The 142483-nt window shown below is 36.3% G+C and overlaps 1 protein-coding gene and 1 long non-coding RNA gene across 3 annotated transcripts in view; one reads left to right on the top strand and one right to left on the bottom strand.

The window, feature by feature from the left end:
* The first annotated feature begins 32359 nt into the window (after positions 1-32359).
* LOC135969221 (uncharacterized) lies at positions 32360-89536 on the top strand. Its single transcript, XR_010584359.2, has 3 exons — positions 32360-32656; positions 86262-86373; positions 89189-89536. It is a non-coding gene; the product is annotated as an uncharacterized lncRNA (long non-coding RNA).
* A 45595-nt stretch (positions 89537-135131) lies between these two features.
* Positions 135132-142483, bottom strand: part of CPXCR1 (CPX chromosome region candidate 1) — an 8035-nt gene continuing 683 nt past the window's right edge. Inside the window, exons 2-3 of one of the 2 annotated variants that reach the window (XM_045384313.2) lie at positions 141301-141406; positions 135132-136563 (exon numbers count right to left, since the gene is read on the bottom strand). In XM_045384313.2, coding sequence (XP_045240248.2) covers positions 135590-136555 — 966 coding nt within the window. In that variant the 5' untranslated portion in view covers positions 136556-136563; positions 141301-141406 and the 3' untranslated portion in view covers positions 135132-135589. Of the gene's footprint in view, positions 136564-141300; positions 141407-142483 lie in introns of those variants that run through there. The other variant, XM_045384314.2, reaches the window with a different exon arrangement.

Raw genomic sequence — 142483 nt, 5'->3', positions numbered from 1 at the left:
AACGGAAACAAAAAATGTTGAAAAGAGGAGGATGATGTTAAAGTGTAGAGTTTACATTAATTTTATCTTTGTGCAGTCAGTGATAAGTCGTCATCAGTTTAAAATAAGATGCTATTTGCAAACCATGTGGAAACCTCAAATCAAAAAACATAAAATGGATACACAGAATCTAGAAATAAATTAGACAAATCAAAAAGCAAGAAAAACCTCATTAAAAATGGACAAAGTATGTGAACAGGCACATGCAAATCAAAACAAGTATATACAGGCTCACGCCTGTAATCCCAGCACTTTGAGAGGCTGAGGTGGGCAGATAACGAGGTCAGGAGTTCCAGACCAGCCTGGCCAACATGGTGAAACCCTGTCTCTTCTAAAAATACAAAAATTAGCCGGGCGTGGTGGCAGGCACCTGTAATCCCAGCTACTTGGGAGGCTGAAACAGAAGAATCACTTCAATCCAGGAGGCAGAGGTAGCAGTAAGCCAAGACCACACCATTGTACTCCAGCCTGGGCAAGAAGAGTGAAACTCTATCTCCAGAAAAAAAAAGTTAAAAAAGGCAAAAAATAACAGATGTTGGTTAGGCTGTGAAGAAAAGGTAATGCTTATATACAGCTGGTAGGAATGTAAATTAGTTCAGACCCTGTGGAAAGCAGTCTAGATATTTCTCAGAGAACTTAGAAAAATGATTTGACCCAGCAATCCCATTAAGGAGTATATTTCCAAAGGAATATAAATCATTCTACCAAAAAGATACATCCACTTGTATGTTCACTGCTGTACTTTTCACAATGCCCAAACACAGAATCAACCTAAATGCCCATCAATGGTTGACTGGATAAAGAAAATGTTGTACATATACACCATGTAATACTATGCAGCCATAGAAAAAAATGAAATAATGTCCTTTGCAGCAGCATGGATCAAACTGGAGGTCATTATCTTAAGCAAATTAATGCAGTAACAGAAAACCAAATGCCACCTGCTTTCACTTATAAGTGGGAGCTAAAAATTGAGTACACATGGACACAAAGAGGGGGATAATAAACACTGATGTCTACTTGAGGGAAAAGGGTGGGAGCAGCGTAAGGGTTGAGTAACTACCTATTGGATAGGATGCATACATTTGTATTCCAAACCCCAGTGACATGTAATTTACCCACATAACACACTTGCACATGTACCCTCTGAACCTAAAACAAATGTTGAAAATAAAAAAAGAACAAAAGACATCACACTCTACCTAAGTGTTTATCCTCCATCCTCCTTTATTATATACTTCCGAGATGTTATAATAGACGTTTTTCTTGCTGCCATGTATATTTCATGTTAGATAACAGTGAAGACATTGTCTTATGGAAATCTCCTTATTTCCTTGTGTTCCTTTGGTGAATGCATTGAAAGTTCTTCAAAAATAAAGTTGGTTTTAGCAAATGTAATTTCCCTGGACTGGGTAATTGAAAAAAAATAGAAATTTATTTTTCACAGTTCTATCAACTGGGAATTCCAAGATTCAGTTGCCAGTAATCTTGGACTGTGTGTCAGTTAAGGGCTTGCTCTCTGTTCTCAAGATGGTATTTGTTGCTGCATTCTCACATTGTGGAAGGGACAAACCCTGTGCCCTTATATGGTGCCCTTAATATAAATTTTGGAGGTGCATAAACATTAAAGCCATCGCACTTCCGTATCAGTGGTTCTCAAAACCAGCTACACAGAAAAGTCACCTGAAGAAATTACTTTAAAATAGAGATTTTTTATTTGTATCCCAGTGTTATTAATTTTGAATCTTGGAAATTGGGCCTGGCAATGTATATTTTTATCATATATTTAAGGATTGTGAGCAGCCATTCGATCATCAGTCTACACAGCTTTGTTTTGAACATGCAAACATCAAAAATATTATTATTATTGAGACAGAGTCTTACTCCCTCACCTAGGCTGGAGTGCGGTGGCATGATCAGGGTTCACTGCAGCAGCCTCAACCTCCTGGGCTCAAAGGATCCTTCCACCTCTCAGCCTCCTGAGTAGCTGAGACTACAGACATGCATTACCGCACCCAGCTAATTTTTGTATGTTTTGTAGAGACAGGATTTTGCCATGTTGCCAGACTGCTCTAAAACTCCTGGGCTCAAGCAATCCACCTGCCTTGGCCTCTCAAATGGCATGAGCCACCATGCCTGGCCCAAAAATATTATTTGCCAGGATTATCTGTGTTTGAATAAATGTGTAAGGTGATCTAGACCTCTAGCTAACCCTCAAAGGGCTGGTAAAATGTGTGCTAAACTATGAATGCTGCATTGGTGAGAAAATGAGAAAAAATATACCATGTTCTAAAGAATGGGGTGTTGCTTTACAAAGAAAATGACATAGTGAAGGAGCCTGAATAGCAGGATGACAGCACTGGGCACTTGGAATAAATTCAGAGCTTACAGTAGACTGCATAACAGTATCCCACAGAGAAAGACATTTACTTACTTTGTGTCATCTGCCAAACACGTTGGAGAAATTTCCCATGGAAATGTCATGATGCATTCTGCTAAAGCTTGCTGCTAAAGGTTGAGTGAGTCATGACAATTTAACTATTTTAGCTATCACAACATTACTTTGTAAATCAGTCATTTTTTTCCATTTACTTAAGCAGTTATATTTTACTTGAAGTCTCACAATAATCTAGTGAGAAAAGCAATGTGATAAGTATTGCTTTTCAAAGACGAAACTAAAGTCTTGAAATGTTTAGTGATTGGATAAATATGCACTTAATTCACTGACAGAAACTGGCTTAAGCTAGAAACTGGTGTTGTAACTGCATGCCTCATATATCATCCTGGACTCATTGGTGAGAAGAAATCCCATTGTTACTGCCATCTTATTTATATTTTTCCTTTCTTTCCATAGAGCTTCTTTCCATTTGGGGAAAAGTATTCTTTAAAAGTCAGACAATTGTAGAACTCAAAATAAAACTAATTCCTTTATTTCACAAGCACTCTGAATACTGTTAAGCCTTTTATTTTGAATATGTATGGTGTCATTGTAACTTTACTAGTTGTTTCTATGAACCTTCTCTTCACCTTCCTTTAATGTAGAATGCCACATTGCTATTCTGTTGGTTCATAATTTTCTATTAAATTCTGCAAGTATTTTCAGGTTATTTATAACAACAAATAACCAGAATAAGGTAATAAGTTTAAGTGAGAGTCATGATGATGAGCTATTTGAAAAAGTTTGGGATTCCTAGACACAAAAGCAGCAATAGTAAGTTTGTGGCTCTCTTCCTTGGTTGGCTAGATTTTTGAGTTGATAGAAATTGGGCTTTTCTGAACATTATTTGTGATACATATATTCAATGGGCTCCTGTGTATGTTATATGTGGATGAAACTATTATCTTGCTCTAGACATCAGACCTTTAGACCTTTAGGTATTGTCTCCTCACAATTGAATAAAATTTTTAAAAAGTGTGAACTCCTCTATTAAAATATTGTTTTAAAAAGTTTCTTATTCAATATAGACATATAGAAATAATCATGTTTTATATACACATTTACAATTGTACATATAATAGTGATTAGATTCCATCTTTAAACAAAAATTATTTTAACTCAATTAATAAAAGCTTATGTTTGTCATTGCATAATACAAATATTTCTAGAGAATACCTCAAAATAATTTGGTAAAGAAATAGTGTAATGACAGGTGTGCCTTCTTACTAGCTTACCTTAAATTAGTCTTTATTACTCACTCATGAATAACTGCTAATCAGTGCACAGTATGTGAATATTGTCTCCCTCTATCTCTAAATATTTTATTGTACTGTAATAATTTATTTTTGTACCGAAGTGACCACAGGTAACTGAAACTACAAAAAAAACAAAATGCCAGATAAGGTTGTGGGGAGGACTACAGCAATGTCTAAAAAAATTCTAAATTTGAGAAGATAAATGAACATTGAGCTTCATGAGTACATTTTCAAATAGATTGAACATAAAAAGATCTACACCAAGACCAAGACACATTAGGAGGAGACAAAGAGAGAATTTTGGAAGCAGGAAAAGAAAAATGATGCATCAAATACAAGAAAATATCCATAAAATTATAAGTGATTTTCTCAGCAGAACCCTTACAGGCAAGAAAAAGGTAGGATGGTATACTCAAAATATTGAAATAAAAGTCTTCCATTAAAGAATACTATACACAGCAAATCTGTGCTTTAGAAATGAAGGAGAAATAATAACTTCTTCATCAAACAAACACTGAAGAAGTCAAACAGTAGATCTGACTTACGAGATATGCTAACAGCAGTTCTTTAAGCTGAAATAAAAGGGTTCTAACAAACAACTTTAAAACAACAGTGTGTAAAACTCACTAATACAGGTACATTTATAATCAAATTTTGAAGTTTCTGATATTGTAATGATGATAGTGCATAAATCACTTTCATCTTAATATAAAAATTAAAAGACAAATGCATTAAAATAACTATAACCACAATAATTTGTTAATGGATACACAATATTAAATATATATAAATTTTAACATCAACAATCTAAAATGTTAGGAAAGAAGAAGTAAAACTATAGAGATTTTGCATGCAATCACAGTTAGGTTGCGTCAGCCTAAAATGAGATATTATAACTATACAATGTTTTATGCAGGACTCATGGTAACCAAAAAAGAAAAACCTGCAGTAGATACATAAAAGATTAAGAAAAAGAAATCATATCACACCACCACAAAAAGTCATCAAATCACAAAGAAAGTCAGGAAGAGGGAAGAAAAAAAGAAAAACTACAAAGTACAAAACAGTCAAAGAACAATTAGAAAAACGTCAATAGTAACTCATTGCCTTTCAAGTATTACTTTAAATACTAATGGATTAAATTATCTAATAAAAAGACACACAGTAGTTGAATAGGAAAAAAAAAAAATAAGTGCAGATAACTAAAGCAAAAAAAAAAAAAAATAGTGCCACATAAAACTGGAAATCTTTTTTATAGCAAAGAAAATCAACACAACACAAAACATATATCTGATAAAGGGCTAATATCAAAATATACGTGGAACTCATACAACTCAACAGGGATAAAAATAATATAAAAATAATAATCCAATTAAAAATGGGTAAAAGACCCAAATAAATGTTTTGACATTTTTCAAAGAAGACATGCAAATAGCCTACAATTACATGAAAAGGGGATTAACATAATTAATCATCAGAGAAATACAAATCAAAACTGCAATGAGATATCACCTCACACATTTTAGAATGGCAATTATCAAAAATACAAGAGATAACAAGTATTGGTGAGGATGTGGAAAATAGGGAACCCTTGTACACTGTTGCTGGGAAAGTAAATTTGTACAACCATTATGAAAACAATATGGAGATTGCTTTAAAAATTTAAGATAAGACTACTGTATGTTCCATCAATTCTACTTCTGGATATCCATATATGGAAAACAACATCAGTATCTTAAATAGATATTTACACTTTCATATTTATTGCAATATTATTTATGACAGCCAAGACACAGAAACAACCAAAGTGTTCATCAACAAACTAATGGTGAAGGTAGTGTATGAATAAAATGGAGTATTATTCATCTATACAAAGGAAGAAAATTCTGCCAGTTGTGACAACATGGATGAAGTTGGAGGATACTAGACTAAGTGAAATAAGCCAGTCAAAGAAAGATAAATACTAAATGATCTCATTTGTATGTGGAATCTTAAAATTCTAACTCACATAAACAGAACAGAATGATCGTTTCCAGGAGCTAGGGGTGGGAAAATGGGAATGTATTGGTCAAAGAGTAGAAACTTTCAGTTATAAAATAAATAATTTCTGGGGATGTAATGTACAGCATAGTGATTATAGTTAATAATGCTGTATTGTATACTTGAAATTTGCTAAGATAATAGATATTAAGTGTTCTCAGCACACACACACACACGTGCACACACACGGTAATTATGTCAGATAATGGATGTGCTAACTAACTTGATTGTGATAATCATTTTATAATGTATACATATATCAAATCATCACATTGTAATCAGAAATATACACAAGCTGGATAGGTTGCGAAGCTTCTCTCAACTTTGTTATTTAATGTTTTATAATTGAGGAAACTGCGTTCTAGGACAGTCTTTGCTATGGCCAATAATGCCTTGTAGGACAGCATCTGCTTACTTCTTAAAATAATATAAATTTGGGTAAACGATTTCTTCCTCATTCTGTTGAGAAACTTCATGACTTAGTATCAAAGAATAGTGACAATTAGCTATCAGTATTTACTAAAATATCCAATAGGATGATTTTGGATTCAGATTCAGCTTATTAAAGAACCAGATTACACTTTGATAAAAATGTTTTCATTCATATTTTTAGTTATAAATGTGATTTCCAACTGTGGTTCACCCCTGTGTGCTGACGAAATGAATACAAGAATTGTATGTTGTATCTAATAAAAATACTCTGTTGATTGAACTTCAGAATTATTGTTCTATGTAGTATTACCCTTCTAAGCTGGTTTTTCACTTTTGGTTCTACTGCTATCTAACCCTATTATTTCTCCTTGTCTGGGATTCTTCTTGTGTTTTGTTTTCCTTTCATTTTCTTGAAGTGTCTTATTTATTACATTTTAATTTCAAATGGGAGAACATAATGCCAAAAAGCATTCCAGGATAGCTACTGAAAACATGTTAGGTAAAGAAAAAAAAAAAAAAAAACTAACTGTAAGAGATGTTTAAGAACATGATGATCTACTACAAACCCTGCAAATAATACCATATGGGTTCCTGCCAACTCCTAAATAAGGTCACCCTCAAGTTATCTCAATCTATTATACTACCTGATATTTCATATTTCATAATAAATGATTTTGGGTAGCAGGTTATTTTCACTTTCAACTGCTCTTTATTAAAATACAAATGCCCCGGGAATATAAATATTTTCATTCTTCATTGCTCTGCACAGCAGCATAAATTACTATTTATTTGAAAGTAAAGTACTGTAGAAATAGGACATAGAATTAGCTTTTAGAGATAAGATAGAAGTTATTACAAAAGAGTTATTACACAGTGGGCCTGCTTTCCTGGATCTCATCTCTGTACGATCTTTTAAAATGTCTTTCACATTCCATAACTGCAAGTGAGAGTTTTCTATAACTTGGCAGGCAATACTTTCTAATCTTTGATGCTGAAAATCAGTTAGAAGTACATGTACAGAAAAGGCCTGAGATTATATAATTACTGGAGGGCTGCCTAAATAATAACTCTTACACCAATAAATCAGAGATCTGCCATACTTACTTTCTGCTGTGGGATAGGTTCACCCATAATGATCTCTGGTAACACAACCTCTTATAACTGCTGTCATTGTAATTCAATTTTCTGTGTTGCACAATTGAGAGGGATGAGCATACATCCACTCAGTCATTTATTCCACATTTATTGGGAGTTTATAATGCACCTAGATGCTGAGGTGAACATGATGACCAAAATAGATACAGTCCCGCTTTTTAGAGCTTATAATTTAGCAAAGAAAGAAACGGAACAAGTAGAAATGTAATAGATGCTATGAAGAATTCATCTCACATTCACTTATGTATCCATTGAATATTCATTAACTGAGCACCTATCTATATGAACGTGGCACTATATTTTGTGGTTGGGATACAAATACTAATAAAATGTAGTTTTTTTCTGTTAAAGAGTTTATATTCTGTGCTAGCAATGGTATAGTGAAGTAAATGAACGATGGCATTACAGAGCACTGTATCTATTACTACAGCAGCATATGTAGTGTCATACATTTAACTCAGACTGATGGGAGTGGGAAGATTGTGAGGGGAAGCGTCCTGAAAGAGGCAATATATAAAGTGAGTGTTACAAAATACACAGACGTAAACAAGGGGAAGAAGTGAGGACAGCTCAACAACCTAACAGGAAGAGGATGACCACTTGCAAGGTAACCCAAGGTAATAAAGACAACTAAACTGTTTAACAAGTGTGTTCTAGCCATTACTAAAAGGTAACATTATAAAACAAGTGAGAAAATGACAATCTTATATAGCTCCAAATCATATACAATTCATAGAATTCGCAAATGAAGCACTATAAAACAAAACCCAATATCAGAACTATAACATGAACAATGCACAGAGTATATAAATTTCATGATAGGCTAAAGTTAGAAAGCATTCACATTCTAAACTAGTCATTTCTGTCATATGTATGCAAAATCAATCCCATTAGTACTGAAATATACACATACAAATTATTAAGATGGCAAATTTTGTTATATGTATTTTAGACAAAAAAGGAAAAATAATAAATATAAATAATCTTACTAGGATTTACCCCCTGGGTCATAACTGCTTTCTTTTACAACTTTGAACAAGTCATTTAACCTTTTTGAACTTTATATTTTTCCAACAGTAAAATGAAGTTAACTCTTCCAACTCTCTACCTCATCTAATTGTGAATAATGCAAAAATGCTTTGTGATTTTTGCATGAAAGACACTATGCAAATTCAAGGTCATAATATCATCTGAGATATAAAATTCTATCATGCTTAACATTGTAAAGTAAACAAGCTTAATGACTACATTACATGCAAGCTATTCTAATTCTTACAATGACTAGTTTGTACGTGTTAAAATCATATGTATTATACAATTAAAATACATACCCCTAATACAAAAAACAAACAAAATTAAAATATACTAGGTATATATAACATTTTATTCAGGTAAAATTTCTATATTTGAACAACTATTTTCACATTTGTTATTACCATATAAGCAACTTATTAAGTGCACTTATCATTAAATTAAATTCACTTTTCAAAAGTTCATTATTTATTAAGCATAAACATTAAAGACTTAGTTCATACATTATTGAACATGGGAAGTGCTATTTATATTAATATTTTGAATATTTTCCTGAATTTTACAAGCTTTTCTTGTTTCATTGTATAACAGTTTAGTGCAATTACATTTTAGTGCAGGAAATTAAATAATTAAATTAAACATCTGAATATATATATATGTGTGTCGGTGTATATATATATAAGCCATAAAAACAAAGAATTAATGGCATTTTCAGCAACCTGGATGGGATTGGAGATTATTATTCTAAGTGCAGTAACTCAGGAATGGAAAACCAAGCATCATTATGTTCTCACTCACAAATGGGAGCTACACTATGAGGATACAAAAGCATAAGAATGACACAGTGGACTTTCAGGACTTAGGGGGAAAGGGTGGGAAAGGAGCGAGAAATAAAAGACTATAAATTGGGTTCAGTGCATACTGCTCAGGTGATATGTGCACAAAACTTTCACAAATCGTCACTAAAGAACTTCCTCATGCACCTAAATACCACCTGTTCCCCAAAAACCTGTGGAAAAAAAAATTAAAAAAGAAAAAAAAGATATATATGTGAACAAGGAAGTCAAATATACACAGAAGATGTACAAAGAAGACACCAAAGAGACAAAGGACTACCCTAGAGACGATGGAAGACAAACCTGAAAACCAGGCTGGAATTCAGTATTCTAATAAATATGATTACCCTCTTCTAACAGGGTCTTTCACTTTTAGTATTCAAAGATTTGCATCCACGAAAACTATAACTATAATGCTAGTAAAAGCAATATTGAGGTTTTAATATTAAAAATTAAATACATACGTCTGCAGCTGTTTTTCAAAGATTCCTCAGATTCTTATTATTAGGAACCAACAGAGGTTATGGGAGGTATAGTTTGGCTTCAAACTGATTGCAGTTTTACATGCATTTTAATTTTACTAACTAGTTATCAAGTTAATTACCAAACCTCACATTTTCATTCTCAGTATTAAGTTACACATAGAAGTTATTTTGCATTTTAGCTCTGAAAGTGTTCAAATATGGAATGTGACAAGGTGACTTTGCTTTATATACATATGGTACTCAACCTTTTGCTTTCAGTGTCATCTTAGTCTGCCAGATCTCTAATTTTTTGGTAAGAAAATGGACCAACAGGGTATATTTGCAATCATGAGTCTTTTTAGTCCCTGCAAATAGTTGTTGATATATGTCAGGGTTGGCAGATTTACACAGCAGATGGGGATTCTGCTGTCAATCATACTTTTCCCATTAGAATTGGTATTAAATAAGCTTTCGCTCATCCACTTTTCCTTTTGAAGAAACTTAACATTCTTTGGCATTAACAAGAGAATGTCATCAATATTTAACTCAAAACATAAAATTACATAATTGTAATGAATGGTTTCATCCTGTATTAAAGCAACTAACAATACTATGAGGAGTATTTCCAACAGTCTTTTTTTATTGTTACAAAATGTTCATAATACAGAATTTACCATTTTAACAACTTTTAGCTATACAGTTTAGTGGCATTAAGTAAATTTACATTGTTGTGGAAGAATTACCACTATCCATCTCCAGAACTTTTTTCATCTTCCCAAACTGAAACTTTTTACCAATTAAACAATAGTTCACCATATCTGCCTTCATCCAGTCTCTGGCAACCACCATTCTACCTTTCTCTATGAATTTGACTACTGTACAAATCTCATATAGGTAAAATTTCCTACTATTTGTCCTTTTGTGACTGCCTTACTTCACTTAGTGTAATGTCTTCAACGTTTGTTTATGATGTAACATGTGTCAGAATTTCCTTTTTTAAGGCTAAATATTATTCTGTTATGTACATCTACTGTATTTTGCTTGTCCATTCATCCATCAAGGGACATTTTAATTCCTGACAATTTTTAGCTTTTTGAACCATGTTTCTATGAACATGGGTGTGAATATATCCATTTAAATTCCTGATTTCAGTTATTTGGGGATATATACTCAGAGGTAAAGTTGCTGGATTATATGCTAATTCTAATTTTAATTTTTTGAAGAACTGCCATACAGTTTTCTATAGAAGTTGCACCATTTTACATTCCTAACAACAATGCACAAAATTTCTAATTTTAAAACATAGCCTTTTATTTAAAAATATCTTTATAGGTATGTATAAAACAGTTAAGACAACTAAATGACCTGCTAGGCTCTCTGTTCTCATGTCCCTTCTAACCTTCAACGTTTGGTCTATTTCATCCACAAAAATAAATTTAGATTTGAATAGTTCACCTAATCCAGGAAAAGCTAATGATATCTAGGCCAATGATCCAGCAACAAACCAGGCAAGGCAAATGATTTCTTTTTATGACTTTGTATCCCAGTTGTATTCACTGGTATTATCTCACTTGTGCTTTAGTTTTATTTTTTTATCAACCAATAAATTTCTGCCTTCCTTCACTTAATTCCCAAAACAGTGTCCCAATGCCTGAATATTGACCATTCACTGTTCTGGTCCATTTTCTTGTCAACTAGATCCACTCCCTATCATACATACCCTGCTGTTTATTCCCATATCAACATAATCATAAGACATAAAATTCAATGCTAATAATTTTGACCCTTTATTTCCTTGGCAGAGCAGGTATTCCAATTATATCTTTAACAGAAGGCTTTGAAAAAATTCAGCATTGTTACTTAATTTCAAATAACCTGGGAAGTTCTCAGTGGAATCATACCAAGACTATTTCTTGGTATACTTGAAGAAGAGATAGAATATCCCCTGGCTATGTCCTTTCTTCTACCCAAAATGTTTGCTTCTAGGCTGAAATAAGCTTTTGAAAACCACCACTATCAAGAGTACACTCTTGTGAAAACACCAAACATCAACCTAGTCATGTCTCATGACCTGGTCTAATGGTCCTTATTGTCATGTACAGAACCCCCACAGTATATGAAGGCTTTCCAGGAGTAATGCATTCACAGATAGTTTTACATTTAGCAGTTTAGAGAATCACATCTTCAAAATATTCTGTTTTCTGATGTTGAGCTCCCTGAGAAGGCACCGCTCATGAAGAGAAAATTTCTGTTTCTATATATCCTATTTCACAATTGCCTTTCCTCCACTTTGCAAAAGACAGATGACACTCTTATCTCTTACCATTCTCATATTTTATTATGGTGCACTGCCCCTTAGTGTAGAAAGCAAACAAGAGACAACTCAAAATAATGCAGTCCTTGTTGAGAATTAATGACTCTAATTTTCATAAATGTGTTTAATGTAGTTGCTGCCGTGGCATCCATTATAGGCCTGACACAAGTTTTTTGAGATGCAGTTTCTCCTCATGTTTGGCCTGGTTAAAACTTCTCCTCCTTGTGTGCTTGTTTGTGATACATTCCCCTTGTTCCTCATCTCACTGAAGCAAAACTCAACATATCCCACAGCTGCTGACCACAATCAAACCTAATGATCAACACCTGAGTTATGTAACTAAGCTCCTTTCCTTGCACACGCTTTCTTTAAACTAGTCAATCCACAATCCCTGTGAAACAAAACAACAACAACAACAAAAAATCAAAGGAATAAGGCTTATGATCCTTATTAAAGGCATAGTCTCACAGGTCCTCTCTTTCTCTCTTTCTTACTCCCCACCTACTAATCGAGCTCCCTGCTCAACTAGTGGATGGGCTCTGAACTTCTTATCAGTCCTCTCTCATACCCAGTGGGTACCACTAACTTCTCTGAGATATGTGAGTAATACAATACATTTCCTCTGCTTTATTGTGTCTCACCCAACTGACACACCTGAACCTGATTTTCCCTGTAGTCAGGACTTTCCTGTAGAGTGGCTATCTTGACACAGCCACTCTCAAGAGAGAGATCTCAAGACCAAATTAAAACTTAAAAAAAAATTAACAATAGAAATCACAAAGCTAATGATAGGTTAACAGTCTTTTAGGTCACATTATTTATAGTTCTTTACTTAAAGTTATATTATATATAATTAAAAATAAATTTTCATGATGCATCACTAGAAGATCTTTGACCTACAAGTCAAAAAGTGATTAAAGAGTGACGCTGCTATAAAAAATTTCCATTTCTTTACATGTATGAGTTTTCTCAGTGCTTCTATCAATCAAAATTGAAATTAAAAATAGAAATTATGTTTAACTTAGTCTCATTCTAGCAATAAGTAATAAACACTCACAGGTACATAAACTAATTGAAAATAAGTCTACCCATCTCATTAGGAAATGCATTTCCAATAAAAGATTAATATTTACTACTACATATTTAAATATTCTCTCTCTATATATATATATGTGTGTGTGTGTGTGTGTGTGTGTGTGTGTGTGTCTAATGAATAATTTACTACTGCTAATTGTAATGATAACTTAATCCAGAGTAAAATGCCTTAGTCCTTAGAGGCTTAATGTTACAGGACATTTTTTAAAAGTCAACTTATACACATATTTTATTTCCAAAGAGTATGTTAGGGTGATGTATAAAATACTCTCAGGCATAAAATACATTGTCATAAGATAAAATTTTCTGGGGGAAATGAAATGGAAATACAAGTTCAATAAGCAGGATAAAAATGTAAAATATCCACCTGATAAAAATGAACTTGTTCACTCATTTTTAAATGGACAATAGTTTGTATTATATTGATGATGTGGAATTTATATTACATTAAATTCATTTAAAATAGTAGTGTAATGTTTCGTTTTAAAATTTAGTATTTACAATATTCTAGGAATTACAAATATTGCAACTATTTAAACCAATGATCACAAATTTTAGATGTCCACTTAAAAATATGTGAGGGAGAACATTTACAAAATCTTGTAGAAGGTATTGCAAGAAAAATATTTGAAGATCATTGATCTTGCCAAGTCTTCAACATTGGGTGTATATTTTTTCAAAACATTGAATTTATATTACCTATGTTTTTCAATGTATTCTGCCTCTACCTTTTCTGAGCACAGAAAGATGACTGCCACTGTCCTAAGTAGTTCTCCAGGCTTCCAAATTTATATCACTGTATCTCCATTAATAGAGTAACTAATTTGCTACAAAAGTAGATACTGCCTGCAAAGGATGCAATGTATAGCTACATAGTATATACACTGAACAACACTAACGGACCATTTACATAGGCTATAATGTAATAACACCTTTTTGAAGTTTTGCTACATGGCATCCTCCCCTTACATAAAAGAAAATCTGAACAAACAAAACCTCACAGAGAAATTCAATTAAACCTCTCAAACTCACCTGTGTGACCTTTTCCAAAGTGATAAAATTCTCCAAAATATTCCTTTGGAGTGTAAGCCGTAATTTCTTCTGTGACCTAAGGTAGATACAACTAGCTGGTTTACTGCTCAGTAGTAATGTGTAATAAATCAGTGTTACTCAATGAGGAAGCAATTTATCAAGTAATTCTATAGTTCCACTTTTTAACTTCAGAGAAGTTATTGCTCGCCCTGGAAAGTTCATCATTCGTGCCTAAGTCTCCCAAATCTTCCAAGATAATCACTTCATTTTTCCTTTGAAACGTACCTATACATAATGGCTGCAAAAGGTGGGGGATATAATAAGAGCAAGGTCTGTCATAAACGAGGTTATTTATGAGTTATCAGGTCCAGTTAGAAGAGCCAAAGTAGGATATTGAGTTAACATGGTCCTTCCAACAGATTCAAAATAGTGATGGCTACAATTTCTAAAGAAATTGAGACAGATAGAAAGTGCTTAAAGATGAGTGGGATAAAGTCTTCAGGTTACTTTACCACATGCATTATCAAGGGAGGCAAGTTGGACCTTAAGGGGACGACCTTGGAAGATGAAAGCCTTACATGTTATAATGGTTTGTGTTCCTCCAAAAGACTATACTACTTCAAGAGTATGCAATAAATCTGCAGTACTAAAATTTGGTGGGGATGAGGGAAAACTGGTGATTAGGAAAAAAAACTTTAAAAATACTCCTTATGGGACAATAATGAAAAAAGATTGAGTTTTTAAAAACAGACATTTTCTGGTACCTCTCTTTCCAAAATAATGAAATATATTGTTGAGAAACCAGTATCTAAATTGGAAGTACAAAATAAGACATGATTACTTCTTTTACCTAAAACTTTGTCAATGTATAATCTGTGGTACCCTGGAGTCACAGATTAATAGATTCTTCTTCTACACTGAACTAATTGGACTTAACAAAGACCAGCCTTGAAAACTGAAACACAAGCTTCTAAAGTTGTACATGAAAGGTTAGAGGAAACTTACCCCATTATGTCAAACTTCTTTTAGAAATATCCAGATTGTCTCATGGTAATCAAGAAGAAAAAAACTGTACCTAGGCCTGGGACTAACATCTTCACTTATGACACTGAGAAAAGGGTGAGAACAATAATGTTGACCCATAGAGGGAAAGGTGTTAATTTTAAACACAGGCCATGGGGTCTGCTAGCTATCTTCCAGTAGCCATTCTATTTTTATCTCTTTTGTAATAGAATCCTCACATTTTAACTGGACTCATGGCCACCAGTTAAATATATTTGTAAGCCTCCACTGCAGTAGAGGCAGCCAGGTAAATTGAAGTCATGTGGGCAACTTCAGAGTAGAATCCTGAAAGAGTAGGGGATTACCCTTCATTTTCCCTTTTCTCCCTCCCACTGGCTAGAATACAAACATAAAGAATGGAGCTACAGCAGAAATCTTCAAACTACGAAATGAAAGTCACAATTGAAAATGATAGAGCATTAAGGCAGTAGCGACCCTGACAAAGTAAAGCAACCATATTAGCTCTGTATTGTTTACATGCAGACTATTATTTAGACTTCCATCCTGCTTTAAGTCATGATTCTTTCAGTATTTGTTACAGCTTCTGAACTTGGATCCTAATTAATATAATCATACCTAGATTTGATTGTTTATGTCACTGCTTATTAATTATATAGCGTTGGACCTACTATTTAGTCTCCTTAAAACATGCCATTATTTTCTGTAAAATTAAGGTAATAACATTCACTTCACAGGAATTTTTAGAGGATGAAGGAAGATACTCTATTTAAGGTATGTAACACAATAACTGACCCAAGAATGAACACATATTTCCTCTTCCTTTTTTAATTTACCCACAACTGGACATGTAGCTCAATACATGGATTCAGTATTTCATTTTGCGGTTATTCCCAAGTGAACAAATAATTCAGGTTTGTTGGTTCGCCTCTACTTAAATATTCCGAAGGTCCAGAGTTTTATTTATGACATTTTTAATTCCATGCACTTAGTCTTTCTTGTTTTTCCACTATCCTGACCTCTCCCTTTATCCACTAGTAAGACTACTCTTTATTTTTTTGCCACAGCCTTTTGGGTCTGAGAGTCATTTGCATATTTGTCTACTTGAGTCTGGTACTTTCTAGGTTCCTAGTGCCCACAGAGTCATATCTACACAAGCACATACACACAGCATATAAAGATATTGGAATGCATTTGGTCAACCCACCATCACTTTTAATGTAAGGTGAACCTGTAGTGAATTACAATTCAATGATGTAATTTAATCAGCAATAAACTCTGTAGATAAACTTCACAGTGACAAGGAAACTTCCTGACCCGATGGACACTGGAACACATACCACTGTCATAATTCTAAATAATAAATGACTTCCATCACCTGTGAAGTAGTAGGCATTTTAATCTTAACTTGAAAATAAAAATAAATTTCAGGCTTGAATTGAATATGGATAGAATTGTATAGAAACTGCATTTCTACTATTAAAGTGACACAATTTTTCAGGCCTGGAATAATATTTGTGATGTACATATGTTATCCCCAAATTTTGAGAAGCCAAATTTTAGCAAAATTCTTCCGATTAATTTCAACCATTTACAACAGCATTGTTTTCTCAGGATCTAAACAGAAGGCTGAATTGACAGATGTGTAGTAAAATCAAGTAAATTCAATTTTAATGTATTTATTCAAATCAATTATAAGAAATGAGAAATAAATCTGTGCCTATGATGCTCTGTACTAGTTTTGCACTTGTTTCAATTTCAGAAACATTGTCATCTGCTGTATTAAATAGAACTATTTGGATAGTAAACTCTCTGTTCTACTAATATCTCTCCTCAGGATAGTAGGGCTTTTGGAGATAAAATTCCTTCCTACATGTTAGAAGCCAGATATTATTCACAAAAATATGAGTACTACTGAAAGTTTATTTTATTTCATAATTTGGTATAAAGAGAGTCTGCTGGACTGTGATTTGTTCTGTAATTTTAAATTTATACAATATAAGAACACAACCATGAAACGCAAATACATTCAGGGAGCTAAATGACAGGATCAAAATAGCACGTCCTTTGTCAAAGATAAGTATCGACAAAGGAGAGCGGAAAATTTCAAACCAATAATATTGATTCTGAAACGATAATAAGAAACAGTGAATCCATTCACAAATGCAATGTGATAAAGCGATTCTGTTCTCTGACCCCTTCGCACACACATACACACATAGGAACGCACACAAAAAATAAAGAAAATACTACTTTGAAAATAGTAAGAAATAGCACTTTCAGTATTTTAATTGTAAAATGAAGCTTTCCCATAAAGAAAAATATTCAAAAGGATTACTGTATATCTGTTACTATATTGATGTATGTTATGGATTAAATCGTGTCTCCCTCAAATTTATTTGTTGAAATCCTACCCCCTAGTACCTCAAGATGCGACTTTATTTGAAAATTGGGTCTTCAAAGGGTAATCAAGTTCAAATAAAGTCACTAGGGTGGGACCTAATTCAATATGATGTATAGGCTTAAAAAAAAGAAGAAATTTGAACACAGAACCCTGCATAGAAGGAAGACCATGTGAAGAGACATAGATATGATACTGATCTGAAAGTGAAAGAGAAAGCCATCAGGAGAAAGGCTTCCTTCCTCTACATCCCTCAGAAGGAACCAATCTTCGCCTGCTTTGATTTTTGGACTTTAGCCTCCAAAATTCTGAGACTTTTCAGTTCATTTCTGTCGTATAAGTCACCCAGTCTGTGGTAGTTTGTTATAGGGGCCCGAGCAAGCTAACCCAGTGGCTAAAGACAACTACAGTGTGTCTGTGTAAACCATGACATACTAATCAAACAAATAATCTTTCAAGCTTAATATCCACTGTTTTGGTCACTGGGCAATAAATATGGTTGTCAACCTCAAAAAGTTTCCTATAGAAAGTTTTCATGTTTCTGGCATCTACTGATTCATCTACAACTTTCTTGAATGTAATATTTTCCCTCGTTCTCTTTTTGTGGTAGTATACTGCAGAAGTTCATTACTCTATTTGTAAAATAAAAATTTCATTTATATGTTCTGCATGCATATTAAATTTCAAAGGACATCTTTTTGCTGTGCTATTATGAGAAAAAAGATACAAGTTTAACCTATCTTACGTCCATATGAGCACAGAATTTCTTCAGTTCTGCCTTCAAATTTTCTCTTTTTAACTGACGCTTTCCATTTTTTATCTATACAAAAATGGAAAACCCCTCCACATACATAATTATTATTGACTTTGCTATTTTCAACTGCGGGTTTGTTTTTTGTTACATTTTACTTTTGGAGAAGCATTTATTTTGAAGTTCTATTTGTATTTCACTTATGCTTAGAGCCAAAGCAGAGAGTTATGCCTTTAGACATTTTGCCTTATCCAAAGTACCTTAGTAAGATTTCTACTACTTTTCCTTTTGGTTTTTCTCACTTTCCTTCTGCTGCTGGGTGCTACTCCTAAGTTCTTGCTTCATCTCCACATCCACGACATATTCATTAAGTGATAGATACTTAAAGAATGTTTTCTTTGTTTCACAGGTATTATTATTGAATGAAACATTTGATTGCTGCTATTGCAAATACTGCAATATGTAATGAAATATGTGCTTGTTTGCTGCTTGTTGCTGCTAGGACTATTTCTCCTAAGACAATAGATGGTTGGGAAATTTTCATATTTTTTCAAAGATAAACGAAGTTGAATATTAATTAAAGCAGAGCAAACAGATTTTACTCAGCAACTACTGACAGTAGAAAAAGAGCTGAGCTCCACTCAGATTTATTCAGAGGTGACTGAAGAGTTTAAAAGAAGAATGAGAGAGAAGGGAGGGAGAGTGAATGGCGGATTAAGTGAAAAATTAGAAAGGGTTACTCAGTGTAAGTATGATGAGGCCAGCTGTGTCTGCTTGCTGGCAACAATCAAAGTTAAGATTCTATCCTGGCAAAGAGACTGGACAACAGAGATCCTATCTTTCTGAATTATTACATTTGAAATGATTGATTTTCAAATCCTTGAGAAAGACACTCCAGAACTTAGAGGATGTATACACATCTCAAGGAGACAGAGTAAAGATTTACAGTTGTAAGCCCTTTTTGGTAAATGTTCTTAGAAGGGGAGGTAAGAGGCCTATCACCAGGTATGGAATAGAACAAACAGAAAGTTCTCCTGCAGCATTGAGCTTTCTAGGGAAGGCTTTGTTTTTTTCCAATTTTTATTTTTTAAATTGATGAATATACACTGTACATATTTATGGTGTACAACATGGTGTTTTGAAATACGTATACATTGTGGAATGACGAAATCAAGACAATTAACATATGCATTACCTCACATACTTACCAGGCATGTGAGAACACTTCAAATGTACTCTCATCAATGTTCAAGTGCACAGTGCCATGTTTTTATAGTAACCAGGCTGTACAATAGATCTCTTTTTAGTAGGGGTCTTGGATGATCGTAGGGACATGGCCTTATGCTATTAGAAGCCACGCCAGGGTTTGGTCATCTCTTAGTACGGAGGTTTAGACTGAGTGAGAGAGTTCTGCAAACCTTACTCTGTCTATTTTCGTAGACTTACAGCTTGAGTTTAACAGCCGAAGAATGCCCATATCTTGTAGATGTTGTTGACGTAAGTGGTAGGATTTTGAAGCATTTGGTTAGAAAAGACTGCCTGACTGTTGTTGGAAATTGAATTAGTAAAGCCACTATGAAAAAAAGTATGAAGATTTCTCACAAAACTAACCCAGCAATCCCATTACTCAGCATTTATCCAAAACAAAGGAAATTAGAATATCAAAAGGATAATACACCCCCATATTTATTGCAGCACTATTTAGAATAGCAAAAATATGAAATCAACCTGTGTCCATCAGCGGATGAATGCATAAGGAAAATGTGGTATGTATACACAATGCAATACTATTTGGTCATTAAAAAAAGAATGAAAGCATGTAATTTGCAACAACATGGATGAAACTGCAAATCATCATGAAATAAGCCAGTCACAGAATGACAAATATCACATGTTCTCATTCACATGTGGGAACTCTAAAAATTGATCTCATTAAGATAGAAGAATGATAGAGAACAGAAGTTGGAAAGTGTATTTGGGTTGGAGGCATGAAGAGAGATTAGTTAATGGATACAAACGTACAGTTAGATAGAATAAGTTAAATGTTTGATAGCAGAATAAAGTGACTATAGTTAACAATAATGTACTGTCAGTTTCAAAACAGCTAGGACAGAATTCAAATGTTCCTAACATATGCAAAAGATAAATATTCAATGTGAAGGATACTCTAAATATTCTGAATTATCATTACATATTCTATACATATAACAGAATATCACATGTACCCCATAAACATGAAAAAATATTAAGTATCAATTTAAAAAGTAACTAATTCTGAAGCTTCAGTTAACATCAGTCTAGGGAACATGTAAATTTAAATTTAAATATTATTTTTATTTATAAATTTTACTTTCTGTCAAGTAAAAGTGAAAAATCAACATATGTTTATTAATCACCTGCTTACTAAACTGGATTGTAGGACATGAAACATTTACTGAGTGCCTTCTATATGACAGACATTATAAATAATTTTTACTCCATCAGTTTCTTCAACACTTACAACACAGTCAGGCAAGTATTGTGCTTCTATTTTATAAGCAAATAAACTGAGATGGAGAATGCATAAATATTTAATGTCATTCAGCTGATAAAAAGCAGAGACTGATATTTGGTATAGTTCTCTTTAGCTCCAATGTGGATACCAAAATTATTTTAAAAGAAATATAAAGAGTCCATTCACAAACTGACATATATCGAGTTGCCTCCACAACACTAAGTTCAGCTGTCAATTCTTAGCCCTCATCTCACTCTTTCTGTACTTGACCAAGTTAATTACTCCTTCCTTTATGAAAATGGGGAAAAAATTAAATTGTGACATAACACACACTTAGAGAAAATATACATGAAATGTATATTGAGAGTTTAAAATACATTCATAAACACGCGTAAACATCAGAGAGAACCTGGCTTTTTCTCAGAGTCCTATCTTTTATGGTACTATCTCTTCTCACATATCTTTGCAGTTTTACCAACTATATTTGCATTCCTACATGCTACCCTTTATGTTTTGTCTGTTACTGAACTTTACATAAATGTAGTAGAATTGCTTACATTCTCCTGTGTCTTGATTTTTCGCTCTATATTATGTTTATTGATTTATCCATTTTGATTTGCATTTTTACTATTGTATAATATTCCCTAGGCTCAATATGTCAAAATTTAGAATACCATTATAGTTTAATATTTCAAATGTACAGTTTCTGATAATTACAAATAATATCTCTAAGAATATTTTTGTAACAGTAGTCTCACATTAATGTTCAGGGCCTTTTCTATATGTGTAACTCACAGTCGAACTGCCTAGTATTAGGATATACATATCCTCAAATTTTCTGGAAAATAGCAATTATTTTGTGGTGGTTGGTCATGGAAATTTAAATTCCTACCAGCCAATTACAAGAGATTGTGTTTCCCTACATCCTTAGTACATGATAGTGTTATTTTTGTATTTATTCACTTTTAAAATTGATTTTGCTAGCGAGCAAACATGGGGGTATACACAGCTGTCTCATTTTGGTTTTAATTTACATTTCCCTGAATACTAATGATTTTTTAAAATTTATTTGTATTTATTTATTTATTTATTTATTTATTTATTTATTTAAGACAGGGTTTTACTCTGTTTTCCAGGCTGGAGTGCAGTGGCACAATCACAGCTGACTGCAGCCTTGACCCCTTGGTCTCAAGTGATCCTTCCACTTCAACCAACTGAATAGCTAGGTGGAACTGCTGCTATTCCACCATACCCATCTAATTTTTCTAATTTTTCTTTTTGATTTTTTTTTTTTTTTTTTTTTTTTTTTTTGTAGAGAGGGGGATCTCACTATGTTATCCAGGCTGGTTTCAAACTACTGGGCTCAAGAGATCGTTTTACCTCGGGCTCCCAAAATGCTGGGATTATAGGTGTAAGCTACTGTACCTTGTCTACCAATGAATTTAAGAATCATTTTATAATTTAATTTCATATATTATTTGGATATTTTCTTTCATAACCTATATCTTCATGTCTTTTGCTATTTTTGTGCTAGGATCTCTCTCTTTTTCTCTCTGCTTGGGTGGAGTGCAGTGGCACTCCACTCTCGGTTCACTGTAAGGTCCGCCTCCGGGGTTCAGGCCATTCTCCTGCCTCAGCCTCCCGGCTGGGACTACAGGCGCCCGCCACCGCGCCCGGCTAATTTTTTGTATGTTTCGTGGAGACGGGGTGTCACTGTGTTAGCCAGGATGGTCTCGGTCTCCTGACCTGGTGATCCGCCCACCTGGGCCTCCCAAAGTGCTGGGATTACAGGCGTGAGCCACCACGCCTGACCTATATATTTTTATACTAGTCCTTTTTTGGTCATAACTTTTTCAAATACATTCATTCACTTCATGGCTTGTCTTTTCATTCTTTTTTGCTGTCTTTTGGTGAACAGAGGTTCTTCATTTTTCTCCACTCGGTTTCAACCATGTTTTCCTTTATGGTGAATGCTTTACATGTTTTGATTAGGAAATCTTACCCTACTCTAAATTCAATATAATAGTTTTCTTTAATTTATTCTAAGTCTTTCCATTTTTACTTTTCACTATTGTGTATTACCAGAACTGAAATTGATATTTGTGCATGGTGTAATAATGAGATCCAATTTCATTTTCTTCCACATATTTAACCAGGTTTCTCACCACAATTCATTGAAAAGACTCTTCAATTCCCATTGCTTTAAGTGCCATTTTGGTCATAAATAAAGTATCTATATATAGGCAATCTATAATCTCCTTACCTATTTTTTAGTCCTTCAAAAAATATGTAATCTGCTGTTGAATTCAGTATTATATAGATATTATTTATGTAAGGTCTTCTAATTCTTGTTTAAAGCTTCTTTATCTTTACTACTTGCTCTATGAATTTTTGAGAAAAATGTATTATAATCACTAACCGATTTTTTTGCTATTTCTCTATTGTCATTTTCACCTTATTTACTTTGAAACCATATTAAGTACATTAAAATTGAGAATTAATATTTTCTTGGTGAGATAAATATTGCAATGTTATGAAGGGAAGTTCTTTAATGCTAACAATGTCTTTTGTCCTAAGAATATTTTGTTTGATATTAGTATAGCTTTCTTGTCACTAATACTTTCATAGAATTTTTTGATAATTATTGCTGCAACATTTCTGTGCCTTTATGCTATCATTATTTAAAATTTTACCTCACAATATAATTTCAGAATTTGGTGAATTTTTACTTAACACAACTAATAATATTGAAAGTAATGTTATTAATAATTCAGCAGCACATCAAAAAGCTAATTTACTAAAATCAAATAGGCTTCATTTCTGGGACACAAGGTTGGCTCAATGCACACAAATTAGAGAACATAATTCATCTCATAAACGGAGCTCAAAACAAAAGCCACAGAATTTTCTCAACAGATGGAGGAAAGGCTTATGATAAAATTCAACATCTCTTTATGTTCAAAACCCTAAAAAAATTATACATTGTAGGAACACACCCTAAACCAATAAGGGCCACCTATTACAAACCCTCAGCCAACATCATACTGAATAGGCAAAAGTTGTAAGCAGTTCCCATCAAAACCAACACAAGACAAGGATATCCTCTCTTACCACTCCTATTCAACACAGCACTGGAAATCTTGGTCAGAGCAATCAGGCAAGAGAAAGAAGTAAAGGCATCCAAATAGGAAGAGAGGAAGTCAAACTATCCCTGCTTGCAGACAACATTATTCTATACCCAGAAAACCTCATAGTATCTGTCCTAAAGTTCCTAGATCTGAAAAACAACTTCAGTAGTTTCAGGGAAAAAAGAAAATCAATGTACAAAAATTACTAGCATTCTTATATACCAACAACCTCTAAGCTCAGAGCCAAATCAATGATTTTATTTCATTCACAATAGCCACGAAAAAGAACAAAATACCTAGGTATACAGCTAAACAGGAAGGTAAAGTATTACTACAATGAAAAATACAAAACAGTGCTCAAATAAATCAGAGATGACACAAACATGGAAAAATCATGCTCATGGATAGGAAGAATTAATATTGTTAAAATAGTCATATTGCCCAAAGAAATTTACAATTTAAATGCTATTCCTGTCAAACTACCACATTTTTTCACATAATTAAAAAATAAAGTCTTCTAAAATTTACACAGAACCAAAAAAGAACCTGAATATCCAAAGCAATCCTATGCAAAAAGAATAAAGCTGGAGGCATCACATCACTCGACTTCAAACTATATTAAAAGGCTACAGTAACCAAAACAGTATGGCACTCATAAAAATACAGACACATAGACAAATAACAGAATGGAGAGCCTAGAAATAATGCTGTACACTTACAACCATTTGATCTGTGACCAAGCTGACAAAATCAAGCAATGGCTAAAGGACTCTCTATTCAATAAATAGTGCTGGGATAACTGGTTAGCTATATGCAAATAATTGAAATTGAAACCCTTAATACAACTGAGTTGTATTAAAACCAACTCAAGGTAGATTAAAGACTTCACTGTAAAATGTGAAACTATAAAAATCCTGAAAGCAAACCTAGGAAATACCATTCTGGACATATGACCTGGCAAAGATTTTATAACAAAGATGCCAAAAGTATTTGAAACAAGAACAAAAAATAGACAGACAAATGGGATCTAAACAAACTAAAGAGTTTTGAACAGCAAAATAAACTATCAACAGAGTGGAGAGACATCCTTCAGAGGGGAGAAAATATTTGCAAACTATGCATCTGGCAAAAGTTTAATAGCCAGAATCTATTAGAAACTCAAACAAATTTACAAGTACACACACACACAAAAGCATTAAAAAGTGGGCAAAGTACATGAACAGGCACTTCTCAAAAGAAGACATACATGCAGCCAAAAAGAATATAAAAATGTTCAACATCACTAATTATTAGAAAAACACAAATCAAACCACAATGAGTTACATTTCACATCAGTCAGCATGACTATGATTTAAAAGTCTAAAAACAACAGATTCTGGTCAGGCTGTGGAGAAAAGGGAACATTTATACATTGCTGGTGAAAGTGCAAACTAGTTCAGCCACTGTGGAAGACAGTGTGGTGGTTTCTCAAATATCTTAAAACAGAATTACTATTGGACCCAGCAAACCTGTTACTAGGTTTATACCCAAAGCAATATAATTTATTCTACCATAAAACATATGCACACACATGTTTATTGCAGCACTATTCACAATAGCAAAGACATGAATTCAACCTAAATGCCCATCAGTACTAGATTGGATAAAGAAAATGTGGTAAATATATACCATGGAATACTACGCATCCATAAAAAAGAATTGGATCATGTCCTTTGTAGCCATATGGATAGAGCTGGAGACCATTATCCTGAGCAAACTAACCAGGTACAGAGAACCAAATACCTTATGTTCTCACTTATAAAAGGAAGTTACACAAGAAGAACACGTGGACACAAGTAGTGGAAAAACAGACACTGGGGCCTACTTGAAGATGAAGGGTGAGAGAAGAAAGAGGATTAAAAATACTTATTAAGTACTATGTTTTTCTGTGTGACTAAATAATCTGTACACCAAACTCCCATGACATGCAGGTTACCTATGTGACAATCCTGCACATGTACCCTTAAACATAAAGTAAATGTTAAAAGAAAGAAAACAGTACATTTAAAAAGAAAAAAAGAAAGTAATGTTACTAGAAAGGGGAGCGTTCCTGGATTCTCATGCAGGAAAAAATTCAAAATGAGTCAGAGTTCAGTGAAAAAAGCAGTTTTATTGGAAATTACTCTGTTACAGAGTAAGGCATCCTCAGAAAGCAAGTGGAAAAATTCACCATCTTTGTTTTAAGTTTCTCTTATATAGGGGTCTTGTCTATGTAAAAACTAAACTAAGCTGTGTCTATGGGTGGGTGGACAGACAGCCTGACAACATTTATTATTTTATTGACTTAAGGAGAACTATCCTTGACAATTTATGTGTGAGTACATGAAAGCATATCTATAATGATCTTGAAAGCATATATTGTTATGGGTCTTGGGACACTTTGATTTTCAGTTATTTTAAGAGTTTGTCCTTTCAGGCATTACCAAGCTGCTTCCTTAGCTGTAAACATCTTAGGACCATGGGTCATGACTGGCAAGACATATGCCTTGCTAGTTTTAAGACGGTGTCACTCTGGCTCTCTTAGGTTCCTGCTTCCCTAACTTTCCCCTCTCTATTTATGAAAGAATTCTTAATCTTAAGGGGAGCTGAAGGGCAAGACTCATTCTTCTGTAACTTATTCCTGCTGACAGTGGAAATTGATCACTGGGACAGAGTCCTCTATAAGTTTAGTGTGAGCCTCTTCAGGGAGCTATAAAGTTTCTTGCATGTGTGATATCCCTATAGATTCTAGAAAGTTAATATACTAGGTTGGTAAGTAGACGAGCAAAGAAGCAACTGAGCTATTTTATCTTGTAACCATATACAACAAGCACAACAGAAATAAAAAGCACAATAACTAATAATAATGAATACTATAATACTAAGCATGCCAAAAGAAATGCTTTCCAAATGCTGGAGAACTGATGAAACCATGCCATTATGAGGTCTTGAGACAGGGAATCAATTGCTAAGATATGAGTTTCCAGGGATCTTATAGCCTGGGATATATTATGGGAGTAATCAGAAATATAAACACAACATTTAGTTTTAATCAAGGCACAAGTTCCCCCTGGGCTGCAGTTAAAATATATAAAGTAATACAGTTTTGTAGACTTACTTGTCTTATCTGCAACTATGCTTCTGTTAGAAGGGTGATGATAGCCTGATTAGTGTTTATTGAAAGCTGCAGCAATGTGTTCTTCTAGGGCTTGGACCTGAAATTCAATGTCCACAGCTATTGCCTGAGAAGAGACGATTGTCATAGGATAAAACCACCAAGAAATCTGCTTTGTTGTCTATAAGCATTGACTGTTTCCCAGTTGGTGTTGAGGGAACACAGATGTATAAAGGATATGTCCTGAAAGTTAGGGACAACTCCAAGTACATCATCCAGTTCAATTGTAATATAGGACGGCCAAACATGAGACCCACATGCCCACAACAATTCCCAAGAAGAAGAATGGGCACCTGTATTAGTCTGTTCTCATGCTGCTAATGAAGACATACCCGAGACTGAGTAATTTATAGAGGAAAGGGGTTTAATTGACTCACAGTTCCATATGGCTGAGGATGCCTCACAGTCATGGTGGAAGGCAAATGAGGAGAAAAGTCACATCTTACATGGTGGCAGGCAAAAGAATATGTGCAGGGGAGCTCCCCTTTATAAAACCATAAGATCTCATAAGACTTATTCACTACCATGATAACAGCACAGGAAAAACCCACCCCCATGATTCAACTACCTCCCACCAGGTCCCTCTCACGATTTGTGGGGATTATTACAATTCAAGGTGAGATTTGGGTGTGGGCACAGAGCCAAACCATATCAGCATCTAACTATAGAGATTTATTTTGGCATTCCATCTATATTTTGTCAGTTAAAAGGAGGTCATATTATGACTGTCAGCCTAGAAGCAGCTGTTGTCTCTCAAAGCAAAAGGGTACTTCACCTGACACCTGAATTTGAGTACCCATTAAAAAATTAAACCAATTGTATATGGTAGAGCATAAAGTAGAGATGGCAGTTGTTAAAAAGGTTACATACCTGTAGAAGGGATTAAAGATGTTACTTATCTGTTTATTTGCAAAACAGCAGCTTTAGGTCTACTAGGGCTTCACAAGGGTAGATAGTGGTGTCTTTCTTCGGTGACTGCAGGGACTCACATAAAACAGGTCCAATGGTGTAGCCATCTAGTAATTCCCTAAAGTTAAACATCTGTGGGTGTGCTTAACAATACCCTCGTAGTACCCTTCCATTTTGGTTGTAATTGATCTTTGGGACATTCTTTTTTCCAAGTTTTTAATAGTACTTGCAGTCTCTTGATTAAACAAGGGAGCTATGAATGTTTATGGAAGTGTTCCTGACACATGTATGTTGAACAAACATAAATGTAACATAAGACTCTGTTTATATTTGGGTGGAGACTTAACCCTTGCCTGGCATGGTCTTAGATCCAGTTTATAACTTGATATTTATTGTCATAAAGAGTCTGTTCTGCCAGTCTTATGATCTCTATCTTAATGTTAATGCTGAAAAGCTGTGCCTGAATTACAAGGGGGAAAATGTATAGAGATGTGGGTTCGACCCCCAGCTTTCCATCATGGCAAGAGCTAGTTTTTTCTCAGTTTTTTTTTGGAGGGGATTTCCTTCGGCCTGGGTGGGTGGGGTTTCATTCTGTTGCAGCTTTTTTTTTTTGGAAGGGATTTCCTTTGGCCTGTGTGTGTGTGTGTGGGGGGGGGGGGGGGGGTTCATTCTGTTGGAGGGCTTAGGATCTTATTTCATTTTATTTGTATAAGTTTATATTCCCCCTTTTTATGTCAAGGTAGACCTAAGGCAGAATTGATGGGCAAGCTTTTATTTTATCCCAAATCTATGTGTGAGTGGTGTGCTACCTGTCCAAGGTCAATCATATCCCTCAGAAGGAACCTGTAGCCAAGAGACTTAAACTCAGAAGACTTATAGCCAATTAAACATTCTAAGCCAGATGGCAGTGGAGGTGGGCAGGCACTCATTAACGTTTAAATCCTATTTAAGTAACATAAGTGCCAAAAATCAAAAGCCAAGAGGCAAGGATATAAAATTGACTTATCTATATATTCTATTCATTGAGCTACCATAATCTTGGCTTGTAGCAATTAGCTATATAAAACACAAGCATTTTGGCCAGCTGTTGAGGCATATGTGTGCCCATGCTTGATTTGGAAGGTCTGAATTGATTTTTTTGCTCGAAACCATCTATATGACAGTCTCTAGGCCTGGAGGGGCTGAATAATTTGCAATTCTGGAGGCCAAAGAAAAAAAAAAAAAAAAGGGAGAGAGAAATACACACACAGAAGGAATTCACAACATTTTAAACAAAAAGGTCATAATCCCTTTCTAGTTATGAAAATGACAGAAAAAAATCCCATCAGTAATCAAACATTTAAGTTATTTAGTATCAAGTCATAGAATAAATTACATTAATTCAGATGGAGATAATATTATTAAATGAATCTTCATGTTTTTAATACAGGCCCATCTCTGTGTCTCATAAAAGTGGCTTACATTGTTTTTCTTTCTTTTTAATTTTTTCTAATTTTCAATTTCTGTGGGTACATAGTAGGTGTATATATTTATGGGGTACATGAGATATTTTGATAAAGGCGTGGAATGTGAAATAATCACATCATGGAAAAATGGCGTATCCATCCCCTCCAGCACATATCATCTGTGTTACAAACAATCTAATTATACACTTTTAGTTATTTAAACATCTGAAATTAACTTATTGACTATAGTCAGCTTGTTGTGCAATCAAATAATAGGTCTTGCTCATTTTTTCTATTTTTTTACCTATTAATTATGCCCACCTCCCCACAAGACCCCCCACTATGTTCCCAGCCTCTAATAACCATCCTTCTACTCTCTATGTCAATGAGTTAAATTGCTGTGATCTTTAGATCCCACAAATAAGTGAGAACATGCGATGTTTCTCTTTCTGTGCCTGGGTCATTTCACTTTACATAATGACCTCCAGTTCTATCCATGTTATTGCAGATGGCAATGGATTTACATATGTTAAGCCATCCTCACATCCCTAGTATAAATCCCACTTTTTCATGATGAATAATCTCTCAAATGCATTGTTGAATTTGGTTTACTAGTATATTGTTGAGGATTTTAGCATCAATATTCATCAGACATATTGACTGGTAGTTTTTTGTTTTTTTTTTTTTTTTTATGTGTCTTTGTCTTGTTTTAATATCAGAGTAATATTGGCCTCATAGAATTAATTTGGAAGTACTCATTTCTCCTCCATTATTTAGAAAAGTTTGAGTAAGATTGACATTAGTTCTTCTTTAAACATTTGGTAGAAATCAACAGTGAAGGCATTGGGGTCCCAGGGCTTTTCTTTACTGGGAGACTTTCCTTATGGCTTTGATCTTCTTACTTGTTATTGGTCTGTTCATGTTTTGGATTATTTTTCTGGATCAATCTTGGTAGGTTGCATTTGTCTAGGAATTTGTTCATTTTTAAATAGATTTTCCAATTTATTGGCATATACTTGTTTATAGGAGCCACTAATTATCCTTTGTATTTTTGCAGTATCAGCTTTAATGTCTTCTTTTCATCTCCAATTTTATTTATCTGAATCTTCTCTCTTTTTTCTTAGTCTGACAAAAGTTTTGTCTGTTTTATTTAACTTTTCAGAAAACCAACTTTTTATTTTATTGATCTTTTATATCATTTTCTCTATTTCAAATTCATTTATTTGTGCTCTGATCTTTATTATTTTTCTTTCCTTCTACTAATTTGCTCTTTTCTAGTTCTTTAAAATTCATCATTAGATTGTCTATTTTAAGTTGTTCTTATTTCTTATGTAGGCACTTATACCTACAAACTTCCTTCTTAGTACTGCTTTGCTGTATCCCATAAAGTTTGGTATGTTGTATTTCCATTGTTATTTGTTTCAGAAGTTTTTCAATTTTCTGCTTAATATCTTCATTAACTCACCAGTCATTCAGGGGCATGTTGTTTAATTTCCATGTGTTTCTATAATTTCCAAAATTTCTCTTTTTATTGATTTCTAGTTTTATTCCATTGTGGTCAGAGAAGATACTTGTGATTATTTCAAGTTTTAAAAAGTTTTAGTACTTGTTTTGTGACCTATCATATCATCTATCCTTGAGAATAATCTATATGCTGATAAAAAGAATGTGTATTCTGCAGTTCTTCGATAAAATGTCCTGTACATATCTATTAGATCAATTGTTTTCCTATAGTGCAGATAAAGTCTGATGTTTCTTTGATGATTTTCTGTCTAGAAGATCTGTCAAATAACTGAAATTTGAGTGCTGATGCCTCCAGTTACCATTGTATTGGAGCCTACCTCTCTCTTTAGCTCTAATAATATTTGCTTATATATCTGGGTGCTCCAGCATTGGATGCATATATATTTAAAATTATTATATACACTTGCTAAATTGACCATTTTATCATTACATAGTGGTCTTTTGTTTCTTCTTAAAGTTGTGGTCTTGAAATCTATTTTGTCTGATATAATTAAAGCTACTGTCATTCTTTTTTGGTTTCCATTTCCATGAAATATCAATTTGTTTTCATTTGTTTTCTGTCTATATGTGTCTTCTTAGGTGGCATGTGTTTCCTGTAGGTACCAGAACAATGGGTCATGTTTTTTAATACATTCAGTCACTCTGTGTCTTTTGATTGAAGAGTTTAGTCCATTTAAATTCAATATTATTATTGATAAGTGATGACTTAACTTCTGCCATTTTATTATCTCCTTTCTGGTTGTTTTGTAATTTTCTCTTTTTTATTTTCTTCCTGCCTTTCTTTAGTGAATGTACTTTTCTCTGGTGATATGATTTATTTTTTCTTTTTATTTTTTTGTATCCATTGTATGTTATTTGGTTTGAGGTTATTATGAGGCTTGCCAATATTGTCTTATAATCCATTATTGTAAGCTGATAATGACTTAAAACTGTTTGAATGAGGAGCAAACAAGGAATAATAAAACTACATCTTAACTTTGCCCTGTCATTTTTTAATCTTTTTTTAAATTCAAATCTTATTGTATTGTATATGTCTTGGTAAGTTGTTGTAGTTGATTACTTATTGCTCATTAATATGTTTTTCTTATTGAAGTGTTGGGAAAAAGCTGAGGGTTGGGAAGAAAGCTGAGGCAGGGCTTGCATGACTGACATAATGTCCTCTGGAATACCTCTAGACTTGCAGGCTCCTTGCTCCTAGCCCTCCTAAGCGCCTATCCCCATTATCTCAAGTAGCAAAACATGTTCCATATAAATGCTAAGCCGTCACAGCTGTAGATCATACGCCTGCCCTTTTGACCGCCACATTCTCACCACCTGTTTCTTTGTCGGATTACCAATAAATAGCCTGAGCTCCCAGAGCTGGGGGTGGGGGGTCTTCCCAGCCTCCATGATTGCAGTGGTTCCCCCTTGTCCGACTTCTCTCTTGAACTGTCTTTTTTTCCCTCAATACTTTGACTCCACCGGGCTTCATCGCCCTCATGACCTGGTGTTGGATCTGGCCACTTCAAAATTCCTGGTGCCCAACGTGGGGTGACAAAGACCCCAGTGAAGGAATGCCAGAGCATGTGAGAGTGGAGGACGCATCATCAAAGGACACCCGAGGACGTCTAAAAGAAGCTAGAAGCTCGATGGTAAAGCTGAGCACTCGGAAGAACCAGGGTAATAATGGGACAAAGTGAAAGCAGACTTTCTGCTTATTTAAATTTCTTAAGGCATTTGTTACTAAGAGGGAGAGTGAAAGAGTGAAAGATAGTACTCAGAATTTGTTATCACTCTTTAGTGCAGTAAAGCAGTTTTGCCCATGGTTCCCACAACAAGGGACTATGGAGTTGGATGAATGGGAGAGAATTGGCAGAGATTTTTAAAAAGCGTATAAAGATGGAGCAAAAATTCCAGTCTCAGTTTGGTCACTGTGGGTGCTAATAAAAGCAGCTCTTGAGCCATTTCAAACAGATAATGAGGCTTTGTTACCCCCAAAGATGTTACTTTGTGCTGGATCTGGCCACCTCAACATTGAAGAACTCCCTTTAGCATTTCTTGTAGAATAGGTCTATGTGTTGATGAGATTCCTCAGCTTTCGTTTGTTTGGAAACGTCTTTCTTTCTCTTTTATGTTTGAAGACTATTTTTTACAGATATACACTTCTAGTTTAAAAGTGTTTTTCTTTCAGCACTTTAAACTAGTCATGCCGGTCTCTCCTGACTTTTAAAGTTTCCACTGAAACGTCTGCTGCTGGACATACTAGAGTTTCATTGTATGCTTGTTTCTCTTTTACTGCTGTTTCTTTTAGGATACTTTATTCTTGATCTTTGGGAATTTGATTATTAAATGCCTTGAAATAGTCTTCTTTGGGTTAAATCTACTAGGTGTTCCGTAATCTTCATGTACTTGGATATTGATATTTCTCTAGCTTTGAGAAGTTTTCTGTTATATCTTGGAATAAACGTTCTACTCCTATCTATTTCTCTACCTCTTCTTCAAGGCCAATAACGCTTAGATTTGCCTTTTTGAGACTATTTTCTAGATCCTGTAGGTGTGCTACATTGTTTTTACTTTTGAATTCTCTCACTTTGTGTTTTAGCCTGTCTTCAAGCTCACTAATTGTCTTTTCTCTGTGATTCTGCTTTTAAAATACTTTGCATCCTTCACTGTGCCAGTTGCATTTTTTTCAGCTGCAGATTTCTGCTTTATTTTCTCCCCCTGTGTTATCTTTAATTTCTTTGAGTTTCCTCAACACAGCTATTTTGAATACTCTGAAATGTCAAATATCTCTTTTTAGCCAGAATTGGTCCCTAGTGGCTTATCTAGTTCATGTGGTGAGTCCTGGAGTCAGGATCCCCAAGATCCTGCTTGGTGCTCTACCCTACTGTGACTAAGCTGGTAGCTAAGATGTAAGACAAAGTCCCCTTTACTTTTCCCATTGCTTTTCTCAAGCAGAAGGAGTATTGCCCATAGTCACTACAGCTGGCAATGTGCTGAGTCTCACCTGAAGCCAGCACATCTCAGAGTCTCACCCAAGACATAGTACCTGGGTATCGCTGCTGGTTATTCAGAACGTATGGCTCTTCAGTTAGCAGGTGATAAATCCTACCAGGACTGGATTCTTCCCGTCAAAGCAGTAGGTTCCTTTCTGGCCCAGGGCATGTTTAAAAATATCATCTGGAAGCTAGGGCTTGGAATTATTGCCTCACAACTCTGCTCAGTGTCCTGTCCTGCTGTGGCTGAACTGGTATCCAACATGCAAGACAAAGTCTTCCCCACTCTTTCTTCTCCTTTTCGTAAGTGATAAAATGGGGGCTCTTTTGGAGCTGTGAGCTGTGCAGCCTGGAGTCAGGGGAGGGATAATGCCAGCAATTTCTTTGTTACCCAGCTGGCGTCTCAGTAGGTTATGGAAGTGCTTAAAAGTTGCAGTCCTTGTAGCCTAGACTGCCTTTCAACTTAGTTGAGAGCCCCAGAGCACTTTAATCTGTGGTGGAAACGTTTGCAGAAACTCAAGTTTCTGCCGCTGGCATCAGTAATTTCCTGCTGGCTGTGGCTGGTTTAAACGCTCCCTCTGTGGGGAGTATCAGCTGAGTTTGGTCCAGCTTTTCTTTCTGCTGTAAGAGAACAGCACTGAGTTCAGTGCCTCACAATTGTTGTGCTCTTCATTTCCCAGTTCCTCAGAGAGGCTCTCACCACCCAGCAACTGCTGCCAGGGATGGGGGAACAGTTTGCATTGGTAATTCAAGATTTTTTTTTTTTTTTCTACCTCTTCAATTCCTCTTTTTTCAATACAAAGTTAAAACCAGGTACTGTGAGTGCTAACCTGATTTTTTGGTTCTTATGAAGGTGCTTTTCGTTTGTAGATAGTTGTTAAATTGTTAAATTGATGTCCTTGTTGTGAGGGGAGGAATGATTGATGAAGCCTCCCATTCTTCTTCCTCTGCCCCTTCAGTAGTCATCTGTTAAATTGGCACTATCTTATATATGACAGCATTTATACAGCATCAATCTTTCATGTCTACCTTCAGTTTCCTATAGTTGTTTTATCATAACAACACTGTAGAGTAGATAGGTCAACTATTCTCTCATTTTTTTTAAGGAAAATAAACTAAATTCCAAATATGTTAGTCGCATACCCAAGGTTACAGATAGCTGTTGACTGGTTAATGGTGGCTAAGTCTAAAGTAATACACAGTGTAATAGGAAAAGTTTATTTCTTACTCTTAAAGATGAATCATTTGGAACAAATTTTTGCTTTTTCTTTTAGAATATATGTGTGTATATATATGTGTGTGTAAATGTGTGTATATGTGTATGTGTGTGTATATATGTGTATGTATATATGTGTGTGTGTATGTGTGTATATATAAGCACTAAAGCATATTCTCAAAATGTGCAAAGAGGCTGCAGTAATATTATGGATAAGTAAAATGAGTCAAACTCTGATTTTGAGGAAAAAAACAGAGTAATGAAGACAATGGAAAGATTACAGTATTTACACTAAGCCTAAAAGGCACAGCTATTTCTCAAGCCCCAGATTGTTGGTAATAAAATAACGCAGGTGTGTGGCTTACAGATACTCTAATTTTTCCACAGTCAAGACTTTTATGTGTAATATTCTACTTTTAAAATGCTGACAGCGAATTTATATTTAAAATACTACTCAGGCCAACGTTGCATGGGTGCAACCAAATGTCTTTTGGCAATTACCTTTATGAAGAAATAGAAACCATTATCTTTGGCATAAATAAAAAATAAAATATAAAATAAAAAGCTCGCCTATTGAGGGTATTTTAAATAAAGATACAGCTGTATCATCACGTCAAAGATTGAGTCAGGTTCCTCAATGGCTCAACAGCCAGTTATATGAAAACCCCAATATCAGTAAACTACAGGAATCTCAGAATACTAATATCATATCTAATTCTATTCTAGCCTCCCTGGGGTCAGATGAATGTAATTGTAAAACTTCCAGGTCAGTAAGTGGAGAGAGAGAAAAAGAAAATATACAAAAAATTATCCCACCCAGAGTAAGTTGATACACTAATACTCTAAAATATATAAGTAAATCTAACACTGTTGGGATTCACTCAGGATAGTGGCAGAAATATTAAAGGGAATTATTAGGGAAAGTTATAGGGAATAGTCACATACCTTTTTGGAAGGTCGAAAGGTTACATCGCTTGTAATAATTGAACAGGCTGAAGGCAGCTGGTTCTTACCTTAGAGCATTAGGTCATAGGGTAAATACTAAGGACAATAGAGGCTTCCCCAGTTAAGTCTGTTTACCCTACCTCCATTAACCTTTGAGCCAGATGGCCCTGGGATGGGCGGTTGTCGGGAATGTCTACCAGGGATATTGACCCCTAATAGTGTTTACTTTAAACCCAGGTACCTAAGCTTTAATCATTCCTAGAACTACCCTCTTAACAATGTTAATTATCTACATGTGTGTTGACTCAGCTTCTGTTAACTGTATACTAAATAAATGCCTGGAGTGCAAACTGCTCAGGGCTGGCCGTAGTGAAAAAACCTCTTGGTGTGCAGGCAGTCAGACACTCGGCAGGACTGGCAAAACAGAATATCTCTGTCAGTGTACGTTTTATTCATCCGTCATTTGGGTCAGGGTCTGAAGGCAGACCCCCGCAGCTAATGCCCTCTTGTGAGGAGCAATAGGTCAAACGGTAAGAAAGAGATACAACAAAATAAGAACACAAATTGACAGCAGGAAAAATCATAGTATGATAAAATCTAGAATTTTTTAAAATAGTATGATTAGTGATACGGTTGGGCTCTGTGTCCTCACCAAAATCTCACCTTGAATTGTAATCCCCATAATCCCCACATGTCAAGGGTTGGACCAGGTAGAGGTAATTGGTTCATGGAGGTGATTCCCACATGGAGTTCTCATGATGATGAGTGAGTCTCACAAGATCTGATGGTTTTTTAAGAGTCTGGCATTTCCCCTGCTTGCACTCATTCTCTATCTTGCCACCTTGTGAAGAGGTGTCTTCCACCATGATTGTAAGTTTCTTGAGGCCTCCCCAGCCATGTGGAACTGTGAGTCAGTTAAAACTCTTTTCTTCATAAATTACCCAGTCTTGAGTACTCCCTTATAGCAATGTGGAAGCAGACTGCTACATTAAATTGGTACTAAGAGTGGGGCATTGCTACAAGATACCTGAGAATGCAGAAGTGACTTTCGAATTGAGTAATGGGCAGAGGTTGGAACAGTTTGGAAGACTCGGAAGAAGACAGGAAGATGTGGGAAAGTTTGGAACTTTGTAGACACTTGTTGAATGGCTTTGACCACAATGCTGATAGTGATATGGACAATGAAGTCCAGGCTGAGCTGGTCTCAGATGGAGATGATAAACTTGTTGGGAACTGGAGTAAAGGTCACTCTTGCTATGCCTTAGGAAAGAAACTGGTGGCTTTTTGCCCCTGCCCTAGAGATCTGGGGAACTTTCAACTTGAGAAAGGTAATTTAGGGTATCTGCTGGAAGAAATTTCTAAGCATTAAAGCATTCAAAAGGTGACAGAGCATAAAAGTTTGGAAAATGTGCAGCCTGATGATGCAATAGAAAGGAAAAACTCATTTTCTGGGGAGAAATTTAAGCCTTCTGCAGAAATTTTCGTAAGTAACTGGGAGTCAAATGTGATTGCCAAAATATGGGGGGAAATGTCTCCAGGGCGTGTCAGAGACCTTAGTGGCAGTCCCTCCCATCAAAGGCCTAGAAGCCTAGGAGAGAAAAATTATTTCCTGGGCCGGGTCCAGGGCCTCCCTGCTGTGTGCAGCCTCAGCACTTTGTGCCCTGCGTCTCAGCCACTCCAGCCATGGCGAAAGGGGGCCATGGTACAGCTCAGGCCATTGCTTCAGAGGATGAAAGCCCCAAGCTTTGGCAGTTTCCATCGAATGTTGGTCTTACAGGTGTGCAGAAGACAAAAATTGAGGTTTGAGAGAACCTTCACCTAGATTTCAGAGGATGTATGGAAATGCCTGGATTTCCAGGCAGAAGTCTGATTCAAGGGTGAAGCTCTCATGGAGAACCTCTGTTGGGGCAGTGTAGAAGAAAAATGTGGGGTTAGAGCCCCCACACAGTTCCCACTGGAGCACTGCCTAGTCGAGCTGGGAGAAAAGGGCCACCATCCTTCAGACCTCTGAATAGTAGATCCACCCACAGCTTGCACTGTGTGCCGAGAAAAGTGGCAGACACTCAATGTCAGCTATGAAAGCAGTTAGGAGTGCAGCTGTACCCTGTAAAGTCACAAGAGTGGAGCTGCCCAAGGCCATAGGAGCCCACTTCTTGCATCAGCATGACCTGGATGTGAGACACAGAATTAAATGAGATAATTTTGGAACTTTAATAATTACCCTATTAGATTTTGGACTTAAATGAGGCCTGTAGCTCCTTTGTTTTGGCCAACTTCTCCCATTTGGAACAGGTGTATTTACCCAATGCTTGTACCCTCATTGTATCTAGGAAGTAACTAATTTGTGTTTGATTTTACAAGCTCATAGACAGAAGGGACTTGCCTTGTCTGATATGGTACTTTGGACTTGGACTTTTGAGTTAATGTTAGAATAAGTTTAAAACTTTGAGGGACTGTTGGAAGGGCATGATTTTGTTTTGAAATGTGAAGACATAAGATTTTGGGAGGGGCCAGTGTCAGAATGATATGGTTTGGCTCCGTGTCCCCATCTAAATCTCACCTTGAATTATAATCGCAATAATCTCCATGTGTCAAGAGTGGGACCAGGTAGAGGTAACTGAATCATAGAGGTGATTTCTCCCATGCTGTTCTCATGATAATGAGTCTCACCATATCTGATAGTTTTATAAGTGTCTGGGATTGCCCCTGCTTGTACTCATTTTCTATCCTGCTGCCTTGCGAAGAGGTGCCTTATACCGTGATTGTAAGTTTCCTGATGCCTCTCCAGCCATGTAGAACTCTTTCTTTATAAATTACCCAGTCTCAGGTATTTCCTTATAGCAATGTGAAAACAAACTATTACATTTAGGATACACCCAAAGTGATAATATGTGAACAAAAAATTATAGAATTTTATACAGGTAGCTGTACTTTACATTCTCTCTAAACCTCTCAGAAACCTTTTTGAGATAGATGTCCTCTACATTTTACAGACAAGCAGCTATACCTTAGAAAACTATTTGCCCAAGAGATGAAAAACAAGGAATAGAATGCCAGTCTGTGTGACATCATACATGTTATGCACATTTTATTCATTGACTCTCCAGTGTGCTATTTATAAAAAAATTCAAACAGTACAGAAGAAATTCTATCGTTTTATATTTAGCATTTTGCATCTTGAATCAAGTAAATCTGCCTTAACTCATGAATGAAAAAATTACTTCTTTTTTATATTTTATTTATTTACTATTTCAATAGTTTTGGGGAAACAGGTGGTGTTTGGTTGTATGAATAAGTTCTTTAATGGTGATTTCTGAGATTTTGGTGCACCCATCACCCAAACAGTGTACATTGTACCCAATGTATAGTCTTTAATCTCTCACTCCTCTCCCACCTTTTTCCCTGAGTCCCTAGAGGCTGTTATATCTGTTATATCATTCTTACACCTTTGCATCTTCATAAATTAACTTCCACTTACATGTGAGAATATATTATGTTTGGTTGTTCGCTCCTGAGTTACTTCATTTAGGACAATTGTCTCCAACTCCATCCAAGTTGCTATAAATGCCATTATTTCATTTCTTTTGATGGCTGAGTGATATTCCATGTTATATATAGACACCACATTTTCTTTATCCATTCATTGATTGATGGGCATTTAGGCTGGTTCCATCTTTTTGCAATTGCAAATTTTGCTGCAATAAATATGTACGTGCCAGTGTTTTTTTTTTTTTTTATATATAGTGACTTCTTTTCCACTGTGTAGATACCCAGTAGGGGGATTTCTTGATTAATGGTAGTTCTACTTTTAGTTCTATAAGGAAACTCCATTTTGTTTTCCATAGTGGTTGTATTAGTTCAGAATTTCATGAGCAGTGTAAAAGTGTTCTGTTTTCACCTCACCCATGCCAACATCTATTTTTTGATGTTTTAATTATGGCCCTTCTTGCAAGACTAAGGTGGTATTGCACAGTGGTGGTTTTGATTAGCATTTCCCTGATCATTAGTGATATTTAGCATTTTTTCATATGTTGACCACTTGTATATCTTTTGAGAATTGTCTATTCATGTCTTTAACCCACTTTTTTATGGGATTCTTCATTTTGTTTTTGCTGATTTGAGTTCCTTGTAGATTCTGGATATTAGTTCTTTATTGGATACATTGTTTGTATTTTCTCCCACTTTTGGGGTTCTGTTTACTTTGCTGATTATTATTATTATTTTGCTATGCAGAAACTTAACAAAAACATCAAGTGCGGTGAAGAACACTGTGATGGTTAATACCAAGTGTCAACTTGATTACATTGAAGGATACAAAGTATTGATCCTGGGTGTGCCTGTGAGGGTTTTATCAAAGGAGATTAACATTTGAGCCAGTGGGCTAGGAAAGGCAGACCCAACCTTAATATTGGGTGGGCAGAATCTAATCAGCTGCCAACTCAGCTAATAAATGAGCAGGTAAAAAAAATATGAAAAGAGACTGGCCTTGCCTCCCAGCCTATCTTTCTCCCATGCTGGATGTTTTCTGCCCTTGAACATTGGACTCCAAGTTCTTCAATTTTGAAACTTGGACTGGCTCTCCTTGCTCCTCAGCCTGCAGATGGGCTATTGTGGGACCTTGTGATTGTGTGAGTTAATACTTAATAAACTCCCCTTTATATATCTATTCCATTAGTTCTATCCCTCTAGGGAACCCTGACTAATACAGACTTTGGTACCAGGAGTGGTTCTAGGGGAACAGAATATTAAGGATGGAGTTCTTTAACTGGTTTTGGGGTTTCTGGAGTTGGCTGCTTAATATGATTAAGCCCCCAAATGCTAAGAACTCTACTTCTAAATAGTATGGGGAACACTGATAATCCTTTGCCTGAACTGTTTGGAGAGTTAGGCAAAATAAATGCATTTGACACTCCTGATTCATTGCCTGTGAGAGGCAAGCACTTTAGTGACTATACATAATACCTTTGTCCATATGTGGAGAACCAAGGAACATAATGAAACTGGTTGACTGCTCCTAAGTTCAGTGGAAAAAGTGATGAAAGAAAATGATAAACTCAGGGATTCTATATCCAGACTTCAGAAGCAGATACAGAGCCTCAAGTCTGCTAAAATTGCCCTCAGTGAGAGCCTTATCTCCCGTAGAGAAATAACAAACTGTGGAAAAAACAGACAAGCTATTATCATGCAAGTGTCTGACCTGCAACAAAAGGTTCCCGAACAGCCTCACCAGGTGTCCACTGATAAAGTGAGGGCATTGATTGGAAGAGAAGGGGACCCTGCAACTTGGAATGGGGATGTGTGGGAGGAGACTGAATCTGGGGCCACTGAGTTTGTAAACTCTGAACCTTTCTTGCCAGAAGATACAGCTTCCCCATTCCCTCCTTGACCCATGCTGCCATAAACCTTTTCACTTTTGTTTGAGGAGATAAACCCTTCACTGCCTGAGGCAACAGTGATTACCTCTCCTGAGGCAGTTGCCAGGCAAGATAATGTTGATTCTCTTTAGGAGCCACCCCCAACACCCCTGTTTGCTTCTAAACCTATAACTAAAGTCCTGGAGGGTCACTAGAGGTGAAGTTAAGATTGTGACCCATGAGGAGGTGTACTACACTTGAAAAGAACTGCTTGAGTTTTCTAATTTATATAAACAGAAATCTGGAGAACAGGCATGAGAATGGATATTAAGGGTGTGGGATGATGATAGAAGGAACATAGCGTTAGATCAGGCTGAATTTATTTATTTGGGCCCACTAAGTAGGGACTCTGCCTTTGATGTTGCAGCTTGGGGAATTAAAAAAGGTTCTAATAGTTTATTTTCTTGGTTAGCTGAAATACAGATTAAAAGATGGCCCACTGTGAGTGAGCTGGAAATGCCTGGTCTCCCTAGGTTTAATGTAGAGAAACGGATCCAAAGGCTTAAGGAGATTGGAATGGTGGAGTGGAGTAATAATTTTAGACCTACTCATCCCAGCTTGGAGGGTCCAGAATACATACCCTTGATCAATGCCTTGCAAAATAGATTTGTGAGGGCAGCACTTGCATCTTTGAAGAGCCCTGTAATTGCTCTTCTCTGTAAGTCAGATCTAATGGTGGGAACCATAGTCATTCAACTACAAAATTTAAATACAATGGAATAATTGGATCCCGAGGTGGCCAGGACCAAGTGGCAGTATTCAGCCATCAAAGGCAAGGTGGGTGTAACTACCATAATGAACAGCAGAGGAGGCAAAGCTGCAATCAGAATTGTCTCACTCGTGTAGAGCTGTGGCATTGACTAATCACGGTGTTCCTATAAGTGAAATTAATAGGAAGCCTTCTAGATTGCTACTTAATTTATACAAACAGAAAACTTCTAGGTCGAATGGACAATAGACTAATTTGAATTATAGAAACAGAATCACAGCCTCTTGATCAATTTCCAGACTCAAGCCAATTTACAGACCAGAACCCCTTGAATGAAGGGGAGGCCAGGTCCCCTTGAGGAAGGACCCCACTACATTACCAACAATTTATGCAGTGAATCTTTCTCCTACCCTTCTGCAAGGAGACCTCTGGCCTTTTACCAGGGTAACTGTGCACTGGGGAAAGGGAAATGATCGGCAATATCTGGAAGTACTGGACACTGCCTCTCAGCTTACGTTGTTTCCAGGGGATCCAAAATGTCACTGTGGTCCTGCAGTTAAAAGTAGGGGCTTATGGAAGACAGGTAATTAATGGAGTTTTAGTTCAGGTCTGACTTACAGTTGGTCCAGTTGGTCCCCAGACTCTTCCTGTGGTCATTTCCCCAGTGCCAGAATGCATAATTGGCATAGACATACTTAGCAGCTGGCAGAACCCCTACAGACACCCTATTAAACAAACTGTACTGGAATAATTGGCAAGCTGTGTGTAGCAGAATGATACTGGATCCTCATCTCTAACCTTATAAAATAAGTCCCCTCAAAATGGATCAAAGACTTAAATCTAAGACCTGAAACCATAAAAATTTCAGAAGACAACATCAGAAAAACTCTTCTAGCCATTGGCTTAGGCAAAGAGTTTATGACCAAGAACCCAAAAGCAAGTGCAACAAAAAGATAAATAGTGGAGGCCTAATTAGACAAAATTATTTTAATGTATCAGTGAAAGCTTTCAACTTTTTCTCGATCCTTGTAACCATATATATATATATATATATATATATATATATATATATATATACTTTTTTCAAATGTATATAATTTGATCTTGGTTACTTCATGAGAAATAATCCTGACAAATATTCACCGGGAAAAAAAGGCAAACATAAAGCAAAAGCAGCCATTCAAAAACACTATTCAGGTAACTGTGGCAACCATTAAATATCAGCAGTCAGGAAGCTTTGGGCCAGATGAGCACACAGTTGTACCCATGGTGCAACACAAATTGGCTGAGGGATGACAATGTGTTGATGGAACAAAAGCTAGCACTTACGACTGAACAACTGAATGAGCAACCTGAGGCATCTCTGCTCCATGGCTAGAATTTGAATGCGTATCTTAGAAACTCGATGATTCATCAATTTAGTTATGATTGATGTTATAGCCTTCATTATCATCATCATTATTGTGTGACTGATGTCATTATTTATATCATTTCACAAAGAGCTAATATTGTGACACAAACTGCATTAAGTTTTTCACATATATTATCTAATTTAATCCTACAGCAACACCATTAAAATGAAGTCTTTCAAGCTTGAAAATGAGAGTTTAAGGAGAGACTGAAAGAAAATCCTGAAGTACTATCATTTCAATTCTGTATTCCCCACAAATATATTTTATTTGTGTCAAGTTCAAAAAAATCAAGGAATTTAGCAAACAGAAATGATTTTCTTCTGTCAGAAAACCCCTACAAGTTATTCAGTGGATGTAGATAAAGTGTGAATTTTAGTGAATAGTATTGCACATGTTGTTATAGATAAATTCAATGATTTGGCTGGTAATTCCTTTCTCTTATGTATATAGAAAATATCTTGCTGGAATTGTCATAGGAACAAATATTAAAGATGTCAAGCTTATACATGATTCTAGAAAAAATCTATTAATATATGGGTGGTCAAGGTCTTAATGTATAGTGAATGCAGAAATAGTATCTCAAAAATGCTTGCTCATAATTTTGAATATAAAACTTTTATCTAAATAACATGGATGATCAAAATGGATCTATCTTCCAGTAATCTGAATGAGTGTGTATTAAACTCGTGGAAAATGCTCACATTCATTTGTGTCTTAGTCCATTTGTACTGTTCTAACACAGTACTTGAGACTCAGTGTTGTGGGAAGTCAGGGACCCCAAACGGAGGGACCAGCTGGAGTCATGGCAGAAGAACATAAATTGTGAAGATTTCATGGACATTTATTAGTTCCTCAAATTAATACTTTTTAATAATTTCTTATGCCCGTCTTTACTGCAATTTCTGAACGTGAATTGCGAAGATTTCATAGACACTTATCACTTCCCAAGTCAATACCCTTGTGATTTCCTATGCCTGTCTTTACTCTCAATTCCCTCATCTTTGTGAGCTGAGGAGGATTATGTCACCCAGGACCCTGTGATGATTGCGTTAACTGCACAAATTGTTGGTAGAGTATGTGTGCTTGAACAATATGAAATCTGGGCACCTTGAAAAAAGAACAGGATATGGCCGGGCGCGGTGGCTCAAGCCTGTAATCCCAGCACTTTGGGAGGCCGAGACGGGTGGATCGCGAGGTCAGAAGATCGAAACCATCCTGGCTAATACGGTGAAACCCCGTCTCTACTAAAAAATACAAAAAACTAGCTGGGCGAGGTGGTGGGCGCCTGTAGTCCCAGCTACTCTGGAGACTGAGGCAGGAGAATGGCGTAAACCCGGGAGGCGGAGCTTGCAGTGAGCTGAGATCCGGCCACTGCACTCCAGCCCGGGCGACAGAGCGAGACTCTCTCAAAAAAAAAAAAAAAAAAAAAAAAAAAAACACAAAAACACAAAAAAACAGGATAACAGCAATGTTCACGAAACAAGAGAGAACCTTAAACTCTGCAGGTGAGCCAGGTAGAACAGCTATATTTCTCTTCTTTCAAAAGCAAATAGGAGAAATATCGCTGCATTATTTTTTTTCAGCAAGGAACATCCCTGAGATAAGAGTGTGGCCCCTGAGGATAGGCCTCTGAAATGGCCCCTTTGGGGGCTCATGTCTTTTATGGTCGAAGACGAAGGGATGAAATAAGCCCTGGTCTCCTGTAGTGCTCCCAGGCTTATTAGGACAAGGAAATTCATGCCTAATTTTGGTCAGACAGGTTATCTGCTCTTAAACCCTGTCTCCTGATTAGATGTTATCAATGACAATGTGTGCCCAAAACTTCATTAGCAATTTTAATTTTGCCCCATCCTGTGGTCCTGTGATCTCACCCTGCCTCCATTTGCTTTGTGATATTTTATTACCTTGTGAATCATGTGATCTCTGTAACCCACACCCTATTCGCACACTCCCTCCCCTTTTGAAAATCACTAATAAAAACTTGCTGGTTTTACAGCTCAGGGAGCATCACGGAACCTGCCAACATGTGATGTCTCCCCTGGACACTCAGCTTTGAAATTTTTCTCTCCTACTCTTGTTTTATTAGACCAGCCGACGCTTAGGGAAATAGAAAAGAACCCACGTTGAATATCGGGGGTGGGGTTTTCCCCGATAACTTGGTAATCATAAAGAACATAAATTTATATTCTCAGAACTCTGGAGGCTGGAAAGACTAAGATGAAGGTTTCAGCAGGTTCAGTTTTCTGGTTAGAGCTTCTTTCTGCTTCCAAAGAAGTCAGAAGAGCATGTTAACCTAACACTGTTAGGCCACTTTTAAAGGGACCTTAAATTCCACTAACAGGGTAGCAGGCCTCATGGCATAATCATATAATAAAAGTCCCATCTATTTAATCAAATTGTCAACACCTAAATTTTGGAGAGGACACATTTGAACAATAATATCCATCTCTGGCTTCCCAAAATTCTTGTCCTTCTCACTTGCAAAATACATTTATTCCATTTAGCCCCAAAATTCTTAACTAATTTCAACATCAACTTTAAAGTCTAAGTCCAACATCTTAGCTAAATATCATATGAGTTCCACTCAAGGTGCAATTCATCCTGAGGAAAATCTCCAAACTGTGAACCTATAAAATCAAACAAGCTATGTCTTTCTAAAATCCAGTGGCAGGATAGGCCAAGAACAGACATTTCCATTCCAAAAGGGAGAAATAGAAAAGGACAAAGAAACAGGTCCTAGGTTAGTCCAAACCACAAGGCAAAAATTATTAAATCTTGAGGCTTGAATAATCTGTGCCATGTCACACCTTCCATACAAATTGGAGTGGGGGCAGGGTCCTTAAGCTCCAGGTAAACTCACCCCTTTGTTGGACACAGCCCATGACACAGCTCTCACAGGTTACAGTGAGATACCTGTGGCTCTCCCAAGCTGGCATTGTGTGTTGGTGGCTCTAGAGGTCTGGGGTCTCAGGAGTGGCCCTAATCCCACAGCTCCACTCTAAGTATTGCTCTAGAGAGCTTTCTGCAACAACTCTGCTCTAGTGGCAGGTCTCTGCCCAGGCCCCAAAATTGTCTGAGGCATTATTTGACATTTAAGTGGACCATGCCATGCCTCTAGAGCTCATGCACTCTGCACACTTGTAAAATTGGCACCACATGGAGTTAGCACCCCATTAGCACCAAATTACCACCAATGCGCATTACCGTGCCTTCTGAAGTGCTAGCCTCAGCCATGCCTGGGCCCACGTGAACTACAACTGGGGCAAGGAGCACTAGGCCAGAATGCAGGAAACAAAGACCTAAGGCAACTGTGTGACCCAGAAGTAGATCATCTTTGAATGATTTAGCACCAGCTTAAGCACAAACATGTACTGCATAATGTGTGACAGTGTTGTCCCCTTTTAAGATCAAAGAGCCAGCAGTTTCCATTGTCTGGTGAAGGCTACTTTCCTCTTCTAAAGTAATACGGAAGAGGAAGCTAGACAAACACCACATAAAGCCTCTTTTACAAGAGTCTTAATCCCATCCTCAAGGGAGCAGCCCTCATGGCCTAATCACCTCTTAAAGATCCAACCTGTTAATAAATTCTGCAACTCCTGAATTTAGGAGGGGAAACATTTAAACCATAGAAATCTATATATCAGTATCTCTTCCTGTGATTATGCCAATTTTTTTTTATGTAAACCAATAAGAGAAGAAACAGCCAAATAATAGTCAAAGGGCAGCTTGAGACTAGGATTTATTTGCTAAACATGGAAAGCCTACTTGAAACAAAAATAGGATATGCTGAATAGACAGTCTTACACCAATCAAATTCAAATATCCAGAAAAATGACAGAGTATTTCAAGGAGAAATACTGCTTACATTATTATGCAGTGATAATACTTCTCAGTGTAAAGTTTTGTTTATTCAAAGATTCTTAGCATAGGTGTGGAGTTAATATATTTACCTAGCATTGTCTCAAGAAAAGGTTGTCATGGAAAATATATTTTAAGAGCTATGCACCCATAGATCAGAAACATAAAAATCTACCATCTCAATATATCAACAAACTTTCATTTAGTGACAAACATCATTAGAAAATGATTACTTACAGATAACATTTTCAGTGCTAAAATTTCAAATAAAAAGTATGTTTGTAAATATTAATAGTAAATTAAACTTTAAGGTGATAAACTACAATATTTTGAGGACTTACTAATGAATGTAGAGGTTATAGCTATCAATATTTTTAAATAAGTCATTCTGTAATATTAATTTACGAATTAAAATTATTCCTAAATGAAGAAATATATGCCTAGGCTTAGGCAAATGATATTTTTCTTTTACTCATGCTAATGTACTGTACTTTTTTTTTTTTTTTATACTTTAAGTTCTAAGGTACATGTGTACAATGTGCAGGTTTGTTACATATGTATACATGTGCCATGTTGGTGTGCTGCACCCATTAACTCGTCAGCACCCATCAACTTGTCATTTACACCAGGTATAACTCCCAATGCCATCCCTCCCCCATCCCCACAATAGGCCCTGGCGTATGATGTTCCCCTTCCTGTGTCCAAGTGATCTCATTGTTCAATTCCCACCTATGTGTGAGAACATGTGGTGGTTGGTTTTCTGATGGTTTCCAGCTGAATCCATGTCCCTACAAAGGACACGAACTCATCCTTTTTCATGGCTGCATAGTATTCCATGGTGTATATGTGCCACATTTTCTTAATCCAGTCTGTCACTGATGGACATTTGGGTTGACTCCAAGTCTTTGCTACTGTGAATAGTGCTGCAATAAACATACGTGTGCATGTGTCTTTATAGCATCATGATTTATAATCCTTTGGGTATATACCCAGTAATGGGATGGCTGGGTCATATGGTATTTCCAGCTATAGATCCTTGAGGAATCACCACACTGTTTTCCACAATGGTTGAACTAGTTTACAGTCCCACCAACAGTGTAGAAGTGTTCCTATTTCTCCACATCCTCTCCAGCACCTGTTGTTTCCTGACTTTTTAAAGATTGTCATTCTAACTGGTGTGAGATGGTATCTCATTGTGGTTTTGATTTGCATTTCTCTGATGGCGAGTGATGATAAGCATTTTTTCATGTGTCTGTTGGCTGTATGCATATGTCCTGAATGGTATTACCTAGGTTTTCTTCTAGGGTTTTTATGGTATTAGGTCTAACATTTAAGTCTCTAATTCATCTTGAATTAATTTTCGTATAAGGAGTAAGGAAAGAATCCAGTTTCAGCTTTCTACTTATGGCTAGCCAATTTTCCCAGCACCATTTATTAAATAGGGAATCCTTTCCCCATTTCTTCTTTTTGTCAGGTTTGTCAAAGATCAGATGGTTGTAGATGTGTGGTATTATTTCTGAGGGCTCTGTTCTGTTCCATTGGTCTATATCTCTGTTTTGGTATCAGTGCCATGCTGTTTTGGTTACTGTAGCCTTGTAGTATAGTTTGAAGTCAGGTAGAGTGATGCCTCCAGCTTTGTTCTTTTGGCTTAGGATTGTCTTGGCAATGTGGGCTCTCTTTTGGTACCATATGAACTTTAAAGCAGTTTTTTTCCCAATTCTGTGAAGAAAGTCATTGGTAGCTTAATGGGGATGGCATTGAATCTATAAATTACCTTGGGCAGTATGGCCATTTTCACAATATTGATTCTTCCTCTCCATGAGCATGGTATGTTCTTCCATTTGTTTGTGTCCTCTTTTATTTCACCGAGCAGTGGTTTGTAGTTCTCCTTGAAGAGGTCTTTACATCCCTTGTAAGTTGGATTCCTAGGTATTTTATTCTCTTTGAAGCAATTGTGAATGGGAGTTCATTCACGACTTGGCTCTCTGTTTGTCTGTTACTGGTGTATAAGAATGCTTGTGATTTTTGCACATTGATTTCGTATCTGAGACTTTGCTGAAGGTGCTTATCAGCTTAAGGAGATTTTGGGCTGAGACAATGGGGATTTCTAAATATACAATCATGTCATCTGCAAACAGGGACAATTTGACTTCTTCTTTTCCTAACTGAGTACCCTTGATTTCTTTCTCTTGCCTGATTGCCCTAGCCAGAACTTCCAACACCATGTTGAATAGGAGTGGTGAGAGAGGGCATCCCTGTCTTGTGCCAGTTTTCAAAGGGAATGCTTCCAGTTTTTGCCCATTCAGTCTGATATTGGCTGTGGGTTTGTCATAAATAGCTCTTATTATTTTGAGATACGTTCCATCAATACCAAATTTATTGAGAATATTTAGCATGAAGGGCTGTTGAATTTTGTCAAAGACCTTTTCTGCATCTATTGAGATAATCATGTGGTTTTTGTCTTTGGTTCTGTTAATATGCTGGGTTACATTTATTGATTTGTGTATGTTGAACCAGCCTTGCATCCCAGGGATGAAGCCCACTTGATCATGGTGGATCACCATTTGGATGTGTTGCTGGATTCAGTTTGCCAGTATTTTATTGAGGAGTTTTGCATCGATGTTCATCAGGGATATTGGTCTAAAATTCTCTTTTTTTTTGTTGTGTCTCTGCCAGGCTGTGGTATCAGGATGATGTTGGCCTCATAAAATGAGGTAGGGAGGAGTCCCTCTTTTTCTATTGATTGGAATAGTTTCAGAAGGAATGGTACCAACTCCTCCTTGTACCTCTGGTAGAATTCGGCTGTGAATCCGAATTCCGATCCTGGACTTCTTTTGGTTGGTAGGCTATTAATTATTGCCTCAATTTCAGAGCCTGCTATTGGTCTATTCAGGTATTCAACTTCTTCCTGGTTTAGTCTTGGGAGAGTGTAAGTGTCCAGGAAATTATCCATTTCTTCTAGGTTTTCTAGTTTATTTACATAGAGGTTTTTATAGTATTCTCTGATGGTAGTTTGTATTTCTGTGGGGTCGGTGGTGATATCCTCTTTATCATTTTTTATTGCTTCTATTTGATTCTTCTCTCTTTTCTTCTTTATTAATCTTGCTAGTTGTCTATCAATTTTGTTGATCGTTTCAAAAAAAGAGCTCCTGGATTCATTGATGTTTTGGAGGGTGTTTTGTGTCTCTATCTCCTTCAGTTCTGCTCTGATCTTATTTCTTGCCTTCTGCTAGTTTTTGAATATGTTTGCTCTTGCTTCTCTAGTTCTTTCAATTGTGATGTTAGGGTGTTAATTTTAGATCTTTCCAACTTTCTCTTGTGGGCATTTAGTGCTATAAATTTCCCTCTACACACTGCTTTAAATGTGTCCCAGAGATTCTGGTATGTTGTATCTTGGTTCTCATTGGTTTCAAAGGACATCTTTATTTCTGCCTTTATTTCGTTATGTACCCAGTAGTCATTCAGGAGCAGGTTGTTCAGTTTCCATGTAGTTGAGTGTTTTTGATTGAGTTTCTTAGTCCTGAGTTCTAGTTTGATTGCACTGTGATCTGAGAGACAGTTTGTTATAATTTCTGTTCTTTTACATTTGCTGAGGAGTGCTTTACTTCCAACTATGTGATCAATTTTGGAATAAGTGCAATGTGGTACTGAGAAGAATGTATATTCTGTTGATTTGGGGTGAAGAGTTATGTAGATGTCTATTAGGTCCACTTGGTGCAGAGTTGAGTTCAATTCCTGGATATCCTTGTTAACTTTCTGTCTTGTTGATCTGTCTAATGTTGACAGTGGGGTGTTGAAGTCTCCCATCATTAATGTATGGGAATCTAAGTCTCTTTGTAAGTCTCTAAGGACTTGCTTTATGAATCTGGGTGTTCTTGTATTGGGTGCATATATATTTAGGATAGTTAGCTCTTCCTGTTGAATTGATCCCTTTACCATTATGTAATGGCCTTCTTTGTCTCTTTTGATCTTTGATGGTTTAAAGTCTGTTTTATCAGAGACTAGTATCCAACCCCTGTGTTTTTTTGTTATCCATTTGCTTGGTAGATCTTCCTCCATCCCTTTATTTTGAGCCTATGTGTGTCTTTGCATGTGAGATGGGTCTCCTGAATACAGCAGACTGATGGATCTTGACTCTTTATCCAATTTGCCAGTCTGTGTCTTTTAATTGGAGCATTTAGTCCATTTACATTTAAGGTTAATATTATGTTAACTTGATCCTGTCATTGTGATATTAGCTAGTTATTTTCCTCGTTAGTTGATGCAGTTTCTTCCTGGCATCAATGGTCTTTACATTTTGGCATGTTTTTGCAATGGCTGGTACCGGTTGTTCCTTTCCATGTTTAGTGCTTCCTTCAGGAGCTCTTGTAGGGCAGGCCTGGTGGTGACAAAATCTCTCAGCATTTGCTTGTCTGTAAAGGATTTTATTTCTCCTTCACTTATGAAACTTAGTTTGGCTGGATATGAAATTCTGGGTTGAAAATTCTTTTCTTTAAGAATGTTGAATATTGGCCCCCACTCTCTTCTGGCTTGTAGAGTTTCTGCCGAGAGATCTGCTGTTAGTCTGATGGGCTTCCCTTTTTGGGTAACCTGACCTCTCTCTCTGTCTGCCCTTAACATTTTTCCTTCATTTCAACTTTGGTAAATCTGACAATTATGTGTCTTGGAGTTGCTCTTCTCGAGGAGTATCTTTGTGGCATTCTCTGTATTTCCTGAATTTGAATGTTGGCCTGCCTTACTAGGTTGGGGAAGTTCTCCTGGATGATATCCTGAAGAGTGTTTTCCAACTTGGTTCCATTTTCCCCCTCACTTTCAGGCACACCAATCAGAGGTAGATTTGTTCTTTTCACATAATCCCATATTTCTTGGAGGCTTTGTTCATTTCTTTTTCCTCTTTTTCTCTCTAGACTTCTCACTTCATTTCATTCATGTGATCTTGAATCATTGATACTCTTTCTTCCAGTTGATTGAGTCGGTTACTGAAGCTTGTGCATTTGTCACGTTATTCTCATGTCATGGTTTTTATCTCTATCAGTTCGTTTATGGCCTTCTCTGCACTGATTATTGTTGTTATCCATTCTTCCATTCTTTTTTCAAGATTTTTAGTTTCTTTTCACTGGGTATGTAGTTGCTCCTTTAGGTCTGAGAAGTTTGATCGACCAAAGCCGCCTTCTCTCAACTCATGAAAGTCATTCTCCATCCAGCTTTGATCTGTTTCTGGCAATGAGCTGCGTTCCTTTGGAGGGGCAGATGAGCTCTGATTTTTTGAATTTCCAGCTTTTCTGCCCTGCTTTTTCCCCATATTTGTGGTTTTATGTGCCTTTGGTCTTTGATGATGGTGACGTACTAATGGGGTTTTGGTGTGGGTGTCCTTTCTGTTTGTTAGTTTTCCCTCTAACTGTCAGGACCCTCAGCTGCAGGTCTGTTGGAGTTTGCTTGAAGTCCACTCCAGACCTGTTTGCCTGGGTATCAGCAGTGGAGGCTGCAGAAGATAGAATATTGCTGAACAGCGAGTGTTGCTGTCCAATTCTTGCTCTGGAAACTTTGTTTCAGAGGTGTGCCCAGCCGTGTGAGGTATCGGTCTGCACCTAGTGGGGTATGTCTCCCAGTTAGGTTACTCAAGGGTCAGGGACACACTTGAGCATGCAGTCTGTTCTCAGATCTCAACCTCTGTGCTGGGAGACCCACTGCTCTCTTCAAAGCTGTCAGACAGGGTCATTTACATCTGCAGAGGTTTCTGCTGCTTTTTGTTTAGCTATGCCCTGTCAGCAGAGGTGGACAGAGGCAGGCAGGCCTCCTTGAGCTGCGGTGGGCTTCACCCAGTTCGAGCTTCCTGGTGGCTTTGTTTACCTACTTAAGCCTCAGTAATGGTGGGTGCCTGTCCCTCAGCCTCACTGCTGCCTTGCAGTTAGATCTCAGACTGCTGTGCTAGCAATGAGGGAGGGTCCGTGGGTGTGGGACCCTCCGGGCCAGTTGTGGGATATAATCTCCTGGTGGTATTGCACTCTCTTGATTACTTGTCTTAGTGTTGGATAAGTTGATGCTATTAAAAAATGTTTGTTAGCTCTACAAAATGAAATTTTTTGTGGGGTTTGCTATAGAGTTGTTAGTTCCTTAGTAAAGATACTAGGTATATGTTATCACATATAATAACTATCTACTCATCGGATAAGTAGTTTTTTGGGTACCCTAAGAGCTTCCTTAGATATCTAAGAGAAATATCTATAGAGAAAGTAGAACAATCTCACTCTTCTGACACTTAGGAAGACTACAAATGTAAATAAAATGCACACAGAACTAATTTTGCCATCAAGTCTTGTATTTTTTTTACTGCTTATTTAGAATTTCAGTAGCTGTCAGTAAGACCAACAAGAACATTGGAATTCATGGGTCCTAAATTTTAAGCTTATCCTTATTTGGAAAGACATGGTTAAGATAGTTTTCTTATTCTGAAAATATATTACTCATTTTTATTTAAACATGTCTTTATGTGTCTATGGACTCTGGTTCCTTCTATAGTGTTTGGCTACTGGTATATATTTAAGTTTTAGGAAAAGCCGTGTAGAATTTTATTTGAAAGCATACCTAATAAAATATATAAGTTAAGCTTGAATGGTAGAAACTAATGTCTTCAAAGATTAAATTTTGATATTTTACAATTTTAACCATAAAACTTTAAGAGAAAACAAAATAAAACAATAATAGTGTATTTGAATTGGTAGTATCAATGTAGGTTAAACTTATATTTGTGTAACTAAAATTGAGTTCTAATTGTTTACTCCTGTATGACATGTAAGAATTACTCAATCAGAAAATAATTGTTCAGGAGTGACAGCAATATGACAGAATAGGAGTCTACCGTCATATTTTCACAGAAACATCAATTTTGGCAATCACAGATTGATGAGAGTACTTGTGTGGGAGTCTAGGGTAGAAGTTCCAGCACACCACTGGAGAAAAATAATATTCCAATAATAAATGCACTGACGAGGATAGAAAGAATACGTTTACTTACCCACATCACCACTCTTCTGAGGTGACTCAGCTAATTGCCAATGGATATAAACTCAACCTACAATTTCTCTCACAGAGAAAAGTGAGAGGCTAGACAGTGAGAGTCTGGCTTCCAAGTCAGGTGGTATACTGCCCAAGAGGGCAAGCATTCTTACTTGCTTCACTCAGTACTGAGGTGATCAGCATGATTGAGGGGTTAGGAAAAGCTGGAAACAGAAAAGGGAGGCAGAAAGTCATAGCAACCAGGGCTTGGAATTTCAAAAACAGTCATAAATTCTACTAACTGCTTCATAGACGTAAACAGAAAGCCCCCTTATGAGCCTTACCTGGAGACCCCCCAGCTGGTCCAAAGGCACCTCAAAGCTCTACTCACTTCACACTCTTCCCCTCAAACATATGGCTTGCTCCCCATGTGCATTTGCACAGACAGTATATGTGAGCTTCTGAAAATGACTTATGAGCACATGTAGACAGCCAACTTGACACTGTGTGATTGGAAGAAGACACACAAAGTTGAATATTTAAGGGACCACTCTATTGAAAACTAGTAAGAGACTCTCAGCATCTGTCTTGACTTTACAGAATAGGGAGAAGGTATACAATCTTAAGAATCCTTCCCCCACCACCAAGAATAAATAAGAGGTGTAGAACAGACATATTCATAGAAAAGATGTGAGAAAATTTCAGAATCCCTGACAAGACTTACTGGTAAAGGCATTTTTTTTTTTTCTAAAGCCAGTCAGTAAAGAGGTGACTGCTTCTTCAAATGGGAAGACAGCAATACGAGATTTGAAGAAACAGGTAAAATCAAGGAAACATGACAACACCAAAGAAACACAATAAATGGCATTGGTGGTAAGGCAGTGAGCATAGCTGCCTTCCAAAGAACATAAAAATCACCCAGTAACAAACCTCAAAGGAATTGAGATCTAGAATTGGATTGGTAAATAATTCAAAATAATAGTTTTAAAAAAGCTTAACCAGATACAGGAAAACCTGGATAGAGAACTTGGCAAAATCAGGTTACTAGGTCCTGGGGCATGAGAATAATGGGGAAACTTTGGCCAAAGTAGACAAACTTTTAGTTACAAGGTAAATAAATTTTAGAGACCAAATGTGCACCATGTGATTATGGTTAATTAGTGTATTGCATACTCGAAATTTGCTAAGACTAGATCTCAATTGTTCTCACCACACACACACAAATTATAACTATGTGAGCTGATGGATATATTAACTAGTTTGATTGTAACAATAATTTTACAATGTCTATTTATACCAAAACATCATGTTATACATCTTAGATATATACAATCTTTATTTGTCAATCACACCTCAGTAAAGTTGGACAAAAATATAGCTTAATAGGTCCTTTCTCTTGTGAAGTCGCCTGGAAGCCCTCAATTAGTTATTCATTTCATTTGCTGTACTCACTTCATTTCTTTACAATGCCTAGGACCTTGTGTATACTCAGAAAGTATGTGTTACATAAATCATATTAACCTGAAAAAGTTAACTAGAAAAAAAGTACTGTTTCACTATATTTTATATTTGAGAAAAGATACACTATTTAAGCTATTTGATTTAATGGCTCCGAATTTTTAAAGCACTGCAGATTAATTAAATAACATATAGAAGGTGCTCAATAAATAGTTGTCAATAGTGTCTGGCTTTATTGTGAGCAATAATGTAGCCATACATATTTGAAAAAAACAAGATTATTAAATAAGATATTGAAAAATCTTATTGATTACATATTGACTTTTTAAGTTAAATACATCTTATCAAACGGTATTTGCAGGTATATTACACATATATTTATGCATCTAGTTATGTAAAAAGAAAAATGTCTGCTATGTAGAAATATTAAAGGTGCCAATTTAACCCCACCCCAGCTAATGTGCATGTTCTCCATTGCACTGCTATGCCTGCTGGCATGTATGAGCAAGCATTAATCCTGCTGCTACAGCCCTGAAAAAGTGCTTTGGCTAGAAACACCCAACACAGTGTGATAGCCAGTGGAACAGGAACAATTTGGCCCCTCCAACCCAGTAAGTTCCTAAAATTGAGGGGCCAGAGAACAAAGCCACAGCCTAATACCAGCATCCCAGATTTAGAACATGCAGAGCAGAAGTGATGAGCTGAGATTTCACCATCTAAAATCTTCCAGAAAAAAAGCCAGTCAACTGAACTCACTTTATACCACAATCAAACCTTCATGAGCTTCAAAAAAGATAAAAGCAAAAACAACAACAAAAACATCCAAAGGACAGAAATCTGAAAGACTGAAGAAACACCATCCCACACAGATGAGAAAGAACCAGCACAAGAACTCTGTAAACTAAAAAAGCCAGAGGGTCTTATAGCCTACAAAAAACGGCACTAGATCCCTAGCAATGGTTCTTAACCAGGTTGAAATTGCTGAACTGACAGAAATAGAAATCAGAATAGATATAGGAAAGAAGATCATCAACATCCAGGGGAGAGTTGAAACTCAATCCGAGGAATTGAAAAAATGTAATGAAATGATACAGGAACTGAAAGACAAAGCAGCCATTTTAAGAAAGAACCAAACTGATATGACAGAGCTGAAAATGCACTTCAAGGATTTCCTAGTGTCATCATAAATATTAACAGCAGAATTCATGGAGCCGAGGAGAGAATCTCAGAGCTCAAAGACTGGTTCTCCAAAATAACTCAGATGAGCTAATTAAAAACAAAACAAAACAAAACAAAAAAACAAAAAATAAAAACAAAGAATGAATAAAACCTCTAAGAAATGTAAGATTATGTAAAGAGACCAAATCTACAACACATTGGCATCCCTAAAAGAGAGGGAGATAAAGCAGGCAAATTGAAAAATATATTTTAGAATATCATCTATAAAAATTTCCCCAACCTTATTAGAAGGGCCAACATTAAAATTCAGGAAATGCAGGCCGGGCGCGGTGGCTCAAGCCTGTAATCCCAGCACTTTGGGAGGCCGAGACGGGCGAATCACGAGGTCAGAAGATCGAGACCATCCTGGTTAACACGGTGAAACCTCGTCTCTACTAAAAATACAAAAAACTAGCCAGGCGAGGTGGCGGGCACCTGTAGTCCCAGCTACTCGGGAGACTGAGGCAGGAGAATGGCGTAAACCTGGGAGGCGGAGCTTGCAGTGAGCTGAGATCCGGCCACTGTACTCCAACCTGGGCGGCAGAGCGAGACTCCGTCTCAAAAAAAAATTCAGGAAATGCATAGAACTCCTGAAAGATATTGTACAAGATGAGCATCCCCAAGACAAATAGATATCAGTTTCTCCAAGGTAGAAATTTTTAAAACAATGATAAAGGCAGCTAGAAATAAGGGAAGGGTCACCTTCAAATGAAACCTAATAAAGCTAAAAGTGGACCTTTCAGTGAAAACTCTACAAGTCACAGAAGATTCTAGGCCTATCTTCAGCATTCTTAAAAAAAAAAAAAAAAAAAAATTCAACCAAAAATTTTATTTCCAGCCCAAATAAACTTCATAAGCAAATAAAAAATAAACTTCTTTCCAGAAAAGAAAATGCTAAGGTAATTTATCACCACCAGGCATGCCTTAAAGGAGGTCCTTAAGGGAGCACTAAATATGGAAAGGAAAGACTGTTACTAGCCACCACAAAAGCACACTTAAGTACATAGACCCATGATGCTATAAAGCAACCACACAATCAAATATGCATAATAACTAGCTAACAACATAATAGTATCAGCTCCACACATACCAATATTAACTTTTACAACTAAAATGTAAATTGACTAAATATGCCGATTAAAAGGCACAGAGTGGCAATTCAGATAAAGAAGCAAGACCCAATCGTATGCTGTCTTCAGGAGACACACAACACAAACCATGGTGTTTATAAGTTCAATGTAAAGGGATGGAGAAAAATCTACAAAGTAAATAGAAAACAGAAAAAAGCAGGGGTTACTATACTGATTTTAGACAAAAGAGACTTTAAACCAACAAAAAAGACAAGATCATTAGATAATGGTAAAGGGTTGAAATTAATGAGAATATCTAAGTCTCCTAAATATATATGCATCAAACACGGTAGTACCCAGATATATAAAGCAAGTTATTAGAGATGTACGAAGAAAATCACACAATGTATAAAACTTCAACACCCCACTGACAGTGTTAGACATATCATCAAAGCAGAAAATTAACCAAGATGTTTAGGGTCTGAACTCAATACATGACCAAGTGGTCCTAATAAACATTTACAGAACTCACCATTCAAAAATTACAGAATATGTATTCTCATCTACACATGGTTCATACTCTAAAGTCAACCACATTTTGTCCATAAAGCAATTCTCAGCAAATTGAAAAAAAAAAAAAAAAAAATCGTTCCCAGTACAGTTTTGATAGAAATCAATACAAAGAATATTTCTCAAAACCATACAATTAGCAGGAAAATGCAAAAACTTGCTCCTAAATGACTATTTGGTGAACAATGAAATTAAGGTAGAAACAAATTATTTGAAACTAATAACCATAATATGACATATCAGAATCTCTGCAACACAGCTATAGAAGTATTAAGAGGGAAGTTTTAGTACTAAATGCCCACATAAAAAAGTTAGATCTTAAATTAATAACTAAACATCACATTCAGAGGAACTAGAGAAACCAGAGCAAATAAAACCCAACACTAGCAGAAAACAAGTAATAAGCAAAATCAGAGTCTAAAGAAAACTGAGATAGGAAAAACTACACAAAAGATCAACAAGTCTACTTTTTTCTTTGAAAGAATAAATAAGACTGATAGACAACTAGACTAGAGAATAAAATTCTAAGCAAAAAGAACAAAGCTGGAGGTATCACATTACCCAAAAAGAAAAAAAGAGGGAAGATTCAAATAAACACAATCAGAAATGATAAAGAGGACATTACGATCAAACCCACAGAAATTAAAAACTTTCAGAGGCTACTAAAAATTACACTTCCCAGAAAGAAATTGAATCCCTAAGTAGCCTAATAAGGAGGTCCAAAATTGAATCAGTAATAAAAAGTCTACTGGCCAGAAAAAGCCCAGGGCCAGATACAGTGAATTTCTATCAGATGTATAAAGAAGAGCTGGTACCATTCCTACTAAAACTATTACAAATAATTGAGGTAAAGGGACTCCTCCTTAACTCATATAAGGCCAGCATGATCCGGATATCAAAACTTGGCAGAGAAACAACATAAAAATAAAGCAAATATTCTTGGGAAACATAGTTGCAAAAATAGTCAACTCAATACTAGAAAACTGAATCCAGCAGCGTATCAAAAATCTAATACACCACATTCAAGTAGGCTTTACCCCTGGGATGCAAGTTTAGTTCAACATACGCAAGTCAATAAATGTGATTCATCACATAAACAGAACAAGTAAACCAAAAAACACGGGATCACTTTAATAGATGCAGTAAAGTTTTCAACAAAATCCAACAGTACTTCATGTTAGAAACCCTCAACAAACTAACCATTGAAGGAACATACATCAAAACAATGAGAGCAATCTGTGACAAAATGACAGTCAACATCAGACTGATAGGAAAAAAGCTGGAAGCATCCCCCTAGGAAACCAAAACAAGAGAAAGATGCCACTCTCACCACTTCTATTCTACATAGTAGTGGAAATCTTGGCCAGACAAGATATCAGGCAAGATAAAGAAGTAAAACACATCCAAATAGAAAGAGAGGAAGTCAAAATATCTCTGATTGTCAATGATGTGATTCTATGCCAAAAACCCCATAGTGTTTGCTCAAAAGCTTCTAGATTTGATAAACAACGTCAGCAGAATTTCAGGAAATAAAATCAATGTACAAAAATTAGTAGCATTTCTATATATCAACAATGTTCAAGATAAGAGAAAAATCAAGAACACAATCCCATTCACCATAGCCACAAAAAGAATTAAACATGTATAAATGCAGCAAACCAGGGATGTAAAAGATCCCTACAATAAAAATTACAAAAAACTGCATAGAAATCAGAGATGACAAAAACAAATGGAAAAGTATTCTATGCTCAAGAATAGCAACATTCAATATTATTAAATTGACCATATTTCCTAAAGTAATCTACAGATTCAATGCTATTACTTTTAAATATTTATTTATTGTACTTTAAGTTCTGGGACACACGTGCAGAACGTGCAGGTTTGTTACATAGGTATACATGTGCCATGGTGGTTTGCTGCACTCATCCACCCATCATCTAGGTTTTAAGCCCCACATGCCTTAGGTATTTACCTAATGCTCTCCCTCCCCTTGCCCCCCTACCCCCCAACAGGCCTTGGCGTGTGATGTTCTCCTCCCTATGTCCATGTGTTCTTATTTTTCAACTCCCACTTATGAGTAAGAACATGCAGTGTTTGGTTTTCTGAGTTCCTGTGTTAGTTTCCTGAGAATGATTGTTTCCAGCTTCATCCATGTCACTGAAAAGGACATGAACTCATTCTTTTTTATGGCTGCATAGTATTCCATGGTGTATATGTGCCATGTTTTCTTTACTGAGTCTAACATTGATGGGCATTTGAGTTGGTTCCAAGTCTTTGCTATTGTGAATAGTGCTGCAATATACATACATGTGCATGTGTCTTTATAATAGAATGATTTATAATCCTTTGGATATATACCCAGTAATGGAATTGCCAGGTCAAATGGTATTTCTGGGTCTAGATCCTTGAGGAATCTCCACACTGTCTCCCACAATGGTTGAACCAATTTACACTCCCACCAACAGTGTAAAAGCCTTCCTATTTCTCCACATCCTCTCCAGCATCTGTTGTTTCCTGACTTTTTAATAGTCATTATTCTAACTGGTGTGAGACGGTGTCTCGTTGTGGTTTTGATTTGCATTTCTCTAATGACCAGTAATGATGAGCTTTTTTCAACTGTTTGTTGGCTGCATGAATGCTTTCTTTTGAGAAGTGTCTGTTCATATTCTTCACCCACTTTTTGATGGGGTTTTTCCTTCTTGAATGGGGTCTAATTAAACTAAAGAGCTTCTCCAAAGCAAAAGAAACTATCATCAGAGTGAATAGGTAACCCACAGAATGGGAGAAAATTTTTGCAATCTATCCATCTGACAAAGGGCTAATATCCAGAATCTACAAGGAACTTAAACAAATTTACAAGAAAAAACTCAATGCTATTTCTATTAAACTACCAATGACTTTCTTTGCAAAGTTAGAAAAAAACTAATTAAAAATTCATATGGAACCAGAAAACAGCCAGAATAGTCAAGGTAATCCTAAACAAAAAGAGCAAACCTAGAGGCATAACATTACTCAACTTCAAACTGTACTACAAAGCTCTGGTAACCAAAACATTATGGTAGTGGTACAAAAACAGGCACATAGACCAATGCAACAGAAGAGAGAGCCCAGAAATAAGCCTACATGCCTGTGACCATTTGATCTTCAATAAAGCTGACAAAAACAAGCAATGGGGAAAAGATTCCCTATTCAATAAATGGTGCTGGGATAACTGGTTAGCCATAGGCAAAAGATTGAAACTGGACCCCTTCCTTACACCATATAAAAATTAGCTAAAGAGAAATTAAAGACTTAAATGTAAAACCTAAAACTATAAAAAACTAGGAAGATAGAAAGATAACCTAGGAAATACCATTCTGTATATAGACCCTTGCAAAAACAATTTATGAAAATGCCAAAGGCAATTGCAACAAAAAGAAAAATTGACAAATGGGACCTAATTAAACCAAAAAATGTCTGCACAGCAAAATAAATTATCAACAGTGTAAACAAACAGCCTACAGAATGGGAGAAAATACTTGCAAACTATGCATCTGACAAAGTTCTAACATCCAGAACATATATGGAACTTAAAAAGCAGAAAACACAAAACCCCATTAAATAGTGGGCAAAGGACACGAACAGACTCTTCAAACCTACATGTGGGCAAGAAGCATATGAAAAAATGCTCAACATTACTAATCAATAGAGAAATACAAAATGACAGATGCCGTCTCACAGTAGCGGAATGGTTATTATTAAAAAGTAACAGATTTTGGCAAGGTTGCAAGAAAAGGGGATGCTTATATACTGCTGGTGGTAATTTAAATTAGTTCAGTCATTGTGGAAAGCAGCATAGCAATTTTCAAAGAATTCAAAACAGAATTACCATTTGACCCACTAATCCCATTACTACATATCTACTCAAAGGAATGTAAATATTTCTACCACAATGACATATGCATGCATATGTTCATTACTGTATGATTTACAATAGCAAAGACATAGAATCAACCTAGATGATCATCGGTGGTAGACTGGAAAATAAAATGTCATACATATGCACCATGGAATACTATGCATCCATAAAAAGGAATGAAATAATGTCCTTTGCAGCAACATGAATGGAGCTGAAGGTCATTATCCTAAGCGAACAAATGCAGGAAAACAAAAAAGCAAATACTTCATGTTCTTACTTAGAAATGGAAGCTAAACCTCTATTTTATTTTAAACCTTGGCTATCAATGGAAAGATGCCTAAGGTAATAAGTAGAGTAGACTACAGACATTCACTACAAGTGATTTTTTTGTTCATTTTAATTGTTTTCTTTAGTTTTTCCATAAGTTATTGGGGTACAGGTAGTATTTGGTTAAATGAGTAAGTTCTTTAGTGGTGATTTGTGAAATTTTGGTACACCCGTCACCTGAGTAGTATATACCGCACCATATATTTACTCTTTTATCCCTTGCCCCCTCCCTGTCTTCCCCCCAAGTCCCCAAAGCCCATTGTATCATTCTTTTGTGCTTGCATTCTCATCGCTTAGCTCGCACATATCAGTGAAAACATACAATGTATGTTTTTTCATTTCTGAGTTACTTCACATAGAATAACAGTCTCCAATCTCATCCAGGTCACTGCAAATGCTGTGAATACATTCCTTTTTATGGCTGAGTAGTATTCCATCATATATATATACACACACATATATATGTGTATATACATCATATATATACATATATATGGGTGTGTGTGTGTGTATAGGTGTGTATATATAGGTATATATATATGTAGGTGTCTGTGTGTATATATATATACACACACACACAGACACACACACACATACCAGTTTCTTTATCCACTCGCTGATTGATGGGCATTTGGGTTGGGTCCCCGATTTTGCAGTTATGAATTGTGCTGCTATAAACATGTATGTGCACTATCTTTTTCATATAATGACTTTTTTTTCCTCTAGGTAGATACCCAGTAGTGGGATTGCAGGATCAAATGGTAGTTCTACTTTTAGTTCTTTAAGGAATCTTCACACTGTTTTCCGTAGTGTATACATTCCCACCAGCAGTGTGGAAGTGTTCACTGATCACCATGTCAATGCTAACATATACTGTTTTTTTTCCCTTTAGTTTTTTGATTATGTCCATTCTTGCAGGAGTAAGGTGGTATCGCATTGTGGTTTCGATTTGCATTTCCCTGTTCATTAGTGATGTTGAACATTTTTTCATATGTTTAATTAAGAACTTAAATCTAAGACCTGAAACTATAAAAATTCTAAAAGATAACATTGGAAAAACACTTCTAGACATTGACTTAGGAAAGAATTTTATGACCAAGAACCCCAAAGAAAATGCAATAAAAACAAAGATAAATAGTTGGGACTTAATTAAACTAAAGTGCTTTTCCATGGCAAAAGGAACAGTCAGCAGAGTAAACAGACACCCCATAGAGTGGGAGAAAATCTTCATAATCTGTGCATCTGACAAAGGACTGATATCCAGAATCTACAATGAACTGAACAAATCAGTAAGAAAAAAACAATCCCATCAAAAAGTGGGATAAGGGCATGAATAGGCAATTTTAAAAAGAAGACATACAAATGACCATTTTAATTGTTTTTCTTTTTGCTTTCTTTTCAGATGGAAGATACTCAATATATAAGTAGAGAGAGAGAGAGAGAAAAAAAAAAAAAAAAACTAAAAGAAAATAATAGTAGATGGAGCCATGCCCTAAACTTCTTTCCGCTCAGTAAACCATTTGCCCAACTTCCTAATGAGAACGAGGCAAAAGATCAGATTCTGAAAAGATGAAAAAATTAGTCTTAGTCTAGAGAGAAGCTAGTCTCCTGAAATATTATAGAAAAATGTGAGAATGGATTCAAATAACGATATTTTATTGGTGAGAGGACAGTATTTAGAATGAATTTTTACTGTTTTCCATGACTGTCTATTTTGTCTATGACTTTGGAAACAATCTTGCTGAAAGAAATAATTTAACTTGAGGGACAGCTTCTTGAGAGTATGATAGCTTTAAAAGAAAATTTGAGCTTAGAAAAAAGACTAGATAGAGACAACAAAGGACCAAAGACAAACTCATAATCAGGAAATATCGGCTACACACTAAGTATTACCATATTGAATATTGACATAAATAAATCAGTTCTCTAAACGTGTGACTTAGGAGTTCATAAATGGCATCAAAATTATAATACTAGTGTTTTAAAATCATGGAAAGCTCAAAAAAGAGGGACTATACCATTACAGCTACAAATATATGGATGAAAATAGAAACCCTCATTTAGAAAATGTTGCAAATTAAAAAGAAAGAACTTCATTCCAAATAGTCAGATTTTAATTGCTATGTAGCCACAACTGCAGATGTTAGTGGAATGTGCTTGTTTTGCTTTGTTGTCAACGTTTTCACAACTGAAAGGATAAAACTGGGTCTTGGATCATTTCCTCTGGAAGAAACAAGCCCTCATGTCTTGGGGACACTAAAACTGCCTATGTAGAGGTCCATATGTAGAGAAAGTGAGGGCTCCTGTCAACACTCAGAACCAAACTTGCCAGGCATGAGAGTGAGCCACCTGGGAAACTGTCTTTTAAACTGTCTCCTGAGACAGAATCCAGCAACCTACTTTGGTTTCACAGTTTCTCACCATTATATTGCTTTCTTGGTGAGCCATTCTTGTATTTACCCAGAGAAATAAAGAGGAGTAAAGATATAAGGAAAGTTATTTGTCTTCATCACGATTAAGGAAACTTTTTTTTTTTCTTTTTATCTTTTGCTTTGCAAGAAATGAAAGATATTCAACACTAGCTCATGAAAGAGAAAGAAAACAAACTTGATATTCTACTTTCACTAGGGTTTTACGCTGTGTTCCCCCATGCTACCTTTTAAATTAGTTTTTCTTTGGCCTTATAATATTGGGATGTTCTTTTAGGCTTATAAATTTTGTGTTTAGAAACCTAAACCAAAGAAATAGAAAAAAATAAAATATTTCCTATTTTTGTTTAATCTCCCTTTGATAATCTATTGAATCATTTTCCTGAAAATTACATAAACTTAAGATGTCTTCTTATTGTATTTAATTTATTATGATTGGATCCTCTTTTAATGCTGCATAAAGTAGATTAAACCTGGAAAATTTCTATAATTGGAAAATAAGGGATATTGTAAAAATGATACACTAAAGAGAAAAATAACATACTGAAGAAACATAATAAATCTATGTACAAACAATATAAATCTGCTAGAAATATATTATTTTATACTGAATATCAAGCAAAAGTTCTATTTGAATCAGCATTCTAAATGTGAGTCACTTCAAACACACATCTTTGATTTTCAGTATGTTTTATTTTTTTAAACTTTAGTATCCTAAGACTCTGTTCATGGGCTAGGCTATTCCATCACAATCTTTTAATCTACATTTCATAAGGAGGCAACAGTGAGTGATTGATAATTCATCATCTCTTGCTAGGAATTCAGTATTTGCTCATACTTCAAACTTATAAAAATGATAATTCTGATTTTTGAATTCAGTCATTTGGAGCACAACCTGATTCTGTTTATAAATCTCCTTCTAAAATGTGTTTGCTAGAATCTTTTTGCTTAGAAGAAATTCTCCCGTTGATTACAATCGTCTTATCTCCAGATTTTCATAATCATAAAGAGTTTCTGAAAAGCTGTACTTCAGTATGTCTTTGAAAAATTATTGCTGCACACTTTAGAGTTGTATTTAAAAAGCCATATTGAGATTAATTGTAGACACTCCTGAAAAGCAGAAAGAAATAATCAATATAATTTTATAAACCAGGTGATTGCATTTATTTTCCTTTTAACTTCGTGGTTATGACTATCTCTATCCAAATGTGACAAAAACAACATATTGGCAAAAATATTTTTGCTTAGGTAACCTATGTTCTAAAAAAGTGCTTTTTGTGGTTAATCCACACAATGGAATATGGTTGGTGTATCAATAAAAATGAATGACTACTGAAACATGCAATAACATTAATAAATCTCAAAAGTATTGTAATAAGTTTAAGAAGCTAGTCACAAAAGCCTACACACTATAAAATTACACTTGCAAGTAATCCTTGAAGGGGAAGAAGTATGATGATAAAATCCACATCAGTGGTTGACAAAACAGAGGAGATTGATTTCAAAGGGGCACAACGTTCTTCTCATAGAGATCTTTATCCTCCTTGGTTAGATGTATTCCCAGGTATTTTATTTTTTGTGGTGTTCTTGTAAATGTGATTGCATTCTTGATGTGGCATGCAGCTTTAACTTTATTGGTGTATAGAAATGCTACTGATATTTGTACATTGATTTTATATCCTAAAACTTTGCTAAAATTGTTTTATCTGTTCTAATACCTTTTGTTGTAGAGTCTAGGTTTTTCTAGGTATAGAATCATGTTGTGAACAAAGAGAGATAGTAGGACTTCTTATTTTGAAATATGGATGACTTTTATTTATTTATCTTGCCTGATGGCATTGGCTAAGACTTCTAGAACTATGTTGAATAAGAGTGGTAAAAGTGGGCATCCTTGTCTTGTTCCAGTTCTCAAGAGAAATGCTTCCAGTTTTTGCCCATTCAGGGTGATGTTGACAGTGGGTTTGTCACAGATTTTTTTTTTATTATTTTGAGTTATGTTTTCTAAGTCCCTAGTTTATTGAGGGTATTATTACGAAGGGATGTTGTATTGACCAAAAGCTTTTTCTGAATCTATTGAGATGATCATATGGTCTTTGTTTTTAATCATGTTTATGTGGTAAACCACATTTATTGATTTGCATGTGTTGAAACAACCTTTTATCCCAGGAATGAAGCCTACTTGACCATGGTGAATTAACTTTTTGATGTGCTATTTAATCCAGTTTGTTATTACGTTGGTGCAAAAGTCATTGGCTTTTTTTTTTGCCACTAAAGGTAAAGTAATGGCAAGAAACCAAATTATTTTTGCACCAACCTGATAGTATTTTGTTTAGTATTTTTGCATCTATGCTTATCAAGGATATTGGCCTGTAGTTTTCCTTATTTGTTGTGTTTTTGCCAGGTTTTCATCAGGGTAATACTGGCTTCATGGAATAAGTAAGGGAATTTCAGATGACACAAACAAATAGAAATACATTTCATACTCACGGATTGAAAGAACCAATATCATCAAAATGGCCACACACCTCAAAGCCATTTTCAGATTCAATGCTATTTCTATCAAACTACCGATGCCAATTTTCACAGAATTGGTAAAACTATTCTAAAAATAATATGGAAACAAACAAAAAATAAGCCTGAATAGGCAAAGCAATCCTAAGCAAAAACAACAAACAAAAAGTCCAAAGCTGGAGGCATCACATTATGGGACTTCAAAATACACTATGAGACTTCAGTAACCAAAACAGCATGGTACTGTTACAAAACTAGATATGTAGACAAATGTAACAAAATAGAGAACCCAGAAATAAAAGCTTCACAACCACTACCATCTATTCTTTGACAAAGTTGAAAAAAATAAGCACTGTGGAAAGGACTTCCTATTCAATAAATGATGCTGGCATAGCTAGCTAGCCATAAACAGAAGAATAAAACTGTACCCCTACCTTTCACAATATGCAAAAATTATCTCAAGATGGATTGCAGTTTTAAATGGAAAGGGTATCAAACTATAAAAATGCACAAAGAAAACTGCAGAAACACCAGTCTGGACATCAGCCTTGAAAAAATGATTCATGACTAAGTCTTGAAAAAACAATTGCAACAAAAACAAAAAATGGAAAAACGTGACCTAATTAAGCTAAAGAACTTCTGCACAGCAGCAGAAACCACCAACAGGGTAAACAGGTAAGCTACAGAATGGGGGAAAGATATTTACAGACTATAGATCAACAAATGTCTAATATCCAGAATGAATAAGGAACTTAAACAATTGAACAAGTAAAAACTTCAGTAAAAGTGGGCAAAAAAAAATGAACAGACACTTTTCAAAATAAGACATACAAGTGGCTAAACAAACATTTGAAAAATGCTCAATATCATTAATCCTTAGAGAAACGCAAATCAAAACTACAATGAGATACCATCTCAAACTAGTCAGAATGCCTACTATCAAGAAGTTAAAAAAAAAAAAAAAAAAAAACAGATACTGGCAAGTCCGTGGAGGAAAAAGAATGCTTATACACTGTTGGTGGGAATGTTAATTAGTTCACCCTCTGTGGAAAGCACTCTGGAGATTTCTCAAATACCTGAAAACAGAGCTATCATTCAACACAGTAATCCTATTACTGGGTCTATAACCAAATATGGATCATTATACCAAAAAGACACACGCATGTGTATGTTCTTCATGGCACTATTCACAAAAGCAAAGATATGAAACCAACCTAGGTGCCCATCAATGGTGGATTAGATAAAGAAAATACAGTATATGTATACCACAGAGTGCTATGCAGCCATAAAAAAAATTCTTTGCAGCAACATGGATGCAGCTGTAGGACATCATCTTAAGCAAATCCATGCAAGAACAGAAAACCAAATACTGCATGTTCTCTCTTATAAGTAGTAGCTAAACATTGGTCACTCAAGGACATAAAGATGGTAATAATAGACACTGGAGACTGTTAGATGGGGAAGCTAGGCAAGGGCACAAGAACTGGAAAACTAGTTGCCGGATATTATGCTCAGTACCTGGGTGACAGGATAATTCATACCCCAAACGTCAGCCTCACATAGTATACCCAGGTAACAGTCTTTCACATGTACCCGCTGAATCTAAAATAAGTTGAATAAATCCCATAACATTTTTCATGTGCTGTCACTACTCCATGCAGAAGGAATTAATTTATTCCTATGCAACAATACTGGGAGAGGACTTTTGGAAGCTTATACCTGATTTCCTCGAGATTTTGCCACATGTACCTTTATTCATTGTTAATTTTGCCTTCCATCCTTTCAATGTAATAAATAATAGCCATGAGTATCTTTTAAAAATGAGCACAAGAGAACTTTTAGGGTTAATAGAAATGCTCTATATATTATTACTCTGGTGGTAATTATGCGGTCATTTGTCTAAGTTCATTGAATTATTCACCCAAAATTGAATTTATATATAAATTATACCTCAATAAAACTAATATTTTAAATATGTGTCTTTGGACAAATATCTTAGTCTCTATCAATAGATTGCACAAAAAGGAACTAACATTTAAAAGAGACTTTAGAGATATATCAACCATTTGCAATATATGAAGGTATTTTGGAGACAGATTCAACAAAACTAATAAATCGAGAAAAATTACATTTATGAGGCAATGGAAAAATTTACACTGACTGCATATTTTATAATATGAAAGAATTGATAATTTTATTTTTAAAGCATTAAAATAGTACCACGATTATGTTAAATAATAGAGTCCTCATCTTTGAGAGGTATTTACTGACATATTTACAATTCCTGGAAATTGCTTCAAAATAATATAGGAAGTAGTAGAGTAATAGATTAGATTCAATGCTATTCCTATCAAAATACCAATAGCATTCTTCACAGAATTAGAAAAAAATCTATTTCAAAATTCATATGGATAAAAAAAAAGAGCCCGCATAGCCAAGACAATTCTAAGCAAAAAGAACAAAGCTGGAGGCATCATGTTACCCAACTTCAAACTATAATATAAGGCTACAGTATCAAAACACCATGTTACTGGTACAAATACAGGCACATAGACCAATAGAACAGAATAGCCCAGAAATAAGGCCTCACACCTACAACTATCTGATCTCTGGCAAAACAGATAAAAACAGGCAATGGGAAAAAGACTCCCTATTCAATAAATGGTTCTGGGATAACTGGCTAGCCATATGCAGAATATTAAAGCTGGACCCCTTCCTTACACCATATACAAAAGCAACTCAAGATGGATTAAAGACAAATGTAAAATCCAAAACTACAAAAACCCTGGGAGACAACCTAGAAAATACCATTCTGGACATAGGAACGAACAAAGATTTCATGACAAATACATCAAAAGCAATCAAAACAAAAGCAAAAATTGACATGTCAGATTTAATTAAGCTTAAGAGCTTCTACACAGCAAAAGAAACCATCAACAGAGTAAACAGATAACCTATAGAATGGGAGACAATATTTTCAAACTATGCATCTGACAAAGGTCTAATATCCAGCATCTATAAGGAACTTAAACAGATCTACAAGAGAAAAACAACCCCATTAAAAAGTAGGCAAACTACACCAAAAGACACTTTTCAAAAGAAGACATACATGTAGCCAACAAGCATATGAAAAAAGATCAATATCACTGATCATCAGAGAAATGCAAATCAAAAACACAATGAGATACTATCTCACAGCTATCAGAATGACTATTATTAAAAAGTCAAATAGGCCGGGCGCCCCGGTGACTCACGCCTGTAATCCCAGCACTTTGGGAGGCTGAGGTGGGCAGATCACGAAGTCAGGAGGCCGAGATCATCCTGGCTAACAAGGTGAAACCATCTCTACTAAAAATACAAAAAAAAAAAAAAAAAAAAAAAAAAAGAAAGAATTAGCCAGGCGTGGTGGCGGGTGCTTGTAGTCCCAGCTACTCAGGCGGCTGAGGCAGGAGAATGGCGTGAACTCGGGAGGCAGAGCTTGCAGTGAGCCGAGATTGTGCAACTGCACTGCAGCCTGGGCGACAGAGCAAGACTCCATCTCATTTAAAAAAAAAAAAAAAAAAAAAAAAAAAAAAAAGGTCAAATAATAACATATGCTGGCAATGTGGTAGAGAAAAGGGAACACTTATACCCTGTAGGTGGGAGTGTAAATTAGTTCAACCATAGTGGAAAGAAGTAGGGCCATTCCTCAAAGAGCTAAAAGCAGAACTACCACTGGACACATCAATCCCATTACTGAGTATATACCCAGAGGAATATAAATTATTCTACCATAAAGACAAATACACACAAGTTTTCATTGCAGCACTATTCGCAATAGCAAAGACAGGGAATCAAACTAAATACCCCTCAATGACAAATTGGATAAAGAAAAATGTGGTACATATACAACATGGAATACTATGCAGCCATAAAAAAGGAAGATCATGTCTTTTGTGGGAACGTGGATGGAGCCGGAGGCTGTTACCCTTAACAAACTAACACAGGAACAGAAAACCAAATACGATATGTTCTCACATATACGTGGAAGCTAAATGTTAACAACTTATGAACACAAAGAAGGAGACAATAGGCACTGGGGTTTGCATGTGATTGGAGGGTGGAAGGAGAGAGAGGAATAGAAAAGATAACTATTAAACACATTGGAAGTGACAACACTTATTTAGGTTTCTCACTTTAATATGATTGTGTTTCATTAACAAATTATGAAAAACAGAGTTTATAGAGATGCTTTTATTAATTTATTATTTATAAAATAATTTTATATCTGCTTTTATGGTAACCATCACTATACTCTCTATCTCCATGAGTTCAATTGTTTTAACTTTTACCTCCCACAAATAAGTGAGAATATGTGAAGTTTGTCTCTTTGTACCTGGCTTCATTTGTTTAACATAATGTCTTCCAGTTCCATCCACGTTGTTGCTAATGACAGGATTTCTTTTATGCATGAAGCCAAATTATATTCTTATGTATAAATATGTTCATATATATGTGATTTATGTATATGTGATATATATGTAATATACACATATATATGCACATATATATATCACAGTTTTTAAATTCATTTATGGATCCATAAGTGTTTAGGTTGATTACATATCTTGACTGTTGATAATAATGCTGCAAAATACATGAAAGTGCAAATATTTCTTAGGTAATAGTAATTTTATATCCTTTAAGTATATGTCCAGTAGTGGGGTGGATGGAATATATAGTAGTTATCTTTTTAATTTCTTTAGAAATCTCCAACTGTTTTCTATAATGGCTGTGCCAATTTACATTTCCACCAACAGTGCACAAGGATTCCCTTTTTTCCACGTTTGAACCAATACTTATTTACTTTTTAAATAATAGTCATCTTAAAATATGTAATGTGATATCCTACTGAGGTTTTAGTTTATGTTTTCCTGATAATTAATGATACTCATCTTTTTATATACCTGTTGGCCATTTATATGTTTTATTTGAAGAAATGTCCATACAGGTTCTTTGCCCACGTTTTTTGACTTTTATTTTAAGTTCAGGGGTACAAGCGTAGGTTTGTTACACAAGTAAACTTGTGTCATAGGTGTTTGTTGTACAGATTATTTCATCTCCTAGCTATTAAGCCTAGTATCCATTAGTGATTTTTTTCTTTGCCCATTTTTTAATGTGTTAATTCACTTTGATATTCAGTTTTATGGGTTTCTTGTCCATTGTTGACATTAATTTTTTTTTATTAGATTTATCATTTGCAAGTATTTTCTCCTATTCTTTAAAGTACTTTTTGATTTTGTTGATTGTTTGCTTTGCTGTGCTAGACATTTCAGCTGTTACAATCCTCCTTGTTTATTTTTTGCTTTTTTTGCCTGAGCTTATGGTACCATCTTCAAAAAACAATTGCCAAGACCAATCTCAAGTATTTTTTTTTCCTGTTTTTTATTTTATTTTATTTTTTGCTAGGTGTTTTATGGTTTCAGTTCTTACCATTAAGTCTTCAAGTGTAGTTTATTTTTGTGTATGGTGATAAATAAGGGTGCAATTTTATTCTATTTTTTTAAAAAAATTATTTTTATTTTAAGTTCTGGAGTACATGTGCAGGATGTGCCAGTTTGTTACATATGTAAACGTGTGGTATGGTGGTTTGCTGGTCTAATTTTACTCTGTTGCATGTAAATAACTAGTTTTTCCAGTAGCATATATTGAAGACACTGTGCTTTCTGCATTGTATATTAGTGGCGTACTTGATGGAAATTAGTTGATGTTATGTAGGGATTTACTACTGGGCTTTTTATTCTATTTCATCAGTCTGTCTGTTTTTATGCGAATACCACATGTTTTAGTTACTATAGCTCTATAACATAATTTGAAACCATAAAGGGTGATGCTTCTTGTGTTTGTTTGTTTGTTTTCCATTGGCTGCTTGGGTTCTTTAGTGGTTCCACATGGATTTTATAATTGCTTTTTCTATTTCTCTAAGGAATGTCATAGTAATTTTGATAGGGATTGCATTGAATCAGATTACTTGGAGTTACTTGGAGTAGTGTGGCTATTTTAACAGTATTCTACTTTACAAAAATGAGATATCTCTCCATTTATTTATGATAATTCCTTCATTGATGTCTCAGAGTTTTCAGTGTGCAAATCTTTCACTCTACTTAAATTTATACCTAAGTGTTTTATTTTTTGATGCTATCATTAGTGGAATTGTTTTCTTAATTTATTTTTTATTATTTGAAGTGTATTAAAATTAACTATTTTTTGTATTCTGATTTTGAAACCTGCAACTTTACTGAATTTGCTTATTCTAATTATTTTGGTCAAAATTTTGACATATACATTTATATATTATATATTTATATTATATATATAATATATGATACATGCTTATATATATAATATATAATATATGCTTATATTATATATATATGGTTATAACATCCACAAACAATTTTACCTTTTTCTGACTTGGATGCCTTTTATTTCTCTTTCCTAATCTCTATGTCTAGAATTTTCACTACTGTGTTGGGTAGAAGGGGCAAGAGGGGGGGCATCATCATCTAGTTTCTGATCTTAGAGGACAAGCTTTAACTTTTTCATTATTTAGTATGTTAAAACGGGCTTGTCATATATGACCTTTATAATAGTGAGGTATTTTCCTTTTGTACCTATTGAGAGTTTTTTTAATCACAAAAGTATGCTAAATCTTGTCTAATACTTTTTATGTTTGCATTGAGATAACCATATAATGTTTATTCTTCATTCTGTTAATGTAGTGTATCACATTTATAGATTTGTGTCTGTTAAACCATCCTTGCATCCCAGAGATAAATCCCATTGGATCTGGGTGTGATTGTTTAAATGTATTGTTAAATTTAGTTTGCTAGCATTTTGTTGAGGATTTTGCCATCTATATTGGTCAGGAATATTAGCCTGTAAATATTTTTTTTCTTGTAGTGTTCTTATCTGTCATTAATATTATAGTAATACTAGATAGGCCAGTTCTTATTTGACAGATTTCTTTTTCTGAACTAAATGGAAATTAGAATAATTTACTTTTGAACCTGGATCCTTTATATTTTTATATTTTCTCTAAACTTAATAACTTGACTGTGTTTTTATTTTCAGCTTATCTGTTTCTATACATATCTTATTATAAACAAGTAAGATAAAGAAGTTGACACTTTCTACCATCTTCATGGAAGACGTTTTTTCCCCAAACCTACCAGTTCATTAGATATACTTTAGATGTCCATATAACCAGAAGTTATACTGCAGCCAAAATTTATGTTACTAAACAATAGGGATTGTTTGTTTACTAGAATTGTGTAACAATTTCATCATATTCCTTTTAGCTTACACAGTCTCTTTGATTTCACAGTGTCTCCTCAAAATTTTTCCTGTTTCCTCCTATAATCTGGTCTCAAAACTAACATGCTGTAGAATTTGTCATAATGGCATTCAACTTTAAAGTTTAGTTCTGTTTACTAATTGTTCAAATAACCCGCTTCAAATTGATTTGAAACCACAATCATTATTATTTTGCTAATTAGTCTGTTGTTGTGGTAGAGCTTTCAGGGAATGAATGACTTGTCTCTGCTCTACGTGGCATCAGATGGGGTTGCTTGACTAGAACTAGAGGATTTATTTCAAGATGGCTTACTCACATGAGTGGCATGGCAAAGCTTACTCTTGGTTGAGAATTCAACTTTGGCAGCTGGCTGGGGTAGGGGCTGATTATGTTATGTGAGATGGCTTGAGAGAATTCTCTATTTACCACAAATTAAATGAGCTTGCAAGTAAAATATCAGAATTGTTCATAAGCTCAGTCATGACTGTTTTCTATTACAGAAACCAGAAAATTGTGACACATGGACCAAATTTAGTTCACAGTCTTTTTTTTATATAAAATTTTATTTGAACATAACCATGTCCATTTGTCTATGTATTGCCTATGGCTGGTTTTGCAATGCAAAGATAGTGTTGAAAAGTTACCACAAATACATTATAGCTCTCAAATACTAAAATATGTACTATCGAGTCCTTTACTGGAAAAACTAGGACCCCAGCCCTCTAGGCCATGTGACTGTTGTCACAAAGGAAGATTCTGAAATGGCAGAGGTTAGGTGGTGACATTTCATTGTCAGAAGAAAGAGGGGTGGAATTATTATAATGAGTAAATTGAGACTGGCAGCCACGAAGTCTTTATTCATTAAAAAAAGAAAAAAATATATATATATGGAACCATTTAAGAGAACACTGTGTCCTTAGGAGCACAATAGATAGACAAGTGTATTGCTCAATTATTAAAACCAAAAGCAAAGTTCAATGATCAGAAGCCTGAAACTCTTTCCTCCAGAGCCCTCAATCAAAGTTACAATTTCTTCCCCATTTTAAAGACCTGAGCTGGTTTTGTTACTCCTTGACTAAAGGAAAGGCTGGGTTCCCAGTAAGAACTCAAAAACACAACAGTTATGTGTATTAAAGATTGCCTGAGTCTCTCCCAAGTGTTTTGATTTCCTTTCTTTCAAATATCCAAATACTGGAGAAAGGGCAATATACAGACATTTCAAGAATAAATGGGCCCAGAGTCTGAACTAATATTAATACTTGAAAACCTGAGGTGTCACCATGGCCCTCCTGTTAGAGTGAGTGCATATAGAGTCAGTTAATAAATAGAGTCCAAGCCTAAGTTTCAGTAATAGGCCATCTACTGTCCATTCGGTGGTCATTTATTTGGTCCTCAAATTCATAATTAAAATAAATATGTTTGATAATTGGCAGAACAACCTCATTGGCTTTTGGCTTATGAAGTAAAAGCTGACTTGGTGTAAATATCAAAATTGTTCAAAAGTTCAGAGGGTCTTTTTTCTATAGCAGAGGCTATATATAGATGTGTGCTTTGACTTGTGGGAGAAGCCAGAAGGGATTCAAATGACACAATATCAGGTTCTCTTCCTCACTCTGCCCTTGCAGATAAGGTCCCCTAGCCAAGCAATCCTTATCAAACAGACCAGGCAGAATTTTTTGCTTATTCTTGAGTGACAGATTTTAGTTTTCTGTCAAACTTGTGAGATTATTCAAACTAGCCAATTACCTCCTCCCACAGGAAACAGGAGCCACCTCATCCTCTGGATACTACAAAGCTTGGCTCCCATAGACCCTGGTTGTTCACTCTGTTGCCAAGTGCAACACCATATGACCCTGCATGGCATTGGTATTCTCCTCCCTTAGGCTTTGAGTACAAGGAATTAACAAACTGCTGTTGATCTCATTTGCCCAGTGTGAGGTGTCATCTATTTGGTCATTCACATAATCTTAGAATCTTTCCCTTACCAATACAGTAAATAAGAGTTGATTAAAACATGATTTTAATAGAGAAAGGTAAATGAAAACCTCTGCAGCTGCCTTCATCCGCCAAACCAATATGATAAATAAAAACTAAGATCACACTTGGGCCATTGATTGTATTGGGATAAATAGTGCCTTCCTAGAATCAATGTCTACTCAGAACCTGTGTATATGACTTTATTTGGCAAAATGGCCTTTGCAAATGTAATAAGATGGGAATTCCAAGATCAAGGCACCAACAGATTCAGTGTTTGATGGGGGCCTTCTTTCTGGTTCATAGATGGCACCTTCTTGCTGTGTCCTCACATGGTTGAAAGAAGCCAGCAAGCTCTCTGGGGCCTCTTTCATAAGGATGCTAATCACATTCAGGAGGGCTCTGCCCTCAGAATCTGCTCACTCCCCAAAATGCCACCTCCTAATTACAGCTCCTTGGGAGTTAAGGATTTCAACATAGGAAATTTAGAAAAATACAAGCATAAGCATTCAGACCATAACATATGACTATAGATATTTGAAAAACTCATTTAACTGTATAATTAAAATAGTTTCATGTTACTGTATAAAAATGATACATCAGAAAATTTCCTTTTTAAATGGGCAAATGAGTTGAGCAGATGTTTTTCCCAAGAAAGTATACAAATGGCCAAGAAGCATATAAAATTGTGTTAAACAATTAGTCTTCAGCAAAATGCAAATTAAAGTCACAAGGAAATACCATTCTACACCTGTTAAAATAGCACAACAAGAGATATAATAGTAAGTGTTGGTGAGTGTGTACAACTGGAACCTTCATGCATTGCTGATGGGAAGGTAAAATGGTGCAATTAATTTGCAATTGTTTTCTCTGAGTGTATATATATATCTTGTGATTCAGCATCCCACTACTCAGAATTTTCTTGAGAACGAAAAAGAGGTTTAAACAAATCTTATCTTGTATTAATATGCATAATTGCTTTATTCATAATCACTTTAAACTAGAAACAACCCAAATGTCTATCAATACATCCATGGATTAAAAAGTGATGTTGCAAGAGTTGCTAACTATAAAGCATCCATGGATTAAAAAGTGATGTTGCAAGAGTTGCTAACTATAAAGTTAGAGGGATCACAGTCCATGTAAGACTGCCCTCAATTCTGACATTGATTACTAGTTTGGAGGCATTCTGGAGACCATCTTCAGGATTGATAATTCACTAGAAGGACTTGAACTCACTGGAAGCTGCTATGCTTACAGTACAATATGGGAGTATAATATGGTTTATTACAAGAAAATGATAAAGATCAAAATCAGCCAAGGGAAGAGTCACATAGGATAGAATCCAGGAGGGTTTCAAACATGGAGCTTCCTGGTGTCTTCTCCCCATGGAGTTATGGAGAGCATTACACACCAAGCATTGATTTTTGAAGATATGTATATAGTATCAACAATCAGAGAAGCTTACCTCACCCTCAGTATCCAGAGTTGTTATTGCACTAGGTTACACACTACCCACATGGCTGAACTTTAGTCTTCAGTCTCTCTGGAGGTAGAACTAATACAACATGGCTCAAAGCCTACACCATGAATCACATTGATAGACTATTCAGTGGCTATGACCCTCAGAAAAACAAAGACACTCCTTTTGGGCATAACATTTTAGGTACTTGGATATCACCTCCCAGTAGCTGAGGGCAAACGATAGACATCTCTTTGTATAAGGTTAATTCTTTACTACACAGATGATAGAGCTATATAATAGAACATTGCTGAGCAATAAAAGGGAAGAATCTGCTGATACGTGGAACAATACAAATTTGTCTACAATTATAATAAGCAAAAGAAAAAGACCCCCCCAATACATATTATGCAATTGCATTTATATGAAACTTGATAAAAATCAAATCTAAACTATAGTAGCAGAAAGAAGAACAATGAATGTGTGACCTGGAAGTGGAGATGGAGATTGACTGGGAATTGTCATAGATAATTTTTAAGGTGACAGACCTATACTATACTACAGCTTTTTGCATAATAAATGGGTTCATGCATTTGTCAAAACTCATAAAACTGTATATTAATAGTCTGTACAGTTTATTACATGTAAAGTATACCTCAACAAAATTTATTTTTAAAAAAACAAGTTCTTGGTATAATGTGTTTATAGACAGAGCCTTTGGCCCTGGATGTGACCATGTGACCAGAACTTCCTATCATGATCTGCGTCCTGTCATACCAGGTCATATGATAAGGAAGATCATCCTAACATAGAAATGGTAAGTCAGGGATCTATCATGAGGAGGGTCAGGGTCACAAGTAAGAAGTACAAACAATTGGCACAGACTCTTATGTCACTCTTGTACCAGTTCCTCTACCTTAGTTTATATTTATAATCATAGGTGAGTTTCCCTTATGACCATCTGATCAAAAAATATATGTTATCCTCCTTGAGCATCCCCCATTGAAAACGCACTAGACAATGAACTAAGCAAAATGACTCAATAAATAGATCTGAGATAGCTTCTATTATTGTCAATCCCAATGCCAGCACAATGGGTATGTGAACAGAGTAGCCATGGTGACAGGAAAAGGGGATACATATGAGCATGGGCTAACACCAAGATTGATCTAGATGCTATCACTACCAAAAGGCCCACCTGTTAGAAATAGAGACTAATGATGAGCCTCTAACTAGCATTACCTGTGAAAGATTTTAATCATCCACTCTATGGAAAATTGTTCACGTTGAACTTCTTTCACTCTTCAAAAAACATCAATTAATCTTGTCTGAAATCAACACAAGTTCAGGTATGGGTTTGTTTTTCCTTCCCATAGAGCCTCAGGCAGCATCCATGTTTGAAGACTTACACAATATTTAATCCACTGCTATAAGATCTCAAATACCATTTCTTCAGAATCAGAGATATAGTATCAGCAAAAGATGCAAGGTAGAGGGCATACAACCATATGATACACTGGTCACATCATATACTGCACCACTCAGAAGCTGCTAGCTAACAATAGTCCTTTGAAGGCACAGCTGAGGTGTGAGATTGAAAAGTAATGTCCCTCAAAGATAAGGCACCATCCTCTATGATGTAGAATACACCTAGATGGAAGGGACTTGCCTTGTCTCAGATGAGACTTTGAACTTTGGACTTTTGAGTTAATGCTGGAATGAGTTAAGACTTTAGGGAACTCTTGGAAAGGCATGACTGTATTTTACAATGCTGGAAGTCACGAGATTTGGAAAGGAGTCGGGTGGAATGATATGGTTTTTTAGGTGGGCTACAAATTAAACTGACATAAGACAAATTTACAGGGAAAAAATTTTCAATTTATAATTTCTAAATTTTTTATTGGCTTAGATAAAACAAGTGCAGTTTTGCTACATGAATATATTGCATAGTGGTGAATTCTGGGCTTCTAATGTAACCATCATCCAAACAATGTACATTGTACCCAATAGGTAATTTCTCATCCCAAACCCTCTTCCCACCCTCCCACATTTTGAAGTCACCAGTGTCTATTGTTCCACTCTATGTTCATGTGTACATGTTGTTTAGCACCTACTTATAAGTGAGAACATGTGATACTTAACTTTCTGAGTTATTTCACTTAAGATAATGGCTTCTAGTTCCATCCATTTTGCTGCAAAAGACATAATTTTATTTTTTATATGGCTGAATAGTATCACACATATATGTACCACGTTTCCTTTATTCAATTATTGATGCACACTAAAGCTCATTTTATTACTTAGCTGTTGTGAATCGTGCTGTGATAAACATACAAATGCAGGTGTTTTTTTCATATAATAATTTATTTTCCTTTGTATAGATACCTAATAGTGGGATTGCTGGTTTGAATGGTGGTTCTATTTTTAGTTATTGGAGAAATCTTCATATTCTTTTTTATAGAGATAATGCTAATTTATATTCCCAACAACAATGTATAAGCATTTTCTTTTCTCCGTATCCTCATCAACATCTGTTTTTGTTTTTGTTTTTAATAATACCAATTCTGATTGTTGTAAAATGGTATCTCATTGTGGTTTTAATTTGTATTTATTTGATGATTAGTGATGTTGAGCATTTTTTCATATGTGTGTTGGCCACTTGCGTATCTTCTTTTGAAAACTATCTGTTTGTGTCCTTAGCCCAATTATAATAGGATTTTTTAATTCTTGTTGAGTTAGTTGACTACCTTGTAGATTCTGAATATAAGTCAATTGTTAGATATATAGTTTGCAAATATTTACTCCCGTTCTGTAGTTTATCTGGTTACTGTATTGATTATTTCTTTTGCTGTGCAGACACTTTTCAGTTAATTAAGTCCCATTTGTGTATTTTTCTTCCTGTTGCATTTGAATTTGAGGTCTTAGTCATAAATTTTTTGTTTAGCCTGATGTCCAGAAGAGTTTTTCCTAGGTTTTCTTCTAGAATTTTTATAGATTTAGGTCTTACATTTAAGTCTTTCCTCCAGCTTGAGTCAATTTTTATATATAGTAAGAGATATGGGTCCAGTTTGATTCTTCTGTATATGGCTATCCAACTTTCCCAGCACCAATTGTTTGAATAGGGCACTCTTTCCCCAGTGTATATTTTGGTTGACTTTGTCAAAGATCAGTTGGTTATAGCTATGTGGCTTCATTTATTGGTTCTCCATTCTGTTCCATTGGTCTATGTGTCTATTTCTTTACCAGTGCTGTGCTGTTTTAGTTACTATAGCCTTGTAGTATAATTTGAAGTCAGGTAATGTGATGCTTCCAGCTTTGTTATTTTTTGCTTAGAATTGCTTTGGCTATTTGAGTACTTCCTTGGTTCTATGTAAATTGCATTATTGCTTTTTCTAATTCTGTAAAAAATGACATTGGTAATGTGACAGGAATTGAATTAAATCTGTAGATTACTTCAGGCAGTATGGTCATTTTAATGATACTGATTATACCAATACATTATTATGAGATGTTCTTCTATTAGTTTGTATCATCTACTGATCATACCAATCCATGATCATGAGATATTTTTCCATTCGTTTGTATCAAAATAGATGAAAAATATTATCTATTTTTCTTCTTTTAATAATTCTCCTTGTAGAAATAATTTCTCTTCTTAGATAAATGTATTTTGTGGTTTTTTTGTAGCTATTATAAATGGGATTGAGTTCTTGATATGGTAATAACCTTGATTGGTATTGGTCTATAAAAACACTACCGATAGTTGTATGTTGATTTTGTAATCTGAAATTTTACTGAAATCACTTATCCAATCTAGGAGGTTTTTTTTTTTTTTTTTGCATCTTTGGATTTTCTAGGTATAAGAAAATATGATCAGCAAATAAAGATAATTTGATTTCCTCATTTCCAATTCAGATGCATTTTATTTTTTCCTCTGTCCTGATTGTTCTAACTAGGGCTTCCAGTATTATTTTGAAAAAGTGTGATGAAAGTATACAGCCTTGTCTTGTTCCAGTTATGGGGAAGGCTTTAAATTTTTTATACAGTATGATGTTTCCTGTGGATTTGTCATTTATGGCTTATATTATTTTGAGGAATGTTCAATCTATGCATAGTTGGCTAAAAATTTTTATAATGAAGGGATACAAAATGTTATCAAATGCCTTTTCTGTATATCTATTAATATTATATAATTTTCCTTCTAATTCAGTTTATATGGTGAATTATATTTATTGATCTACGTATGTTGAACAATCCTTGCATCCCTGGAATAAATCTCAACTAATCATGGTATATTATCTTTTTGATGTGCGTTTGACTCAGTTTACAGTATTTTGTTGAGGATTTTTGCATCTATGTTCATCAGAGACATTGGCCTGTAGATTTTTGTTGTTGTGTCCTTGCCTGCTTTTAGTATCATGGTGGTATTGGCTTTCTAAAATTAGGAAGGATTTCCTCCTTAGTAATTATTTGGAACAGTTTCAGTAGGATTGGTACAATGTCTTCTTGTGTGTAATAGGATTTGGCTGTGAGTTTGTCTGGTCCTGGGGATTGTTGTTGTTGTTGTTGTTGAGAGATTTTTTTAAATTACAGATTCAAACTCGGTACTCATTATTGGCCTGTTTGGGATTTCTGTTTCTTCTTGAATCAATCTTGGGAGGTTGTGTGTTTCCAGGAATTTATTCATTTCCTTTAGGTTTTCTGGTTTGTAACCAAGGTATAGAGATGCTCATTGTAGTATCTGATGATCTTCTGTATTTCTGTAGTATCAGTTGGAATGTCCCCTTTTCATTTCTCTTTGTGCTTATTTGAATCATTTCCCCTTTTTTATATGTTAATCTCGGTGCTAGAGTTCAATTAATTTTGTTATTTTTCAGAGAACAATTTTTTTCTTGATACTTTGTATTTTTTTGGTTTCAATTTTATTTACTTCTGCTGTAATCTTTGTCAATTCTTATCTTCTGCTATCTTTGCATTTGAATTTTTCTTGTCTTTTAAGTTCCTTATAGTATAACATAAAGTTGTTAATTCATGACCATTACACCTTTTTTATGTTAGTATTTAATGTTACAAACTTTCCCCTTAGCAGTACTTTTGCTATATCCCAGAGGAGTTTTGTATGTCATATCTCTATTTTCATTCATTTAAAAATGTTTAAATCTTTCTCTTAATTTTACCATTGACCCAAAGATTATTCAGGAGCAGGTTGTTTAATTTCCATGTGTTTTTATAGTTTTGAGAATTCATCTTGATATTGATTTTTGTTTCATTTTACTGTGATATGAGAAAATACTTGACAAGATATATATTTTTTATTTACTGAGACTTGTTTTGTAGCCTAACATATGGTCTATCTTGGAAAATATTCCATGCACCAATGAAAATAATATATATTCTGTGGATGTTGGATAAAAAGTTATATAAATGTCTTTTAGATTGATTTATTCTAGAGCCCAATAAAAGTCCAATGTTTCTTCGTTGATTTTTTACCTTGATAATCTCCCTAGTGTTATCTGTGAGAAGTTGAAGTCTACCACTATTATTATACTGCTGTCTATCTCTTAGTCTAGTAGAATTTTTTTATAAATCTGAGTGTTCTGATCTTTGGTGTGTATATATTTAAAATTATTATATCTTCTTATTCAATTTATCCCTTTATCATTATATAGTGACATTCTTTGTCTTTTTAAATTATTGTCTCAAAGTTTGTTTTATTTGACATAAGTATAGATACTTCTACTCACTTTTGATTTCCATGTACATGGAACATATTTTTTCACCCCATATACATAGAGTCTATAAAAGTCTTTATGCATTAGGTAGGTGATATGGTTTGGTTGTGTCTCTACCCAAAATCTAATTTTTATTGTAGTCCCCATAATCCCCATGTAACAAGGGTAGGACCAGGTGGAGACAATTGGATCAAGGGGGCAGTTTCCTTCATGCTGTTCTCATGATAGTGAGTGAGTCTCATGAGATCTGATGGCTTTATATGCATCTGGAATTTATTCTGCTTACACTCACTCCATTCTGCTGTCCTGTGAAGAAGGTGCCTGCTTCCCCTTTGCCTTCCACCATGATAGTAAGTTTCCTGAGGCCTCCTCACCATGTGGAACTATAAGTCAATTAAACCTCTTTTCTTTATTAATTACCCAGTCTTGGGTATTTCTTCATGGTAGTGTGAAAACAGAATAATACAGTAGATTTCTAGTAAACAGCATATGGTTTTATCCTGTTTTTATTTTTAATATATTCCAGCAATATGCATTTTATTATTTTATTGCTAATAAAATTTATGTTTATTTTTAATTTTGGATTCAGCAAGTACATGTGCAGGTTTGTTTCATGAGCTTATTGCTTCATGCTGAGGTTTGCGTTTCTAATGGTCTTATAACAAAAGTAAAGATCATAATACCCAATGGGCAGCTTTTCCAACCTTGCCCCTGTTCCTTTTTCTGTCCTTTTGGAATCCCCAGTGTTTACTATGCATATCTTTTTATCCATATATACTAGATATTTAGCTCCAACTTTTAAGTGAGAGCATGTGATATTTGGTTTTCTCTTTCTGTATTTATTTCCTTCTAATAATGGCTTTCAGTTGCATCTATGTTGCTGCAAAAGATATAATTTTCATTCTCACCAACAGTTTATAAGCATTCACTTTTCTCCACAACCTCACCAACATTATTATTTTCTAGTAGCAATGAATTTCCTTAACATTTGTTTGTCTATGAAAAAAACTTTATTTCTCCTTCATTTATGAAGCTTAGTTTAGCAGGATACAGAATTCTTGGCTGATATTTTTTCTTTGAGAAGATCGAAAATAGGACACCAGTCTCTTCTGGGTTATAAGGTTTTTGCTGAGAAGTTCACTATTAGTCTTATGGGATTTCCTTTTTCTGTGATTAGACACTTTTGCCATTTTTTAGAATGTTTTTCTTCGCATTGACTATAGATTGTCTAAGTCTATACGCCTTGGTGAATTTCATCTTGCAGTATGTCTTCCTGGAATTTTTGTGGCTTCTTCTATATGGATATATAAATATCTAACAGAATTATGAATCAGTTTGCTATTTCCTCAAATAGACTTTCCAAACTTTTTACTTTTCTGTGTTCTCTCTCAGTAATTCCTATGCCTCAAAGGTTGGATGTTTTACAGAACCCCCTATTTCTCAAAATCTTTGTTCATTTTTAAAATTTTTATTTATTTTTTCCTGACTTGGTTAATTTGACAGACCTGACTTCAAGCTCTGCAATTCTTTCTCCGGCTTTATCTATTGTATTGTTAGTGTTTTCAATAATATTTTGTAATCTCTTCAATAAACTTTATTTCCACATTTCTTTTCTCAAAATATCTCTTTAGCAAATTTTTTATTAATTTCCTAAATTGTCTTGCTGACTTCCTTTTGTTGGTTTTTAACTTTCTCTTGGATCTCATGGAGCTTCTTTAAGATCAATATTTTTATTTCTTCATCTTGTGTTTCAGATATTTCATTTTGTTTAAGATCTGATGGTGGAGTATTAGTGTGAGCCTTTGGGAGTGTTGTCATGCACTGATCCTTCATGTCACCTGAATTGTTTCTCTCCTTGCTTCTCATGTAAGTAAACCATCTTTTAAAATTATTATTTAATTTAGTTTCATTTGCATGAATAATTATTTTCCTGGAGGATGTGACTATAATGTATGTTGTGTATGGTTGTTTGACATTGATTTTTGATGTTTTTAGTGGAAAAGGCTCAGTATAGATTTTTGGCTATACTAAAGATAGCCTTTGTTTAGTGGTTTTCTCAAATGCTGGTTGTAGTAGTGGTATTTGAACAGGCTCACCACCTTTTGCAGAACTGGCATAGCAAAGTTCTCAGAAATTGTATCTTGTGTCCAAGAATTTTTCATTTTTGCCAGCAGGTTTTAAATTGAGTTGTGCAGTTTAACCTCCCAGCAAGTAGGTTGCACTTGTCGATAAGAGCCAGTTGCCAAAGAAGCAGATAGGTATATGTGTAATCCTTGTTTACTTGGAGGAACTCTGCCTTGCCTAATGTGATGGAGTAGTCGTGGAATGCCCAGTGCCGTGAGCTCCCAGCTCTGCCTCAGAAATGGGGACAAAGCTGAGTAGAGCTGGACCACCCAGCTTACCCTCAGACACCTCAATGGCAAGAACAAGCATCAGTCTTGACATTGGTTGTGGGACAAGTTCCTAGTAAAATATACTGAGGTCTCTGCAGGGTGAGGGAGGAATTCCCTAGTTTCATGGCCTGGGCAGGCAAGAAGAAAATATTCTTTCCTGTTATGCTACTGTCCTGGGACTTGAGATTTAAAGTATAGACAGACACCACATCTATCTTCAGGCCATAATGTAGCTGAGAGCCATAAAAGATGACTGCCTTGTGGTTCTCTGCCAAAATGCCTTTCATGCACAATCTCCTTTCTCAGCCTGAAACAAACAATTTTATCTCTTCAGCTGTAGGGATGATGTTCCTCCACATAGGTGGTGAAGGGTGGGGACCCTAACTTTCATGCAAGACTGGGCCTGGTGGGCATACTATCAGTGCGGTGGAGCCATGCATCATAGTGCTAGAACAGTCATCCACAGGTGCAGCCATGCCCATCTTCTGTGGGGGCAGCCATGGCTGTGTCCTCAGCAGTGAGTGGAAAGGGAGGAGAAATCCCCCTCCCAGTGTTTGTACCTGAATGCTTGGATCTCCTGGCCACTGAGGCTGAACCATACTCCTTCCCCACAGAGCTGAGCACAGGACCCATGTCTCTTCAGAAAGAGTCATAGTCACTCTCAGCCAATAACCAGGAGCCCTTGGCCACAGGAAAACACATCTTGTTGTTTTCCTTGTCCCAAGGGTTTCTCCCTTGCTGTACTGCACTCACTCTTTAAAAAGAAGCACTCACTGAGAGGTAGACTAATACAAATTCTGCAGCTCTCCAGGGTCTACCTTACCCCACTCCGTGTACCTGCCACAATTCAAGCAGGTGCTGGGAAATATCTGTGGTGGTTCCAATGTTGTGGAGAAATAAGGGCTGAAGCTTACTGGGCAGACCACAGTTCTGCAATAGGTACACTCCTAATATAGCACCTGGCACTGAAGGTTTTTTCTGGCGTAGGGCAGGTGAACCTGTATGAGCTGGTAGCCCAGTGCAATGTCCTCAAGAATTTCCAAACTCACCACCAACACCAGTGCATGGGTTTGCAAAAGCAGAGGAGTTTCCTGACAATTTGGAAATTACCAATCTCCTATAGGGTGAAGTGAGCGAGAAACACCCACTTACCCTTTCTACTAGAATATCAAGTTCCTCAGGCTTCAGTCTCTCCCAGACTCTTGCATTGTTCTTTTTCTGTGCCCTGACTTCTTCCTGTGAGTTCTCCAATAGGCTCCAGCACTCTCAACTTTATATTCTATTTGATTTATAATTATTCGTCTGTAACTTTGATTCTTCTTTCTCAGAAGAATTGGTGCTCAAGGTCTTAGTTTGCTATTTTGAAAAAAAAGCTAATTATGTCCTTATCTATTAGAGTTTCACAAAATATGAGATTCAGAGCAGGGACAGAATATTGAAGTTTATAGAGCATCCTGAGCTACAGGAACAAATAAGGGCTTGGAGCTTCTGAGGGTTGGTGGAGACACATTATGGGAGGGTGAAGCAAAGAAATATATGGTGAATAAAGGGTGCCATGGTATGCAGACAAAAGTTTCTCAGGTAATAAGAATTTTCTCTGAAAAGTTCTCATCCTGACAAATTTCAAACTAAACCCGGAAATATAACAAAGAAATATATTCGGAGATGGCATATTTGGGTTGATTACAGTCATATTTTAGGGTGATGTGTTTTGAGACCCAACAGTCACAAAGGTGATTCAGAGATAGAGCATAAGATTTGGGATCATCCTACCTAGATCTACACGATATTAAACTGAGGATACAAGAAACCTAGATCAGGTAATAGAGGAGGGAGATGGTTTAGGTGTAAATAAATCTCAATCCTCAATTTTATGTGTATTGACATTGGATCATAATTTTCCTTTACATTCTTTTCAAGTTTTTTTAAATTTTTTTTTATTATTTTTAATTGTTCTGGTTGCACAGTAGGTGTTTATTATTTTTAATTGTTCTGTTTACATAGTAGGTGTTTATGTTATGGTGTGAAAAGGAAATAAAAAGTTGGAAACCCAATACACTATGCCAAAAGGAAAAAATAAATTTGAGTCATGCAAGAAACGACCTTTTATTTCTAATCAGATAGCTACAGAGAAAAGATTAAACATTTCCACAGGTAGCTAATCTATGTTCACCTTATCTTATGTAATAAACCTATTTACTGAGTTTGAGATGAAAATATAACTGACTCCTCCGCTCCTTTTCTCTTGCAAAATGTGGATTAATATGCCCTTCCTCTTTCTCCTCCAGCCCACTTTTCTCCTTTAAACATCAAAGCCCTCAGATTCATCTTTGGAGAATGGCAAACTCCACAGACGATTTCTGTGATTCCATGTTTCTCTTTTTGTTTTTTTTTCTTCTGGGCATGTCCTTAATCTTGGCAAAACCAACTTCTAAATTGATGAAGACCTGCCTCAGGTACTTTTTGGTTTACAAATTGGAAACCATGAAGGGACTTTAAGTGGAGATGCCTGTGACCATTGACAAATCTCTTATTGGTGCTTAGTACCAACTTGGGCTATCTTTATTGCTCAAACCAAAAAGACAATTTGCTGAGGTCTGAGAATTCCCTTTTCCAGAGAATCTCCAATTTCCCCAAATTTGGTTGAGATATAAGTTTTATTCTGCTGTACAACTCCTTTTGTGGTGTTTTACTAACTTCCAAAAAAGAAGAGAGCTTTTCTGCTTCTATGATGATGGAGGACAAGCAACACCTTTCTGGAGGTTCAGCTCACTTCCAACAGGGAAGGCAAGTTTGAAATACTTCCTGCTTCCTGCTTCCGCATTTTCTAGGTAGGTAGCTGAATTGGGGTTTTATCATGAAAATTTTATTAATGACTAAAGGCTAAGATTGGCATACACCTCGTTTTAATTTCTCTTTACCATTAGGGTTCTCAGTAATAACATTGTTTTTTGTTGTTAGTTTGGTTGTTCTGCCATCAGATTTGACCAATTCTACCTGACTTGGTCTAATCCAAATAAGAATTCCAAGTTTTGAGGAACAAGACCTCTGAATTGGCTAAAATTCCTCACTGCTGCAAAAAAGAAAAAAAAAAGACATTTGCTTGATTTCTCTATTCACTTACTTTTAAAAAAATGTTCTTTCATTTATGTTATTTTCACCCTATTTCCTCTTCCTCTTTTGCGATCTTTGGTATCAAGAAAAGAAAATACAGAGAATGCATCTAATAAATCAGGCCTTTTAAAGAACTCAGAATAAAAATGCCACCCACTCATTTTTTGGAGGTGTTGTGCTTTCTTTGTGAAGTTTCAGGAGTCATGGGTAGATTCTTTTCAGGTCTAAAGCTCTGCTTTCTTGTATTGCATTATTTGACCTCTTTGGCTTGTACCGTGAGAGGATTTGACCTCAGTGTGTGTCATGGTGAATGAGAGCTACAGTGTTAGAGTTGGCTGAGGACAGTTTAGAGAAAATAAATCTTACTACAGGAGGCCACCAAATTCTTTGCATGAAGTTATTATTTGTATCAAATGCCTTTTTTCCAGTATTTTACATTTATGCAATTTATTAGCTTTGATCTAAAGCAAGTCTCTTCTATAATACATAGAGTTGAATACTACATTTTCTTAATCTTTTCTGCTAATCTACATCATTTCATTGAGAGACTTTAATCTACATATAAACTAATTACTGATAAAATAGAAATTACTATTGTCATTTTGTTCTTTGTTATCTATAAGTTTTACGACTATCTTTTGCCTTTCATTCTCTTCCTTCTGCTTTCCATTGTGTTTATTTAATTTTTGTTTGTGGCATTATTTAATTCTCTTTTTAATTTCTTATGTGAATCTTCAATAGACAACTTATTTATGTTTGCCATAAAATTACATGTAACATTTTAAAGTTAGAAAAATTAATTTTAAACTGATACCAGCTTAACTTCAATCACATACAAAATTCTACTCATTTATAGCTCTGCCTACCCAGGTTATGCCATGGTGGTCACAAATTACATCTTTATATATTGTATGTACCTTTTAACATAGATTCATAATTATTTTCATTCTTTTGCCCTTTAGATACTATAATAAAAAAGAAGTTAACCAAAGTTTTAATAATACTGATTATATGTTTATCAAAATACTTACTTTTACCAGAAAACTTTATATTTTTATATGCTTCAATTTACTCTGTAGCATTATATTATTTTAGCTTAAAAGACTCCCTCAGCATTTATTAGTGTCATATCTAGTTGTAACTAATTCCATCAGCTTTTTATTTTCTGGAAATGTCTTAATCCCACATTTTTGAAGGATAGTTGTGCCAGATATAGAATTTTTATTTGAGAGTGTTTTTATAATTAATTTTAATTTTGTGTGGGTTAATAGTAGGTATATATATTTATGAGGTACATGAGAAACTTTGATATAGGTATGATATGTGAAATAATTGCATTATGGAGAATGAGGTGTCCATCCCCTAGAGCATTTATCTTTTGTGTTACAAAAGATCCAATGACAAGACTCTTTTAATTATTTTTAAATATACAATTAAGTTACTATTCACCATAGTCACCTTATTGTGTTATCAAACAGTAGGTCTTATGCATTTTTTTTAAACTATTTGTTTACCCATTAACTATCTTCATGCCCCCACACCCAGCTTTGCACTACCCTTCCTAGGTTCTTGTAAACATCCTTCTATTCTCTATGCCCATGAGTTCAGTAGTTTTGATTATTTTAATATCCCACAAATAAGTAAGAATATGCAGTATTTGTCTTTCTGTTCCTGACTTATTTTACTTCACATAGAATTTTCCAGTTCTATTCATGCTGTTGCAAATAAATGGATCTCATTATTCTTTATGGCTAACTAGTACTAAGTTGTGTATAGGTACCACATTTCTTTATCCATTCACCTGTCAATGGACAATTTGCTTGCTTCTAAATCTTGGCTATTTTGAACTGTGCAGCAACAAATATGGGAGTGCAGATATCTCTCTAATGTACTGATTTCCTTTATTTTGAGCATCTACGCAGAAGAGGGATTGCTAAATTACATGGTAACTCTCCTTTTCATTTTTGAGGAACCTCCAAACTTTTTTTCTTATATTTGCACTAATTCATATAAAATGCCCTTTCTCCACATTCTCTTGAGCATTTATTATTGCCTGCCTTTTGTATATAATCCATTTTAACTGGTTGAGATGGACATCTTATTGTAGTTTTGATTTGCATTTCTCTGATAACCAATGATGCGGAGCACTTTTTATACGCCTGTTTGGCATTTGTGTGTCTTCTTTTAAGAAATGTCTATTCAAGGCCGGGCGCGGTGGCTCAAGCCTGTAATCCCAGCACTTTGGGAGGCCGAGACGGGCGGATCACGAGGTCAGGAGATCGAGACCATCCTGGCTAATATGGTGAAACCCCGTCTCTACTAAAAAATACAAAAAACTAGCCGGGCGAGGTGGTGGGCGCCTGTAGTCCCAGCTACTCGGGAGGCTGAGGCAGGAGAATGGCGTAAACCCGGGAGGCGGAGCTTGCAGTGAGCTGAGATCCGGCCACTGCACTCCAGCCTGGGCGACAAAGCGAGACTCCGTCTCAAAAAAAAAAAAAAAAAAAAAAAAAAGAAATGTCTATTCAAATCTGTTGCTCATTTTTAAAATAAAATTGATAGAGGCAAGGGACGGCCAAATGCCTTGGCAAATAGAAAAGAGTCCCCCCAAAATCTGACTACTCCCCCCCAAAACAAGTCTATACATCAGATGCTTTGTTCAGAATGGGGAACCTGCACAGAGCACTTGTCTACACGTGCCCCAAATGCACTGGGGTAATGGGGTTGAGCCATCAGGAATTCATACCTTATGCAGGGGAGGAGAACTGACTTCTTCAACTTGTATGTAGTGACCTGGTATTCAATTTTGTGAGGTGGAAACCTGCATGCAGGACTCCTCACTTTGTTGAGAGCTTTTCTTTCACTTAATAAATTCCATCCTCCTCACTCTTCAATGTGTCTGCATGCCTAATTTTTCCTGGTTGTGAGACAAGAACCTGGGTTTAGGTGAACTAAGGAGGAAAAAAAATCCTGCATCATTTTGGTGGCCTTTTTGGGGACACATTAGAAGGGTGAGTAAAATACAGACCCAATAATGTATTTCACTTTTATTTCTGAGCTTTCTTGTCCTCAGATTTTTTTCTGAGGGCAGGGGAGACTGCCATCCCCATGTCACTCTCAAGAATCAGGAATGTTGGCCTCAGTCCAACCCAATTTTTTCTACGGCATTTTCCTTTTATTTATTTTTTTCAAGATTATAATGACACCTATTTTTCCTTTTACAATATTGAGCTGTTGCACCCACACCCCAATGGCCACAGGTGCATGCACAAGATGAATAGGCAAATGGCAGCTCTCTGCCCTCTCTCTTCCTTCCCTGTTAGGGCTCATGGCTATGTCTGCTGCATGTGCATGAACGGTCCAATGGCCATGCAGGGCAGTACTGAGCCACAGCTGCTGCCCAGGCCCTAGTACAGTCTCGAAGGTCAGAGGCCCCAAGCAGCCAGCTGGCCAGCATTCCCTTCCACAAGCCCACAGAGTCTTCTCCTCCCCTGGCCAAGGGGTCCAACTTGGTCTGATAAAAAAGTTTCTCTCCCTTTTGGAAGAACTATTTGCATCAGAATAAAAGGTTCTTCCCCTAAGCAAATTCCCTGCCCTACACGTATGCCGTAAACTGGTTTTTGTTGGTTTTTTGTTTGTTGTTGTTGTTTTTCTCCACCCTGTCAGAAATGAACACAGCCCTACACGTAAGCTGTGTTTTTCTTTGTTGTTGTTGTTCTTTTCTCCACCAGGTCAGGAGTTAATGGGTTGGTGCAAAGATAGTTGTAGTTTCTGTCATTACTTAGAATGGTGGTAATCGTGATTGGTTTTGCACCAACCAAATAACACAGTCTGGTGAATAGAGTGGGCTTTTCTATGCCAGATGTTTTTCTTGAAAAGTGTTTCCTTAGGCCAGTACCCCCAATTCATAAGACATACTTTTTTCTCCCTTGTTGGAGGAAGACACAATTCCACAGCTTCATCTGGGACTTAATGAGGCCATGCACCCCCTGAGACACAGTTTTTATCCCAAACTTAATTCCAAGCTTTTCATTGGAGCTCTAGGAAAGAAAACTGGATCTGAGGGATCCAGAACAGATGACAGTGGAAGTCAAAAGGCACAGCACAGGTGAGCATGACTAATTCTTGCCAATTAAGCCAAGCTTCCCATTTCATGGATAAAGGTCATGCTAGTATTCATGCGATAAATGAGTTATAGGAAACTCGAAGGCTACTGACAGCAGGGGGAAAGGCAGCATGTGGGTATGAGTAGATAATTTTACCCCCAGACCCCCTGTTAACATGGGTGAAAGCCAGATTGGACCCATGGGTGGCACCGTGTCAAGGTAGCTGGGACTCAGGGATATAAGGATGGAAGGAAGAGAAAGGATGCCTCCTCTATCTCTCCCTCACATACCCTGGTATTCACTGAAAATAGAAGGGATCTAGGGATGCCTTATTTACCTCTTTCTAGATAAATCACCATTAAGCTTCAGTCTATATCATTTTCGAGTGCATCCACAGTCCTGGGACTCCTTTAAACACACACAGACACACACACACACACACACCTTTTTCTTTCTCTGTCCTCTCTTCAAAGATGGGTAATTGTGTCCCCATTCTACTGGAAATTCCCCTCAGATGCATTCTCCAAGCTAAGAAAAGTTAATTTTCCAAACCTTAAACTGGTTGGCTTAGAATTGAGCTCAGGAGAAGGGAACCCAGAAGGCTGACATGACAGAAAAAGGGTAAAAGGTTTTTACCAGTCATACTTTTGGTCTCCCTCTCTCTGTGAAAACCAGTAAAAGGAATGGTGAGAATCAATATTCTCCATAAAGTTTTAATTAATGAAAAAGGATTTATGAGATTGGTCTTAAGCTGGAGCCAACCTGGTGTGCTTCGCATGTCTTGATTGAGGCTTGTTGGTTTCACCTGTGAGGTTACTTTTGATAAAGTTCAAAAGCCAGAAATACTGCCCACTTGGTATGGCTAAAGTTAGGTAATAAGGGATTTAAAGGGACTTTCTTAAAGAGTACACTGCTTAATTAAAACTGGATATCCAAGCTATAGGTATATTTAAAATATCTTTATGGGTTCTTTTTTTGTTTTCTTGAATCTTCTTTTTCTGGAAAAACATTTTTTTTTCCTCAGTCAACTGAATTATTTTTCTCCATTTTGCCTTGCCACTCTTAATGCATGCATGAGAGGCCCTAAGATAATTTGTGATAGCATGGGACTCCTTGGGAAAAACAGAAAAGGCACTACTGATTTCATTTTGGGATAAACCTCTGTTTCCTTATAGAACCCCAGAAATTAAAATGAATAGATCCCTCTCAATACCTGTTTTTATCTTCCAGTTAAACCTGTTGATTAGGCCCTAGAAGCTACAAGTTTTCCTAGCCTTTTTCATAAAGGGCTCTACCCAGAGGCCAATAATCCAATTAGGAGACTGGCAAACCAAAAATCTTATAACTACAGAATCTCCTGTCCGTCTGTGTAGTTATATATGTGTTGTGTGTAGTGTGTATGAAAAAGAGCTCTAATTGGTTGGCTTAAAGAAAAATAAGGCCAGGCATGGTGGCTTACGCCTGTAATCCCAGCACTTTGGGAAGCCGAGGCAGGCAGATCACGACGTCAAGAGATCAAGACCATCCTGGCCAACCAACACGATGAAACCCTGTCTCTACTAAAAATACAAAAATTAGCTGGGCATAGTGGTGCATGCCTGTAGTCCCAGCTACTTGGGAGGCTGAGGCAGGATAATCGCTTGAACCCAGGAGGCGGAGGTCACAGTGATCTGAGATCACGCCATTGCACCCCACCCTGGGTGACAGAGTGAGACTCTGTCTCAGAAAAAAAAAAAAAAAGAAAGAAAAAGAAAAATAAGGAATTAGATCAAATATTTTTTGAATGATAAAAACTGTAATACCTTTTAATTCACACAACTTCAATCTTTGAGGAAAAAAACAGTCTTAAAGATTATTGGTAAAATGCAAATGTTGTTAAAATGTAAATAGGTGGTCTAAATTATGCAGATCAGATACCAGGTTTGCTAAATGTTTTAAGGTTGTAAACTGCTTATTTGGCTTTTGAGAACTGTTCCACTTGCCTGCTTTACAACTTGGTAAGGCTTGGGGATACATGGAATTAACCATGCCCTTAACTATGCTGGAAGGGGTCAGACTGTATCATCACCTAGTGCATAATTAAAACAACTTACCAGATTTTACATTAAAGTTAAAAATTCCAAAAAGTTACCATTATAACATGTAATTGAGACCACTGAAAATGGATTTACATGCAAGGTGTATAAGAATAGTGAAATGTGTTTCTAGTAAAAGATTATAAGAAGGCATGGAAGTATAAATTTTTGCCTAGGGTTAAAGGATTGTTTTAAATTAGGTAAGATGACGCTGAAGATTTAAACAAGTTGTGGAAGATTTCTAAACATTTATCTTGCAAAAAAAAAAAAAATTCCATGTTTGAACATATTAACTACAATAAAAAGGATATTATATGGTTTTTCCATAAATTATACATTGAAATAAAAGCACAAGTTTCCTTTATGGCACTAATCTGCTCTTGAGCAGAATTCGTAAAGCATTATAAAAGGTTTATAAGAATCTTACCTCATGGTCAAACTGTTTAAAATTGGAGAGAGTTGTCTAAAAGGTTTTATTAAAAAAACTAGAGTTGACATTAATAGTAAACTAATGTAACAGTAGAATTTCACTTTCTCTTCCTTGTACAAGATTTTCATGTAATAGTAAAGGATAATGAAAGATGTTCATTTGCCTTGCAGATAGTCTGCCAAGAAAAAGAGAAGATAGTACACAAATTGTTTGGAAAGTTAAGTATTTCCTCTTAAGGAGAAAAGGTTCTTGCAGCTGGACTCGGTGGCTCATGCCTATAGTCCCAGCACTTTGGGAGGCCGAGGCAGGCGGATCACGAAGTCAGGAGATTGAGACCATCCTGGCTAACATGGTGAAACCCTATCTCTACTAAAAATACAAAAAAAATGTAGCCAGGCGTGGTGGTGGGTGCCTGTAGTCCCAGCTACTTGGGAGGGTGAGGCAGGAGAATGGTGTGAACCTGGGAGGAGGAGCTTGCAGTGAGCTGAGATTGCACCACTGCACTCCAGCCTGGGCCATAGAGCCAGATACCATCTCAAAAAAAAAAAAAAAAAAAAAAAAAGAAAGAAAAAAAAGAAAAAAGAAAAAAAAAAAAAGAGTAAAGGTTCTTTCCTTGTTTTAAAATGTTTAAGTCATTATTTTGGCCAAATAAGTAACTTATGGTAATCTGGGACTGTATATTATAACATTAACTCTTTTAAACCTCTAACATGTTTAACCATTTTCTTCCAAATTAAACTTCAGTTTCATGGTTGTCTTTCATAACCTCTAGCTCTTGAATGCTACGGAGGGCCTCTGGAGCATCCGGAAAAGATGTAAGCAGGATTATTTGGCATGTTTACGTACATGGGATTGCCAAAATGATGTTTAGTATTCTTCAGGTTGTATTTTAGTGAATAATATTAACATATATTCCACAATTGTATGGGATTTATAAAATTCTAATGTCTGAGTATATGCTATCAATCACTATTAAGGTTTTTATATTAAGGTATTGTAAACCATAGAGTTAACCAAATTTATTTGTCAATCCTGTTTTTGACTATAACTACCCTGGATATTTTGTTATTCACAGGCAATTGTTGTCTTGTTTTGATCCTCTTCAAAAGATGGTTTAAAATCAGCTATATAACTTTGACAGGTGTTCTCAAATGCAAGTTTCTGGAAACTTTGGAAATTGTGATGTTAAAATAAAAAAAAATATAGAGGACTCATGAAGCACTGAAATGTTCACAAATATCAAACAGCACAGGAGTTAACAGAATAAAATGAACTAACAGAGAACTGAAGTAATCATTTTTTAACTTTTGCTTAAAATGTTGCTATTTCTTGTTTTGTACTTCAGAGTCAAGAAAACTTTTATTTTGAGCTATTTACAGTCTTTAATCATTGAGAAAGTTATACTCCTATGAAAAAAATTTGGAGCATGTTTGTTTCTCTATGCCTGGCTCCTCTAGAATTTGAAAACGATCTGAGTATTCTTAAGGTATGGCAATATAGTTATTTGCATAAGTGCAATAATAATGCATTTTCTTTTGAAACAGATGCAATTGGAGAAACTGGTCATTTGTCCAAGGCTTTGGCTGCAAGTCCATGCTTCTCTTTAAGGAATCAAGCTTGACATGCAGAGCCAATAAAAGCCCCTTTGGAAAACTGGCTTCATACCTTGTCTAAACAGTTGCCATACAGGTTTCCTAACCTGTGGTGAATAAAGAATGCCACTTTCTAAGAGACCCAGGAACCCCATGTTCTTGAGGCCTCAAGAAGAGAGAAGTTTACCCAACTCATAGGTATTTGAGGGTACAAAATCATGGCTGGGCTCAGCTGTAATAAGTCCTGTCTGATATCCCTTGTGAAACAGAGTTCCATCAGAGTCACTTTAAAAAGCATATATAAAATTAACTATTTTTGCTGCACTTTATGCAAATAATCAGGCCAAGTATAAGAATACATTTTATTTTGCAGACTGCTAATTCTTGTCATGATTTACTTTTAAGGAAATGAGGATGGGAGTGAGAGAAATGATGTTTATAAATTTATCATACATTTGTCATTAAATCTTAGACTCATTAGTCATTTGTAAGTTTTTTTGCCCACATTTATTTCAGACTTTTAAAATTATACTTTAAATTCTGGGGTACATGTGCAGAACATGCAGGTTTGTTACATAGGTATACATGTGCCATGGTGGCATGCTGCACCCATCAACACGTCATCTACATTAGATATTTCTCCTAATTCTATTCCTCCCCTTGCCCTCACCCCCTGACAGGCCCCGTGTGTGTGTGACGTTTCCCTCCCTGTTCCCATATGTCCTCATTGTTCAACTCACACTTACAAGTGAGAACATGCGATGTTTGGTTTTGTGTTCCTTTGCCAGTTTGCTGAGAATGATGATTTCCAGCTTCATCCATGTCCCTGCAAAGGACATAAACTCATTCTTTTTTATGGCTGCATAGTATTCTATGGTGTACATGTTCTTTATTCAGTCTAACATTGATGGGCATTTGGGTTGGTTCCAAGCCTTTGCTCTTGTGAATAGTGCTGCAGTAAACATACGTGTGCATGTGTCTTTATAGTACAAGGAGTTATAATACTTCGGTATATACCCAGTAATGGGATTGCTGGGAGGAATGGTATTTCCTGTTCTAGATCCTTGAGGAATCATCACACTGACTTCCACAATGGTTGAACTAGTTTACACTTTCACCAACGGTGTAAAAGCATTCCAATTTCTCCACATCTGCTCCAGCATCTGTGGTTTCCTGACATTTTAATGATCACCATGACTGGTGTGAGATCGTATCTCATTTTGGTTTTGATTTGCATTTCTCTAATGACCAGTGATAACTGACTTTTCATGTTTGTTGGCCGCATACATGTCTTCTTTTGAAAATTGTTTGTTTATATCCTTTGTCCACTTTTCGATGCGGTTGTTTTTTTCTTGTAAATTTGTTTAAGTTTCTTGTAGATTCTAGATATTAGTCCTTTGTCAGATGGATAGATTGCAAAAATTTTCTCCCATTCTGTAGGTTGCCTGTTCACTCTGATGATAGTTTCTTTTGCTGTGCAGAAGCTCTTTAGTTTAATTAGATCCCATTTGTCAATGCTGGCTTTTGTTCCAATTGCTTTTGGTGTTTTACTCACGAAGTCTTTGCCCATGCCTAAGTTTTGAATGGTATTGCCTAGGTTTTCTTCTAGGGTTTTCATGGTTTTAGGTCTTATGTTTAAATCTTCTATCCATCTTGAGTTAATTTTTGTATAAGGTATAAGGAAGTGGTCTAGTTTCAGTTTTATGCATATGGCTAGCCAGTTTTCCCAACACCATTTATTAAATAGGGAATCCTTTCCCCATTGCTTGTTTTTGTCAGGTTTGTCAAGGATCAGATGGTTGTAGATGTGTGGTGTTATTTCTGAGGCCTCTGTTTTGTTCCATTAGCTTATATATCTGTTTTGGTACCAGTACTATGCTCTTTTGTTTATTGTAGCCTTGTGGTCTAAAGCCAGGTCGAGTGATGCCTCCAGGTTTGCCCTTTTTGCTTAGGATTGTCTTGGCTATACGGGTTCTTTTTTTGGTTCCGTATGAAATTTAAAGTAGCTTTTTCTAATTCTGTGATGAAAGTCAGTGGTAGCTTGATGGGAATAGCATTGAATCTATAAATTACTTTGGGCAGTATGGTTATTTTCACGATATTGATTCTTCCTATCCATGAGCATAAAATGTTTTTCCATTTGCTTGTGTCCTCCTTAATTTCCTTGAGCAATGGTTTGTAGTTCTCCTTGAAGAGATGCTTCACATCCCTTGTAAATCTTATTCCTAGGTTTTTTATTATCTTTGTAGCAATTGTGAATGAGAATTTGCTCATGATTTGGCCGTTTGTCTGTTATTGATATATAGAAATGCTTGCGATTTTTGCACACTGATTTTGTATCTTGAGACTTTGCTGAAGTTACTTATCAGCTTATGAATTTGTGGGGTTGAGACAATGGGATTTTCTAAATATACAATCATGTCATCTGCAAACAGAGATACTTTGACTTCCTCTCTTCCTATTTGAATGTCCTTTATTTCTTTCTCTTACCTGATTGTTCTAGCCAGAACTTCCAGTATTATGTTGAGTAGGAGTGGTGAGAGAGGGCACCCTTGTCTTGTACCTGTTTTCAAAGGGAATGCTTCCATCTTTTGTCCATTCATTATGATATTGGCTATGGATTTGTCATAAATAGTTCTTATTATTTTGAGATATATATATATATATATATATATATTTTTTTTTTTTTTTTTGAGACGGAGTCTTGCTCTGTAGCCCGGGCTGGAGTGCAGTGGCCGGATCTCAGCTCACTGCAAGCTCCGCCTCCCGGGTTTAGGCCATTCTCCTGCCTCAGCCTCCGGAGTAGCTGGGACTACAGGCGCCCACCACCTCGCCCGGCTAGTTTTTTGTATTTTTAGTAGAGACGGGGTTTCACGGTGTTAGCCAGGATGGTCTCGATCTCCTGACCTCGTGATCCGCCCGTCTCGGCCTCCCAAAGTGCTGGGATTACAGGCTTGAGCCACCGCGCCCGGCCTTATATAAAACTTTTAACATGTATTCACAGTAGCTGTACCATTTTACATTCTCATCAGCAATATATAAAAGATCCTGAATCTTTCCTTCCATTTGATATTGTCAGCATTTTTTTCAAACATTAACAATATATAGTGGTATCTCATCATAATTTTAATTTGTATTTGTTTATTAATGAATAATGCTGAACATTGTTTCACATGATTGTGATACATATTTTTTTTTTCTGTGAAGTGATTAAACTTTAAACATTTTCTAATTGCTTTGATGTTCACCTTAGTGAGTTATTTATATTGTATATCCTGGATATGAGTACTTCATCAAATATGTGATTTGGAAATAGTCTCCATAATTTCTGGCTTGTGTTTTTCTCCACTCAACAGTTTTTGTTTGTTTTGCAAAGCACAACTTTTGAATTTTTATAAACTCTAATTTATGAATTTATGGATTATGCATTTGACATCATATCTAAAAACTATTTGCCTATGTCACAAATAGTTTGTCTTTTATTTTTAATTTAATTTTTTACTGTACAGTCACCACTATCTAATTCAAGAACATTTTCATCATGACAAAAAGAAGCACTGTATCCATTAGCAATTCCTTCCCACTCTACCTCCATCCTAGCTTTTTATGGGCAGAGTTGTGTCACCCCCAAAATTTATACGTTGAAGCCCTAATCCCCAGTAACTCAGAATGTGACTATATTTGGTGATAGAGTCTTTGAAGAAGTGATTAACATTAAGTGAATTTATTAGGGTGACCCATAATCTAATATGACTAGTGCCATTTTAAGAACAGAAGATTACAATACAGATGCACGCATAAAACTTGTGACTACCTCATATGGACCACATGACAAACTTTGTGCGTGCGACATGGATAACCATGAGAGAATGCACAGCAAGATGGTGGTCATCTGCAAGCTGAGCAAGGAAACCTCAAAAGAAACCAAACCAGCCAAAAATTTGGCTTAAATTTCTTGTCTCTAGGAAGTGTAAGAAAAGGTTTTAAGTCATTCATTCTGTGGCGATTTGTTAAAGAAGCATGAGCAAAGTAATGCATAGCCTCTAGCAATGACTTATCTGCATTCTGTCTCATACATATGTATGTATAATATATATATACACACATATGTATATAAATTTGTCTCTATAGTCTCTCTGTATATATGTGCGTATATATATACACACATATATATATATAAATTTGTCTCAATAAATGTCAGTTATAGGCATTCCATAAAATTGAGATCATATAATATGTGGCTTTTTACGTTTGGCTTTAAGTGTATAAGTCATTTGCCTATTTTGTTAGGTTTACTTCTAAATATTTTATTTTTTATGTTATAGAATTTTAAAATTATTTTAAATATTTATTGTTAGTATATAGAACTAAGTTTTGTGTCTTGATTTTGTTTCCTACAACTGTACTGAATTTTTATATTCATTCAAACAGTTTTTGTTATTTTTGTTATTATTTAACCTTTAGGGTTTTTTTTTTTTTTTTTTTTTGAGACGGAGTCTTGCTCTGTCGCCCAGGCTGGGGTGCAGTGGCCGGATCTCAGCTCACTGCAAACTCCACCTCCCGGGTTTACGCCATTCTCCTGCCTCAGCCTCCTGAGTAGCTGGGACTACAGGCGCCCGCCACCTCGCCCGGCTAGTTTTTTGTATTTTTTAGTAGAGATGGGGTTTCACCGTGTTAGCCAGGATGGTCTCGATCTCCTGACCTCGTGATCCGCCCGTCTCGGCCTCCCAAAGTGCTGGGATTACAGGCTTGAGCCAGCGCGCCCGGCCAACCTTTAGGGTTTTATAAATATAAAATCCTGTCATATGTGAACAGAGATAATGTCACTTTTTTCTTTCCAATATGGATACATTTTATTTCTTTTTCTCCGAATTGCTCTGGCTAGGACTTCCACTTTTATGTTGAATGGAAATAACAAAAATAAAAACTCACAAATCGAATTACAAGAAGGCTGCTTTTTCTATCTTTCAATATGTTTAGCTTTACTGGAAGTCTTTATACTGTTGCATGAATTCTTGTTACTGTATAGTGTCCTTTTATATCAACTCAAAGTACTTTATTCTTTATTGTAAGGCATGACTAGTGGTAATGTCCACTCAGCTTTTATTTATCAGGGAATTTATTTCTCCATTGTTTATGAAGAAAAGTTTTGCCAAATGTAGAATTATTGGTTGACATTTTTTTCGACATTTAAATATATACCACTACTTTCGGGCTTCCAAGCTTTCTGTTGGAAAATCAGATGGAATTTTTATTGCTAATTCCTTTTAAGTTATCAGTCACTTTACTCTTGATGCTTTCAATATTCTGTTTTTATGTTTGGCTTTCAGCAGTTTAATTATAATGTGTTTCGGTGTGGGTCTGTTTGAGTTTATGCTACTTGTGTTGAGCTTTTCAAATTTGTAGATCTATGTTGTTTCTCAAATTAGTCAAGTTTTTGGCCATGTTTTTTCCAAGTAATCTTTCTGTTCCTTTCTCATTTTCTTCATTTGTAAAACTTATATAATATTGCTCTTCTTGACAGTGTCCCATAAGTCTTTTAGGCTGTTATGAACTGAATTGTGTCCACCCCCAAAAGTAATATGTTGAAGCACAAAGTCTTAATGTGACTATATTTGGAAATCAAATCTTTAAAAAGGAGGTAATTCATGTTAAATGCAGTAATAAGCATGGGACCTTTTATGATTTGCCCGCATGTTGGCCTTGTGGGTTCCCTCATCCTAACCCCAATCCTAAGCCAACCAGTTTCAGATTTGGGAAATTATCTTTCTAGTTTGTAGGACGCATTTCAGGTGAGCATCCCGTACTATGGCGACACAGTTACCTATTAGTGAAGAGAGGACAGAAAAGAAGAGAAAAAAACGTGCCTTTTAAAGGAGTCCCAGGGGTTTAGGATGCATTCTAAAGGAGTACAGACTGAAGATGAATGGCTACCCAGCTAGAAAGGGGAGAGCAGGCATCACTGGCTCCACTCTCAGATAGCCGGGGTAAGTGAGGTAGAGTGAGAAGAGCGTTCTCTTTGCCTCTTCCATCCTTGCACCCCTGAGTCCTGGTGACCTTGGCAGGCACTGCCATGAGTGCCAAAGCAGCTTGTACCCATGAAGCAGGGAGGGACTAGAGAAGAGGAATTATCCACTCTCACCTATGTCTCTTTCCCACCTACTGTCAGTAACCTTAGAGTTCCTTAGACCTTATTTATGCCATGGATACTAACGTGGCCTGTATCCATGAAACAGGAAGCTGAGGCTTGGCTTAATTGGCAGGAATTAGCCACGCTCACCTGTGCTGTGCCTTTTAACCTCTGTTGTCATTTGCCTCTGGATTCTTTATGTCCAGTTTTATTTCGTAGGACTTTGACCCGAAGCTTGGAATTGAGTCTGGGACAAAAATGTATCTCGAGGGAGGAGGTTGCACGCATTCCTTATCATAAACCGAATGCTAAGGTGAAACTGTGGAACTGAGTTCTCTTCCAATGAGAGAGAGGAAAGGATGTCATGTGACATACTCAGATAACTTGTGGCTATAGCTATGCTTGCTAGGATTTGGGTGCCTGGTGCTTGGCTTTGGTTAGTTCCCTTGGTCTTACTTTCCCAAAAAGGAAACCTCTGGGTCATGGACACCCCTATTTATTCCCTATTTATTCCATCACCTGGCAGGATTTGCAGGATAATTTCTCAGAAGTAGAATATTGATGCAGATTTCTACATTACCCATTCCTCTTGTTCTTTCTGAGCTGCAGCCAGGAATTCCTGGTTGGTTTACAGGAGCAAGCAGGGTTAATTTAAAATGTAAGCGAAAACTTAAAAACAATGATTGCGTTTAGAATTTAATCACAGAAGTGTGATGTTTTGAAACATGATTGCTCTCTCTCCAGTCCTGTTTGTTAAAAAATAAACAAATTATGATAGGACTGAGTGGTTTGCAAAATACACTTTAGTTTTATACTTGGCCTGATTATTTGCATGAAGTGGAGCAAGAATAACTATTTGTACATAGGCCTTTTGGATTGGCTTTGATGGAAGTGTGCTCCACAAGGAATTACAGATAAGACTTTTTAAAGCCAAGCCCAGCCATGGGTTACATCCTCAAATATCTATGAGTTAGGTGATCCTCTCCTCTTACGGTCCCAAGATAAATTTGGAGCTCCTAGACCTGTTAGAAAGTGACATTCTTTACTGACCACAGGTCAGGAACCCTGTACAGGGACTGCATAGACAAGGTTATGAGTCCAGTTTCCCCACTGGACTTTTATTGGCTCTGCAAGTTGAGATTGGCTCCTTAAAGGGAAGCATACCCCTCCAGTTAAAGCCTTGGTTAAATAACCGTTTTTCCAACTGTGTTCTGTTGCAAAAGAAAAATGAATTCTTATTGCACTGATGCAAACAACCATGTTGCCATAAGAATATTCACATATAGTTTCCAAATTCTAGAGGAACCAGGCGGAGAGAAACAAAAATGCTTCAAATTTCGATCATAGGGATATAGCTTGCTTAATTATTAAAGGCCATAAATAGTTCAAAATAAGTTTCCTTGACTCTGAAAAACAAAACATGGATTAGCAATATTCCAAGCCAAAGTTAAAAAGGTTGCTCCAGCTTTCTGAGTTTAGTCCATTTAGGTAACTCTTGTTTTGCTTGATATTCATAAACATTTCAGCAATTCATGTGTCCTGTACATTATTTTCCTTTATTCTAATGTTACAATCTCTAAAGTTAGTAGAAGTCTGTATTTGAGAGCACCTGTTAAAGTTTTATAGCTCATTATAAGCCATCTTTGAAAATGATTAAAAGAAGACAACAATTGTCTGTGAATATCAAAATGTCCAGGGTACAGTTACAAACACAATTGACAAGTTTGGTTGTCTCCGTGGTTTACAATAATTAAACATAAAAACCTTACTTATGATTGTTAGCATATACTCAGACATCAGAATTTTAGAAATCTCATCGATTTTTGGAACATATATTAGCATTATTCACCAAAATATAACCCAGACAAAATTGAACATCATTTTGACAATTTCATGTACCTAAATATGTCAAATAATTCTGTTTACCTCTATTGTCTGGACACTTTAGGGGCCCTCTGAAGTATTTGAAAAGCCAGGTGCCAGGGAAGACTATTTTGAAACTGAAGTTTGATTTTGGGAAGGCTGTTAAATGTTGATGGTTTAAAACACTTGATATTATGAAATAGAGTCCCAGATTATCGTAAGTTATTTATTTTGCCAAAATGATGACTTACAGATTTAAAGAAGCAAAAACCTTTTATAACCCCTTTGAATTTAGTCAATATGTTCACACACACAACCTCCTCGGCAAGACTAATTTCCACAGTTCTTCCACCACTTCTTTGAACCTTCAGCTATTTCTTAACTAGAAAGAATCTTTTAACCCTAGACGAAAATTTACATTTCCATGCCTCCTTATAACCTTTTACTAAAAAACACATTTCACTATTTTTACACACCTTGCATTTAAATTGATTTCCAGTAGTTTTAATTAACTCCTAGTAATTTTTAACTTTAAGGTAAAACTTTAAGTTGCTTTAATTGTGTGCTAACTGCAGCCAAGGTTTGCCTTTTTAGTTAACGGCATGCTTAATTCCGTAAGTCCCCAAGCCTTACCAATTGTGAAGCAAGCAAGTCAAATAGTTCTCGAAACCCAAAGAGCAGTTTGTAACCTCAAAACACTAAGCAAACCTTGCATCTAACCTGCAATTTACCAGTAGTCTTTGAGGCTGCTTTTATTTCTCAAAGACAAAAATAATGCGGACTGAAAAGAACCACAGCTTTAATCTTCCCTTTAAAAATTATTAGATCCAAGCACTTGTCTTTCTTTAGGCCAAATTAATTAGACCTCTTTTTACAGACATCAAACACAGTACACACACAGACAGGCAGAAGAAAACCCAATCCCCGGGTGGGGTTCTTTGAGAGACAGGGCTAGGAGGACATGCAGATGCTGTATATGTACCTTTTTTTTTTTTTTTTAATGTAGTCCACCATTGATGAACATCTAGGTTGATTCTATGTCTTTGCTATTGTAAACTGTGCTGTAATGAACATACGAGTGTATGTGTCCTTTTAGTAGAACAATTTATGTTTCTTGCTGTTACTGGTTTAAAAGCTAGCTCTGTTTTAAGTTATTTGACAAGTCTCTAAACTGCTTTCCATAGTGGCTGGATGTTGATTATTTTTCCATATGCTTGTTGTCCTCATGTATGTCTTCTTTTGAGAAGTGACTGTTCATGTTATTTGCACATTTATTAATGAGGTTGTTTGATTTTTGCTTGTTAATTTAAGGTCTTCAGACATTCTGGATAATTGACCTTCATTGAATGCATAGTTTACAAATAGTTTCTCCCATTCTGTAGGTTTTGTTTTTACTCTACTGAAAATGTCTACTGCTGAGCAAAAGCTATTTAATTAGGTCCCACTTGTCAATTTTTGTATTTGTTATAATTGCTTTTGGAGACTTTGTCATGAAATCATTGCCAAACCCTATTTCCAGAATGGAATGTTTTTCTAATTTCTTTTAGTTTTTTGTTCACTTTTTCCTCTAGACTCTTGAATATATTTAAGATTCTTCTTTTAATGTCTTTGGATGTATTGATGGAATCTGATGGTCATGTTTCTTCACATACCTTTTCTGGAGAATAATTATCTTTTTATGAATGGGCTATATTTTTTTCTGTTTTTCTTGTGATTTTTAATTGGAAATTTGGCATTTCAATCACAGCCACCTTTCTTGGTCTTTGCAGTCTGGCTTCATGCCTGGGAAGACCTTCACTAATTAGCAGGGAATGTTTTGAATCTTGCCTTTTTAAGTATCTTAACTTTTCAAAGAGTAACATCCAGCTTCTTCTTAGGGATTTAGATGTTCTATTGTATTCCTCTATCAGTAATCTCATCCATACATCTGTGGACATCAAGTCCTCCATAGCTCTCATGAGTAGCTGCTTGCATTGCTTTTTGTGATATTTTTAACCTGATATCTGATAGATGTCACATTTCCCCATCTGAGCTCCAAGTCAGGTGAAAAAAAAGATCCATTCACAAGACTGCCCCTACAGAGGTAAGAACATTGCAAACATGTACTTTTCTGCTCCCTCCTGCTGAGAGAGGGAACTGAGAAGTAGACCTCTTCTTCCCAACTATGCCACAACAGGGAAGTGGTGGGGAAGGGCAGGTATACATACCATAATGTTTTATTGTATTTTGAATGTGACTTTCTCTTGATACAACATTTACTTTATTGCTGAAGACTTTTGACTGCCTTCCAAAGCTCATATTATAGTCAGTCTCTAGTTTTCTTGTTCCTGTTGTGTTATGCCCAGACTGTTTGTTCCCCAAAGAAGACCACCAGAGTTTAGAGTCAAAGCCAAGCGGCAAGGATCTTTACTACAAGTTTGAACCTGGTCCCTCCTTTACACAGTATACAAGAGGGCCCTGAACAATGCGAGCGTTTGCTTTTTATAGCCCGAAAGTTGTAGGGGAACAAAGAAATTCTTTTGGCTCCTGCGCTTTCAGTAACCTTGAACGGCTGTCCCCTTATCGGAGACTTTTCAGGTGGTGTTTATACTGGGCTCAGGGAGTTTGAGAGATATATGGTGGTGGGATGGGAGGATGGGATGTGTTTGTGTTAGGCTCAGGGAGTTTTGAGCCCGGGGCTGAGGAATGTGCCCAGCTCCTTTCATTCCCCCCTTCTCTTCAGGTATCTTTAGAGCCAATCTTGGGTCTTATAAGTCTGATTCTGTTTCAGCGTTTACAGGTTGGTATTGGGCTCTGAGGACCATGAGTTGTACGGTGTCAAATCTCTCTCTAATAAATTGTAAAATTCTGTTAACAACACAAGGTCCTACGGTAAGCAGAAATAGTAGACTTAGCAGGGGTCCAAGGAAGGGGGCTAACAGAGAAAACATAGAGGAATTCCACCATTGGTCTGCAGCTGAAGCAAACTGCCGTGTTTTTACTTCAGTGCTTAACTTGTGTAACTGTTGGACCCGGTCCTCTACAAGTCCCGATTCATTTATGTAGAAACAACAGTCTTCTTTTAGAAATATACATGTACCACCTTTTTCTGCAGTGAGTAGGTCTAGGGCCCTCCGGTTTTGAAAGGTTACCTGAGCTAGGGACGTGAGCTGCCGCTGAAGGGAGGCAAGGGACTCAGCCGACTCCTCCATAGCAATGGCAAATTGTTGGTACAGCTTGTTACTTTCTATGAGGGTGTGACCTAGGGCTCCCCCCGCCAGTCCGGCCGCAATGAAGGATGTGGTGAGGGAGATTCCTGCAATGAGGGGGAGAAATATGGCTCGTGCAGGTCTTGGTCTAGGGTCTGGGTGAATAACAGCACTAGTCCAGTTACCGGTATACCCTAGGAACTCGCCAGCAGTTAGTAGAGTCAACCGGGGAACTAATGTGACAGGGAGACACAGTAGGTTATTAACAGAAGGACTAGGTAGGTTCTTAGATAAGGTTCCATTACACCAGAAGAATATGCCTGATGGAGCCCTTAAGGTGATATTAGGGGGCGTTGCAGTGATGCTGCAGAGGCGGAATTGGTTCCTGAGAAACAGTAGGGAAACTTCTCCTGACTGGGGTTTAGGTATAGGGGCACGTTCAGGATAGGAGCATACGAGAGGTTTCGGAGGTTGTTAGCTTAGGCAAAGGTAGAGGATCCCCATGGCAGAGGGACAGCGGTTAGCGGTGGACGCCCTAGAGTGGCGCACAGAAAGCAGCCAGACAGGCTATGAAGTCCTGTAAGGTTAGCAAGTTCTAGTCCTTCTTGTAATAACTTTAACCAGGAGAAAGGACGTAAGTCTTGTGTTAGTCTGTTTTCCTGTCGTTGGATATTCCCGTGGACCAGGGGCAGTACTTGCACTAGGCCTCGCCACAGATAGAGGTGACTGCTAGGCCATGTGGAGGAGGGGGAGTAGTATACAGCCCCATGTTGAGGTGTGGTCCAGCGGGAGTTCCAGGGGTCTCTAACTATCCATGTATATGGAAAGTCTCTATCCCGTCTACGATAGAAGGGCCATTTAGGGTCTAACTGTTTTCTCTCTCCCCAATAACGGGGTCTGTGGATGTTACAATAGTTATAAGGACAGCCAGCATTTTGGTGCCACCAATAGTGTTTACAATTGTATTTAGTCTGATCAAACTCAAAGCATATTATTGGTGTCATAGGTTTGGCTATTTGAAAACCAGTAAAATTTAGTAGAATTGGGCTGTTGCACCCTGAGGAAGGGCAATCAGCACTGGCCAATAATTTTCCGGGCTTATGAGGTTGCCCAGGGTGGGTTCGGTTTTCATAAAGCCAGAATCTCCAGACAAAGGGATTATGAGCTGGTTTTGTGATTTCTCCAGCGGCCACTAGGGCGACTAACATTAGGGTTAGACTACCTAACTGCATGTTTGTAGTGAGCTATGCTGCCGACGTAGGGTGAGTTTTAAGGGGTTGTTCCTAGCTCTGTCCACAGTCTACGTGTCCGGTGCTTCAGCCGCCGCCGTGATTGGTCCCAGAAGATCGGAGGTTGGGTCCACTGGCTTGACGTGGGTGTAGTGGATCCACGATGCGATGCCTTTTACCTTCAGGGTGGTGGGTGTGGTTAGGAGTACCTGGAGTGGTCCTTTCCACCTGGGTTCTAGGGTCTCTTGTCGGTGTCGCTTGACCAGGACCCAGTCTCCCAGCTGGTACGGATGGGGTGTCAGCGGGGGACCGGTCTCATATAGTTTTTTCAGCTTGGGCCAGATTTCTTGATGAATTTTCTGCAAGGCTTGTAGGGAAAATAAGAGTTCAGAGACATTTTCTGTTTCGGACTTGAGCAGATCATCTTTTAGGCCGGGAACTAAGGGTGGGGGTCTGCCATACATAATTTTATAAGGAGTAAGGCCCAGTCTGTAAGGGGTATTACGGGCCCGGAACAGAGCGTAGGGGAGAAGGACCACCCAATTAGTGCCAGTCTCCATAGTCAATTTAGTTAAGGTCTCTTTTAAGGTCCGATTCATTCTCTCTACCTGTCCTGAACTCTGGGGCCTGTAAGCGCAATGTAGTTTCCAATTTGTCCCAAGGATGGAAGCCAAATCCTGACTTACCTTAGCGACGAAGGCCGGCCCATTATCTGACCCTATCTGGACGGGGAAGCCATACCTGGGGAGGATATTTTCCAGGATTTTCTTTGCTACAACCTGAGCAGTTTTTTTCTTGGTGGGGAATGCTTCAGTCCACCCTGAAAAAGTATCTACAAAGACAAGTAAGTACTGATACCCGTATTTTCCTGGCTTTATCTCAGTAAAATTTACTTCCCAGTAGATACCGGGCCTGGTTCCCCTGAGCCTTGTTCCTGTTGCAGCCTGGGATTGGGGGTAGGCGTTGTTAAGCTGGCAGACTTTGCAACTTGTCACGATGTTGCTGGCCATCTCGGCTGTATGTCTGAATTTGAGCTTAGAGCGTCTGATCAGGTCTATCATCCGCCGAGCACCCAGGTGGGTGGTCCGGTGGATGTGTTCTAACACTTGTTGTCCTAATTTTTCTGGTAGGATGGTTTGGTCATTAGTATGAGTCCACCACCCATTCTGGATCTGTTTCAGGGGAAGCTTGTCAATCCACTGGAGATCTTGTTCTGAATAATCAGGGAAATATGGCAAGTCCCGGGGGCCCGGGTCAGGGAGCTGGAGTGCAAGGAGTTGGCTGGGAGCCTTCGCCACCTTTCTTGCAGTTTGATCCGCCAGAAAGTTGCCTTGAGCAGTTGGAGTAGTTAGTTTTTGATGCCCTAGGCAATGCACAATGGCTAACTTTTCTGGCCTCCATAGGGCTGTTAGCAGGGCTAGGATTTCTTGCTTGTTTTTTATCTCTTTTTCTTTAGCCGTCAGTAACCCCCGTTCCCTGTAAATGGCCCCATGTATATGCGCCGTTGCAAAAGCATATCGGCTGTCTGTATATACCGTCAGCTTTTTTCCCGCCCCTAAGGTAAGAGCTTGGGTGAGCGCTATCAATTCGGCCTTCTGGGCCGATGTCCCCGGGGGCAGGGGTTCCGCCCAGATTACCTCAGTCTCTGAAGTCACTGCCGCTCCAGCGTACCTCTGGCCCTGATGCATGAAGCTGCTCCCATCAGTGAACCAGACGAGGTCGGCGTCAGGAAGTGGGCGATCCTGCAGGTCTTCTCGAACTCCGTGCACCTGAGCTAGTATCTCGGTGCAGTCGTGGAGTGGGGCGTCCAGGTCCGGGTTGGGCAGCAGCGAGGCAGGGTTTAAGGTCGTTGGGGGCAGGAAAGTTATCCTGAGAGGATTTAGTAGTAGTCCTTGGTAGTGGGTGAGTCGGGCGTTACTCATCCATCGATTAGGTGGCTGTTTGAGTACACCTTCAATGGCATGTGGGGTAACAACCCGCAATTCTTGCCCCATGACAAGCTTATCAGCATCCTGCACCATCAGAGCCGTGGCTGCAATCATTCGGAGACAAGGGGGCCACCCGGCAGCCACTGGGTCTAACTTTTTTGACAGGTAGGCAACTGGCCTCCACCAGGGGCCTAAGTTCTGAGTTATTACTGCCTTGGCAATACCCTTATTTTCATATACGTATATGTGGAAGGGCTTGGTAACATCAGGTAGTCCCAGTGCAGGCGCGGAGAGTAGGGCAGTTTTAATCTGTTGGAAAGCCGACTCGGCTTCGTCTGTCCACTTAAATGGCTGCTGTCCCCGTGTTGCCTGATATAAGGGTTTAGCCAGTTCTGCGAACCCAAGTATCCATAGTCTGCAAAACCCCGCTGACCCCAGGAATTCCCTCACTTGTCGGGTGGATTGCGGCCTGGGGATCTGCAGAACAGTTTGTTTTCGGGCGTCTGTTAACCAGCGCTGCCCTTCTTTAAGCAGGTATCCTAGGTATGTTACCTCTGATTTACAGATTTGAGCTTTCTTTGCTGAGGCTCGGTATCCTAGATTTCCCAGAGCTTGTAAGAGACCTTTGGTCCCTTGGATGCAAGCTTCTTGGGTCTCAGCAGCAATCAGGAGGTCATCAACATACTGTAGTAAGGTTATTTCAGGGTGTTTGCGTCGTTACTCACCCAGGTCTTCATGGAGGGCCTCATCGAACAGGGTAGGAGAGTTTTTGAATCCTTGCGGCAGTCTGGTCCATGTCAGTTGGCCACTTATGCCTCTATCAGGGTCATTCCACTTGAAGGCGAAGAGCTTTTGGCTCTGAGGGGCTAAAGGCAAACTGAAGAAAGCATCTTTTAAATCTAAAACAGTGTACCATTGATGTTTAAGGTTTAGGGTACTCAGGAGGGTATATGGGTTAGGCACAGTTGGATGTATGTCCACAACCCTCTTATTGATTTTTTTTAAGTCTTGTACAAGTCTGTATTTTCCACTATTAGGTTTTTGTACCGGCAACAATGGAGTATTCCAGGGTGAGTGACATGAGCGGAGGACCCCTTGGTCAAGGAGCCGGCGGATATGCGGGGCAATTCCTTTCTTGGCCTCTAGGGGCATCAGGTATTGGCGTACCCACACGGGGTCTGACCCAGGTTTAAGTTCAACAAATAAAGCAGGACGGTGTTTTGCTAGTCCTAAGCCCCCCATTTCCGCCCAAGCTTCTGGATATTGCTGGAGCCAGGTTGCTATGTCCTGGTCAGGGGCTGTTTGCTCCTGGTGGAGCCGGTACTCATCTTCTAGGGTTATAGTTAGGACGGACACGGGTTGATTGTGGGAGTTGGTCACGATGGGCCCCTCAGGGAGGAAATGGATCTGTGCTCCCATTTTAGTTAGCAGGTCTCTCCCTAATAGGGGACAGGGGCTCTCAGGGATAACCAGGAAAGAATGGGTTACATTCTTGGCTCCGAGGTTTACTTTTCTTTGTGTTGTCCATGGGTATTTCTTAACTCCTGTGGCCCCTTGTACCCACGAGGACTTGGAGGATAATTTTCCATTAGTTTTAACTAAGACTGAGTGCTGTGCTCCCGTATCGACCAAGAACTGGACTGGGGACCTCTCCACTTGTAAAGTTACCCTAGGTTCGGGGAGGGGATCCGAACCCCGTCTTCCCTAGTCTTCATCTTGAGTGACTAGTACGGGTGTAGACCTAGGGGGTCCCTGTCCTCGTTGTTTCTTTTTGGGGAAGTCTTTTACCCAGTGGCCAGTCTCCTTGCAGTAGGCACATTGGTCTTTTTTCAGATTATTATGCCTGGGGGGCCGCCTGGGTTGGGTGTACTCTGGCTGTAGATGCTCTTTCTGTACTACTGCTGCCAGGACCTTGGTCATTTTTTCAGTGGCCTTAAATTGCCTTTCTTCTGGAGTATCTCTGTTATTGTAAACCCGCTGGGCTATCTGAAGGAGGTCCTGAATCCGCTTTCCTTCCAAGTCTTTTAATTTCTGGAGTTTTCTTTTAATATCTGGGGCTGCCTGATTTACGAATGACATTACAACAGCTGCCTGCCTTCCTGGAGCCTCTGGATCTATGGGGGTGTACTGTCTAAAAGCTTCCATTAATTTTTTTAAGTAGGTGGCTGGGCTCTCTGTCTTTTCTTGCAGAATAGAATATACTTTAGCCAAATTAGTGGGCTTGCGAGCAGCTGCCCGGAGACCTGCCATTAGAGTCTGGCGATAAAGGCGTAGCCGTCCCCTACCTTCTGCCATGTTGTAGTCCCATGCCGGCCTGGTCAGAGGAAAGGTCGCGTTTATGAGGTTGGGGTTGGCAGTCGGTTGACCGTCGTCCCCCGGGACCAGCTTTCTAGCTTCTACCTGTATTTTCTCTCGCTCCTCCGTGGTAAACAAGATTCGGATGAGCTGCTGACAATCGTCCCAAGTGGGCTGGTGGGTGAACATGACACTATCCAGTAAAGCCAGTAGATCTTTGGGGTTGTCTGAAAACCGAGCACTCTGAGTTTTCCAGTTATACAGATTACTGGTGGAGAATGGCCAGTACTGGAGCCTGGGGATTCCTGTGTCATCTGGGGGTCCTATTTCCCGGAGGGGTAAAGCCACCGTGGAGTCAGGCGGCTGGGGGGGGGCTAGTCCGCGAAGTACGCCTTTGCGTCCGCCCCGCCGGCCCCTCAAAGTTACTTTCCCTTTCAGCAGGCCCGTGAGTGCTGGCTGCCTCCCCTCCGCCTGCTCTCTCCTGCTCTTTCATTCGCGCGCGCTCTCTTTCTGTCATCCCGTGTCCTTTCTCCTTCACACTCAGTCTCTTTTTCTTTCTGTCTCTCTCTCTGACTCTCCACGTCTGCCTTTTCCTCCCCTTTCTCTTTCCGATTTCCCTTCTCACTTTCTCCCTCTCCCGTCTCTTCTGGTCTCTCTCTCACTCATCTCTCCCTCTCCCCAGTCTCACTTTCTGTGTCTCTTTTTGTGAAGGAATGTGGGTTAGAATCCCTGTAAAGGAAATCTGCGCCGGAAGCCGGGAGCCCGGGGACCGGGGCCGCAGGCGTGGCGCGGGAAGCCGGGAGCCCGGGGACCGGGGCAATTCAGACAGCGAGCGCGCACCCGGGGACCGGGGCAATTCAGACAGCGAGCGCGCACCCGGGGACCGGGGCAATTCAGACAGCGAGCGCGCAGCCGGGGACCGGGGTCAGATTCAGCTGTTGCCCGGATCGTGAACGCGCTCCGGCAACTCAGATCGCAATTTAAATCAGAAGAGAGCCAGGGGACGTCTCCCACCGGTCTCCATTGGCTGTCCTATAGCGCATCCGCCAGGACTGTGCCAGCTTCAGTTTCAGACCTCGCGAGTCACAGATTCAGATTCAGAACAGACACTCAGACACAGACAGACAAACGGAGACGAGCCAGCTCACCTATCAGTAGATCGATCCCAGCAGATCCGTTGACCAGGGGTCTGGTGGGCTTGGGGAATCCCGGACGGGCCCCCAGATGTTATGCCCAGACTGTTTGTTCCCCAAAGAAGACCACCAGAGTCCAGAGTCAAAGCCAAGCGGCAAGGATCTTTACTACAAGTTCGAACCTGGTCCCTCCTTTACACAGTATACAAGAGGGCCCTGAACAATGCGAGCGTTTGCTTTTTATAGCCCGAAAGTTGTAGGGGAACAAAGAAATTCTTTTGGCTCCTGCGCTTTCAGTAACCTTGAACGGCTGTCCCCTTATCGGAGACTTTCCAGGTGGTGTTTATACTGGGCTCAGGTTGTTTGAGAGATATATGGTGGTGGGATGGGAGGATGGGATGTGTTTGTGCTAGGCTCAGGGAGTTTTGAGCCCAGGGCTGAGGAATGTGCCCAGCTCCTTTCAGTTGCTTTCATGAGAGGAATATTATATGGGAGCTTCCTAGCCTGACATTTTGGTGATACCACACTGGCGATGATGTTTTTAATGTAACACCAATACCACAATCAAGGAAAAAAATGATATTCTGGACTTCCTTCAATTTAAAACCTTTTGCTCCATGAAAGACATTGATAACAAAATGAAAAAAAGTCACACACTGAGACAGAGTATTTTGAAACATATATGATAAAACATTTGTATACAAAAGCCCTTAAAATTTTATGATTTAAAAAAAACACAAAAAAAGTCATTTAAATTATGCAAAGAACCGAACAGGTACTTCATCAAAAAAGCTATGCAGATTACAAATAAGCATATGAAAGAATGTTCACAGTCATTTGCTATTTAGGGAATTAGAATTAAATACATGAAATTTACTGCCTTGTATTTGGTCCCATTAAAGTAATTGGTATTGAATTTTATTTTTTTCTGTAAAAACCACACAAAGCAAAAACAAGAGACTGGACTAATAGATCAAATATATGAACAATTATTTCTAGACATTGTGAAACAAGCAACACACACTGGGTTATAAGTGCATAAATATTTAGGCTTATAATGCCTTCTTTATTAATTTGCTTTTCTTTTGAAACATGTAATTACCTTCTTTTTCTATGGTAATTATTCTTTTTTGAAATCTTTGTCTTATAGTAATTCAACCATTCTGGCTTTTGTGTGTTCAGTCTTTGCATAATATATATTTTTCCAGCATTATACTTGTAAACTATCTCTTTAGTTTAAACCACTTTAAAGTGAGTTTCTTATAGAATGCATAATTGAATGCAGATTTTTAATCTGAAAGTTTTTAGTTTTTAATTGCTTTGTAAATTCCACTGCTTTTTCATGCAATTTTTGGTGGTGGGATTGATACCTATTATTTTGCTATTTATTTTCCATTTTTCACCTGTTCTTTGTATTTTTACAATGTATTTTGTTATTTCCTATTATATGATTACTTTTTATGGTTATATCTTATATTTAATTTTGTCTTATTAGTAAACCTTTAAAAATTGCCTCTTCACTGAATTTAATTATATCACACATTGGTCATAAAAGTCTGCCTTAAAATAATATTATACTACTGCATGTATATATTAAGAATTTTATGTTATATATGTCAAATTTTCCCCTCCCATTTGTTTGAAGGTTTTTATACATTTTATTGCACATATGCTCGAAACCCACACTTCATTATTACTACTTTTGTTTTATGCGGTCAATTATCTTTTAGAGAAATTACCAAGAAAAAATATATTTTATGTTCATCTTCGTTTTAGCCATTCCCAGAGCTCTTGATTTTTTTCGTATAAATCCAACTTTCTGGATAATATCACATTTATTTGGATTAAGTAAATCAGTCAACATTTTCCATTTGTAATTAATTATTTAATCTCTTGTTTCCTGAATAATATTTTTCTTGAAGTTTTAAAAGTTATTTTCTCTGGGCGATGGTTCTAAGAAAATGTGTTTTATAAGTTTTTGAAGATATTATCTTCTGACTTTCATAGTTTTTTAATATTCTTCTGTTTTTCTTTTTAAACAGTTTGACACAGTTGCTCATATTTTTGGATAATGTAATATTTTGATACATGTATACAATATGTAAGGATCAAATCAGGGTTATTAAGATATCCATGACCTCAAACATTTATTTTTACTTTGTGGTGAGAGCATAACAATTATCTTCTAGCTATTTTGAAATATAAAGTAAGTTATTGTTAACCATAATATTCTCATACTACTGAATATTAGAATTTATTTATTCCATCTAACTGTGTTTTTGTACCCATTAACAAACTTCTCATCATTGCTTTCTTTCCCCTTTTTCTTCCTAACCTCTGGTAACCACCATTCTACTCTGTGTCTCTGTAAGGTCCACTTTTTCAGATCTCACATATGAGTGAGACCATGTGATATTTGGTTTTCTGAGCCTGATTATTTTACTTAACATAATGACCTCCAGTTTCATCCATGTTGCTGCAAATTACGTCATTTTATTTTCTTATGGCTAAATAGTGTTTTACTGAGTGTATATACCACATTTTCTTTAGCCATTCACCCATTGGTGAACACAGGTTAATCTATATCTTGGCTATTGTGAAGAGTGCTGTAATAAACACAGATGTGCAGACAGATGTATTTGATATACTGATTTTCTTTTCTTTGGATATTTACCTAGCAGTGAAATCGCTGAGTCATATGGTAGTTATATTTTTAGTTTTTTGAGAAACATTCATATGGTTTGGCTGTGTCCACACCTAAATCCCACTTTGAACTGTAATAATCCCCAGGTGTCAAAGGTGGGGCCAGGTGGATATAATTCAATCATGTGGGCAGTTCCCCCATACTGTTACTGTGAAAGGGAATAAGTCTCACAAGATCTGATGGTTTTATAAATGCGAGTTCCCCTGCACAAACTCTCTCTTGCCTGCCACCATGTAAGACATGACTTTCCTCCTCCTTTGCCTTTCACCATGATTGTGAGGCCTCCCCAGCCATGTGAAACTGTGAGCCATTTAAACTTCTATTCTTTATAAATAACTCAGTCTTGGGTATGTCTTTATTAGCAGAATGGGAACAGACTAATACACACATCTAGTGTTTTTCCTAATGGCCATACTACTTTCCCAACAACAGCATATGAGGGTTTTTCTTTCTCTATATTCTCACCAGCATTTATTTATTTTTGTCTTTTTGAGAGTAGCCATTTTAAATTAGGTGAGATAATATTTCATTGTAATTCTTATTTGCATTTTCCTTATTAATAGTCATGTTGAGCATTTTTTTAATACCTTGTGGCTATTCATAAGTCTTGTTTTGAGAAATGTCTATTCACATCTTCTATCCATTTTTTTAAATGAGATTATTATTAGTAGTAGTAGTTAATTATTATTGCTGTTGACCTGTTTGAGTTACTTATATATTCTGGTTATTACTGCCTTGTTGGATGGATAGTTTGTAAATATTTTCTACCATTCTATCGGTTATCTTTTCACTTTGTTAATTGTTTCCAATCCTAAACAGAAGCTCTTTAGCATAATGTTATCCCATTTGTCTATATTTTGCTTTAGTTTCCTGTGCTTTTGAGATCTTATTCATATCATAGTTACTCAGATCAGTGTCCTGTAGTTATTCCTGAATGTTATCTTGTAATAGTTTCATAACTTGAAGTCTAACATTTACAGCTTTAATCCATTTCAATGGATTCTTTGCATAGGTACAATATGGAGAACTAGTGTTCTTCTTCTACATATGAATATCCAGGCCTCCCAGCACCATTTATTTAAAAGATTGTCTTTTTCCTAATGTATGTTCCTGGCACCTTTGTCAAAAATGAGTTGACTGTGTGTGGATTCATTTCTGAGTTCTTTATTCTGTTTCATTGGTCTGTGTGTTTATTTCATGCTAACACAATGCTTTGTCTAGTTTTGGTTACTATAGCTTTGTAGAATAATATGAAATCAGATAGTAGAATGCCACTAACATTTTGGTGGGGGCTTAGAATTGCTTGGATATTCATAGTCTTTCATAGTTTCATACACATATTAGGATTTTCTTTTTATTATGTAGAATGTCATTGGTATTTTCATAGCTGTTGCATTAATTCTGTAGATTGTTTTGGGGTAGTGTAGTCATTTTGAGAAAATTAATTTTTCCAATCCATAAGCATGGAAAAATATTTCAGTTTTTTGTGTGTCCTTTTTAATTTCTTGTATTAGTGTTTTATAGTTTTCTTTGTAGAGATCTTTCACTTCTTTTGTTAAATTTATTCCTAGATATTTTATTTGTGTGTGTGCATGCCTATCTTAAAGTGGACTGATTTATCCTTTTTTTTTTTTTTTTTTTTTTAGATTTAATGCGGTTAACATATAGAAATGCCATGGATTTCATATTCTACAACTTTCCTGAATTCACTTTTCAGTTCTAAGATTTTTGTGGTGAAATCCAGATTTCTCTCTATATAAAATTATGCTGTCAACAAGGATAATTTGACTTTTTTTTTCCAATTTAGAGGCCATTTATTACTTTCTTTTGCCTAATTGCTCTGCTTAGGACTCCTAGTACTATGTTAAATAAAAATAGTAAGGTAGCTATCTTTGTCTTATTGCAGATCTTAGTTGAAAGTATTTCAATTTTTCACCATTCAGTTTAATTTCAGCTGTAAATTTGTCACAAATGACATTTATCATATTGTTTCTGCTAAACCCAATTTTTAAGCTTTTATCATGAGGGGGAGTTTAATTTTACTGAATGCTTTTCAAGCATCTATTGAAATGATTATATAGTCTTTCTTCTTGATTCTGTTGATGTGTAATCTATCATATTTATAGATTTTCATGTGTTGAACCATTTTTACATCCGGGGAATAAATTCTACTTAAACATGATGAATGGTCTTATAAGTGAATTGTTGAATTCAGTTGTCTGGTATTTTGTTGAAGACTTGTGTCTATTTTTCATCAGCAATATTGGGCTTTTGTTTTCTTTATTTTTATTGTATTTGTCTAGTTTTGCTATCAGGGTATTGCCTGTCCGTGTAATGAGATTAGAAGTATTCCCTCGTCTTTAATTTTTGAAACAGGTTGAGTATAATTTGTGTTAGTTTTTTTTTTTAATATTTGGTAGAATTCAGCAATAACATAATTAGGTCTCGAGCTTTTCTTTGACAACTTTTGTTATTCCTTTGATCTTGTTACATATTATTGACGTGTTCATGTTTTCTATTCATGATTCCATTGTGGTAGGTTGCTTTTATCTAGAAATTTAACTGTGTCTTCTAGGCTATCCAATTTGTTGATGTGTAGTTGTTCATAGCACTCTAATCACCGTTTGTATTTCTGTGGTATCAGTTGCAGATTTTCTTGTCTCTGATTTTATTTATTTGGTCCTCTCTCTTTTTATTTTGTTTTGATACAGGTTCTTGTTCTGTTGCCCAGGATGGAGTGCAGTAGCATGAACATAGCTCACTGTAGCCTTGACCTTCAAGGCTTGAGTGATCCTCCTGCCTCAGCTTCCTGAGTTGCCAGAACCACAGTTGTGTGTCACCATGCCAGACTAATTTTTGTAAATTTTTTGAAGAGATGGGACCTCACCATGTTGCCCAGGGTGTTCACAAAATCCAGAGCTCAAGCAATTTTCCCACCTCGGCCACCCAAACTTTTGGGATTACAGGCATGAGCCACTGCACTCAGCTTTTTTTTTTTCCTTAGTCTAGTAAACAGTGGTTGATTTTGTTTAACTCCTTAAAAACATATTTTCATTTTCTTGATCTTTTGTATTTTTTATGTCTTAATTTTATTTATTTAAAATAAAATTTATTTCCTTCTATTAATTTCTAGTTTGGTTTCGTTTTGCTTTTCTAGTTCTTGAGATGCACTTTTGCATTTTTTTTATTTGAAGAATTTCTATTTTATTGCCGTAAAATTCCTTCTTAGTACTGCTGTTATTGTATCCCATAGGTTTTGGTATGTTGTGTTTTCATTTTCTCTTGTTTTAAGAAAACTTTTAATGAATTTCTTAATTTCTTCATTTACCCATTTGTTGTTCATCAGCATGTTGTTTAATGTCTATATATTTTTACAGTTTCCAAAACGTTTCTTGTTGCAGATTTCTAGTTTTATTATCTTGTTATCAGGAAAGATACTCGATAATGTTCCATGTGCTGATAAGAATGCGTATTTTCTAGCAGTTAGATAGAATTTTCTATAAATATCTTTTAAGTCAATTTAGTCTAGAGTATAACTTAGTTCAAATGATTTTTGTTGATTTTCTTCCGGGATAATTTGTCCTTTGCTGAAAGGGGGGGTGTTGGAGTTCCCTATTATAATTGTATTGCAGTCTGTTTCTCCTTTATGATCTATTAATACTTTCTTTATATATTTTGGTACTCAGATATTTGGTGCATATATTTACTATTGCTATGTCCTCTTGCTGCATTGACTCTTTTATCATTATATAATCACTTCCTTTGTCTCTCTTTGCAGATTTGACTTCCAACCCATTTTATTTGATATGAGTATAGCTGCTCCTGCTCTTTTATCATTTCCATTTGCATGGAACAACTTTTTTTCATGCCTTCACTTTCAGCTTATATTTGTCTTTATATGAGACATGAGTTTCTTATAGGCAACACATAGTTAGGTCTTATATTTTTAGTCCGTTCAGCCTTTAAATATATTTTAATTGAAGAATTTGGCACATTTACATTCGATGTTATTATTGATAAATAAAGCCTTACTGTTGCCATTTTGTAACTTGTTTTCTTGTTGTTTGTCACTCCTCTCCTTTTTTCCCCTGTTTTCTTTTGTGTTTAAGTGATTTTCTCCGGTAGTATATTTCAAATCATGTATTGTTATTTTTAGTGTATTTATGGCAGTTTTTTTTTTGTGCTAACCAAAAGACTTATGAAATAAATTCTATATTTATAACAAGTTATTTTAAACTGATAGAAACTTAACTTTAACTTTCTTGCACTGAATCCTTTTCATTGGAGGGAGATACTGCTTCTTTTTGAATTTGCTATTTTTTGGATGAAATTTTTAATTTTTTTTTTCCCTTGAAAGTACAACTGTGGCATTTGTTGCATACAATTGTTTGGCTACATTTCTGGGTGATTTCAGGGAGCCAAGGCTCTGTATGTGTTCCTTGGTTGTAGGTAGCTTCTATGAAGTAGCTTTCTCGGATGCTGCCTGTTGTGGCAATGTATCGGATGTACAAGCCCACACACTTTCTCCTGAGGGGCCGAAGGTGCAGAGGTCTCAGGAGGCTTGTGAACTAGCACTAAACCCTTTTTTAGTAGGTTTTTTATTTGGTGTTGTATTCAGGCTGTAGTCCAGTAGATGGCAATTAAAAGTAAGGTTTGGCTCACCCTCGGGCTGATATCCAGTGAAAGCACCTGCCCTGATGTAGAGTGATGGGAAGAGATTGTGTTGGAGTGTGCTGAGGTCTCAGGGTAAAGAGCAGGAGTCTACACCAGCTCCTCATCCTGAGGCATTAAGAAAGTGACTTGCTCCCCTGTCATGCCCCTGTTGCAGGGCTCAAGGCCTTCACTTCAGAAAGATTCCGTCCTGTGATTTCCAGCCACAGTGCATCTTTGGGTTGTGGATATGACTTAGGGATTACCACAAAAATGGGCCAAGGACAGAGCCATTTTCCCAGTTGAGGGCAGCACATTTTCTGACTTGTTTGTCCCCTGTTGCCAGGATGGAATTGCTCTGTGTAGGGAGGGACAGTTGGAGCCTGCACTTTGTGTAAGCCTCAGTGGAGCAGGCTTACTTACAGTGTGGATAGAGCTGCTGCAAAAGGTGCAAAAAACACCAATATATGGGAAGTGGAAGAGGGAGGTGACTCTCTTCACATCTGTTCCTGGGTGTCAGTGTTGCCCTCTTCAGTGATTGGCACTGTACCTGCATTTCCTTGTCCCAAGAGGGCTTTGGTAGATGAGTTCATTCCTCCTTACGGGTGAACCATAACAGGAGTTAGGTCTCCTGTTTTCTGGGGTCCCACAGTTTTCTGTGGACCCCCTGATCCCTTGTGTTTCCACAGTTGGAGTAAGCTATAAGCTATGTTTGGGGGGGACATGGTGTTGCAGTGACTCAAGGGCAGAGAATCTTTGAGCAGGACAGAGGTCCATCATGAGTGTATAACCCATATGGTACCCACCATCTCAGTTTGGTTTTGAGGTGGGCATGCCTTCAGAAACTGGCCACCTACTTCTCTGTCCCCAGGAAGTACCCAAATTGTCACTGATAGCATTGCCTTGGGTCACAAGAGCAAAAGGGTGTCTCAACAGTTTGGCAGTCAGCAGATTGTCAGAGGGGTGAGGGAAACAATCACTCTCACCCACATTTTCCACAGGGCCCTGAGTTCCTCAGAGATTAATCTCTACCAGACTCTTGCTGCCTTCCTCCTCTGTACCCCAACTTGTTCTCATGGGCATTCCAAAGAGTCCTGGCTCTCTTCACTCAGCTTTCTGTTCAGAACATGCCCATTTGCCAGTAATTTTGATCTTTCTGAAGAGAGCTGGCATCCCATGTCCCTAGTAAACCATCCTGAAAAGATTAATCTGCAAACATCATTATTTTAATTTTTATTTTTACATTTTCATGGGCACATACTAGGTGTATATATTTATGTGTTACTTGAGATAGTTTGATATAGACATGAAATGTGTAATAATTATATCAGGGTAAATGGGATATCCATTACATCAACCACTTTTGTGTTACAAGCAATCCAATTATAACTTTTAGTTATACTTAAATGTACAATTAAATTATATTTGACTATACTCGTCCTGTTCTGCTAGCAAATACTAGCTCTCTATATTTTTTCTACTCATTAACTGTTACCACTTCCCCCACACACTACCTTTCTAGCCTCTTTTCAACATCCTTCAAATCTCTATCGCCATGTGTTTCCTTGTTTTAATTTTTAGCTCCCACAAATAAGTGAGAACATAGGACGCCTGTCTTTCTGTGCCTGGCTTATTTCACTGAACAATATGACTTTTAGTTTTATGTATATTGTCGCAAATCACAAGATCTCATTCTTTTTTGCAGCTAAATATTAGTCCACTGTGTATATATACCATATTTTCTTTTTCCATTCTTCTGTTAAGGAGTACTTAGGTTGCTTCCAAAATCTTGGCTATTGTGAACAGGGCTGCAATAAACATGGGAGTGCAGATATCTCTTTGATATACTGATTTCCTTTCTTTTGGGTAAGTATCTAGCAGTAAGGTTGCTGTGTCATATAGTAGCTCTACTTCTAGATTGTAGGGGAATCTCCGAAGTATTCTACATAGTGGTTGAATTAATTTACATTCCCACCAACAGTGTGTGAAGCTTCTGTTTTCTCCACATCCTTGTTAGCATTTGTTATTGCCCGTTTTACAGATAAAGCAACTTTAACTGGAGTGAGATGATCTCTCGCTGTGGTTTTGATTCACATTTCTCTGATGATCAATGATGTTGAACACGTTTTCATATACCTGTTTTCCATTAGTGTGTCTTCTTTTGAGAAATGTCTATTATGATGTTTTGCCCATTTCGTAATCAGAATATTATTATTATTTCAGATGGCGTTTCTCTCTTGTCACCCAGCTGGAGTGCAATGGCATAATCTCTGCTGACTGCAACCTCCACTTCCTGGGTTCAAGCAATTCTCCAGCCTCAGCCTCCCAAGTAAATGGGAATACAGGCGATGGCCAGCATGCCCAGCTAATGTTTGTATTTTTAGTAGAGATGGGGTTTCACCATGTTGGACAGGCTGGTCTCGAACTCCTGACTAGAGGTGATCCACCCACCTCAGCCTCCCAAAGTGCTGGGATTACACACAGCCATAATTTTTTTTTTCCTATATGATCTTCCTATATATTGTGGTTATTAATCCCTTGTCAGATGGGTGGTTTGCAAATATTTTCTCCCATGCTGTGGGTTGTCTCCCCACTTTGTTAAATGTTATTTTTGTTTTGCTGTAGTTTTTTAAAATTGACATTATTTCATTTGTTCATTTTTTGCTTTGATGGCCCATGCTTGTGGGGTATTTCTCAAGAAATATTTTACCTGTCCAATGTTTTGGAGAGTTTCCCCGATGCTTTATTTCGGTAACATCATAGTTTGAGGTCTTAGATTTAAGTCTATAATCCATTTTTATTTGATGTTTTGCATGTGACATGAAATAGGGCTCTGATCTGATGAAATTGAAAAGGAATCTGGAACTTGAAGACCAGCTCTCTAAACTAACTCAGTCAGGCAAAAATAAAAGACAATAAAGAAGAAGGAACAAAACCTCTGATAAATATGGGATTATTTAGAGACTAACTCCACATCTCATTGGCATCTCTGAGAAAGACTGGGAGTAACCCAGCAATTTAGAAAACATATTTCATGATATCATTTATGAAAATTTCCCCAAATTCACTAGAGAGACCAACAGTCAAATTCAGGAAATGCAGAGAACCCCTGTGGAATACTACACAAGACACATATTCATTAGTTTTCCCAAGGTTGAAATGAAAGAAGACAATGTTAAAGATAGCTAGAGAGAACGGGCGGGCCACCTTCAAAGGGAACCCCTTTAGCCTAACAGTGGACCCTTTAGCAGAAACCTTAGAGGGCAGAAGAGATTTGGGGGCCTATATTCAGGATCTTTAAAGAAAAGAATTTCCAACTAAGAATTCCATATCCAGCCAAACTAATCTTCATAAGTGAAGGAGAAATCAGATCTTATTCAGAAAAGCAAATACTAAAGGATTTTATTACCACCAGACTTGCCTTACAAGTAGTCCTGAAGGGAGTGCTAAACATGGACAGGAAAAACTATTACCAGACACTGCAAAAACATCCTTAAGTACATAGACCAGTGACACTATTAAACAACCATATAAGCAATCTGCATAATAACCAGCTAACAACATGATGATAGGATCAAATTTATATATATCAATACTAACTTAGAATGTAAACATGCTAAATGTCCCAATTAAATGACAGAGTGTGGCAAGTTTAATAAAGCAGCAAGACCCAATAGTATGCTGTCTTCAAGAGATTTATCTTATAGGCAATGACACCCATAATGTGGGGATGGAGAAATTCTACCACACAGAAAACAGAAAAAAGCAAGGGTTGCTATTCTAGTTTCAGACAAAACAGACTTGAAACCTATAAAGATCAAAAAGGACAAAGAAGGTTATTACATAATGGTAAATGGATCAATCCAACAAGAAGACCTAACTATCTGAAATATATATGCACCTAATACAGCAGTACCCATATTCATAAAGCAAGTTCTTGGAGACCTACAAAGAGACTTGGATAACCACACAATAATAGTAGGAGACTTCAACACCCCACTGGCAGTATTAGGGAGCTAATCAAGGAAGAAAACTAACAAAGATATTTATTAACTGAACTTGACGCTTGACCAAATAGACCGAATAGACATTTACAGAACACTCCACCCAGAAACAACAGAATATGTATTCTTCTCATCTGACCATTTCATATGCTCTAAAAAATCAACCACCCAGTCAGATATAAAACAATCTTTAGCAAATTCAAAAAAACTAAAATCATACCAACCTTACTCCCAGATCATAGCAAAATAAAAATAGAAATCAATACTAAGTAAATTACTCAAAGTCATATAATTACATGAAAATTAAACAACCTGCTCCTGAATGACTTTTGGGTAAACAACAAAATTAAGGCAAAAATAAAAAATTCTTTGAAACTAATGAGAAGAAAGATACAACACACCAGAAAATCTGGAACATAGCTAAGGCAGTGTTAACATTTTCTTTAATCATTCAATACTTAATTCTACATATTCTTCTCCAAACTAAATTTCTCCCTCAGCCAAAATATTCCCTAAGGTTGTGTTTATCTTAGTCCATAGACCGGTACTGTTACACACTCTTTACCTCTCAACTTCAACCCATACATACCTTCCTAGTGTCCTCCCATTTCACATAGCCCCTACTTTTTCTTTACATGTAGCCTTATTGTATAATAAGTAAAACTTCTCTCTGTAATACTCTTAAAAGACTCTGTCAGTTGCAGATGTCCAATCTCTTCCCTTCTATCAATTTATGCTTCTATCCTCCAACAATATTTTTCCTCTTAAACTGGAGTTTCCTCCTTCTCTATAAGTTGTAGTGTATCGTAGGTTCATGTAGGCACCCATGTTTGTACCCTTTTCTTGCTGACTATTGATCTTGGCTCCTAAATTTGTGGATCAGCATGTCAATACCCAGATATCTTGCCATCCCTGAAGTTGTTAGTTACTACTTTCAAACTTTGAGTGCAACTCTTTTCTCAGAGGCCATTGTCCTATCTAAATTATATATATATGATTATATATACAAATATATACTTTAGACTATATATACATATATAGTATTTTTATCCACTCATGTCTATTGTACATTTATTTAATTTTTAAAAAGTCAATTTAAATAAAATCATTATGTACATAATACAAGTGTTACTTGGATATGGCAGACGTCTTGGGTGGTAAACGCAATTCATTGAATTTGGCAAATACTATTTTTTAAAGTGCCTGACAGTGTTATACATTTATCAAAGACTCAGTAAAGCTAATTACTTTTCCTTCTAAAGTTTAGATTTAATAATTAAATATATTAGGATTACATATATAGGACTAGAAAATTGAAGCTTGAAGTTACATCTGCCATTTCCTCCACAAAGCTGGGGGATTTTTAGGGTACTCTTTTATTTGTAGCTCATTTTCAGGAAAGAGATACAATACAGATAAGAAAAAAAGAGTGAGAAAAAGATGAAGAAACAGTATCATGGGTAATTTTTAAATTGCTAGAAAGTCTGTCCAATTTCAAACCTAACATGGATGAGGGATGTAGAGAATAATTTCTGGGAGGGAAATTTTGTGAGGGAAAACTTTCTGTTATTTCTTCTTTCTTGTGAGGAACAGTGAATCTGATATGTGTGTGTGTGTGTGTGTGTGTGTGTGTATATATATGTGTGTGTGTGTGTGTGTATATATATATATATATATATTCCCTGATACCCAAGTTGTTCTAATGTAGTGTACTTGGGAAATACGCACTGTTGTGTATATCTATCCAGATATATAACATATAATTTTCTAAATGTGTTCCAAGTGTAAAGGATGCACTATTTTATGTCCAAATAAGAACAAAAGGCTCAGTCTGAAATAGTCTTTAGTGACATCTACAAAAGCCTGTGATAGCTTAATTTTTTTTTTTTAACCTTGTAGCTATGATGTTTAAAGTTAGTGATTATCCATTTTCCTCTTCTGTTTCATTCAACACAGATTTCCTAGGTGATTTACTCTTATTAAAACAACTGTCTATGCCTCTTAATCACATTCAAGCTAATGATTTTGACGTTAGGTTGTGTTATTTCTGTTTGTGTCTGTTAATTGTTCTTGCCTCTTTTCTTTGTTACAAATTGTCTCAGATCAGTTTTACTAGGAAAAAGACTCTGAGTAGAGACTTACCTTTAGTACGATTTGAGGAAAGGGAAATGCCATGGGCAAGAACAACTGTGAATGTGAAAGAAGCAGGATTACTCATAGCGGGAGTTTGAACATAAAGGACTTAAAAGTCTTTAGATAATTTTGGGGGTGGGGGCTGGAGTTGAGGTGGCACTTCAGAGATGTTCTAAAATGAGGCAAGGTGGCCAAGTTTTTCACCCTATCGTTGGCCAGTAACTGGAGGTGTGCTGGCCCTGAAAAGAAATGTAACCTTGTGAGTGACAGTTCCCTTGGTTCAAAGCAATTATTAGGGATTCCACTGTATTCAGAAGGCAACAATTCTTGATGTTTGGGCAATGAGGGTCTCAATTTTTAAGAAGAGTATCTGAATAGCATATCATAATATCCACTACAAAACCATGTCCTCATTTTTCTTTTCATTAACAGATTTTTTTGAAATTTTCTTTTATGCTTTTTTTTGGAGATGGGGTCTTACTCTGTTGCCCAGGCTGGAGGGCAGTGACACAATTACAGTTCACTGCAGCCTCAACCTCCTGGGATCAAGGGGTCCTCCCACTTCAGCCTTCTGAGTAGCTGGGACCACAGGCATGTGCCACCACCCCTAGATAATATTTTTATTTTTATTTTATGTCTCACTCTGGTGCTCGTTTTTATTTTTTATTTTGTGTCTCCCTATGGTTCCCATGCTGGTCTCAAATTCCTGGGCTTACATGATGCTCCTGCCAGCCTCCCAAAGTGCTGAGATTACAGACAGGAGTCGCCGTGCCTATTTCTGTATGGTTTGTTTTTAATATCATCAGTTGTCTCAGAGTCTAAGATAAAGCAAATATATATGATTCTTTATATATGTGTGTGTACATATATATGTGTACATATGTGTGTACATATATGTGTACATATGTGTATGTATATATGTATGTGTGTACATATATGTGTGTATATGTGTGTACATATATGTGTGTATATATATGTGTGTGCATATATGTGTATATATGTGTGTACATATATGTGTGTATATGTGTGTGCATATATATGTGTGTATATGTGTGTGTACGTGTATATGTACATATATAAATATACAAATAGATACATATTTGGACAAATGAATGACTCATATTTCCCTGGACAAATATTTGTTTATAATAAAGACTAGATTCTATAGATTATTCAACAGCATAACTATTCTATGAAGAATATATTGAGAATATGTATTTGTTGTTGTTACTCCATACTGTCTGTTGATATAATTACTCCCTAAGTGAAATCATTTAAAAATGTTTATAAGTACAGTTTCAAATTTTCACATAGTACATACTTTTTATGTTATTTGTGCAATGATATTTTGAATTATAGCATCTTTATTGAAAAAATCCAGTAAAACATCAGGAATAACTGAAAGGACAAACAGCCAAATGCTTAAAGATCCAAAATGCCATGCAATTCCAAATGTTTTGAAATCTTTTAGTAACTTACATATCAATATTGAACTTCTAATTTTCTCTACTCTCTATTAATTAATAAGTAGCCTAGTGTCTCTCAGTTAAATAATGCAAGTCACTTGCTTGCTTTTATTTTTGTGTCGTTCTTATTCTGACTGTCAGGTACTTCTAGGTGTTACTAAGAAGGAGCGAGTGTTATCATGAGAATATCTAGCAGAAGATAGTTTTCTCATAATAAGTTAGTGAAGGTTATTGTGTTTATATTCTATAAGCACAGATTCAGAAGCGAGACAGATATGTAACTTCCTCCATTCACAGAAGTGGCTCTTTCATGAAGCTGAGAATGAGAGATTTCAAAATTATCCCAGTATTTCTTTCATTAAGCTGTGTGCTTAGACATTCACACAAATACTTTATCCCAGCTAATAATGTTAAGCTCTCAAAAGATGGTGTAGTTTGAGTCTATTGAAAGAATAGAAAATGTCATTTAGTAAAAAATAATAAAAATTGTTTAATGGAATTTTATTCACCCAGCTCTCTTTCCAATATCAAAAATGATGATAGGTTTGACATTTTATCCTGCTTGTCAGCTAACAAGTTAACTTGCTGCAGTTTCAAAAGACATGGGACACTGGGTCAGAGAGAAAGGACTTGATTACTCAAGGGGCAGAGAAGGCAGCATGACCTTCATATTTGCATTGATTTCTCTTGCTCTTCAAGTCACATAAGGGTAACGCAGAGTGGCACAGGTAAATACTACACACAGTGAGTTCGTGTCACACACGAGGAACCTAGAGCTTAGGAAACTATCAAGGGGGCTGCTTGCAAACTTGCCCAACCTTTGCCCTTGAAGGAGACATTATCTTTATTATACTGGTTAGGAAAGAAATCTATCCTCTGCCCTTGGGTCCAGCAGGGAGACAGTATCTCCAGCTTCCGAGGTTGTTTGCTATAAAAATACCCATTAAAAGACTGGATCAAAAGCTGTCAGTGTCTCTTCACAAGACGTGTAGCAACAACATGACACATTTTCTCTACCTACCTACCCATTCACTAGCATGGGCTATAATGAGTCTTAGAAAAGTTGGAGATTTTCAGATCTGAACCATGTTTAGGCTGATGTTTCCTTTCCTCTTCCCGAACCCAGGTAATTAGAATACAGCAAGGACAAGAAGAGTAAATAATCCTTTATCAAATCCATAGATAACCCTAATCATCACTTTAGTGCACAATAACTGGTTCTTATTTCCTAGCTGGGTACTAGATACAATAAATTGTAACTGCCTGGTTCCTCAAGTTTTACTGTTTCAAAAAAGAAAGTTTTATAAAATTAATATTAGTTGTTAGCGTCATACTATTCAAACATTTTAATAAAAGTATGGGTTGATTTAATATAATGATCTAAATAGTTTTCATTTCAAATAGACAATTGAGCAAATAACTACAGACTATATTTTCGCATATTGATGTATATTAAACTTGAACACTAAATAATAGAAGTCTAATTATTAAAGTCTGTTTTATAGGATATGAATAACTATAGTGCTGGATTCTTAGTGCATAAGTCCACAGTTTGTGGGCTTTTATCCCAAACCCTGATGCAACAAGGAATCCAAAAATCACACGTCATAGACAGTTACTCTATCTGTCCCTTTATTTCTATTGATTGAATTATCCAGGATTGGCTCTATGCAAAACTAATGGTATCAAACAATAAGTAGGCCCATTAAGAGTGAGAATAAAATCAAAAATTGTTTGGGAATTCACTTTTTAAACATAATTTTGGAAAATTTCCCTCAATGCTTTTCATGCTTTCAATTTAACTTTTAAGGTATCTTGCATAAGCCAGAATAAAATTACTATCACACATGTGAGGCAGTCTGATTTTTCCATAAACCTGAAATTCTTCTGGTTAAATATGTCTAAAACATAATTTATGAGGAGATATACAATGCACTGATGACACTGAAATGATAGGAGGCAAACAAAAAAAATTTGTTGTAAGATAAACTTTCGAAATATAATTTTAAATTCTAACCAGTAAAAAATTGAGAACATTAAAATAGTAAAAGGCTGCCATCTTCAGGGTTCTATAATTTATTTCTCCTAAAAAATGTATTCTACTTTGTGTTGAGTATATCATTTTCTGGTCATTGTCATGTTAAAAGTAAGCTAATATTTTAGATGCTAGTTACTATGTAAATATGAAATAAAGTATCTTATACCCATATTTTATTTAAAAAAGTGAAACGATTATGAAAATTATTAATATAACCATAAATATACATGCTCGTTCCTACATTTTTAAGAAAAAATAAAGATATCTGTAAAGTGTTGAGTTGATTTGTAAATTAAAGAAAAAATAGAACACAGAGACAGGCACCGTGGCTCATGCCTGTAATCCCAGCACTTTGGGAGGCAGAGGTGGGTTGATCACTTGAGGACAGGAGTTTGAGACCAGCCTGGCCAACATAGTGAAACCCTGTCTCTAATAAAAAGACAAAAATTAGCCAGGTATGGTGGCACCCACCTCTAATCCCAGCTACTAGGGAGGCTGAGGCAGGAGAATCACTTGAACCCACGAGGTGGAGGTTGCAGTGAGCCGAGATCGTGCCACCGCACTCCAGCCTGGGCGGCGACAGAGTGAGACTCTGTCTCAGAAAAAAAAAAAATGAATAAATAAAGTAAAAAATAGAACACTTTATTTTTTTGAACATTGGACTGAATTATTCATGTTTTTTTTTAAGCAAAAGCATGGTTCCTCCACTTTGGTACTTATGAAAATCTTTCAAGTGGGCTGCTAGAGAAGGATAAATCTAGAATTGTTTAGTTTACATTTTTCAAATTTCTCCATTCTGACTTAATTCTAATTTTAATATGTCATTTCTAAAGTTTTAGCTAAATAGATGTCTTTGTAATTTTGAAAAAATGTGAAAATGTAAATACTATCGAGTTTAACTTTTTTTCTGCATTCAAATTATGTTTTCAAATTCTGTGGAGGTTTACCAGCAAATATATTGATTCTGTGGATGGTAATATGTCAGTGTTAAAACCCGTTTTTTAAATAGCAAGTGCTATTTTTCTTTCATCCCTAGTTAGGAAAAGTGAAAAAAAGAAGAATGTTTCTTTTTTATTTTTGTTAGTTTCTACCTGATGGCTTATATTTATGTAAAATTATGTTTCATATTCAAGAGCAAATGAGATAAAAAAAGATGTCTAATATATTTTTAATGGAGAAATATTTTATTCAGTTTTTTGAATTGTCTTTGTTTAATTGTTTAATCCAATCCATTGCTCACACTGAATAATGGTATCTGGAAGCATCAAATTTTCCTCCAGATGAACAAATTTGACCTGTTGTAGATGTAGGTTAAGTATCCTCTGCTTCAAGTTTAGAATTTCTATAATACAGCATATCCATGGATGAAATAAATTCTATATGCTATTTCAAATATAAATGCATACATATTAAATAAGGCATAATATGCCAAAAGTGTTCTATTCAATTCCAGTTATATTATATCATGCAGTGGCAATAGCATGCATTTACTCTGTGACCTGGTAAAGTCATTCAATTTTCTAGAAACTCCTTCCATACATTTAATCATGCCATGAAAATTAAAAAATTTAAGATTGTTGCAAAGATTAACTAACACATAAAATTATGCTGGCATAGTGCTTCACATATAATGGGTACTCAAAGTATAAGTTGTATTATATAATACATACATATTATATAAAATACATGCATTGCATATGTATTACATATTATATTCCTATATTCATTACATATTAAATATAAGATATGGTAAAAATATGAGGTGTAGTTATAGATTCTAATTTTAATATTTGAGTATGCAGATCAAATAAAAGAAACAGATGTTTGAGCTGCAAGAACAAGATAAGGAACATCTTAAATATGTGTATACATTTGTGCATGTTGTATGGAGGGGAAGGTAAAATTTGGGTGATGATTGTGAGCAATGGTGAATGTGCTATACAAGCAAAAAGATTTACAGTTATGCAGTATCAATTTAATATTTGTTCACTTTTACTTCAAATTATTTCACTTCTATCAAATGCTTTTTTATGAGTTTTGTTTTTATTTTGTATCATCAAAATGACCCAGGTATTCTGTATTTATAGTATGTTGAATCTTTTTATTCCAGACATAGGAATTTTTATCTAATTACAAATATACAATACAACTTTCTATGTCTCTTCAAATTGGTTTTTATTGAATATATGGAGAACATTTCAGATATTACATTTAGCAGAATCTCTGGAAACACCTGGTAGAACTTTGGCCCTCCAACATATCTTTGCTCTCTTAGTCAGGATCCTGTTAACTTGGAGTCTTTTATGTTAACAATAGTTATATCTACCAAAATTGATGTTAAGACAGTGAAAACATTTACTTGGTTCAATTGCTGACTCAGTATAGATGACGGGTCTGATATTTCAATGATGTACTTGTAAAAGCAAAGTATAAACAGAGGTTTCCTCTCTCGCCATAGGTATTTCTTGCTGAGAATTACTATTAGTTTGTGTTTCTTTCTGCCTCTCCCTCTAATAATACTAAAATTTATGTTCATGCAATTTTGTCTTACTTTAGTAGTCAAATTATGAATTTTAGAAGTTACATTTTAAAATGAATTTACCCCCAATTTAACTTAATTCCCAGGAGAGCGGCATGAATGACGTCTTAATTCGAAGTAAGTGTTAAAAAGCCTTCCACAGATGGGACAAAAGTATTTCCAACCATTATTGGTGCTTATGATCATAACCTTCCTGGTATGGTTGTATCTCAATATATCCACAAAACCTTTTCTATTAAAAAGACTTTGAAGTTGCACATGTGACACAAAGAGCACAGATCTCACAATAGCACGGAATTTATATTTCCCTTTCATGTCAGTTGATTTGCAAAATTTTCCCGATGTCATTCTCTCAGTGAGGGGACGGTGGTAGCGCACCCTCAAAGGCCTTCTAAATATTACGGTTCTCTCGTGATGGGTGAAACTATTTGGACGGTAAAGACATGCTATATAATTTTGCTTTACCCACATAGTATCCTGACATTCTTCAGCCTGAGAGAAATATCTCTCACATAGCAGACGGAGAATCATACTTCTTATCTCATGATTGTTAATAAATGGGACTCTCCATGAAGTTGAAAGTCGAAAACGAATTTTGCGATTTACGGGGCAATTGTTTGCTTTCATCTCAGCTTTCTCTGAGTGAGATTTTGATCTATCATTTAAGGGCTTGTTTTGGTCAATTTTCACTAGGAGGATTCTCAGATAGTTACCTCTTCCTAATTCTGACATAAGAGAGATCAGTTTTCTAGGAATGGGGATCTGAAGGAGAAGAGGCTCTTCTTTTATATCTTCTTCTCGTTGATCTTTTTGGATCTCTGTTTCGAGCTCAGTGTTTGCTGCTGCTTGAGGAACAGCATCTTCCTGGGAGGTTGCTGTGCCTGGCTCCCTGTTTATTGAGTTGGTTTCTACCTGATAGATCATATTGGGATCAGCAGATGGAGACTCTATGTCTGTAGTACAGTCATTAGAAGGCTCATTTTCAGAATTTTTGTGAGCATTTCCAGCTGTATCACTTCCTTCTTTAGTAGGAGAACTCATCCTGGGTTCTATTTATGAGAAAGAAGACAAAGATTTACTACATGTATGTATGTTCCATTTTATAAGAAGTCAGTTCTTTGGTCATGGCAAAAAGCCTGTGAATGTGCTATTTCTGTGCCTTCTCACAACTATAAATATTGTATCAGAGTCACAAACCCACAGAATAAAGTGAAAACTGAGAGCAAATGTAAGCCTCCTATTAAATATGTTTTCTCATAACTTAGTTATGGAATTTGAATAAACTTGGAACAACATAACCTCTCATTTGGCTATTTTAGGTATATACCCTATGCACTAGAACACATTTAGTTCTGGATAGAAGGCCCGATTATTTCCTTTCAGATGGTGAATTATAAATAATTTTCATTGAATAAGATGGATCTCAATTACCTACCTGAGAATTTAAAATGGGGCTGAAATAGGAGGAAGGTATTATAAGTGTATATATTTAAAAGAGAATTAAGACCTATGTGAAAATGAAAATGATATGGTTGAATTTGTATAAGGTACAAGCCGTTCTTCCCCTGTAATTTTTACTTTTCTTAAAAACCTACCTTTTTAAAAGTAACATCTAGGCCAAGCGCGGTGTCCCATGCCTGTAATCCCAGCACTTTGGGAGGCTGAGGTGGGCGGATCACCTGAGGTCAAAACTTCAAGACCAGCCTGACCAACCTGGTGAAACCTTGTCTCTATAAAAATACAAAAATTAGCTGGGCATAATGGTGGGCGCCTGGTAGTCCTAGCTACTCAGGAGACTGAGATGGGAGAATTGCTTGAACCCAGGAGGCAGAGGTTGCAGTGAGCTGAGATCATGCCATTGCACTACTGCCTGGGTGACAGAGCAAGATTCCATCTCAAAATAAATTAAATAAATAAATAAATAAATAAAATAGATAAATAAAATAAAAGTAATGTCTGTACAAAGAAGTACAATTGTGTATCATGAAAAGGGAAAGTAGGGTAGATAAGAAAGTAGGAAGCTGATGAGTGAAATTCAAATTCTGAGTTCATTTATTAAAATATCTTCCAAATTCACCAATTTCTGTTCATTCTCAATGCCTCAGCACTAGTCAAGCTGAAATTTACCTCATGCTTGCTTTACTACTGATAGTGGCAGATTTCACTGATGGCAAACTACACTCACCACTCTCCTGTCACCCCTCTCTCCTCGTACTTTTTACTTTCTTTATGTCTTTTACCTGCGCAAACGCTTTCAGTGTACCCTAATACTCCGAACTCTGTGCTTCCAATTCTGCTCTACAAGAGGACTTTGAACAATCAACTTGGCAGATTCCTTCAGAGCAGAATTATGGGCAGGGAACATTCTAACTGAAGTCCATGGTGGAGAAAGGCGAATGCAAGTGGGCTGAAAAGAAATCTGGTAGAGTTTGAGAAATTGACTAATGTGGTTTTTATTTTTCATGGCTAGTTTTTATGAGCTAACATAGGCAGAATATATGGATAAGTTAGCAGGATTTAAAGATGTAGAATTACGTGGAACCTTATCTCATAATTGCAGTCTTCAGAGACCCTCTACAATCTGACTCTATCTCCCTTAACCAACTTTTTCCTCTATTCACTCAATATGCTTTCTCTGTTCCAATACTCCTGAACTTTTAGCATCTCATGCTCACTATTCCCTTCAATTTAATCTTCAATTATTTTTTCAGAGTTTAATATTAATTCAAGGGTGATGACTTTTCTTTTTTTTTTTTTCATTTTACAGTTTTATTTTTAACCGACAATGACAATATATGTATTTATAGGGTATAATGTGATGTTTACATTGTGGAATGATTAAATCAAGCTAATTAACAAATCCATCATCTCACCTATTTATTTTTTTGTTATGAAAACATTTTAAAATCTACTCTTTTAGAAATTCTGGAATATGCAATGCATTATTAGTTATTACACTCACCATTTTGTGCAATAGCTCACTAAAGATTATTCTTCCTCTCTTACTGAAACTTCGATCATGTTCCCTTTCCCCACCTAACTGCCTCCACCAGCCTCTTGTAATCACCATTCAACTATCAGAACAAATCGTATTTCTATAAACTAAGAGCAAACAATCAGAAATTTAAATGAAAGCAATTCTAACAGCATTAAAAATATGAAATCTGTTGAGCTTGTAAATGTCCTATACATTAATTTTTTTTAAAATTTATTTATTATTATCATACTTTAAGTTGTAGGGTACATGTGCATAACGTGCAGGTTTGTTACATATGTATACTTGTGCCATGTTGGTGTGCTGCACCCATCAACTCGTCATTTACATCAGGTATAACTCCCAATGCAATCCCTCCCCCCTCCCTCCTCCCCCCTCCCCATGATAGGCCCCGGTGTGTGATGTTCCCCTTCCTGAGTCCAAGTGATCTCATTGTTCAGTTCCCACCTATGAGTGAGAACATGCGGTGTTTGGTTTTCTGTTCTTGTGATAGTTTGCTAAGAATGATGGTTTCCAGCTGCATCCATGTATTTTTATTGAAGGTAGTGACCTACTGTCAATAATAGAAAATTAACAAGGATATTCAGGACTTGAACTCAGCTCTGTATCAAGCAGACCTAATAGACCTCTACAGAACTCTCTACCCCAAATCAACAGAATATACATTCTTCTCAGCACCACATCACACTTATTCTAAAATTGAACATATAGTTGGAAGTAAAACACTCCTCAGCAAATGCAAAAGAATGGAAATCATAACAAACAGTCTCTCAGACCACAGTGCAATCAAATTAGAACTCAAGATTAAGAAACTCACTCAAAACTGCACAACTACATGGAAACTGAACAACCAGATCCTGAATGACTACTGGGTAAATAACGAAATTAAGGCAGAAATAAGTAAGTTCTTTGAAACCAATGAGAACAAAGTAACAACAAACCAGAATCTCTGGGACACAGCTAAAGCAGTGTTTAGAGGGAAGTTTATAGCGCTAAATACCCACAAGAGAAAGCAGGAAAGATCTAAAATCGGCACCCTAACCTCACAATTAAAAGAATTAGAGAAGCAAGAGCAAACAAATTCAAAAGCTAGCAGAAGACAAGAAATAGCTAAGATCAGAGCAGAACTGAAGGAGATAGAGACACAAAAAAACCTTCAAAAAATCAATGAATCCAGGAGCTGGCTTTTTGAAAAGATCAACAAAATAGATAGACTGCTAGCCAGACTAATACAGAAGAAAAGGAAAAGAATCCAATAGCTATAATAAAAAGTGATAAAGGGAATATCACAACCGATCCCACAGAAATACAAACTACCATCAGAGAATACTGTAAACACCTCTACACAAATAAACTAGAAGATCCAGAAGAAATGGATACATTCCTGGAAACACACACCCTCCCAAATCTAAACCAGGAAGAAGTCGAATCCCTGAACAGACCATTAACAAGTTCTGAAATTGAGGCAGTACTTAATAGCCTATCAACCAAAAAAAGTCCAGGACCAGACATTCACAGCCAAATTATACCAGATGTACATAGAGGAACTGGTACCATTCTTTCTGAAACAATTCTAAACAATAGAAAAAGAGGGACTCCTCCCTAACTCATTTTATGAGGCCAACATCATCCTGATACCAAAACCTGGCAGAGACACAACAGAAAAACAGAATTTCAGGCCAGTATCCCTGATGAACATCGGTGCAAAAATCCTCAATAAAATACTGGCAAACCAAATCCAGCAGCACATCAAAAAGCTTATCCACCATGATCAAGTTGGCTTCATCCCTGGGATGCAAGGCTGGTTCAACATACGCAAATCAATAAAGGTAATTCATCCTATAAACAGAACCAATGACAAAAAACACAGGATTGTCTCAATAGATGCAGAAAAGGCCCTTGACAAAATTCAACACCTCTTCATGCTAAAAACTCTCAATAAACTAGGTATTGATGGAACGTATCTCAAAATAATAAGAGCTATTTATGACAGACCCACAGTCAATATAATACTGAATGGGCAAAAACTGAAAGCATTCCATTTGAAAACTGGCACGAGATAAGGATGCCCTCTCTCACCACTCCTATTCCACAGAGCACTGGAAGTTCTGGCCAGGGCAATCAGGCAAGAGAAAGAAAGAAAGGGCATTCAAATAGGAACAAAGGAAGTCAAATTGCCTCTGTTTGCAGATGACAAGATTGTATATTTAGAAAACCCCATTGTCTCAGCCCCAAATCTCCTTAAGCTGATAAGCAACTTCAGCAATGTCTCAGGATACAAAATCAGTGTCCAAAAATCACAAGCATTCTGATACACCAATAATAGTGATCACAATTAAAGTTTATCTTGTATCTTTGTCTGTCTTGTGCTGTTTCTGAGTCATGGAGTGGTATACATTTCATTTTCCCCCAGCTTTTAAGTATGTCATTCTTTTGCTTCTGTTACTATGTGATACTTTCTTATCCTGCTTTATTTATCTTTATTTTACTTATATTACTTTGTACGTGCATTGTAAAACTCTAACATTTAAATATACGTTTTTCTCAACACTCATTTCTCCATTCTCTAGTCTATTTTTGTTTTACTTTCTTCTTCAGAGTCCTCACACACTCTGATCATTTCACAGGCATATTTTTGGGTCCTTGCTAAGCTTTGCTGAGTTTTATGTTTTTAATATTGGCAATTAGAAAATCTCTCTACATAAACATCTCAGCATCAGTAGTTAGCATCAAGGTAAAACAATAAACAGAGTCTACATTTTAGAGGCTTTCTAAAGTAAATTGAACTCACAAAATTTGAGGATAGTATGACTGGCTGCTTCTCGGTAAGGCCGAAATTTAGAAATTTGGTGAGAACTGAAGTTGCTGGCGGTCATCTAAGGCTTGTCAGATGCACCCTGAAAACAAATCAAGATATTTTTATAAAAGAAAGGAGAAAATAACTCCTGCACCTTCTTTCCCCAAGAAAAGCATCTATGCTGCTCTGCTGTTTGGTAGAATCTTTCACTTCCACATTTCAGGATAACTATGAGATTCATTGTTCCCTTCTACATTCTGAATAGGATTGTATATAAGAAATATTCAGTGTTCATTGTGAATATACTCATATATTTATCTCATATATTTATGTCATTCAACTATGTTAAGACTGGTTTTTCAACAAACATAATGTATGTGATATCTAAAAGCTTATTGCCTTCTGAAATATAATTACATCACAAAGCTATACACTTAAGGTTATTATTACTCATTAAAAGATAAACGCTCCCTGGAATTGCACAAGAAGGTTATATGTATTCTGTCAAACCTCTCAATCTTTATTATTTAATGTTTGGGCATAGGTTTGGAAATAGCCAAGAGTCATATGTCTTTCTTATTTAATCATTTTTTTTTTTAAATAACTCAGCCAAATGACTGTGCTTACCACCGAGTCTGCTATTTTCTTCTGTTTTCTGGTATTTTTAAAGTATTTGGTGTTCTATACTTCATTTACATAGAGCATTATAAATATATGTATTAAATATAAACATTAAAATATATATACATTAAATATAAATTTTAATATATATTAAAAATAAACCAAAATGCTTCAGTGTATGTACATACATACACACACACCCACACACACAGAGAGAACATTTCACTGTTTATTATACTGAAAACCAAAATCATTTTTCCACAAAGATAAATGTAGATGTATGTGCCTGATAGTTTTTAAAATTATAATGTTTAAAATCCTTAAAATAAATGACTTTTGAGTTGATAATCAGGGCCCTGAGGAAGCACAATATTACACTTTATTCTAAATACCAGGGTTGTGTTTTCAAATATTCTCTTCTGATTAAGATTTGTACATAATGACCTGTTGAAATTCAAAAGATATATATGGAGTTTTAAAAGAACCTGACTGTTTTGAATCTTTCTAAATCAGTTTTGATTATTCTTTATATTGAAAGCAGTTTATTTGTATTCTA

The sequence above is a fragment of the Macaca fascicularis genome, chromosome X (assembly GCF_037993035.2).
Source record: "Macaca fascicularis isolate 582-1 chromosome X, T2T-MFA8v1.1".
Taxonomy (NCBI): Eukaryota; Metazoa; Chordata; class Mammalia; order Primates; family Cercopithecidae; genus Macaca; species Macaca fascicularis.
The sequence above is the reverse complement of the archived record's forward strand: the minus strand, read 5'-3'. Positions and strand labels throughout refer to the sequence as shown.